Raw genomic sequence first — 144179 nt, forward strand, 5'->3', positions numbered from 1 at the left:
AAAATCTCAAAGTTGGACTCATCAGACCAAAGGACAGTTTCCACTGGTCTAATGTCCATTGCTCGTGTTTCTTGGCCCAAGCAAGTCTCTTCTTCTTATTGGTGTCCTTTAGTGGTTTCTTTGCAGCAATTCGACCATGATGGCCTGATTCACGCAACTCATCTGAACAGTTGATGTTGACATGTGTCTGTTACTTGAACTCTCTGAAGCATTTATTTGGGCTGCAATTTCTGAGGCTGGTAACTCTAATGAACATATCCTTTGCAGCGCAGGTAACTCTGGGTCTTCCTTTCCTGTGGTGGTCCTCATGAGAGCCAGTTTCATCATAGCACTTGATGGTTTTTGTGACTGCACTTGAAAAGACTTTCAAAGTTATTGACATTTTCAGTATTGACTGACCTTCATCTCTTAACCTTTTCACACATACCAACACATGGGTGTGATCATTCTACAGTGGTCCCTGTAGCATACAATCAAACCGGTGTGATTAGAAAGCTTGGTTAGAACGCTTATTTAGAACGGCCATTTTCAATTGACGCAACAATCAGCATTTGAGCCGGCCACACTTTTTTTTCAGAAACATTTTGCACAAACACAGTCCTTACAAAGTTCTATCCAGAATGTGAGCAGTTTTATTTCTGGATGCAGTGTTCAGACATTCACAGAAGTAGCTACAGCATAACACAATCATCCAAACTGGAAAAATGTAGGCTACATTTGTGCTAGCGCTAACCGAGGAAATATTGACAGGACACAAGCGGTCATATTTTTATAACTCAAGACTGACAGAAACTACATTATGAATTAGCTAATAGCAATTACTATTTATAATTAATCACATCACGGGAGTGCTCACCATGGATCGAAATAATTGAGTAAAACACTTTCTAAAAATTGAAAGTAATCCGACGTTGGGTAGTTTCTGCGCTCCACCATGTTTTTTTTCTCCCAGAAACCAAAGATAATAAGAGGAGACCAGATGAGTTTGGTCTGTTTATAGTATGCATGTTGAAGGGGGTGTGTCGTCTACCATCGTTCACACCCCACCATTCACTTCCAGAAGGTCTGAAACCCAGAATGCATTGTATGTCAACAACATGGCTCCACACATAGCTGGAATTAGCTTAGCTTATCATAATCAGTACATACTTCAAAAAAGTATTTTTACACACAATGTGTTCATTACTGTCTATGCAAGAATCGTAATGCATGTTTTGTACTTGAAAACGTTAATAAAACAGTAAATATATAAATAATTACCACACAAAACATTTTCTGAGAGTGATTCAATGATACAAGTGGCGCGTGCCAGCAGTGAATCACGTAAAATCACACTCCCACTCTGAGCCATTCAGTGTTGTTGTTTATGTATGTAGGTAGTGAGCTAAGCTGAAGCATTAGCAATGTCTTTCAAAAGGAGACAACTTACAAATGCGGAAATTCTGGAGATTTCATAAAATTCTGACAATGACTCTGAGTATGAAAGTCAGGAATCTGACCGTGACAGTGAGGAGCTGCCCCCCAACCTTGAAGCCATTGAGAACCCTGAATCTGTGGACCCTTTGTCCACTAACGAAATCCCGGGTCCCTTTGAAGATGCTGGTGGTGATGGAGGTAGACCGACGGTGGATGAAGTACAGGAGTTCTGTGATCGCTGGAAGGCCGCCAGCCATTTCACCCCTCCTGGCCCTGCTGTTTGCGTTGATGTGTCCCAGTTTGGAGTGCCCCTTTCATAGCGAGACCCCCGATTTTTATCAGTGCCATTTGAGAAAGAACGCAGCTATGCTTTTTCTAAGTCCTGCGACCCCAGCGCGTATGACAAAAATCAACAGTACAAAACCAAAGATATTGGTCTGTTTTAAGCAATTGATCTTGTGTCATCGTGTCGACGATCAGCTTTTATACTAACATCACCAATCTGAGGTCAAAAGGATGTGTGATTTTATTTTATTTTTTATTTTTTTCCCCCAATTCGACGTGGTCATGGAAAGTAGTGTAATATACATGAATTAGAAATGGCAAAATAATTCAATGTCTTAATTTAGGATGATAGTAAATACAGCAAACTCAACTAAAAAAAATGTCTCACTTGTTTAACTATTTAGATAAATGCTTTTCCTAAGCACATTTTAACCAGGTGTTCTAGACTTGAGCATCCATATGGTCTGTGCAGCAGGCTGAATGTTTGAGGTCCCAAATTTTAAATTGATGGGCAAATATAACCACCCTAGGAGTTCAGCCGGTACAGCATTCTCCCTCATGGGTACAACAAAACTATAGCCTCTCACAAGGCTCTGCCTCAAAATATGTTAACCAGCCAGAAACCACAATACCATGCACCCACTACAGTCAAAAAGATGTTGGTGCACCTAAGACATGATACGGTACTGTATTCTGTGAGGTGGGTTTACAGTACCATTCGAAAAACAGCAATTCTTTCCCCGCTCACATTTTCCCACAATGCACCATAATTTACAGTATGCTGCAGTAAAATGTTGAAAATACAAACATTGCTGTTGATCCATTGAGGACATAGACTGGCTGTTGGTCCGTTGAGGACATGGACTGGCTGTTGGTCCGTTTGAGGACATGGACTGGCTGTTGGTCCGTTTGAGGACATGGACGGGCTGTTGGTCCGTTTGAGGACATGGATGGGCTGTTGGTCCGTTTGAGGACATGGAAATGACCAGAAGCGAGATACAGTAGGAAAGATTTTATGTATTGAGTGTGTATTCCTGGGTTTCTGACAACACAATCACCCTTTCTCACACATCTGTTTTGACAGTAAAGGCCTGAAGACAGACAAGCTTCCAGCTCGCATGTGTTTGAAAAATCTATGAAGACGCTAAAGATGAGGTGAGTGGGACTTGATCTCTCTCGTGTGTGTGTGTGTGTGTGTGTGTGTGTGTGTGTGTGTGTGTGTGTGTGTGTGTGTGTGTGTGTGTGTGTGTGTGTGTGTGTGTGTGTGTGTGTGTGTGTGTGTGTGTGTGTGAGAGAGAGAGAGAAACATTGATTATCAGATGATGTTGAGTGGTCTAGTATTGACCTAAGGTCTTCTGTGTGGTCAGTTCACTCACGCCTTCTGGCCTTGTTGGCTTGGTGGTGGTCCTGTTTGAAATACCCTTTTGACATAATGGAGTTAAGGATTGGTCGATAAAGAGAAGGACTTTGATAGTCAACTCATCCATTTGATACTGTATTGGCTCTAACCCCCACCCAAAGTATTTAAGAAAACATGCCTACAATGAGAATGCAGTACATCAAATAAGAGCAATTCAATACAGACCCCGTAGCTTACATCCAGACAACCCTACCCCCCCACTGTGCCACTACGAAAAACCCAATCCCCCGGCCCAGCTCTCAACGGCCCAGCCGGATGTGGATAATCTTAGCATTAAAAAGGTTTGTAATTGAAGGAATATAAATGGCTGCCAGCCATGGTCCTCTGATGGAGGGAGCAGAGGGCACGGAGCCGAAGGCTAGCACTGAATCATTCCAGGGCTATGTCTGTGACGACACCCTATTCCCTATATAGTGCGTTACTTTTGACCAGAGCTCTATGGGGTAGTGCAGCATGCAGGGAAATTGGCTGCCATTTGGATACAGCCCCAGTACTCGAGAGAGGGGAAAAAGTGAGAATAGCAGAGGCGATCAGTACAGGCAGCACTAAAAGAGGCTAATGTTACATGACTTCGTGTCCTTCATAGCTGCACCACAGGCTGTTGACTCGTCTCAGAGGGAGGGAGCAGCCATGGTGTATCACTGGTAGATCTACAGTATATGTAGTATATCCCTTTTGTCTCAGCGTGCAGGCTTTTATAACCACTAGAGAGAGAGAGAGAGAGGGTGGTGTAGAGAGACCGACAGATGGAGGGTTTGAAGGAGGTGGACCGAGAGATAGAGGGGGGTAGAGAGAGAAGGGGGAGGAGAGAGGGAGATAAAGAGAGAGGAGAGCAATGACCATAAGAATTAATCAATGATAATGCAATCTGGGAGATTGGTGAGCGATGGAGAGGGTGGGGGGGGGGGGGGGGCGTGGATGGGAGTCTCAGAGGAACACTCAGAGTGAGGGAGGGAGGGTGGGAGTGATGAGGGAGGAGAGAACCCAGCCAATTGGATTACAGGACGGAGCTAGAGCGAGGTATATGTACGATCGGACGAGCGTGGAGGACAGAGTACCACTTCAATGTGATTAGAGCTAGGACACGCACACACACCTGTTAACTGAGCTGTGTGGGTATGTGATAGCTATGGGATTTCTCTGTATGAATTTCTCTATATTTCCCAGCAGTAGTAAGTGAATTAGGTTATTTATTTGCCCAGTCAGAATGCCCTGTCCTGTGGGATGGAATACATCTTTGCTGTGACTATATGTCCACTGAGTTGCCATGTCCTCCTCCTCGTGATGGATATTAGTGTTGTGATGAACGGCCCCATGGGTATTCTCTCTGCGGATGAGATGAGTGGTTGAACTGGTGATGGTGGGGTTAAATGGGTTAAATGATTCCCACCTGTTCATGGGAAGCCATGTCTTTCTGTATGAATTGGGGGAACATTGTGTCTATTTGACTGACTGACACAGGTACATTTGTTTGAATGTGTGGTTATTATTTCTGTGTGCGTTGTGCGTCTGTGTGTTTGCATGTGTGTGTTAGCCTATAGATATATCCACACTCATCATCAATATCAACCCTTCCTGTGTGTGTGCCAGGACTCGTCCTCTCTGTGCTCTCATAGAGGGGGTATCATGAAGCAGGGCTGGCTGCAGAAAGCCAACGTCAACAGCAGCCTGTCCGTCTCCATGAGGGTGAGTCAGAACAGCTCACCCATCAGCCTTGTCTACTGCCTATAGACGGGTTGGCTGACAACATCAGGAAAATGAAGTGGCCGGAAAGCGTGCGTTATGATTCTGAACGATAGATTGCAACAATGACAAGAAGCTGCCATGTGGGGAATCGTAGGTGGCTCGTTTCAGCTTGTTGTATCTTGTTATTGATACCATGTCTTGTTTTGATGGATGTCATGTCTATGCTATATACACAATACTTCCTCATCACAACAGATTTACTAGGATAGATCAGCCCAACTACTAATATACACAATACTTCCTCATCACAACAGATTTACTAGGATAGATCAGCCCAACTACTAATATACACAACACTTCCTCAACACAACAGATTTACTAGGATAGATCAGCCCAACTACTAATATACACAATACTTCCTCATCACAACAGATTTACTAGGATAGATCAGCCCAACTACTAATATACACAACACTTCCTCATCACTGTGGATTGTACACTGGCGACCAACTGCGGTACTGTGCAGGCTCTTGTTCAGCACTAACATAGAGTACCTGATTGAGCTAATACAAAAAGATATCTCAACGCAATGCCACAACAATAGATTTAATTACCAGCCTCCTCTACCTCTGTACACACGCATCGTTCAGCACCAGACACTAGCCTATACAGCAGATGTATCCTACAGTATGAGAGAGGCTAAAGACGGCGTTGCTATTGGATTGAATTAAACCTCTCTACCTCTGGCCCTCAGGTGTTTAAGAGGAGGTATTTCTACCTGTCCCAGCTGCCAGATGGCTCTTACATCCTCAACTCCTACAAGGATGAGAAGAAGTGCAAGGACACCAAAGGGTCCATCTACTTGGACTCCTGTATAGATGTCATTCAGGTCATTATCCCATCTGGACATTACCAATAGCATGAAGTGTATCTGCTGTTCTGTGTTTTTGTGCTCCTAATGTTATCGGAATAGATAGTTTGAACATGTTGTTGTAGGAGTACTCCCTGAGTCAGGGCTTTATACAGCTGTAGGATCTTAATTTGAGCCAGTTTGCTACAGCAGGAAAATAATCCTGCAGCGACAGGAAATGTGATTTATTATGTGGATTATAATTAATGGACATTTTTGTAGGGGTAGATCCATTTTATTCATGAGTGTAAATCAAATCTGAAATGTAAAACTCATACAGTACAAGTTTGCATTTCCTGCTTTGCAGGAACAGTCTCAGCAACAAATGAGTGATCAAATTAAGATCCTACATCTGTAGATTTACCATTTGCTTACAGAGGCACACCATGTGCTCTGGGTCGGTCTAGATATATTGTCTTGCCTATCCTAGACGCTAGACTTCCTTTCTTCCTGCCAGCCATCAAAGGACGTCTGTGATAGTCAAATATATAATTCTATGCTAATACAATGAATAGGTCATCTCTGGTCTCTAAAGAGGCAAGGGAAGCTTTCCATTGGTTAAAAGTATTTTGGATCTATAATGAGTGTTTTTAGATGACTTTGTTTAAGATGCCTACAACCAAACTTCAATATTCTCACCCCAGTGCCCTAAAATACGTCGTAACGGCTTTGAGCTAAAGATGCATGAGCGCTTCAGCCACTTACTGGCTGCGGACAGCGAGGCGGAGATGGAGGAGTGGGTGATCACCCTGAAACAGGCCCTGCAGAGCAGCACCGAGGGAGGAGACCGGAAGAACGGAGGAGACAGACTAGACTGTGCCCTGGGTGAGGAGGGAGGGGACTGGGCTGGACACACACATATACTTATAATACACATACACACTCTAGTATACACGCAGTGTATGCTGTACTCTCCTACTCCTACACACTTGCGTTACAAACAGACATGTTATTTAGCTACTCCACTCCTGTCGTTATTCTCATAGCGCAGTTTCACCTGTCTTTCAACGCGGTAATCTCTAGGAGATTCAAATCCCTGCTACTGACCTGTAAACACACGGAAAAACCTTAACAGCCAATTACAGGATGATACACAGTTGGTACCAGAACGCAGCACTGTTTCACTTGTTTTCTCCAGTCATTTGACCTGACTCAAATTCAGTTCCCCTTTCACAATTCTTTTGAATTGTTTGTGGACATAGAAGGAAGTTATTGTGAACTATTGAACTCGGCGTATTACGGCTGTTACAATAGTGGAGGAATGCCAACATTATGCAGCTGTGTGTGTGTGTGTGTGTGGAAGTGCGTTGGAGGACTTTCACAGTTGGGGGAATTTATTTTCCAATTAGGAAATTGTCCTTTTGAAGATATTCGGAAGGCTTGTACAGCAGAAAGCGGTGGGAGTCAGCCTGGCTATTCTCCAGTTTCCCCTGCAACATAGTGAAGGGAGTTAGAAAGACACCAGAGTTAGTACGAAAAGCTGCATTTTAAAAGGAAATGCCTCCCCTCCCTCAGCTCATTAGGACATTGCTCAACTTGGAAGAGTGGAACATTAAAGTACACTCATCCAAGGTTTTTGTGCAGATAGCCAAGTACATAACTCTCGGAGTATCAGATATCACATCACTTCCACTAATATCAGATGTCATTATCCGAATCGTACAGTAGGCTATATGGTAAGTACTCCTTTCGACTGACACCTCTCTCGCCCAATCAGGTGAGGACAGCAACAGCCAGGGGAAGGGAGAGAGCCTATTGGAGAGTCTGGGGAGGAGCCTACACCCTGAACTCATAAAGGTCAGTGTTATAAGAGTAGAGATGTGCTGCAAGGCTACCGTCAGCTATGCTTATAGCTGCTTATATATTTTAAAAAAGATCAGTATGAATGTATCCTTTTTGTCTTATTTTTGTACTAAGCACCAGGGCCCGTATTCACAAAAAGGGATGATCTAGGATCAGGTTTTACCGTGTAAGAAGGGAGACCTGATCCAAGATCGGCACTCCTACTCTGAGAAGCTTGATGAATGCGGGCCCTGATAAATAATCAATGTTTGGCACTCCACTAAGACATGGCCTCCAGTGCTAATAGATTCAGTCTGGTGTATGTTGGTAGTGTGTTTTGGTCTGACTTGCGCTCTTCACCTCTGGTTTCATTAGTGGCTGTGCTGTATTGTAGTAGTAGTGAATATGTATTACCCCTCATCTACTACACACAAGGTAGTGAACCTAGCCCGGTACATGGTGGAAAAGGTTTTATAGGGTTATTCAAACTCAGAGCACCCAGATGTAGGATCTTTAATTTGAGTTAGTTTGCTACAGCTTGAAAGCAAACGACTATCCTGCAGCAACAGGAAATGTGGATTATAATTGATGGGCATTTTTGTAGGGGTTGATGCGTTTTTTTCATGAGGGAAGATCAAGTCTGAAATGTGAGTGGAAGTGACAAACTTCAGAAGCCTTTTTAAACCTCAAATACACTACACGTTGTAAATGTCCCACAACAGATCGAAATGAAGGTCCTACATCTGTATCCTGTTTCTCTTGGACAAAAAAAGAAAAGCCCTCTTAAATAGTTCTATTCAAATACTGTATGTGTAAGCGGTAATATAAGCAGTAATGATCATTGATAAGGCACGTGCGCTAGATCATTCATTCTCTAGTCGGTTAAACACAATACCTCCACCTGACATACATAGGCTATATTATGTCTAGTCATTTATGTGACGCTCACTGAGCTTTGATACCGTTACACTATCAGGGAACCACAGTTTACAAGCTCCCTTTTACCTGTAGCAGGTCCCTAATGTATAGTACATCCTGTAACCCTGGACATAACAACGGTACACTACCTTTATCCCATAGAGACCTCACTGCTTTAATGCATCTATAAACCCAGAGCAGCACATGGAGAACAAAGAGAGCTGTAATCTCTGTGTGATGAGGCTTTTTTTTTAACAGGCTCCTCTGAGATGTCACAGCTCTCCCCTTCATAGAGGACCTGGTTATCTCTACTGTCTGTCTGGGGCTGGGTGGTGTGAGAGGAGGAGAGTAAATGAGAGGGGGATTTAGGACGAGAGAGGGGGGCGGTGGAGTTCTCTGTCGAGCTCAGCTGTGACCTGAAGCTGTATGTGTCTGTTCTTACTTCTTTTTGTCTTCTTCCGTCTCTCTGCAGTATGCTAGGGAAACAGACCAGCTCAATAAACTCAACAGGAATGAAGGGAGACTAAAGCTGTTCTCTCTGGACCCTGAAACACAGGTTAGCACGGTCTGTTTTACTCTATTTATTTCCAATAGGACTGGCGCCGATAGATAGGGCAGCCGTGCATCTCGTCCCTAGGCAACTTTTTAAAATGTTATTTCTTATATTATTAGCCCTGAACATTTTTTGTGTTATTACATACAGCCAGGAAGAGCTTTTGGATATCAGAGCTGTCATAACTCACCAGCATTACGACCAGGAATACGACTTTCCTGAATCGGTTCCTTTGTTCGTACCCCCCAGAGCAATTGAACTGATTCCAGAGGCTGATCGAAAACACCACCGGCGAAGAAGAGATATTCAGAGTGGACTTCTAGTCTGACTCAGGAGGCGTGCACAACACCCACCGCTTCCGATTATATTCCCTTCCTATAGGCAGAAACTCAAACAGGAAGTACCCATCCTAAGGACTATTCAATGCTGGTCTGATCAATTGGAATCCACACTTCAAGACTGTTTTGATCACCCGTACTGGGAAATGTTACGGGTAGCCTCCGAGAATAACATACACTGATACGGTGACTGAGTTTATTTGTCTATTAAGAAGTGTATAGGAGATCTTGTTCCCACATGTGCCTTTTAAAATCTACCCTAACCAGAAACCAGCATTTTCACAAAACTGAAAGCGCGATCCACCGCATTTAACCATGGCAAGGAGACTGGGAATGTGGCCGAATGCAAACAGTGTAGTTATTCCCTCCGCAAGGCAATCAAACAAGCGAAATGTCAGTATATAACAAGCAAAATTTTGCCCCTTTTGAGGATAACACAGTCCCATGACGCGGCCCACTACCAAGGACTGTGGGCTCTCCTTCTCTGTGGCGTACGTGAGTAAGACATTTAAGCAGGTTAACCCTTGCAAGGCTGCCGGCCCAGACGGCATCCCTAGCTGCATCCTCAGAGCATGCGCAGACGAGCTGGCTGGAGTGTTTATGGACATGCTGTATTCAATCTCTCCCTAACCCAGTCTGCTGTCCCTATATGCTTCATGATGGCCACCATTGTTCCTGTACCCAAGAAAGCAAAGGTAACTGAACTAAATGACTATCACCCCGTAGCACTCACTTCTGTCATTATGAAGTGCTTTGAGAGACTAATCAAGGATCATATCACCTCCACCCTACCTGACACCCTAGACCCACTTCAATTTTCTTACCGTCCCACTAGATCCACAGATTATGCAATCGCCATCACACTGCCCACTGACCTAACCCATCTGGACAAGAGGAATACCTATGTAAGAATGATGTTCATTGACTACAGCTCAGCATTCAACACCATAGTACCCTCCAAGCTCATCATTAAGCTTGAGGCCCTGGGTCTCAACCCCGCCCTGTGCAATTGGGTCCTGGGCTTCCTGATGGGCCGCCCATAGGTGGTGAAGGTAGGAAACAACATCTCCACTTCGCTGATCCTCAACACTGGGCCCCACAAGGGTGCGTGCACAGCCTCCTCCTGTACTCCCTGTTCACCCATGTGTGGCAAAGCACGCCTCCAACTCAATCATCAAGTTTGCAGACGACGCAACAGTAGTGGGACTGATTACCAACAATGACGAGACAACCTACAGGGAGGAGGTGAGGGCCCTGGGAGTGCAGTGCCAGGAAAATAACCTCTCACTCAACGTCAACAAAACAAAGGAGCTGATCGTGGACTTCAGGAAACAGCAGAGGGAGCACCCCCCTATCCACATCAACGGCACTGCAGTGGAGAAGGTGGAAAGCTTCAAGTTCCTCGGCGTACACATCACTGACAAACTGAAATGGTCCACCCACACAGACAGTGTGGTGAAGAAGGCTTCAATTTCAGGAGGCTGAATAAATCTGTCTTGGCACCTAAAACCCTCACAAACTTTTACCAATGCACAATTGAGAGCATCCTGTTGGACTGTATCACCCCCTGGTACGGCAACTGCACCACCCGCATTCGCAGGGCACTCCAGAGGGTGGTGCCGTCTGCCCAACGCATCACTGGGGTCAACTACCTGCCCTCCAGGACACCTACAACACTCAATGTCACAGGAAGGCCAAAAACATCATCAAGGACAACAACCACCCAAGCCACGGCCTGTTCACCCCGCTATCATCTAGAAGGTGAGGTCAGTACAGGTGCATCAAAGCTGGGACCAAGAGACTGAAAAACAGCTTCGATCTCAAGGCCATCAGGCTGTTCAATAGCCATCACTAGCATATTAGAGGCTGCTGCCTTTATACATTTACTTGAAATGACTGGCTTTAATAATGGAACACTAGTCACTTTAATAATGTTTACATATTTTGCATTACTCATCTCATGTATATACTGTATTCTATTCTACTGTATCATCTCAATTAGAGAATGTCTGTGTATGTACATTGGATGTGTTTCCATGACGATAGATGCCAGAAGCTAACCAACATTCCCTCCTTAATCTTTCTTCCTGACCTCTCTCCTCCTTCCCCTCCACATCCTCCTCTCTCTCCTCCCGCCTCTCCACTCCTTTCCACTTCTTCCTCCCCTCTCCCCTCCAGAGGTTGGACTTCTCGGGTATAGAGCCTGGCGTGAAGCCGTTTGAGGAGCGTTCCGGCCGACGCATCGCCGTCAGCTGCCATGACCTCGCCTTCTGCCTGCAGGGCTGTGTCAACGAGAGTGGGGACGGGGTTCTCGCCATTGTAAGGTCACAGACACACATCCTTCTGCTCCAGCGTAGGTCACCACTACACCTCGACAGAATAGATACAAAATGAACATCAGGCTTTTCATTTTTCATGCTGTATATTCATCTTATGTTGATATTGTTATTTGATCTGTTTAAGTATAAAACGTTTTATCCTAAAATAGTACATATTTTAATGTAAATACTTGTAAATACAAATTACACTACAGAGACCTATGTCGTGATCCACATTCACATTTCCTGATGAATGTAGTTAGTTAGCATTCTGCTGTGAGGTGAATGCAGTGCCTCTTTTGACATCAGCCAGCAGTATAGAGAGCACACTAGTGAGTACTCCCTCTCTCCCTCCTTCAGAGTGGATTATCGTAGACATGAAACACAGTGATGAATAACTTCATGCCCATTAGAGCATTTATAGAGGGGGGGGAGTTGGGGATGTTGGCTGACCGACATTTGCGTGGTTAGGAAATAGTTCTGCTCTCCTCCTCCCATCTTAAACTCAAACATAGATAGGCTTAATGGTTCCTGGAAGGAATGGCCATCATTCAATATGCTTATATCTACATAAGTGCACATACACTCAGACACACACACTCTTTGTTTGTACCTCGTAAATGCACACAGACACGCTCTCCCACACACACACACACACACACACACACACACACACACACACACTCACTTTCCCATCTACCTCTGTTACCCAGGTGGAGCCGTTCTTCATCAGCCTGGCTCTGTTTAATGCGTCTAAGAACTGTAAGATCTCCTCTGACTTCCATGTGGACCTCAACCCCCCCCTGTGTACGAGAGATGCTGACCGACACCTCCCAACTCTCCCCTACATCAGAGGGAGGTGGTGGAGGAGGAGGGGTGAAAGGAGGAGTGAACAGTGATGCAGGGAATGGGAATGGTCTGCCCATTCTACAGAGGGTGTCTGAGTCTCTGCTGCGTTCCCCTACTCAGGTAGGACCATAGTGACCTTACCTGCCATATACCCTGTGTGTTGGCTTGTGTTGTGTTGAGGTTTGTAAACACACACACACACATATGAGTAGGCTAAATCATGTTTGTGTTTCTGTAGAAATTATGGTGGGATCACAGAATCCCAAGATTAGAAATGTAGTCTCTCTCCCTTATTTGATATAAATACATTAAGGTGAAATTCTTAATTAGTGAAACTCCTTTTTTTCCCTCTGACATCATTACAGGCTTGATAGAACAACAGAATATGTACTGCAATTAGCTTTCACCACGCTGCCGGAGGCTTCTCTTCTCCGTTTCTCCTCCCTTTCGACAACAAGACAAAAACAATAACTGTTACACAGATGCAGGGTGTCAGGAAGCAGGTGCAGTTAGTGAGTTTAATGATAGCGAACATGGAGCGATACAAACCAAGAGAAGCGTCTGACAGAGAAACATTAACAATACTACCTGATGACTGATAACAGAGTGCTATACAAAGGGTAAATAATCAAGTGAGTAATGAAGTCCAGGTGTGACTGATGATGAGACGCAGGTGTGCGTAATGATGGTTGCCAGGTGTACATAAAGATGGGTTGCCAGGACCCGTGCTTAGACCGGTGATGTCGAGCGCCGGAGCGGGAGTAGACGTGACGATACAAAGGCGCTGGGGGGCGAACAGTGGGCTGTTTCACTTAATACAGATTCCATCTTTTAGATTTTCAGTTGATGAGACAGGGAAGAGTCTCCCCTTTTGAAGACCCTCTGATAAACTCAGTCGGGGTCTCAACTTACAAGGTAGAATACACAAGGTGCAATTTCGAAACTTGGTTGTGCATCAGCAGTTTTTCTCTTATGTCAGTCACTTAATTAGCACATGTCAGCAAAACACATTTTGATAAGTAAGTTAGTCTAGCGGCTAGCTATCTAAACCTGTGGTAATTATGGTCGTATTAGAGCCCGGGGGGCCCCCATTTGATATTTTCTTTGTCAGTCTCACTCAGGTGTAAAACTGCAAACATTTCTCGCCACCTGCAGGAAATAAGCTGTAAAACCACGCCACATTGCAAAATGAGTAGAATTACATGATATGAACACTAAAACTGCTGAGTCAAGACGGGACGGCCAGGCATCCGTGCGTTTGAGTCCCTTTCTGCGTGATGAAACTTTCTTGCTCCTTTCTGAAACAAGGGAGAGGCTAGTCGGGTGGATTTGGTTCAGTCAGTCATCTCAATTAACCCTTCCCAGCTAGCTAGTTTACTGCTTGTAGCTAGAAACTTGAGCGAGGAAAAAGTTGTGACTTGCGAGTGTTCAGAATCATAGTTTTTTTTCATTAATTGTTTCTATTTTTTTGTACTAAAATATAACTTTAGACGTTAATGCCGTAGTGAAGGACACTGTGACACTGTGTTGTCTGCTTGCAGCACAAACTCTACCCATTGAGTAGTGTGGACTGTATCACGGTGACATCCAGATGGTTACTTCCAATATTACAAGTTATTTATCGTGTAGACTGCTATCCTACTCAACAAAATCAAGTGGGATGAAACAAATTGGTGATGGTGACCCGGACCAGGCCCAAATCCCTGACATATGACGAAGGAAGAGGTGGTGTTATGGAGGCCAGCGTGCGGGATACCTGACAAGACTACGTTGGCGAGTGGACAGACCGCCTCTACCCTCTGTTCTATTGGCAAACGTGTAATCACTGGAGAATAAGCTGGACGAGCTCTGTTTGAGACTATCCTATCAAAGGGACATGAAAAACTGTACTTTACTATGCTTCTCGGAGTTATGTCTGAACAAGGACATGGATAAAATACAGTTAGCTGGGTATGCTGTGCATCGGTAGGACAGAAGGGTAGCGGGTCTCTTTGTTAACAACAGCTGGTGCGCAATCTCTAATATTAAGGAATGTCTCTGGGTTCTGCTCATTTAAGGTATGATTCCTCATGATAAGCTGTTGTAAGGGGTGTGTACTGGTGGCAGAGAAGTGAGACGCAGGAGAGCAAAAACTGTGTTTTCAACTGCGCAGTTTAATAATAAATTCCACTATCAATAAATGGGTACAAATCCCTACACACACCAGACATAAGGTGCACAAGCACTTACAAAAAAAGACAATACCGGGCAATGACATGGGGGGGACAGAGGGTTAAATACACAACATGTAATTGATGGAATTGAAACCAGGTGTGTGGGAAGACAAGACAAGACAAAACAAATGGAAAATGAAAGGTGGATTGGCGATGGCTAGAAGACCGGTGACATCGACCGCCGAACGTCGCCCGAGCAAGGAGAGGGACCGACTTCGGATGAAGTCGTGACATCTGTAGACCATGCAATTTACCAAAACAGTTTTCAGGTCATAACACACACAGACTCACACACTCCTGCTGGGCCCATTAACAGGATTACACAGGAGCAATACTGACTGTGCCCAGCAGTAAATCACAGTACACAATCAGACCACTACAGTTCTGAACCTCCCACCCCTAGACTTGAAACATAACAGCAAGAACATAGGCAAGGGTGGATGGAACACGACTGCAGAATACCCTGTGAAATGGAAATAATGGAAAATCACTGTGGATAACATCTAGACCCAGAAACGGAATGAAGAACAGAGCATCAAACAGAATAGAATCAATCAAGACAATGGTCATTCTCACTCTCATTGGTCAAACAATGCATGCTGATGACACAAAAAAATGGAACTTGATTAAGCTCTTGCCCAGTTTGTGCGTGTGGACCTAGCAAAGTCTAACAGGACACTGAGAAATAGACAGTAATCGCAGAAATAGGCTGTCTGTTTATAGACACGGAGGCCAGCAGATCACAGTGAAATTGAGGTGCTGTTTGGGTGTAGTCCAAGGACAGCCTCCTTCAACCCTCAGCCCTCAGCTCTCTCTACTGCATCGGTCAGTAGCAGCAGCACAACGGTAGTTAAGGTGTGGTACTGGTACAGGAACTGATACTGGCAGGCTCCCCTTAGTCAGGTCCCTTATTAATGTCCCATCTCTCTGGTACTGGCATTGGTAGACTTACTTCCGCCAGCTTTAGACATATTTATATTGTGAATAAAGTGTTGTTTTAAGGGTGTCGCCCATGTAACTGTGTTGTGGTAGCAGACATTAGCTAGGCCACGCCGTACTGTCATTAGCCAAGCCACAGCTAGAGCATTTGAATGGAACTCATTATGTCACAGCTGATTTATATTTACTGATCCAAATGTCCCATTCATGTCTCAAGAACTCCACTCTTACTGTGCTGCCACTCCCAGGAATATCATGGTTGTGTGTGTGTGCTCGCACATGACACTGTGAGAGCCACGGTTGGCTTCATATCACTGACCCCATAATAGTTTGAGTTCTGTTTGGGTTTCCTCTGACTTCAACCACAAACGACAGCCAGCCAGCCACTTCAAATCAAATCAAATGTATTTATATAGCCCTTCGTACATCAGCTGATATCTCAAAGTGCTGTACAGAAACCCAGCCTAAAACCCCAAACAGCAAGCAATGCAGGTGTAGAAGCACGGTGGCTAGGAAAAAGTCCCTAGAAAGGCCAAAACCTAGGAAGAAACCTAGAGAGGAACCAGGCTATGTGGGGTGGTCAGTCCTCTTCTGGCTGTGCCGGGTGGAGATTATAACAGAACATGGCCAAGATGTTCAAATGTTCATAAATGACCAGCATGGTCCAATAATAAGGCAGAACAGTTGAAACTGGAGCAGCAGCACGACCAGGTGGACTGGGGACAGCACTTCCCTGCCTGAAGTTTAATTGCAATGTTTTCCACCACTAAGGTCTGCATCATGTTTAACAGGCTCATCCTCCTCCCTCCATCTGTCTTCTCATCTAGGGTATATTAGATACACAGTCTTAAACCCTCCTCCCCCCATCTGTCTTCTCATCTAGGGTATATTAGATACACAGTCTTAAACCCTCCTCCCCCCCATCTGTCTTCTCATCTAGAGTATATTAGATACAGTCTTAAACCATCATCCCTCTGTCCCTCTCCTCTCAGTAACCAACCCCCATGCTGATATTTTCCTGGTGGCCAGAGTGGAGAAGGTCCTACAGAATGGCATTACACACTGTGCTGAGCCCTACATCAATCAAGACCTCAAACATCAACAAGGTTTGTCTGTGCGTGTGGTGCGCGTGTGTCTACTCGTGTGCATGTGGTGCGTGTGTGTGTCTGTGCGTGTGTCTGTTTGCCACTTCAGACATCAACAAGGTCCTTTCCTTCGTGCCTCTCGCAACCATATTACTGCTATTGCTATTATTAGACCATGTGACAGAGACAGGACTTACATAACCCCCCCCCCCCCAAAACCAATGGTTCGAGAGCTACTTTTTAAAGTGTCTTTTTAAATTAAATTGCTTCCTATTTTGGTCTCAGTTCCATCATGATCAATTGAGTTGCTGTCCCACTGTTATAAATCATAAAGCCTGTGTTATCATCTATACATTGGACTCATTATGTGTTCCCCTCCAGACAGCCCAGAAGGTTCTGAAGGCTGCCAAGCAGACGTGTCAGCGCCCGGTCCAGTATTGGAAGCCCTTCGCCTGGGCTGCCAAGTAAGACACAGATTTGACAGATTTGAACTCATACACACTACCAACTCACGTTGTGCTATCATACGGCAGATGAATAGAATGTACACACCACAATCTCAATGTGCTCTCCTACACTAAATGTAATGTATCCAATATAATAAGAAGTGAGTCAAATCAATTCAAATGTTATTAGTCACATGCCCCCGAGAACAACAGGTTGGCCTTAGAGTGGAATGTTTACTTACGAGCCCCTAACCAACAATGCAGTTTAAAAATATATATATTCGTAATAAGAAGAAATAAAAGTAACAAGTAATTAAAGAGCAGCAGTAAAATAACAATAGCAGGACTATATACAGGGGGGTACTGGTACAGAGTCAGTGTGCGGGGGCACCGGTTAGTTGAGGTAATATGTACATGTAGGTAGAGTTATTAAAGTGACTATGCATAGATAATAACAACAGAGAGTAGCAGCGGTGTAAAGGAGGGGGAGATGGCAATGCAAATAGTCTGGGTAGCCATTTGATTAGATGTTCAGGAGTCTTATGGCTTTGGGGTAGAAGCTGTTTAAAAGACTCTTGGACCTAGACTTGGCACTCCGGCACCGTATGCCGTGCGGTAGCAGAGAGAGCAGTCTATGACTAGGGTGGCTGAGTCTTTGACAATTTTTAGGGCCTTCCTCTGACACCGCCTGGTATAGAGGTCCTGGATGGCAGGAAGCTTTGCCCCAGTGATATACTGGGCCATACGCACTACCCTCTGTAGTGCCTTGCGGTCAGAGGTTGAGCAGTTGCCATACCAGGCAGTCATGCAACCAGTCAAGATGCTCTCGAGGATGCAGCTGGATAACCTTTTGAGGATCTGAGGATCCGTGCCAAATCTTTTCAGTCTCCTGAGGGGGGAATAGGTTTTGTCGTGCCCTCTTCACGACTATCTTGGTGTGCTTGGACCATGTTAGTCTGTTGGTGATGTGGTCACCAAGGAACTTGAAGCGCTCAACCTGCTCCACTACAGCCCCGTCGATGAGAATGGGGGTGTGCTCATCTCCTTTGTCTTGAGGGAGAGGTTGTGGTCCTGGCACCACACGGTCAGGTCTCTGACCAACTCCCTATAGGCTGTCTCTTCATTGTCGGTGATCAGGTCTACCACTGTTGTGTCATCGGCAAACTTTATGATGGTGTTGGAGTCGTGCCTGGCCGTGCAGTCATGAGTGAACAGGAAGTACAGGAGGGGACTGAGCACGCACCCCTGAGGGGTCCGTGTGTTGAGGATCAGAGTGGCGGATGTGTTAACTACCCTTACCACCAGGGTGCGGCCCGTCAGGAACTCCAGGAAGCAGTTGCAGAGAGAGGTGATTAGTCCCAGGGTCCTTAGCTTTGTGATGAGCTTTGAGGGCACTATGTTGTTGAATGCTGAGCTGTAGTCAATGAATAGCATTCTCACATAGGTGTTCCTTTTGACCAGGTGGGAAAGGGCAGTGTGGAGTGCAATAGAGATTGCATCATCTGTGGATCTGTTGGGGCGTTATGCAAATTATAGTGGGTCTAGGGTTTCTGGGATAATGGTGTTGATGTGAGCCATGACCAGCCTTTCAAGTCTTCCTCTTCTCCCGCCCTCTTCAAGAACCACCTGTATGTCTATCCCCTGCAGCTTAAATACGACAACCAGAAGAGCTTCGCCAAGGTGGGGGAGAAGAGGGCGGGAGAAGAGGAGAGGGAAAGCGAGAGGGAGATTGTTTTAGTCATCAGTGTGGAAATAGCAACACCAAACTGACTAGCAAGCATTGAGGGCAGTTGGTTATTGTGTTTACAGCTCACTACTTCTTGACTGTCCTCCTTCCTGGGGGAGTTATTGTGTTGACTGAAGTGTCTTTTATCATTCCAGGCAAGAAACGTAGCGGTGTGTGTGCAGTTCAGAGACTCGGACGAAGAAGGCGCGGCCCCTCTAAAGGTGAGCGTTTGTTTTGGATGAGAGGTGTGTGAGGTGGTGAAAATAACTGGGAAGTCCCTAGGAAAGAAGCCAAACTGCTGATAAAGTCCAACTCAGTGGAGTGGCAGAGTGGTTGCCAAAAAATAGAGGAGAGAAAAAAACTCTGACCTAAGCCAGTTATTACAGCTGGCATGGAGAACTAATGAGATCACTTACTCACTCACTCACACATTGAGCAACATCCACACACGTAGAATATTTCTGGGTGGAAACCTCCATCAAACGGCTAAAGAATTGTTTTTTAGATGGAATGATAGCCAATGGTTTAGGAAGCTAGCATTTACAGTACCGTACTGTAGACCTAAGTTCTGCCTGTTTTAGCTGTTTGTTGCTGTGCTGGTCTTTTCTGTACTCTCACCCCACTCTGAAGATAAGACTCCATGCTGGAGATTCCAGTCCTTCTAGCCAGGGAAAGGGTCCTCAGCATCACTGTGTAATCACCGCACTTTCACATGTTGTTGCCGCAGGAACAGGGCTTCTAAATGCACAACTTTTTCCATGCTGGTACACAACCCATAATCATGTGATCTGAAACTGTCTCTTCCCTCGACTGAGCTGTTCATTTGAGCTCTGCTCTCTCTGTTCTTTCAGAGGACCTCCGCCGCTCTCATAGGCTGTGTCGCAAATGGCACCCTATTCCCAGGGTAGTGCCTTACTTCTGACACTACTTTTCACCAGAGCTGCTCAAACGCTGTGCCCTACTTAGGGAATAGGATGCCATTTGGGACCTGGCCCGAGGCTCTGCCACTCGTCTCTGCAGTAATGAGGAATGACCAAAGTAATCAATGTCCTAATTAACGTTCCGAACGGATCCCCCTCTCCTCCTCACTGTGTCTGCCATATCAGGGTCAATTATCGAGACCTCTGCCTGGACTTCCAAACAGGTTGACTTCACGGCATGTATTCACAAAGCCACATCACATGCATGGGCTTAGGCAACTCGGCCTGCCCCTCCTCCTTCCCTCCCCTGGTTCTGCTTGGTCCCTCACGCCAGTTTAGCCTGGCGTGAGAGAGTTCTCCTTTCATTAACTCAAATCTCACCTCTGACACTGGTGAACAGCTAGTTTTCCCCATTCTTCTTACAGATGTTGTTTGCTTGTGTTGCAAGTTCTGCCATGAGAGGCTAGCGTTGTATTTTAGATGTGATTATACAGTGCTTTAAAACCATTTCTGTCTAGTTATTATCAGTGCTCACAGATTGCTGTAGAATTACTCACTGGCATACCCTAACATCGAAGGATGAGCAGTAGATGACTAATAATGTATGTGTGTGTGTTTCAGTGTATTTACGGAAAGCCAGGGGAGACACTCGTCACCACCAGTGCCTGTGCGGCCGTTCTCCACCACAACCAGAACCCTGAGTTCTATGACGAGGTGAGTGAGACCCTTGCTCAATAAACCTGACCTGCCAAGCTCCCCTCCCATGGTTCACGTCTACAAAACAGTTAAACAGTTGAGTTTGAACAATGCATCATGTCTTGTCAAAGCTTCACTATAGGGGAAGGAGTTGAAAAGCTAGTGTTTTTAAAGCCTATTTAAAACATGGTCGGTCTACAGTAGTATTCTATTGAAGTCCAGTCCACCAGTTATTTCCGGGTTAATCCTGTAACTCTGCCTCACACTGGGCTAGTCAGACACCCACCAGAGCCTCCCTGGCCAGTGAAAAGGGAGAGAGAGAGGTGAGGACAGGAGACTATCTCAGACCCACGGGAGCGGGGGCATCTTGTGTTTGGTATATGGATTAGACTCCACACACCGTCACCATCTAAGCCCCCCCTTTTCTTTACTCTCCAGTGACCAATTCCTGGACCAATACCCCATGCCTTGCTGAATGGTTAACTAAATGAGTTCCAGTGAGTTATGAGGAAGACCAGCTTCAACAAGTGAAAGGACAGCACTATTGATGTTGACACATGATCAAGTCATACTGAGAATGATGGTTTAATTGGCGTTAGTTTAATACTATGCCATGGGCTGTCTGTTATTTCCTGTGAAGCAGAGCGCACGTGCAGGCAGACTGAACATTATACTACTCACTGTTACTGCCCCCTTATGGGGAGAGTAGGAAGAATTGAGCTTTTTGACCAAATTGTTAATGTTACATTTTTGTCATTTAGCAGATGCTCTTATCCAGAGAGGCTTACAGTCGTGAGTGCATACATCTTCATACTTTTGATTGGGTTCCTATGAACATTATCACTAATATTAATGACTGATTGTTTCCCTACCTATGCAGGTAAAGATTGAGCTGCCCGTCCATGTTCATGAGAAACACCACATCCTCTTTACCTTCTACCACATCAGCTGTGAGATCAGTAAGGAGACCAGCACCAAGAAGAGAGAGGGAGTCCAGTCCCTGGGTAAGACTAGGAGCGGTCTTTGTGTGAATGTGTTTTTTTTTTTTTTTTTGAGGGTGTGCGTGTGTCTGTTTAGTGCATTTATCTTGAGTGTGTGTATCTACCGTCTACCTCCATTACCTTAGATGTCCATCTCTCTCTGTAACAGTGGGCTACTCCTGGGCCCCTCTGTTGCAAGATGGCAGGATGCAGTCTATAGAGCACAGCTGCCTGTGTCTGCCACCCTGCTCCCTGGATACCTGTATGACAAGACCCAGGACGCCAAGAAGGTACAACCCTCTGGGCACTGGAGAGAACCTTGGGTCAGGGAAGAGGTTTCTCCTGCTTGTATGCTAGTGGCATATGACTGAGATGACATTGATTAAAACATTTGGAGAATGATATTATGAAAAACTATTAGGGGTGTAATGGTACACGTATTTGGTACGGGGACCTCGGTTTTGTCCGCACTGAACCCGAATGAATACATTAAAAAAAAATACAAAATACAAAATCAAATGTTTACACTGCGTTGTAGGCCTGTGCCTCTTGAGTAAGTCTGAGCTGAAAAAAACCCATTTCAGGCTATTCCATTAAATCGACTGCAGCATCTTTGCACGTTGTAATAAAAGTTTGAATCTTAATTGATGCATTTCAAATTATCTTTTTGTGAGGCGCAGCCGGGAACTAAACTCAGCAAAAAAAGAAATGGGATGAGCCTGCAGGAAGGGTACCACATGAGGGAGGAGGATGTCTTCTCTGTAACGCACAGCATTGAGATCGCCTGAAATGACAACAAGCTCAGTCCCATGATGCTGTGACACACCGCCCCAGACTATGACGGACCCTCCACCACCAAATCGATCCCGCTCCAGAGTACAGTCCTCGGTGTAACGCTCATTCCTTCGACGATAAACCCTGAATCCGACCATCACCCCTGGTGAGACAAAACAGTGACTCGTCAGTGAAGAGCACTTTTTGCCAGTCCTGTCTTGTCCAGCGATGGTGGGTTTGTGCCCATAGGTGACGTTGTTGCCGGTGATGTCTGGTGAGGACCTGCCTTACAACAGGCCAACAGGCCCTCAGTCCAGCCTCTCTCAGCCTATTTTGTGTGTTCCTGGTGTAACTCTGGCAGTTGTTGTTGCCATCCTGTACCTGTCCCACAGGTGTGATGTTCGGTTGTACCGATCCTCTGCAGGTGTTTGTACACGTGGTCTGCCACTGCGAGGACGATAAGCTGTCCGTCCTGTCTCCCTGTAGCGCTGTCTTCAGTGTCTCACAGTACGGAACATTGCAATTGATTGCCCTGGCCACATCTGCAGTCCTCATGCCTAAGGCACGTTCACGCAGTTGAGCAGGGACCCTGGGCATCTTTATTTTGGTGTTTTTCAGAGTCTGTAGAAAGGCCACTTTAGTGTTCTAAGTTTTCATAACTGTGACTTTAATTGTCTTAACAACCGTTCCACAGGTGCATGTTCATTAATTGTTTATGGTTCATTCAACAAGCATGGGAAACAGTGTTTAAACCCTTTACAATGAAGATCTGTGAAGTTATTAGGATTTATTTGGATTTATACGAGTTATCTTTGAAAGACAGTGTCCTGAAAAAGGGACGTTTCTTTTAGTTCTGTACAATGTCGAGTGGTGGGGTTGATAAACCAGACTTGGAGGATCCTCCATCATTTAAATCTCCAGATGAGAGACAATTTCTCTTCCCAATAGATTACTACGGCGATGGACAGAGAGTGGTGGATGAAACATTAACAGTATGTTGCCACGCTCAACGAGAATAGCCTCTGCAGCTGCCAACACCTCAAATATGTTGACACTTTTACACTGACATCACCCCAGTATAACAGAGCAAGATGGAAACGCAAAGAAACAATATCGTCTCCCCTCTCCATTCAAGCAGCCCTTGGCAGCTGATTCTGACCTGGCCAAAGAAATTACAGGAGCGATAGGTAGGCTATTTTTTACAGTCTGGTTTATTGCCGCAGATATGCGCCCGTTCTCTGTGGTTGAGAATAGAGGGTTTCAGCACCTCATGAAAGTGCTCGAGCGACGTTAAGAACCTCCTTCTTTCACCCATTTCAGTAAACAGGCCTGAAATGTCAGCCTGTTTTGGTGGGATGGAGGTTTTTCCTCTCCGGTGACATCTGAAGGAGGCAGTGTCATGGTGCATTCGTAACCAAGTGGGAATTAGGAATTTAACTCCTACGACTGGGATCTTTATGACCGGTCATCACACTCGGAATTCCAACCTTTTAGAGAGCCGACCTGAAGATCACAGTCATGATTTGACCTCGTTTTTTTCCAGAGTTCCCAGTTGTCTTGAATGCACCATAACATCCCAAGCACCCGCTTTCCCGCATGGTGACCTCTGACCTCACCTACTAAGGAAATGGCCTCTGTTACAGTATTTTCGGCAGTTAAATGCAACAACAAAACATTATTTATGAAGAGCAATTTATTAATGGTTTTTTATAAACTCTATATTTGTTTACAAGTGTGATAGCTGTACTTTTGGTTCATAGTTGACACAGCTTGTTGGCCATTAGCCTGTCTGCATTTCTCAACTAATTTCAAATTTAGATTAATGCATTCAACTGGTATTTAAGACTTCACAACTGCTAAATTCCCACCTCCCACGTGGTTACAAACACAGCATCAGAATGGAATGCCAGGAACATTATGAATGGCATTTATTTTTCCCGCTGTACCGAAACAAAACCCTCACTCCAAAACCGCAATACGTACCGAACCTTGGCTTTGGTGAACCATTACACCCCTGCACACTATGAGTTATTGAAAAATGCAGGATACTAAAATCACTTTATTGTATTTGTTTTTTTTCTCCTTACAGCCAGCGCCAGATATAAAATGGGTAGAAAACAGCAAGCCACTTTTCAAAGTGAAGACCAATGTAGCTTCAACAATATACCCTGAAGTATGTCTTCTACCTTCCAACATTAAAACAACTTGTTAAAGCTATTGTAACAAACACCATAAGACATCTGTGTTCTGTATTTCTCTGTCTAGGATCTGCACCTCCACACGTTCTTCCAGCACTGCCAGCTGATAAGGTCCTCCTCAGAGGGCAACCCAGCAGAACTCATCGAGTATCTTAAGACACTTCTGTTGTGAAGCCTCATTTATGCTATCACTTGGTATTGCTGTCTCTCTGACTTCAACCCTCATATATATTTTAACTTCATTTCCTGCTGGTCATGCTCTCTCTGTCTCTCACTCTGAACCCTTTCTCTCTTTCTCGCCATCTCTCTCCCTCCTTCCCTCCCTTCCCTAGTTGCTGCATGCCATGGAGGCTCAGGTGATCATTAAATTCCTCCCCACTGTGCTGATGCAGCTGTTTGAGGTGCTCACCGCGGCAACCAAAGAAGCTCAAGAAATCGCTGTCAACTCCACCCGGTGGAGTCTTGACCCCTGTCCCTATGACGTTATCATGATCTGACCCCATGAAATAGTGACCTAGACATAGTCAGAGTTGTGAATGTGAGTTATAAGTCCGTTGATTTGAAAAGGCCTTTTTTTCTGTTGTCAAATATAACACAACAGTCACTGTACAGGAGTTTGCTGAACGGCACAAACAGATTTGGGACGAGGTTATTTGAAATGTGTTTTTGGAAGCGTTAAAGGATGTAGGTTGAGGAAAGTAACCATAATATTCTAACTCTTCAGTGTGATTATACACGTCGTTTCCCGGTGCCATGCGAAAGGACTGGAAAACTACCTGCGCTCTTTTCTGAAGGTAAAAACGTCAGGCATCACACACACACGACAGTCAGTAATCATTTTGGGGCTCCCGAATGGCGCTGCGGTCTAAGGCACTGCATCTCAATGCTAGAGGTGTCACTACAGACACCCAGGTTTGAATCCAGGCTGTATCACAACCGGCTGTGATTTGGAGTCCCATAGAGCGGCGCACAATTGACCCAGTGTTGTCCGGGGTAGGCCGTCATTGTAAGTAAGAATTTGTTCTTAACTGATTTGCTTAGTTAAATAAAGTTTACATTTAATGAGCAGGATCAATGCCTGATCCTTGCCTTACTGATGAATGTAAAGATGCATTTTCAGTTGAAAGTTACTTCAAGTTCATTCATTTCTCATTTGGGATAATGTTCAACATATCATGGAAAGTGATAATGTGAAGGCTGTGTATTAATACCCATTTCTGTGTTGTGTCCCCAGTATGTGTTTGTGTCTGGGAACTCTGGGAACTCTGGGACCGCTCATGAAGTCCTGGCCACCGCAGTTACAGCCATCGTCAAACAGACAGCAGATTTCAACACCAGCAACAAACTGCTCAAGGTGTGTGTGTGTGTGTGTGTATTTACATCCCCATTAGCTTTTGCAGGAACAGCAGCATGCACACACTTTTTTACTTGTTACATTCAAGCAAAACATGTAAATTCGCATACTGACCAGCAGGTATCACTGCAGCACATGCAACTGAACCAGCCACTTGTTCCTTGAAAGGGAAAATGGATTCCTTACATTCCTGTGTCACTAATAAGCATGTTTAGACAGCCCACCATGTTTTCGAAACAATTACTTTTGCGCAGTTTTCTATTGTCAGTACACCCAGGATTCCTGCACACGAAGCCGGTATTATAAAGCCCGTATTATAGAACCCATTGATGTTTTTTGATGTTTTCAGACTGTTGATAGGATCTTTCTTAGGAAGGATGCATCCCTAATGGGATCGCATTCCCTTTATACTACTTTTGACAAGGGCATTATGCAGGCCTCTGGCCCGAGGTAGTGCACTATGAAGTAATAGGGTGGCAATCGGGACGCTATCTAAATGTTTCACAATTGAGCAGTAGGTCCAACTTCTTCTGTCCCTCTTCTTTTCTAGTATTCTTGGTTCCTCTTTGAGACAATGGCCAAATCCATGGCCCAGTACCTCCAGAAGAGCAACAGGATCAAGGTTGGTGCACGTTCTATTCTGAATAGTGGTTTATCTTGTGTCCCACATCTAACACACCCACACAAAACAGCCATCCCTGACAAGCCCTCAGGTGGAGAGGAACAGTTAGCATTCTTTATATGCAAATATTTATCATGTGGCGCTGCAGTGTTACATTTCACACTCTTTCAACACTGCAAAAAATGTGGCAATGAACACTTCCTCATTCTACAGATATGCAAAGTTCATTTGGTGATAAGGATATTCCTGCTTGTACTCCTATCTTGGCAACAGTTTAGTAACAGGCCCAGTAAAATCCAGACTGAAGCCTTTACTGCAGATAAACTAAGGTTGCATAATATTTCCGAGTACATTTGAGGATTTTACAAGTTGTGCACATTTTAGTGAGTCATGTTTAATCTCTTAGGCATCCAGCTGTGGTGAAAGAAATCTATTTCTCAATGACCAGAAGAGCACACTTGTTCCTTCCTCCCATCCTATTGGTTAATATAAGATTAGTTTATCTGTAGTTGGGGCGAATCAGAACCACAAATCCACACACTTTATACCCATAGAACATCCATTGAGCTCAATTGGAAAATTGCCTTCCCCAAGTTAAGATTCAGCCCTTATTGAACTGAATTGTCGCTCGGCCCAGAGGTTCACGTGCCCCGGGTCACCATCTTGTCGACATCTATAAATGAGTGTGTTGTGTTCTACCAGATGCCCTGTGCCCAGAGGTTTCCAGACAGTTTCCACCAGGTGCTCCAGTCCTTGCTATTGTCCATCATGCCTCACATCACCATCTGCCATGTTGAGATCCCAGAGGAGGCCCGCTGTGTCAACCTCAGCCTGGCTGGCTTCATCAAGGTCAGGCCCCCATACAGTGCCTGAAACATACATTACAGGCCCCCATACATTACCTGAACCATACACTACAAGCCCCCATACATTGCCTGAACCATACACTACAGGCCCACATACACTACCTGACCCCATACATTACAGTACCTGAACCATACACTACATGCCCCCATACATTACAGTACCTGAACCATTCACTACATGCCCCCATACATTACAGTACCTGAACCATTCACTACATGCCCCCATACATTACAGTACCTGAACCATACACTACATGCCCCCATACATTACAGTACCTGAACCATTCACTACATGCCCCCATACATTACAGTACCTGAACCATTCACTACATGCCCCCACACATTACAGTACCTGAACCATTCACTACATGCCCCCATACATTACAGTACCTGAACCATTCACTACATGCCCCCATACATTACAGTACCTGAACCATTCACTACATGCCCCCATACATTACAGTACCTGAACCATTCACTACATGCCCCCATACATTACAGTACCTGAACCATTCACTACATGCCCCCATACATTACAGTACCTGAACCATTCACTACATGCCCCCATACATTACAGTACCTGAACCATTCACTACATGCCCCCATACATTACAGTACCTGAACCATTCACTACATGCCCCCATACATTACAGTACCTGAACCATTCACTACATGCCCCCATACATTACAGTACCTGAACCATACACTACAAGCCCCCATACATTGCCTGAACCATACACTACAGGCCCACATACACTGCCTGAACCATACACTACAGGCCCCCATACATTACAGTACCTGAACCATACACTACATGCCCCCATACATTACAGTACCTGAACCATACGCTAATGGACGGACATAATACAAAATACACTATTGCTGTTCTGAAAAAGGAATACTGTTGATATGAGGTCTTTGTTAAAGACCAAACTCCCTTCTGAAACTCGCGATAATGTGTGGTGAATTCAGTGTACGTGTAAGTGAGGTGTTGTATATGAAAGATGTCCTTGGTGTGCTTAGTTGGTTATCCCTGTCTTCTTAATGCCTTGATCTGTGTTTGTCTCCATAGCGCTGTCTGACCTTTATGAACAGAGGCCATATGTCTTCAGCCGGGTCAACGACTGACTACATGTGTGCCTTCACACTCAAAGACCCCAAGGTACTCGACGCCAACAACAGTACCAACCACAGTACCTCTTAAATTGTTGATCATTTTATTATATACACGTGTATTATATAGGTCCTGTACCATAACCCTTCTGCTATTGTCGATCATGTATCATAAATTTAACTTGGGAACTAAAACAGCCTGCTGTACAGGTTTCTATAGACAGTAGATGCACATTGACTGTGGGAAATGTGCCCTGCATAGAAAATAAGAGTGTGCTATAATGGATCATGAATGATAATAGTATAATTATACAGGCTATACACCTGACTACCGTAACACATGGAACTGTAACTAAGTAAAACTTATACTCTGTTATTGTATCTGATTAACCACATGAGTTCATAAGAAGGGATTGTGTGACACGGACAAGGAGTAATTAAAGTTAATGAACACCATTCCAACTAGGAAGAAACGAATGGGTTGGGGACTGTGTAAACACATAAGGTCGTTAACCTAGCGTTGAACCTACAGAAACTCAGGAAGTGTACCCTTTTAATCTGTGCTGTGATTTGTTGAGTCAACTCAACTGGCATTAGAAAAAATCCATTCCATTGCATGAGCCACATCAGTTAGCATCATTTGAATGAACATTCTACATTACCATGGCAATCCAGCATCCGTTGATAGAACATTCCAAAATACCATGGACATGATTGCATCCCAATACCAGACAGCCATTGTGAGTACACAGTACCAGTCAATTGCCAGGGTTAGGGATTCCATGTCTGTTCTGTTCATTCTCATTTCTAGGCGTGCCACACACAACCATCTATTACTGAGGTGCAGAACTCTGGCCTTGTTCTGCAGTTTATGCTGGTTTTCCTTTCTCCCTGGTCACTTAAAGGGAAACTTCACCACTTTTCAACCTCATATTCATCCTCAATACGAGTTTGAAAAGTGGTGAAATTTCCCTTTAATGTATCAATTAATGTAACTGATGGAAAAAAACGACTTGCAGTACAAGGACCCTTGAGGATCAAGTCTAATACAGAGCAGACCATGTGGAGTCTAGCAAAAGGGGGGTTGTTAAATTAATTATATGAATGATATTTACCCATTTATATTCTGGTAATAGTACTGCATGATATGTTCATTTGTTTCTCCTCCCTCTTGTTTTCCTTTTGGTTGTCAGATTTTATTTCGTACGCGACGGAGCTTTTTGGCGCAACAGGTAGGTGATGCCTCCATAACATCAACCGCCACGTTTGCAGTTTGAACGCCAACTGAGTCGGCATGCAACTAACCCACTTCTGCTACCTCCTTCTATCCAGGAAACTCCTAAACTCTTCATGATTGCTAAAATCCGAACCGCCTGCTTGGACCAATGTTTTGTTGTAGCCTGGAGATTGAACGAGGAAATCAAATTACTTTTCTCTGTTTGATGTTTTGACTGACGATTTCAGACGAGGGGAGAGTATGTATTGCTGCCGCTGCATGAGGGACTGCTACCACACACACTCTGTCTATTCCTCTCTTCCATTCTCTCTCTCTCGTTCTCACTCTCTATTCAACTCTTCCATTCTCTCTCTCTCTCTTTCTCTCTCTCTCGTTCTCGCTCTCTATTCAACTCTTCCATTCTCTCTCTCTTTCTCTCTCTCTCTCTCGTTCTCGCTCTCTATTCAACTCTTCCATTTCCTCTCTCCCTTGTTGGCTGCTTTTCCTTCACTCTAGTCCAACTCATCCCAAACCATCTCAATTGGGTTGAGGTTGGGTGATTTGTGAAGGCCAGGTCATCTGATACAGGACTCCATCAGTCTCCTTATTGGTCAAATAGCCCTTACACAGCCTGGAGGTGTGTTGGGTCATTGTCCTGTTGAATAACAAATGATAGTCCCACTAAGCGCAAACCAGTAGGATAATGTATTGATGCAGAATGCTGTGGTAGACATGCTGGTTAAGTGTGCCTTGAATTCTAAATAAATCACAGATAGTGTCACCATAGTGTCACCAGCAAAGCAACCCCTCCATGCTTCACGGTGGGAACCACACATGCGGAGATCATACAGTGCCTTGCGAAAGTATTCGGCCCCCTTGAACTTTGCGACCTTTTGCCACATTTCAGGCTTCAAACATAAAGTTATAAAACTGTATTTTTTTGTGAAGAATCAACAAGTGGGACACAATCATGAAGTGGAACGACATTTATTGGATATTTCAAACTTTTTTAACAAATCTAAAACTGAAAAATTGGGTGTGCAAAATGATTCAGTCCCTTTACTTTCAGTGCAGCAAACTCTCCCCAGAAGTTCAGTGAGGATCTCTGAATGATCCAATGTTGACCTAAATGACTAATGATGATAAATACAATCCACCTGTGTGTAATCAAGTCTCCGTATAAATGCACCTGCACTGTGATAGTCTCAGAGGTCCGTTAAAAGCGCAGAGAGCATCATGAAGAACAAGGAACACACCAGGCAGGTCCGAGATACTGTTGTGAAGAAGTTTAAAGCCGGATTTGGATACAAAAAGATTTCCCAAGCTTTAAACATCCCAAGGAGCACTGTGCAAGCAATAATATTGAAATGGAAGGAGTATCAGACCACTGCAAATCTACCAAGACCTGGCCGTCCCTCTAAACTTTCAGCTCATACATGGAGAAGACTGATCAGAGATGCAGCCAAGAGGCCCATGATCACTCTGGATGAACTGCAGAGATGGGAGACTCTGTCCATAGGACAACAATCAGTCGTATATTGCACAAATCTGGCCTTTATGGAAGAGTGGCAAGAAGAAAGCCATTTCTTAAAGATATCCATAAAAAGTGTCGTTTAAAGTTTGCCACAAGCCACCTGGGAGACACACCAAACATGTGGAAGAAGGTGCTCTGGTCAGATGAAACCAAAATTGAACTTTTTGGCAACAATGCAAAACATTATGTTTGGCATAAAAGCAACACAGCCCATCACCCTGAACACACCATCCCCACTGTCAAACATGGTGGTGGCAGCATCATGGTTTGGGCCTGCTTTTCTTCAGCAGGGACAGTGAAAATGGTTAAAAGTGATGGGAAGATGGATGGAGCCAAATACAGGACCATTCTGGAAGAAAACCTGATGGAGTCTGCAAAAGACCTGAGACTGGGACGGAGATTTGTCTTCCAACAAGACAATGATCTGAAACATAAAGCAAAATCTACAATGGAATGGTTAAAAAATAAACATATCTAGGTGTTAGAATGGCCAAGTCAAAGTCCAGACCTGAATCCAATTGAGAATCTGTGGAAAGAACTGAAAACTGCTGTTCACAAATGCTCTCCATCCAACCTCACTGAGCTCGAGCTGTTTTGCAAGGAGGAATGGGAAACAATGTCAGTCTCTCGATGTGCAAAACTGATAGACATACCCCATGCGACTTACAGCTGTAATCGCAGCAAAAGGTGGCGCTACAAAGTATTAACTTAAGGGGGCTGAATAATTTTGCACGCCCAATTTTTCAGTTTTTGATTTGTTAAAAAAGTTTGAAATATCCAATAAATGTCGTTCCACTTCATGATTGTGTCCCACTTGTTGTTGATTCTTCACAAAAAAATACAGTTTTATTTCTTTATGTTTGAAACCTGAAATGTGGCAAAAGGTCGCAAAGTTCGAGGGGGCCGAATACTTTCGCAATGCACTGTACATGTAGAAAGTGTTCATGGTCTCACAGGTGTTTCTGATTTTCCTGGTTAGAAGGTGGTGGTGTTTCCCTGGTTAGAAGGTGGTGGTGTTTCCCTGGTTAGAAGGTGGTGGTGTTTCCCTGGTTAGAAGGTGGTGGTGGTGGTGGTGGTTCCCTGGTTAGAAGGTGGTGGTGGTGGTGGTGGTTCCCTGGTTAGAAGGTGGTGGTGGTGGTGGTGGTTCCCTGGTTAGAAGGTGGTGGTGGTGGTGGTGGTTCCCTGGTTAGAAGGTGGTGGTGGTGGTGGTTCCCTGGTTAGAAGGTGGTGGTGGTGGTGGTTCCCTGGTTAGAAGGTGGTGGTGGTGGTGGTTCCCTGGTTAGAAGGTGGTGGTGTTTTGCATTGGAGAAAAATGTTGCAGAGTCAATGTGTTCAACATGTGATGTTGTCGCATTTCTCCCTGTAGTTTGTCAGGCATGTCATTCCATGAGTGAAACAGGATATCTACCATGTCACTTGAATGCTACCATTCAGTCCCATGTTAAAGAGATTGGTTGATTGAAATCATAGATGCACCCCTATATATTAAAGCAGGGCAGACTGCACCTGTTGCTATAGTACCCGTGTGTATTTCCTATGCAGTGCATCACGTTGGGTATTGGGACGGTGACATGTTTATTTTGATTTGGCTCTGTACTTCGGATTTGAAATGATACAATTACTATGAGGTTAAAGTGCAGAATGTCAGCTTTAATTTGAGGGCATTTTCATCCATATCAGGTAAACAGTTTAGAAATCGCAGCTCTTTTTATACATGCCCCCCCCTCCCCAATTTTAGCAGACTAAAAGTATGGGGACAAATTCACGTATGTTTATTAAAGTAGTCAAAAGTGTAGTGCTTGGTCACATATTCATAGCACGCAGTGACTACATCAAGCTTGTGAATCTACAAATGAGTTGGATGCATTTCCTGTTTGTTTTGGTTGTGTTTTGGATTATTTTGTGGTCAATAGAAATGAATGGCAAAGAATGCATTGTGTCATTTTGGGGTCATTTGTTTGTGTAAATAAGAATAGAATATGTTTCTGAACACTTCTGCATTCATGTGTATTCTACCATGATTACAGATAGTCCTGAATGAATCGTGAATGATGATGAATGAGAAAGTTACAGACGATTAGATAGCAACCACAATAATGTGGATGTGTTTAGAAACATATTTTAAAAAATTGCTCCAAAATTCTTTATTTTTATTTACAAAAAAATTGCTCCTCTCACATAGATCATAACCCCCAAGACATTCTAACCTCTCATCATTTCAATAACAGGGGAGGTTCTCTTGTTTTTGCACAAGCTTGATGGGGGTTATGATATTTATGCCAATATTTATGGTTCTAACTTACAAAATGTGCTGTAATTTCTAAACTCATCATTATTGACAATTTATTCAGGATTATCCCAATACTTTTGGAGCTCAAATGGCCAGGAAATAGGCTGTGATTAGCATCCACCATGTTGAATGACCCCAGAATGCCTGACTGTTAAGAACCACTGAGGGAGGTGGCCAGAACAGGTCAGGCAGTGAGGAGGAATGGATGACTGAGAACAAGGTGAGGAGGAAGTGCAGACAGACAGACAGACAGACAGACAGACAGACAGACAGACAGACAGACAGACAGACAGACAGACAGACAGACAGACAGACAGACAGACAGACAGACAGACAGACAGACAGACAGACAGACAGACAGACAGACAGACAGACAGACAGACAGACAGACAGACAGACAGAAAAAACTCAAATTACGCAACAGTAGGATTCTATTTGGCACATTGTGGTTTTTGACTCATCCATCTGAAGTTGGAACTGAGCCAATAAAACAACTTGGGCAAAGAGAAATATCTCTAGCTTTCCGCTCCAGAGCTTTCCAGTCCGCTGTAGTCGTACTATTTTCCTCCCTCGAGCTGGATGGTGGCTCTCCACGTCGTCCATTAATACACTGATGTAGAAGGAAAAAGGGCATAGAAAAAAATGGGAATTAACTGTTTCCTCAATTGTATGTGTTAGTCAAGCACATTGCCAATATTATTTTGTAGTTAGCTCCTGGAGTGAGGAGTGTTCACTGTCTCTCCTGAATCAAGATAAGAAAGTAGTCTGTTATGCAAATCCATACTGTATCAGCCATGTAGATGCAAATAGCCAAGCATTGTGTTTGCGATAAAGGCCAGCTTTCGAATAGTGTTCCTCTCATCGTACAGTAGATGCGTTTTGGTTGACATGAGCTGTGATAGTGTCAGATGGTAGTGTTGACCAGTATGTTATGTGTAGTGCTGAGCGATTCGTGCTTATTGAAGTCAGTTCGATTTCGGTTAGATTATTAAAAAACAATCACCGATTTCGGTTTAGATTATTTGGGTTGAAGGCTGTAACAGCACAGAATAAAACAATGAATAAAAATCCCATGATGGTAGTGACTGTCCATTACTGCTTATCACTTACTAACCATCATTTATTCACTTCACTTTACTTTACTTTAATAAAATACTATAGTTGTTGAGTATATTACATTTGTTTTATTGATGACTTTATTTTTTCATTCCAAGTCATTGTCTCATCTCTATAGAGCTGCTTCCTATGTTTTCTGACAAAAACACTATTTTGTAGTTCTTCAAAGTAAATAATGCATACTTTTATCACTGCTGAATACCACCTATCAATCACATTGATCATGTACATTGGCCTGTTGGAATCTACAACGCCCTACTAAGTTGCACAGTTCATGTGTTAGTCAAGCACATTGCCACTTATTTTGTAGTTAGCTCCTTAGCTTAGGCATCATTACGACAAAGGTAGTTAGTTACAGTGTTTATCCGACGTCTGAATTGGCCGTGTGGCGTTTACGGGTATGGGGCCTCTGCAGAACCCATGGGATTTATACAATTAATGACAGCTATAACTTAAGATTGTTGGAAAACCTGTCAAATTATAATAACTTAATTATTAACTTGATGTTACTCTATTCATCCCCCCTATTCAGAACCAGCAGGCCCGGATCTGTCTGCTGTACCTTCCACTGCTTGAGCTGCTCTACCAGAACCTCAAGCAGCTGTCTGCCCAGCGGCACACCACCAGCCCTGGCCTGGGCTTCACCGTGAGTCCCTCCACCCCTGGGGGTCCTGACTTACTCTAGCTAGTCTCATGATATATCAATCATATATTGACGTTTTGGAGTTTTAACTGAAAATGTTAATTGGTATTTCAGTTAGTTTCCTGAATTTACTGAAATGAAATTGATCCCAACCCTATGGTTGTCCCTTGCTTTTGCAGGGTTCCAGAGATGACTTGAGATCAACCAGCTCGATGGACAGCCGCAGGACCAGCACGGCCATCGATAAAGTCCACGGTCAGTGGGACATCTGTCCTCAAAGTGTTAACCCCTCATCGCTGTGTGTTTGCCTGTACGGTAGAGCAGGTGAGCAGACCCATTAGAATGGCATCATGTCCCATCAAAATGTTGCTCTGATGTTTTTGAACCAAAACATCAGAGCAATAATACATTATTGTCCATTTGGTTAGAACATAAATTCTCCTTCTTGCTTTTTCCCCCAAACCCACACACCACAGGAGGCTGGTGAGGGGAGGACGTGTGGAATGGAGTAAGTAAATGGAACAGTATTATATACATGGAAACCAGAGGATCTCTTGAAACCATCTGTTTCATACAATTCCATCCAACCCGTCCTCCCCAATTAAGGTGCCACACACATCAAGAAGCACAGGGTCAACCACAGAGCAGCGCCTATATTTTTTGCTGTTAAATGGCTTGCTCGAGGGCACAATGGTAGTGTTAGTAATGACACAAGAGGCCCATTCAATCTCTACTTTTTCTGTATCACATGGCATAGGGCTTGAACCAGCAACCTTTCTAACCAGTCCACCTCTATAACCTCTGGGCTACCTACCGCCCACAAAATGAATTTGAGAAGCTATGTCAACATGTTTCTTTGTTCTCCCCAGGTCCAGGAAATAAGAATGGCCACCCGGTGAGGAGGGAGGACTCCAGAGGATCTCTGTTCATAGACCCTGGCACTCCAGACAGCTTTTAGGTACGAGACAGAGGGAGGGTGGTGGATTGGCCAATACAAATCAAACAGAAACAGAGGTGGTGTCCTAAATGGCACCCTATTCCCCATATAGTGCACTACTTTTGTCCAGGGCCCATAGGGTAGTGTACTATAACGGGACTAGGATGCCACATGGGACACAACCAGAGAGAATGCCCTGGGCATTGTTCAGTAGGGAACATCGTAGCAATAGTCAAATATTGAATTTGATGTTTCACATCCTGCTCTTTTTTTTAAATAAACATGGTTCTTATACCATGTTTTCTCACTCTGTGGTCAGACAGACAGAGAGAGAGACACAGAGAGACAGCAGCCTCATCTCTGTTGTTTTTTCCAGTCACATATTGACGCTTGGGTCTTTCTCAAACACTTGAGGGCCGTTATATACTATAACTGTTGGTTCACATAGTTAAAAAGATACTATCCAGTGTCTTGACTCTGTGCCAGCTTCCTAGAAACATGTTGGATTGAGATCAGATGAAGAAAACCAGTCATGTAATAAGACAAGAGCAGATGTCAATCTGCTTTCAATCATCCTTTTTCTTACTCATGGAATGACTGAGTGCCACACTCAGCTTCTAATGATTATATTTCTTACTCTGTGGTATGAATTAAAGCCACTTGTTCTCAGTTGTGTTTTTTCTTCCTCTGTGGTGTTTTTCACTCAGCTTCACAGAAGGGCCACTGAGGTGAGACAAACAGACAGAGAGAGCCTGATCTCATGTTTTTTTCCCCGACAGATATTGTCAGATTTTGTATTCGAAATGTAACGTATGATTTTAGTTGAAAGTTTACATTTTAGGATTGTATTTAAGAGAGAGGAGGGTTAATACTGCCATGTTTTCTTCCTCTGTGGTGTCCCTCCCTGCCACTGTTTCTGACACCATGTTTTCTTCCTCTGTGGTGTATTGTCCTCCAGCTTCACCGGCGGGGCTCCACTATGAGCAGCAGTACTACTCTCCCTCCCATAGGCAGACTGGGCCACTATGAAATCAAAGGACTGCTGCTGTGTTTTCTTCACATCGTCAGGACCGTCTCAGAAGGTCAGCCAACACAACATTACATACGCCTAGAGCACTGTATTATACTATAGGATTATCCAGAGATCCTATGAAATTATTTATTGTTAAAGAATTATTATTGAGTTGTATATGTAATTCTATGGTAATGTATGTATATCTATGGACAGCAACACTGTTGCTTTTTTTAGTACGGTGTAGATCTGTACCTAAAATGGTTTTATGATACATACCTAGATACTGTATGAATACTTTATATTATATGGGGTTTTTCCCCAATATTATACAGGCATAATAATAGAATATGTATCTACACATTTTCATTGACTCCCTCATTTGTAGAATTTCTGACTGTTATGTTGTTTTAGCGGACATGGGTAACATTCCAAATGGCACTGGCCTGGTCATTGTGTAATTTTCTGGGTATTGTTTCCTGTTGGCCTGCTTGGTGACTCAGTGTCTATCTCTCTCCTGTTGTGTCTCTGTCTCTAGACACACTGCTGGCCTACTGGAACAAGGTCAACCCTCAGGACATCATCAACTTCCTCAGTCTACTGGAGTGAGTACACACAACCTCTGAGTGGATGCAGGATTACAATAGATTCTATTCTACAGTGCCTTCGGAAAGTATTCAGACCCCTTGACTTTCCACATTTACCTTACACACTTATCTTGCAGCCTAAAATGGATTAAATAAAACATTTTCCTCAATCTACACAAAATAACCCATAGTGTCAAAGCGAAAACAGTTTTGTTTTCACATTTATTAAAAATTAAAAATAAATATACAAGTATTCAGACCCTTTGCTATGAGACTTGAAATTGAGCTCAGGTGCATCCTGTTACCATTGATCATCCTTGAGATGTTTCTATAACTTGGAGTCCACCTGTGGTAAATTCATTTGATTGGACATGATTTGGAAAGGCACACACTGGTCTATATAAGGTCCCACAGTTGACATTGCATGTCAGAGCAAAAACCAAGCCATGAGGTCGAAGGAATTGTCTGTAGAGCTCCGAGACAGGATTGTGTCGAGGCACAGATCTGGGGAAGGGTACCAAAACATTTCTGCAGCATTGAAGATCCCCAGGAACACAGTGGCCTCCATCATTCTTAAATGGAAGACATTTGAAACCACCAAGACCCTACTTAGATCTGGCTTCCTGGCCAAACTGAGCAATTGGGAGAGAAGGGCCTTGGTCAGGGTGGTGACCAAGAATCCGATGGTCACTCTCCTCTGTAGAGATGGGAGAACCTTCCAGAAGGACAACCATCTCTGCAGCACTCCACCAATCAGGCCCTATGGTAGAGTGGCCAGACAGAAGCCACTTCTCAGTAAAAGGCACATGACAGCCTGCTTGGAGTTTGCCAAAAGGCACCTAAAGACTCTCAGACCATGCCAAACTAAATTCTTTAGCCTGAATGCCAAGCGTCATGTCTGGAGGAAACCTAGCTCCATACCTACGGTAAAGCAAGCATGGTAGTGGCAGCATCATGCTGTGTGGATGTTTTTCAGAGGCAGGAACTGGGAGACTAGTCAGGATCGAGGGAAAGCTGAACAGAACAAAGTACAGAGATCCTTGATGAAAACCTGCTCAGGACCTCGGACTGGGGCGAAAGTTCACCTTCCCCAACAGGACAACGACCTTAAGCACACAGCCAAGACAACGCAGGAGTGGCTTTGGGACAAGTCCCTGAATGTTCTTGAGTGTGCGGCAATACTCCCCATCCAACCTGAATGGGGGAAACTCCCCAAATACAGGTGTGCCAAGCTTGTAGCGTCATTCCAAAGAAAGAAAATAACTGTTTTTAAAAACCTATTGCTTTTTTATTATTAACCAGAGTGTCGATTGACGAGGGGGAAAAACTATTTATTTTTAGAGTAAGTCTAACTAAACGAAAAAAGTCAAGGGGTCTGATTACTTTCCAAATGCAATGTATTGAGGGTGTGTTTATAAATTCACTCTGGAGTTCGAGTGCGCTCAAAGCGTGCTCTCGTCGTTCCTAAATTCATTGTTCTCAGATTGTGCATTCGTAAATTCAAAGCGTTTCGATCTTGGAGCGTTCAGAGCGCACACTGGACACTAGCCAAGGAGTAGGGTTGATCCAAGCGTTCTGACCTCACAACAGCAGTCAAGCATTTCGCTACACCCACAATAGCATCTGCTAAACACGTGTATGTGACCAATCTGATTTGATTTGCAGCACCCAAGCTAACTGGCTAAAGTTGGCTAGCTTGCTAGCTACTTCCAGACACAAATGAGAGAATACCTCACTCTGACCATTTTACTCACCCTAGCACCCTGGCTGGTTAGGCTGTTTTCATGTTAGCATTGGTTATGTCAACCATTTCATTCAGTTTTTTGGCCGATGTTTACTTTCACCTGTCATAACAACCGAGTTTAAGGTGTTTTGTAAATTCCTAAAATATCCTGCACTCTGCCACTCTCAAACCAGATTGCAATGAAATTGGAGCAGATAGCCAGAGTGAATTAGTCACCCTTAGTCTACTGGAGTGAGTACAGCACAGGAGGTTGGTGGCACCTTTAATTGGGGAGGATGGGTTTGTGGTAATGGCTGGAGCGGAATAAATGGAATGGTATAAAATACATCAAACATATGGTTTGATGTCATTCCATTCACTCCGTTCCAGACATTATGAGGCCTCCCCTCAGAAGCCTCCACTGGAGTACAGAAAACATCCGTGTGGATGCAAGACTAGAATATAATAGGTTCTCCTCTCCTGTGTGAATGTAGGATTAGATTAGTACATTTTCCTGATTACACACCCTGAGCTGTAGTTACAGTGAAGCCCTAAAACTCATCAATTGTCACATTAAAAAGTCTGTGTTTGTGAACAGGAAGTCATTTGTCAACAAAAACATGTTATTAATGGCAAGTTCGATAGAATTACAGCCTTAGGACAAACAGTCGAAGTCGGATGTTTAGATACACCAGCAAAATATTTAAACTCAGTTTTTCATAATTCCTGACATGCAATCCTAGTTGCCTACTACAAGGTTCTCAAAATAAGTTGGATGAATTTTGACCCATTCCTCCTGTAACTGAGTCAGGTTTGTAGGCCTCCTTGCTTGCACACACTTTTTCAGTTCTGCCCACAGATTTGCTATAGGATTGAAGTCGGGGCTTTGTAATTGCAATTCCAATAGCTAGAGTTTGTTGTGCTTAAGCCAATATACCAACATAATTTTCTTTCCTCATGATGCCGTCTATTTTGTGAAGTAGACCATTCCCTCCTTCAGTAAAGCACCCCCACAACATGATGCTGCCACCCCTGTGCATCGCGGTTGGGATGGTGTTCCCCCATTTTCTTCCTCATTATGGCCAAACAGTTCTATTTTTGTTTCAACAGACCAGAAGACATTTGAAAAAAGTACGATCTTTGTCCCCATGTGCAGTTGCAAATGGTAGTCTGGCTTTTTTATGGTGGTTTTGGAGCAGTAACTTCTTTGCTGAGCAGCCTTCCAGGTTACATTGATATAGGACTCGTTTTACTGTGGATATAGATACTTTCGAACCTGTTTCCTCCAGCATCTTCACAAGGTCTTTTGCTATTACTCTGGGATTGATTTGCACTTTTTGCATCAAAGTATGTTCATCTCTAGGAGACAGAACGTGTCTCCTTCCTGAGCGGTAGGATGACTGCGTGGTCCCATGGTGTTTAAGCTTGCGTACTATTGTTTGTACAGACGAACATGGTACCTACAGGCGTTTGGAAATTTATCCCAATGATGAACCAGACTTGTGGAGGTCTATACATTTTTTTCTGAGGTCTTGGCTGATTTCTTTTGATTTCCCCATGATGTCAAGCAAAGAGACACAGAGTTTGAAGGTAGGCCTTGAAGTACATCCACAGGTACACCTCCAATTGACTCAAATGATGTCAATTAGCCTATCAGAAGCTTCTAAAGCCATGACATTTTCTGGAATTTTCCAAGCTGTTTAAAGTCACAGTCAACTTGGTGTATGTAAACGTCTGACCCACTGGAATTGTGATCCAGCGAATTGAAATAATCTGCCTGTAAACAATTGTTGGAAAATCTACTTGTGTCATGCACAAAGTAGATGTCCTAACCGACTTGTCAATCCTATAGTTTGTTAACAAGAAATTTGTGGAGTGGTTGAAAAACGAGTTTTAATGACCCCAACCTAATTATATGTAAACTTCCGACTTCAACTGTATTTGTCCATCTGCGGAAGCCTCTGAACGTAAAATGTTATGTTGGGTTGATGATTAACACTTTATAGCTGAGGGTTTTTGTTCTCAAGTTTTTTTTCTCTGTCATACAGTAGGCTAACCTATAACTGTCACTTATCAAGTGAGTTATATTGTTATCCTATTTGCACACCACTAAGTCAACAAAAAGTGTTTTATTTAACTAGGCAAGTCAGTTAAGAACAAATTCTTATTTTCAATGACGGCCTGTTCAGGGGCAGAACGACAGATTTGTACCTTGTCACCTTCCGGTTACTAGTCCAACACTCTAACCACTAGGCTACCCTGCCGCCCAATGAACAAGACTAGTAATGAACAAGATTATTATTAATAACATTATTCCACCCCTCTTAAAATCTCTTTCAGGACATGCTTGGTGCAGTTCCACTATGTTGGAAAGAGGAACATTGGGAGGTAGGATGATGTTTGGATTCTGTACTGCACTAATGGGTAGGGCTACTAATTATGTCCTAAACAGGTACAAGGTACATGTGTCTCGAGTGTTTAACATGATTTGTGACTACCGGTCACAAGAATTAGGTTCTCAATGTTTATACCCCAATTCAATTTAATGACTCTGTCTGCAACCAGGATTTGTAAGATACTGGTTGGAATGAAAACAGACAGAGGCCCAGTCCACAATAGTCAAATGTTTATTCACGGGAACGTTCTGGCGTGCACAGTACAAAGACCTTCATTTTATAGTGACACACATACTTCCACACAAAACATTAGTTATAATACGCCCACACTGTCCTGCTACCCAGCCGACATAGGGAGAGACCCTGGGAAGTTCTCAGTGCCGAGACCCTGGGAAGTTCTCAGTGCCCCAGCCAAGGGCGGCCCCGAATCTTGCTCAGACAGTCCGTTATCTTATCAAGACACTAGATATATTGTCAACAAACAAATTAATTCTGACTTACGAACTACACTCTCAGATATAATTCTACTGACTAAATCACACACAGCATTAAAATAGTCTAATGATGCTAATCAATTTCATACTATCATAAGGTTTCAGAGTTATGGTCTCAGAGGGTAATATTCTAATCATTCTAACACTACCTCATCTCTGTACCCCACACAATTATCTGTAAGATCCCTCAGTCAAGCAGTGAATTTCAAACACAGATTCAACCACAAAGACCAGGGAGGTTTTCCAATTCTTCAAAGACGGTCACCTATTGGTAGATTTGTTTTAAAAGCAGACATTGAACATCCCGTTGAGCATGGTGATGTTATTAATTACTCTTTGGATGTTGGGTCAATACACCCCAGTCACTACAAAGGTCCAGCTGTGCTTCCAAACTCAATCTCGTCATTCGCATGCAGACAAAACAGAGATACAGGGGACGCAGATCACTGGAGAATAAACTGGACAACGTCCATTTAAGACAATCTTACCAACGGGACATTAAAAACTGTAAAATCTTACGTTTCAGAGTCGTGGCTGATCGACGACACAGATAATATACAGTTGGCTGGGTTTTCAGTGATTCGGCAGGACAGAACAATTACATCCGGTAAGTTGAGGGTGGTGGTGCGTGTCTATTTGTCAATAACAGCTGTTACGCAATGTCTACATTATCTACCAAGAGAGTTTATCTATATTTTTCATGGCCGTCTATTTACCACCACAAACCGATGCTGGCACTTAGACTGCACTCAATGAGCTGTATAAGGCCATAAGCTAACAAACCTCCAGACGAGCTTCAATGCCATACAACACTCCTTCCGAGGCCTCCAACTGCTTTTAAATGCAAGTAAAACTAAGTGCATGCTCTTCAACCGATTGCTGCCCGCACCCTCCCGCCCGACTAGCATCACTAATCTGGACGGTTCTGACCTAGAATATGTGGACAACTACAAATACCTAGGTGTCTGTTTAGACTGTAAACATTCCTTCCAGACTCACATTAAGCATCTCCAATACAAATTAAATCTATAATCGGCTTTATATTTTGCAACAAAGCATCCTTCACTCATGCTGCCAAAAATATTATCGTAAAACTGACTATCCTACGATCCTTCGGCGATGTCATTTACAAAATAGCCTCAAACTCTACTCAGCAAATTTGGATTTAGTCTATCACAGTGCCATCCATTTTGTCACCAAAGCCCCATATACTACCCACCACTGCGACCTGTATGATCTCGTTGGCTGGCCCTCACTACATATTCGTCGCCAAACCACTGGCACCAGGCCATCTAAGTCTATGCTAGGTATAGCACCGCCTTATCTCAGATCACTGGTGACCATAGCAAAACCCACACATAGCACGCGCTCCAGCAGGTATATTTCACTGGTCACCCCCAAAGCCAACACTTCCTTTGACCGCCTTTCCTTCCAGTTCTCTGGTGCCAATGACTGGAGCGAATTGCAAATATCGCTGGAGTCTTAGATCTCCCTCTCTAACTTTAAGCATTAGCTGTCCGAGCAGTTCACCGATCACCTGTACTGAGCCAATCTGTAAATAGCACACCTAACTACCTCATCCCCATATTGTTACTTGTCCTCTTACTCTTTTGCAGCCTAGTATCTCTACTTGCACCTCATCATCTGCACATCTATCACTCCAGTGTTAATGCTAAACTGGAATTATTTCGCATCCATGGCCTATTTATTGCCTTAGCTCCCTACTCTTCTACATTTGCACACACTGTACATACAGTGCCTTGCGAAAGTATTCGGCCCCCTTGAACTTTGCGACCTTTTGCCACATTTCAGGCTTCAAACATAAAGATATAAAACTGTATTTTTTTGTGAAGAATCAACAAGTGGGACACAATCATGAAGTGGAACGACATTTATTGGATATTTCAAACTTTTTTAACAAATCAAAAACTGAAAAATTGGGTGTGCAAAATGATTCAGCCCCTTTATTTTCAGTGCAGCAAACTCTCTCCAGAAGTTCAGTGAGGATCTCTGAATGATCTAATGTTGACCTAAATGACTAATGATAATGAATACAATAAACCTGTGTGTAATCAAGTCTATGTATAAATGCACCTGCACTGTGATAGTCTCAGAGGTCTGTTAAAAGCGCAGAGAGCATCATGAAGAACAAGGAATACACCAGGCAGGTCCGAGATACTGTTGTGAAGAAGTTTAAAGCCGGATTTGGATACAAAAATATTTCCCAAGCTTTAAACATCCCAAGGAGCACTGTGCAAGCGATAATATTGAAATGGAAATGGAAGGAGTATCAGACCACTGCAAATCTACCAAGACCTGGCCGTCCCTCTAAACTTTCAGCTCATACAAGGAGAAGACTGATCAGAGATGCAGCCAAGAGGCCCATGATCACTCTGGATGAACTGCAGAGATCTACAGCTGATATGGGAGACTCTGTCCATAGGACAACAATCAGTCGTATATTGCACAAATCTGGCCTTTATGGAAGAGTGGCAAGAAAAAAGCAATTTCTTAAAGATATCCATAAAAAGTGTCGTTTAAAGTTTGCCACAAGCCACCTGGGAGACACACCAAACATGTGGAAGAAGGTGCTCTGGTCAGATGAAACCAAAATTGAACTTTTTGGCAACAGTGCAAAACGTTATGTTTGGCGTAAAAGCAACACAGCTCATCACCCTGAACACACCATCCCCACTGTCAAACATGGTGGTGGCAGCATCATGGTTTGGGCCTGCTTTTCTTCAGCAGGGACAGGGAAGATGGTTAAAATTGATGGGAAGATGGATGGAGACCAAATACAGGACCATTCTGGAAAACCTGATGGAGTCTGCAAAAGACCTGAGACTGGGACGGAAATTTGTCTTCCAACAAGACAATGATCCAAAACATAAAGCCAAATCTACAATGGAATGGTTCAAAAATAAACATATCCAGGTGTTAGAATGGCCAAGTCAAAGTCCAGACCTGAATCCAATCGAGAATCTGTGGAAAGAACTGAAAACTGCTGTTCACAAATGCTCTCCATCCAACCTCACTGAGCTCGTGCTGTTTTGCAAGGAGGAATGGAAAAAAATGTCAGTCTCTCGATGTGCAAAACTGATAGAGATATACCCCAAACGACTTACAGCTGTAATCGCAGCAAAAGGTGGCGCTACAAAGTATTAACTTTTGCACGCCCAATTTATCAGTTTTTGATTTGTTAAAAAAGTTTGAAATATCCAATCAATGCCGTTCCACTTCATGATTGTGTCCCACTTGTTGTTGATTCTTCACAAAAAAATACAGTTTTATATCTTTATGTTTGAAGCCTGAAATGTGGCAACGGGTCGCAAAGTTCAAGGGGGCCAAATACTTTCGCAAGTCACTGTATATTCCTGTCTTGTGCTATTGACTGTACATTTGTTTAACTCTGTTGTTTTGTCAAACTGCTTTTCTTTATCTTGGCCAGGTCGCAGTTGTAAATGAGAACTTGTTCTCAACTGGCCTACCTGGTTAAATAAAGGTTAATTAAGCAAACAAGAAAATGATCATCCAGAAGTGGCGTTCCTAGTAACCAGGGACTTTAATACAGCAAACTTAAATTTGTTTTACCAAATTTCTACCAGCAGGTCACGTGCATTCAGAGGGTAAAAAATGATAGACTACCTTTACTCCACACACGGAGATGTGTACAAAGCTCTCCCTCACCCTCCATTTGGCAAATCTGACCATAATTCAATCATCCTGATTCCTGCGTACAAGAGAGAACTAAAGAAATACCAGTGATTCAATCAATACGTAGCCAGATGATGCTGATGCTACGCTACAGGACTGTTTTTCTAGCACAGACTGGAATATGTTCCAGGTATCATCCAATAGCATTGAGGAGTATACCACCTCAGTCACCTGCTTCATCAATAAATGCATCGACGACATCGTCCCCACAGTGACCGTAGGTACATTTACCAAACAGAATCCATGGATTATAGGCAACATCAGAGCTAAAGGCTAGAGCTGCCGCTTTCAAGGAGCGGGACACTAATCCAGATGCTTATAAGAAATACTGCTATGCCCTCAGACGAACCATCAAACAGGCAACACATCAATACAGGACAACGATGGAATGCTACTACACTGGCTGGGAGGCTCGTCGAATGTGTCATGGCTTGCAATCTATGACAGACTACAAAGGGAAACCTACCCGCGAGCTGCACAGTGATGAGAGCCTACCAGACGGGCTAAATACATTTTTTTGCTTGCTTTCGAGGCAAGCAGCACACTGATCCTCAACACGGGGGACCCTCAGGGGGTGCATGCTAAGTCCCATCCTGTACTCCCTGTTTACCCACGACTTCGTGGCCAAGCACGACTCAAACACCATCATTAAGTTTGCCGATGACACACCAGTGGTAGGCCTGATCACCGACAGGGAGGAGGTCAGAGACAACCTCAATGTGAGCAAGACAAAGGAGCTAACCGTGGACTACAAGAAAAGGAGGGCCTAACTTGCCTCCATTCACATCGACAGGACTGTAGTGGAGCGGTCGTGAGTTTAAGTTCCTTGGTGTCCACATCCCCAACAAGCTATCATGGTCCAAACACACCAAGACAGTCTTGAAGAGGGCACTACAACGGCTTTTCCCCCTCAGGAGACTGAAAAGATATGGCATGGGTCTCCAGATCCTCAAGAAGTTCTACAGCTGCACCATTGAGAGCATCCTGACCGGTTGCATCACCGCCTGGTATGGCAACTGGTCGGCATCTGACGGTAAAGCAACACAGATGTTAGTGCATATGGCCCATTACATCACTGGGGCAATGCTTTCTGCCATCCAGGACCTATATACTAGGTGGTGTCGGAGGAAGGCCCAGAAAATTGTCAAAGACTCCAGTCACCCATGTCATAGACTGTGCTGTCTGCTACCACACGGAAAGCGGTACCGGAGCACCAATTCTAGTTCCAAAAGGCTTCTTAATAGCTTCTACCCCAACCTATAAGACTGCTGAACAATTAATCAAATGGCCATCCGGAGTATTTGCATTGGTACACCCCCCCATCCCCCCCTTTGTTTTTACACTGCTGCTGCTCACTGTTTATTATCTATGCATAGTATCTTTACCCTTCCCTATATGTACAAATGACCTTGACCCACCTGTACCCCCGCACTTTGACTCTTTACTGGTACCTCCTGTATATAGCCTCGTTATTGTTATTTGTGTTCCTTGAATTTTTTTTAACTTGTTTTAGTAAATATTTTCTTAACTGCGTTGTTGGTTAAGGGCTTGTAAGTAAGCATCTCACCATAATAATAATTCACCACCTGTTGTATTCGGGGCATGTGACATATAAAATGTGATTTAATTATATGACTGCTTCACCAGTGGAGTCGCAGCGACTTTTAGAAGCTGTGAAAATGTTCAAATTGCTCAATAATTTGATTTGACAGAGAGGAAGGAAACCGCACAGGCATTTCACCATGAGGCCAATGGTGACATTTTAAACAGAGTTTAATGGCTGTGATATGAGAAAGCTGAGGATGGATCAACATTGTAGTTACTCCACAAAACGAACCTAACTGACAGAGTGAAAAGACGGAAGCCTGTACAGACTAAAAAATATCACAAAACATGCTTCCTTTTTGCATGTTATGGGTATGCTTGTAATTGTTAAGGACTGGGGAGTTTCTCAGGATAGAAAAATAAATGGAATGGAGCTAAGCACAGACATAATGCTAGAGCAAAACCTGGTTGAGTCTGTTTTCCACCAGACACTGGAAGATTAATTTACCTTTCAGCAGGACAATAACCTACAGGGCCAAACACAAGGCCAAATCTACATTGGTCGCTTACCCAGAAGACATTGAAAGTTCCAGAAGTGTTCGAGTTACATTTTTTAAAACTTAAATCTGCTTGAAAATCTATGGCACGACTTAAATGGTTGTCTAGCAATGATCAACAACCAATTTGGCAGAGCTTAAAGAATTTTGAAAATAATAATGAGCAAATGTTGCACAATCCAGGGGTGGGAAGCTCTTAGAAACCTACCCATAAAGACTCACAGCTGTAATCACTGCCAAAGGTGATTCTAACATGTATTGACTCATGGGGTTGAATACTTATCTAATCACTATATTGGTGTTTTTAAAATGTATTTGTTTGTACAAATGTTTTATCATTTAAAAGAAGACAAATTCTGTGTAGATCATTGTCAAAAAATGACATTTAAATCCATTTGAATCCCACTTTGTACCACATCACAATTTGGAGAAAGCCAAGGGGAATACTTTCTGATGGCACTGTATATACAGTAGAGGGTCAGTTCCAAAACCACATTTACAATGTGCAGGGATACTGGAGTTAGAGGTAGAAACTGTACCACCTGGTGTCAGTTGCAGAGGGAGGTGTTCAGTCAGTGTCTTAAGCTTGGAAGGGCCAATGGTGTTGAACGCTGAGCTCTAGTGAATGAACAGCATTCTCACATCGAGTTTTGATTTTGATTTCCTGTGACTCTGTGTGCGGCTCTGTGCAATGAGGTTCTGAAGTGCTGTGTGTCTAGGATGGGTCTGCTGCGGGCCGAGGCCTCCGCTATACTCTACCTGCTGATGAGGAACAACTACGATTGCACCAAGAGGAAGACCTTCCTACGCACTCACCTGCAGGTCAGCTATTGTAACATGGGTTGGATGGATGAATACATAAATTAACACACCAAGAGGATAACCTTCCTATGCACTCACCTACAGGTCATATACAACATCCCCGTGAACGGCAAGGAACTGATTTGTTTATTTAACTGCACAATGCAATACTGATTCTGTTATTGCATCAGCAGCAGTCCATCACTGGTGTGCCTATGAACATCTAACTAAGTTTCAAAGCACTTCATGTTATGTCAAAGTAACACTATACCCAACCCATGAGTCCTCTCTGTGCGGTCTCAACCATTTGGCATGCACAATCTCCCCTCACACAAATATATTTAACGTGCGTAAACAATGAACAGTCACTAAGAATGGCTATGAACCAGTTGGAAACTCATTTGAAGTCCAAGCGGATTTAACATCACAGCACTGACATTGCTTTGATCATCTGACCAAAGAATGTGAAAAGTTCAAATACAGACCAGCTGTTTAGTTTCCCAAACTCCTCTAACAATCTGCTATGTGTCAGAAACCATTCTCAATGCTTCCATAAGCCGTCAAGGGACATATTCATTAATTTCATTATCCATGGTGAAAATGGGCTCCAATTTTCATCTCATAACTCATCCAGATGGACAGCCAGAGCGGTGTGTGTGTGTTTGTGGTTATTGTATTTAGGGTTGGAACAGTCCCACTCCTTTTTGTATTTTTCTTGGACATGACAGCCGGAAAGGAAGGAGCAAATAGAGAGTGCAAGTGCAGTCGGTCGGATTTGATCGATTTCATAGTTTCATGTGATTCAGAAGCAGCAGCTTAGACCACTGGACCACCCCAGGCCAGGGGTGTGTTGTGTTAACATCGGTTCCCCCTTCATCTCGCTTTCTGCCTTCTCCCACATTAAAAAAAAAATATTAGTATACTAGGGCTGTGACCATACCAGTATCGCAATATTGTTTCCATGGCAAAATTGAAAACTCAAAGCAGACCAAACTCTTTGGTCCTTTAAAAACCTGATGTATGTAAAATAATGTGTGCTATAGCATGGAAAATAAATCCATGTGACTCTAGATGACGACACAATGATGTTTGTTTCCAATACTAGGGCTGTTTTCCTAAAGAAGTTATATCCACTTTGTGTGTTGTTTCCTTACCATGAGACTAACGAGATACTGTTATCGTTCCGAAACTTTAGTATACTATGGTATAAATACTATAGTATTCACTGTAGTGTTTCTGCAGACTTTACTGTAGTATACTGTAGCGTTTACACTTAACTATAGTATAAATACTGTGGTAAAAAAACTGTATTATATACTAAAGTAATTAACGTTGTGTTTTTGCGGATTGTAGTACACTACAGTATTTACTGTTGTTTTTTTGCAGACATTACTATAGTATTTACTATAGTCTTTTGTTGGATTATCATTGAGATTGAAGTGGAGGCTTTCTCCTTGAGGAAACCAAGTGGAGAAAAGAGAACATTTTCCATAACCTGTAGGTAGGACTGGGTTCTAAACGGATAGTTCAGAGCTTCTGCTCTTTTCTATAACCTGTAGGGAAAAACAATATTTGGCACAATGTGTGGCACAAATTGGGATATGTGAGAGGGGAATGGGCAGGGTATATGCAACTTTACACTTTTATAACTAAAGTAAATACTAAAGTTTTTGTGGACTGGAGTTTTTGCTATTACTGTAATGTTTACTACTGTTTTTTGTGAATAATACTGTAGTATTTACTATAATATCCTACAGTATACTACACATGATCGAGGGATACTACAGTGTGTAGTATAGTATACTTCATTTTACTACAGAATTCAATAGAAAGTACTGTAGTATTCTATAGTAAACTGTAATCTCTTTTCATGTGGCGCTGACCGGTAGCTCCCGCTTCCGGGAGTCCCTCTCCATCATCAACAACTTTGCCAACAGCGACAAAGCCAATGCATATTTGCTGTAGGCGGTTATGAATTAGTTCCCAGGGTTACGTAATTGCTAGGCTTTATCTTGTAAGGCTAACACTTTCTTGAGTCTCCATCGTCAACAACTTTCACAACGGCGAGAAAACCAAGGTAACCCTCCACTCTTAGAAAAAAGGGGGTGTGAACCCCTCCTTGTGCAACTGCGTCCTGGATGTACTGACGGGCCGACCCCAAGTGGTGAAGGTAGGCAACAACACCTCCGCCACAGGGGCGCATGCTCAGCCCCGTTCTGTACTCCCTGTTCACCCATGACTGCGTGGCCATGCACGTCTCCAACTCTATCATCAAATTTGCTGACGACAACAGTGGAAGTCTTGATTACCAACAATGATGAGACAGCCTACAGGGAGGAGGTGAGAGCCCTGGCAGAGTGGTACCAGGAAAATAACCTCTCCCTCATCTTCAACAAAAAGGAGACAGCAGACAGAACACCCCCATTCACATTGACAGAGCCGCAGCGGAGAGGGTCTAAAGCTTCAAATTTCCCGACGTGCACATCACTGACGACCTGAAATGGTCCCGTCACTCAGACAGTGTGGTGAAGAGGGTGCAACAGGACCTTCAACCTCAGGAGGCTGAAGAAATTTGGCTTGGCCCCTAACACCCTCACAAACTTCTACAGATGCACCATACAGCACCTGACAGGCTGTATCACCGCCTGGTACAGCGATTGCACCGTCCACAACCGCAGGGCTCTCCAGAGGTGGTGTTACGGATACAGTTATCCTGTGTGTGTGTATCCTGTGTGTGTGTGTTTCTTTTCTCTCCTCCCCTCACAGGTGAAAATCATCACTCCCCAATCAGTCAACAATCAATCATCAATCAGAAGACACACCTCCTCCTATTTCCTGACCTATCACAGTTCCTTCCCCATGGTTTAAAAACCCCATCATTTGTTTGTTCTAAAGCTCAGCTCAGCTCAATCTCTCTGTAAATGCCATGTCTGTAGGTCTGTGTTTCACTCTCGCTTTGTGTCTTAACCTCTCTTTTGTTTAAGCACCTCATAGCACTTTGTCATCACCTGTGAGTATTGTTTTTGGTTATGGTGTTTGTTTGTTTGCTGGTGGGAAAAGGGGAAACCAAGACAAGTCGCCCATGGGCATACACTACTCGTAGGTAAACTTTGTTAAATACACTAGGTAGAACTGGGCGGACCACCCACTGTATTTTTGGTTAGTTAGTTAGCTGTTGTTAAAGTAGGCTAGTCTAGCTTAGGGGTGTGTTTTTGTATATTTATTGTTTCTTTCCTTGGGTCCAGCTCAGCCCCTTTTCCTGCTCCCCCCCATTACCGTGTGTTTATAAATAAACCTAGAGTTTGACGGTAGATTTCTGTTGTTGTGGTTATTTCGTGCACACTTTTACTTTGTCACAATAATAATTTGCATGAGTTATGTTACGGGTCTCATTACCATCCCCCTAGACTGTCGGGCCAAAAGGGATTCGTAACAGGTGGTCAGCCCAACGCATCACCGGGGGGTACAGTGCTTGCCCTCCAGGACATCTACAACACCCGATGTCACAGGAAGGCCAAAAAGATAATCAAGGTCCTCAGCCACCCGAGCCACAGCCTGTTCACCCCGTTACCATCTAGAAGGAGCAAGACAGTACAGGTGCATTAAAGCTGGAACTGAGAGACTGACAAACAGCTTCTATCAGATTGTTAAACGGTCACTACTAGCCAGCCTCCAACCAGTAGCCTACCCTGAATTTTAGTCACTGTTACTAGCCGACTACCACCTGGTACTCTGTTCTGCACCTTAGAGACTGCTTTGCCCTATGTACCAGTACATAGTCGTTGAACACTGGTCACTTAAATAATGTTTACATACTTTTTTAACCACTTTATATCTATATAACTACTGCTGTACACACCTTTTCTATTCATATACTATCTATGTCTATAGATACCATTATTATATATTTATATTCCGGACTCTGACCGCTCGCTCTATTTCTTCATTTCTTTCTTTTTACTTTTTGGATTATGTGCGTATTGATTTGTTTTGCTAGGTATCATTACTGCACTAGAAACACAATAATTCTGCTGCACCTGCGATAACATTGGAAATCTGTGGACATGACCACAATATACTTTGATTTGAAACAGTCCTGCTGTAATTAGGTCAACAAGAGTGTCAAAGGGACATGCAGTGCATTCGGAAAGTATTCAGAGCCCTTGACTTTTTCCATATTTTGTAACGTTACGTTTGGGGAGTTTCTCCCATTCTTCTATGCAGACCCTCTAAAGCTCTGTCAGGTTGGCTTGTGAGTGTCGCTGCACAGCTATTTTCAGGTCTCTCCAGAGATGTTCAAAAGGGTTCAAGTCCGGGCTCTGGCTGGGCTACTCAAGGACATTCAGAGACTTGTCCCAAAGCCACTTTTGTCTTGGCTGTGTGCTTAGGGTCATTGTCCTTCGACCCAGTCTGATGTCTTGAGCGCTCTGGAGCAGGTTTTCATCAAGGATCTCTCTGTACTTTTCTCCGTTCATCTTTCCCTCGATCCTGACAAGTCTCCCAGTCCCTGGCGCTGAAAACATTCCCACGTGATGCTGCCACCACCATGCTTCACCGTAGGGATGTTGACAGATTTCCTCCATACGTGACCCTTGGCTTTCAGACCAAAGAGTTCAATCTTGGTTTCATCAGACCAGAGAATCTTGTTTTTCATGGTCTGAGAGTCCTTTAGGTGCCTTTTGACAAACTTCAAACGGGCTGTCATGTGCCTTTCACTGAGGAGTGGCTTCGACCTGGCCTCTCTACCATAAAGGCCTGGTTGGTTGAGTGCTGCAGAGATGGTTGTCCTTCTGGAAGGTTCTCCCATCTCTACAGTGGAACTCTGAAGCTCTGTCAGAGTGACCATCGGTTCCTGGTCACCTCCCTGACCAAGGTCTTTCTCCCCTGATTGCTCAGTTTGTCTTGGTGCTCTACAGACAATTCCTTTGACCTCATGGCTTGGATTTTGCACTGACATGCACGTCAACTGTGGGACCTTATATAGACAGGTGTGTGGCTTTCCAAATCATGTCCAACCATTTGAATTTACCACAGGTGGACTCCAATCAAGTTGTAGAAACATCTGATGATCAATGGATACAGGATGAACCTGAGCTCAATTTTGAGTGTCATGGCGAAGGGTCTGAACACTTATGTAAATAAGGTATTTCTGTTTTTATTTTTTATACATTTGTAGAACATTGACAAAAACGTGTTCTCGCTTTGTCATTATGGGGTAATCCATTTTAGTATAAGGCTGTAAATGAACTAAATGTGGAAAAAGTCAAAGGGTCTGAGTACTTTCTGAATGCACTGTATATACTGCCTTGGCTGTGCTCTTTTAATGAGTGATACAGTTGTTTGTTCCCCGGTCAGATATTCACCATACTGTTGTCTTGGAGTAGGATATGAGTCTTGGAAAGGGAGATTTTTTCATAAGACATGTAAAGTATCAAGGTATCAAAAGTATCATGGAGCACCATACTGTAATCGCTTGAAATGTAAATATGTCTGAGGTGGTTAAGACGCGTGTTAGCTCCGAGAGCTAGCCTCATGCCGAGGCTTTAGCTCATTGGGCTAACACAGTCTTGAGTCGAGCAGATGACCAGGATGCGTTCTGACTTTGCCTGTGAATACACTTAATTCTTACTAGAAATGAATACCTGCTATATTACTCAGATGCCAATCCACTGTGGAAGATGGGAAATGTGTTCTGCTAATGTTTTGTAAATTACCAACTGTCGGTGCTGTTCCAGTTATGTTTATCTGAGGATGAATAAATTAGCACACTCCCTAGTACAGAATGGCTACCTTTAACCCTCAGGCTGTGCTGTGCTTCGTGTGTGTGTGTGTGTGTGTGTGTGTGTGTGTGTGTGTGTGTGTGTGTGTGTGTGTGTGTGTGTGTGTGTGTGTGTGTGTAGTCGACAGCGTTCCTCGGGGAGGTGAACGGACTGACCAAGCGTATCCGGACGGTGCTGATGGCCATGGCCCAACTGAGGGAGCATGAAAAGGACCCAGAGATGCTGCTGGACCTGCAGTACAGCCTGGCTTGCTCCTACGCCTCCACCCCCGAGCTGCGACGCACCTGGCTGGATAGCATGGCCCGGGCACACATCAAGAACGGAGACCTCTCTGAGGTACAGTCAATTATGTACAGAAACATGTACAGTACCAGTCAAAAGTTTTGACACACCTACTCATTCAATGTTTTTTCTTGTTTTTTACTATTCTCTACATTGTCGAAAAATAGTGAACACATCAAAACTTTGAAATAACACATGGAATCCTGTAGTAAATAGAAAAGTGTTCAGTAAATAAAAATATATTTGAGATTCTTCAAAGCAACCACCCTTTGCCTTGATGACAGCTTTGCACACTCTTGGCATTCTCTCAACCAGCTTCATGAGGTAGTCAAATGGAATGCATTTCAGTTAAACTGTGTGCCTTGTTAAAAGTTCATTTGTAGAATTTATTTCCTTCTTCAGCCAATCAGTTGTGTTGCGACAAGGTAGGAGTGGTATACAGAAGTTAGCCTTATTTAGTAAAAGACCAAATCCATATTATGGCATGAACAGCTCAAATAAGCAAAGAGAAACGACAGTCCATCATTACTATAAGACATGAAGGTCAGTCAATCTGGAACATTTCAAGTCGCAAAAACCAAGCGCTATGATGTAACTGGCTCTCATGAGGACCGCCACAGGAAAGGAAGACCCAGCGATATAATTCCATTAGAGGATCATTTCTTTAGAGTTAACTGCACCTCAGATTGCAGACCAAGTAAATGCTTCAGAGTTCAATTAGCAGACACATCTCAACATCAACTGTTCAGAGGAGACTGTGTGAATCAGGCCTTCATGGTCGAATTGCTGCAATGAAACCTCTACTAAAGGACATAAATAAGAAGAAGAGGCTTGCTTGGGACAAGAAACATGAGAAGTGGCCATTAGAGCGGTGGAAATCTGTCCTTTGGTCTGATGAATCCAAATTTGAGATGTTTGGTTCCAACCGCTGTATCTTTGTGAGACGCAGAGTAGGTGAACGGATGATCTCTGCATGTGTGGTTCCCACTGTGAAGCATGGAGGAGGAGGTGGGATGGTGTGGGAGTGCTTTGCTGGTGATACTGTCAGGGATTTATTTAGAATTCAAGGCACACTTAACCAGCATGGTGCCAGATGTGATGCTTGGCATTCAGGCCAATAAGTTCAATCTTGGTTTCATGAGACCAGAACATATTGTTTCCTCATGGTATCAGTCCTTTAGGTGCCCTTTGGCAAACTCCACGCAGGCTGTCATGTGCCTTTTACTGAGGAGTGGCTTCCATCTGGCCACTCTACCATAAATGCCTGATTGGAGTGCTGCAGAGATGGTTGTCCTTCTGAAAGATTCTCCCATCTCCAAAGAGGAACTCTGGAGCTCTGTCAGAGTGACCATCAGCTTCTTGCTCACCTCCCTGACCAAGGCCCTTCTCACCTGATTGCTCAGTTTTACCGGACGGCCAGTTCCAGGAAGAGTCTTGGTGGTAAAACATTTCTTCCATTTAAGAATGATGGAGGCCACTGTGTTCTTGAGGACCTTCAACTGCTGCAGAAATGTTTTTCTAACCTTCCCCAGATCTGTGCCTCGACACAATCCTGTCTCGGAGCTCTACGGATAATTCCTTCATCCTCATGGCTTGGTTTATGCTCCGATGTGCACTGTCAACTGTGGGACCATATATAGACAGGTGTGTGCCTTTCAAAATTGTCAGGACCCGGTTACGAACCCGGGTCTCCAGAGTGAAAAACAGTCACTTAACCAACTGAGCCACGAATAGTCGGCAGAACCCAGAAGATGAGGCAGACACAGCAGTACTTGAGACGGTGTATTTAATGAAGTAAAAAGTGAAGTTCTTCAGGAAAACATGTAACTCCACAACCTCAAAAGGAATTCCACAAGAACAAAGGTAATCCTCCAAGACAAAAATGTAAATCCACAAGGTGGAAGGTATAGCATTAAAAAAAAGCCTCAAAACATACTCAAAAATAAACAAGAACAAAAAACAGAATTCCACAAGAGTCTACCGGGATCAACAAGAGTTCAGAGTACTAGGGCTGGGTGCTAACATACAAACACAGAGCAAAGAACTGAGGAAAACAAAGGGTATAAATACAATCAGGGGAAATGAGGCACAGGCGCAAATAATAATGGGGATCAAGGGAAAACAAAAGGTCAAAAGGCACAATGGGGGCATCTAGTGACCAAAAACCGGAACAACCCTGGCCAAATCCTGACAAAAATCATGTCCAATCAATAGAATTTACCACAGGTGGACTCCAATCGAGTTGTAGAAATATCTCAAGGATGACTAATGGTAACAGGATGCACCTGAGCTAATTTTCAAGTCTTCATAGCAAAGGGTCTGAATACGTACATTTATGTACATTTTTTATAAATTGGCAAAAATTCTAAAAACCTGTTTTTGCCTTGTCATTATGGGGTATTGTGTGTAGATTGTTATTTCATCAATTTCATAATAAGGCTGTAAGTACCTAAATGTGGAAAAAGGGAAATGGTCTGAATACTTTCCGAATGCACTGTGGGGATGACGTCGTCGATCCACTTATGAATGAAGCCCGTGACTGATGTGGTTAACTACTCAATGCCATCGGATGAATCCCAGAGCATATTCCAGTCTGCTAGTGAAACAGTCCTGTAGAGTAGCATCTGCTTCATCGGACCACTTCCGTTGTGAGCGCGTCACTGGTACTTTCTGTTTGCGTTTTTCCTTGCAAGCAGGAATCAGGTGTATGGTCAAATCTGTGAAATGGAGGACGAGAGAGAGCTTTGTATGGTTTTTCTGTTTTTGGAGTAAGATGTTTTTCTACCTTTTTAGTTGACATGCTAGTAGAAATGATGTAATACGAATTTCAGTTTTCCTGCATTAAAATCACCGGCCACTAAGAGCGCCGCGTTTGGATGAGCATTTTCTTGTTTGCTTATGATCCTATGCAGCTCGTTGAGTGCGGTCTTACTGCCAGCATCGGTTTGTGATGGCGACTTATCATGAGGTATTCTCACTCACGCGAGAAGAACCTAGAGACTTCCTGAATATTAGAGATTGCGCACCAGCTGTTGTTAACAAAGAGACACACACACCTCCCCCTTGAGCTTATCCGACGCTGCTGTTCTGTCAATGCATAGAAAAACCTTGTACTTGTTCAGCCACGACTCTGAGAAACATCGAATATTACAGTTCTTCAGGGTCCCTTTATAGCAGGGGTGTCAAAGTCAAATGGACGGAGGGCCAAATAAAAAATTTAGCTACAAGCCGAGGGCCGGACTGTTCGAATGTTCATTGAAAAATGTTTAAATGACGCATATAGTCTAGTGAACCTAATTGAACCTACTGAAAACCTAACAAATATATTCCAATATGATCAGATAAATAAAGCAATATTTTCTTATGGCTCTGTCAGTAATCTTTAATTTTCAACAGACACAAAAGACAAATTTCCTTTATATAAAAATCCCCATAACATGAACATTAAATGAAAGAAACCGGTATTCAAGGCACCATCAGTAGCCTATATTTTCTATTTTAGCAAAAGTGGGCTAAATTTACTTCAAAGAAAAAAACAATAATAGCAATTTTCTATCATCCACTCAACTGAAATATTTTTAAAATATAATTGGATTGAAATACAATAAAATAAAGTGCAAAAATCTATTAATCAAAAACAACACTTTGTTTAAGGAGAAGTAACATGCAGTGAAAACAAATATTAAACTTTAACTTTTAAACTTGAACTGAGTAAAAACTCTAAATATGTGATTGCACAGTAATGTTCACTTGTTTGAGGTTGAGGGTGATACTTGGTGGTGTCCCATCTTTTCCACAAGTTCATCAATGTTCGGGGTAAGGCTCTGAGCTGAGGAAATCCTCAGAATTGAGTGGAGGTGTTCAGCAGTAAGTCGACTTCTGTGTGATGTTTTGTTCAAGTTCATCAAAGAAAACAGTTGTTCACACAGGTATGTGCTGCCAAACATAGACAACGTTTGAGCAGCCTGGATGCGCAGCTGGGGCATTGTGTCGGGGAGGAAACGGGCGAACTCCGCAGCACCCACTGCCGCATATTTTGCCCTCAGGCTTCTCTTTCATGGTCTGGCAGCTGGGAAAGTGGCTCAAATTTTCTTTCCGCATCTGCGTCTCCCACAGAGTCAGTTTGGTTTTAAATGCCTTCACTGTACTGTACATATCAGAGATGACACGATCCCGACCCTGCAGCTGCAAGTTCATTGCATTCAGATGACTCGTAATGTCACACAGAAAAGCCATTTCACACAGAAACATTTCGTCTCGGAGTTGTGTTGTGTTTTTCCCTTTGCTGTCCAAGAACAGACAAATCTCCTCACGAAGCTCGAAACATCTTTGAAGCACCTTTCCCTGGCTTAGCCATCGCACCTCTGTGTGATAAGGCAAATCACCATGCTCCGTTTCTAACTCCGTCAGAAATGCCTTGAACTGGCGGTGATTCAAACCTTTGGCTCTGATAAAGTTAACTGTGCGCGTGATGATGCTCATTACATGCTCCATTTTCAAGGCTTTACCGCACAACGCTTCCTGGTGTATGATACAATGATAAGCTGTCAGCTCACCTGTCGCGTTTTCCTCTTGCATCTTTTCCCGTATCTTTGCCACCAGGCCGCTCCTGTGTCCACACATCGCAGGTGCTCCGTCGGTTGTCAAACCCACGAGTTTTTCCCAAGGCAGCTCCATCTCATTTACACATCTTGACACCTCTTCATACAAATCATGCCCCGTAGTTGTGCCATGCATAGGACGTAAAGCCAAAAACTCCTCTGTCACGCTTAGGCTGGAGTCCACTCCGCGGATGAAAATTGACAACTGGGCAATGTCAGAAATGTCGGTGCTCTCATCCACAGCCAAGGAATATGCAATGAAATCTTTTCCCTTTTTCACAAGCTGCTCTTTTAGATTGATGGACAACTGGTCTACTCTCTCGGCAATGGTGTTTCTGCTCAGACTCACATTTAAAAAGAGTTGCCTTTTTTCTGGGCAAACTTCGTCACAAACTTTAATCATGCAGTTTTTGATGAAATCCCCCTCCGTAAATGGCCGGGCTGATTTAGCGATCTCTTCTGCCAAAATAAAACTGGCCTTGACAGCAGCCTGGCCTTGTGATTTGGCTTTTTTGAACAGAGCCTGTCGAGATTTGAGGCCTCGTTTTAATTCCTCTGCCTTTTGTAGCCTTTGTTCCATGTCCATATTCTTGTTGTTGTCCGCGTGTTTCGTTTCATAATGTCGTCTCAGATTATACTCTTTCAGTACCGCCACACTTTCTCCACACAGAAGACACACAGGTTTTCCAGCTACCTCCGTGAACAAATACTCCGACTCCCACCTTGTTTGAAACCCCCGGTTCTCAGTGTCCACCTTCCGTTTTGCCATTTTTGATGGGTATCTGAAAGTTAATTTTACTGTGATGCTGACAACTGCTGTGCCAATAAATATTGAAATGAAGCAGCCTACTGCTCGGTGCGTCACCGTTGCATTGTGGGAAATGTAGTATTGGTGCGTGTAAAAGATCTGCGGGCTGCCGGCTTGCTGCGGTCTGCGGGCCGGTTCTAATAATAAATCAAGATCATCCCAGGGGCCGCAAAAAACCTTCTCGCGGGCCGGATGTGGCCCGCGGGCCTTGACTCTGACATATGTGCTTTATAGGATAGTCTAGAACGGAGCTCGTCCAGTTTGTTCTCCAGTGATTGTACGTTTACCAATAGAACAGATGGTAGAGGCGGTTTACAGTCACCGACGTATTGTGATCAGGGTGCCCGCACATCGCCCCTCTAATGGCACCTTTTTCTGAGTCTCAGGGAGATGGGTCCGGTGTGAGTAGTACAGTATGTGCTACGCCTCTGACTTGTTGAAGTAAAGCTCTTCATCCAAATCGAAGTTAGTTATTTTCGGTCATAGGATACGATGGTGGAAACATTATGTACCAAAAAAGTTAAGATCAGCATGAAAAACAAATAGGTCAGGAGCCTGTAAAACAGCAGCTATCCATTGCTGCAGCATTCTTTCATGTCTGTCTCTGTCTATCTGTCTGGGGTCATGTAATTGGTCTGGGCGTCTTAATACACTGCTTAAACACACAGGCTGTGTATCAAGTGGGTACCTTATTCCCTATAGAGTGTACAACTTTTGACCGGAGCCCATAGGGAGTAGGATGCCATTTCAGAAACAGCCATAGAGTTGTTCTGGGCTTCCTCATACACTGTCAACTAAACAGTAACTATAGACAGACTTATAGTTCTTATTCCTAGAACTTCATTGTGACCTCACGCAAACCTCTTTTTTTTAATGCCTGCGTCCCAGATGTCAGGCCAGGGTGAAAGTTAGTGCACTATATAGGGAATAGGGTGCCATTTTGGACACAAACCAATATGTTTTCCCAGTGACCTAGATGTGAAAGTTGCGCTATAAAGGAATCTTCTATATCTGGAAATGTGTACAGTTCTGAACTTGCGCTGTAGACGAATCTGATATGTTCAGTTCTGAGCATGCACTGAAGAGGAATCTTGATATTTATGGAAATGTGTACAGTTCTGAACACACTCTCTAGTTCAGGGCTCTCCAACCCTGTTCCTGGAGACCTAGTTTTCACTCCACCCTAATCTAACTCACCTGATTCTAATAATTTAGTTGGTTGATAAGCAGAATCATTTAAGTTACCCCTGGGGATGGAGTGAAAACCTACAGGAGGGTAGTTCTTTAAGAAAGCCCTGTGTTGGAGAGCCCTGCAATAGAGGAATCTAATACCATACCGTATGTAAATATGTGTAACCGAGACTTCCAGCTACTGACCTTTTTATAGATATGTATTCAAATGGCCTGGGAAGGTAGCCAGGTGTGTGTGCTCTAGCCAACTCCTCTTACATGTTGTCATGTTCGGACCAGGCAACCCTGGGAAACTGATTAGTCAGGGAGGAATGTCGGGAACACTGGGAGAAAGGGGGTTGGAGTAAACAGGAATTCTCCCAAATAACCGTCAGTCTTGGAGGGAACACACACACACACACTAGTCAAAGACGGTTCTCTCTGCTACCGCACGGCAAGTGGTACCGGAGTGCCAAGTCTAGGTCCAAGAGGCTTCTAAACCGCTTCTACCCCCAAGCCAAAAGACTCCTGAACAGCTAATCAAATGGCCACCCAGACTATGTGCATTGCCCCACCCCCACCCATATATATATGTACATGTAGGTAGTTTTTAAAGTGACTATACATAGATAATAACCGAGTAGCAGCAGCATAGAAGGAGGGGGGCGGAGCAATGCACATAGTCTGAATAGCCATTTGATTAGCTGTTCAGGAGTCTTATGGCTTGGGGGTAGAAGCTGTTTAGAAGCCTCTTGGACCTAGACTTGGCACTCCGGTACCGCTTGCCGTGGGGTAGCAGAGGGAACCGTCTATGACTAGGGTGGCTGGAGTCTGACAATGTTTAGGGCCTTCCTCTGATACCACCTGGTATAGAGGTCCTGGATGGCAGGAAGCTTGGCCCCGGTGATGTACTGGGCCATACGCACTACCCTATGTAGTTCCTTGCGGTCGGAGGCCGAGCAGTTGCCGTACCAGACAGTGATGCAACCCGTCAGGATGCTCTCGATGGTGCAGCTGTAAAAACCTTTTGAGGATTTGAGGACCCATGCCAAATATTTTGTCTCCTGAGAGGGAATAGGTTTTGTCGTGCCTCCTTCACGACTGTCTTGGTGTGCTTGGACCATGTTGGTTTATTAGTGATGTGGATGCCAAGGAACTTGAAGCTCTCAACCTGCTCCACTACAGCCCCATCGATGAGAATGGGGGCGTGCTCAGTCCTCCTTTTGCTGTAGTTCACAATCATCTTTGCCTTGATCACATTGAGGGACAGGTTGTTGTCCTTGCACCACACGGTCAGGTCTCTGACCACCTCCCTATGTCTCATCACATTTCATGGCTACAGACGTGAGTTCTACGGGTCGGTAGTCATTTTGGCAGGTTACCTTAGTGTTCTTGGGCACAGGGACTATGGTGGTCTGCTTGAAACATGTTGGTATTACAGACTCGGACAGGGAGAGTTGAAAATGTCAGTGAAGACACTTGTCAGTTGGTCAGCGCATGCTCAGGGTACATGTCCTGGTAATCCGTCCGGCCCTGCGGCCTTGTGACTGTTGACCTGTTTAAAGATCTTACTCGCATCGGCTGCGGAGAGCGTGATCACACAGTCGTCTGGAACAGCTGATGCTCTCATGCATGTTTCAGTGTTACTTGCCTCGAAGCAAGTGTAGAAGTTATTTAGCTCATCTGGTAGGCTCGTGTCACTGGGCTGCTCTCAGCTGTGCTTCCCTTTGTAGTCTGTAATAGTTTGAAAGCCCTGCCACACCCGACGAGCCTCGGAGCCGGTGTACAATTCGATCTTAGTCCAGAATTGACGCTTTGCCTTTTTGATGGTTTGTCGGAGGACTTTGCAGGATTTCTTATAAGCTTTTGGGTTAGAGTCCCACTCCTTGAAAGCGGCAGCTCTACCCTTTAGGTTAGAGCGAATGTTACCTGGAATCATGGCTTCTGGTTTGGGTATGTACGTACTGTTATGCAGGTGAATGAGGACCCAAAAGCGACTTAGCGAAAACAGAGTCTTTATTCCAGTAACTGGCAAAAGTATACTCCTGGACAATATAAGAAGAAAACAAAACATGAAAAACTAAAATCCACTCGTAGTGACGAGGACAGACTGGAGACTCGACCATTGACTGCAGATTGCCTCGGGAAGGCACCGACCGTAGCAGACTTAGACACCTGCTAACACGCAGCATCTGAAGGAGACAAGACACGACAGGGCGAGACAATGACACAGCACAGCGAACATCATATAAGGATCCGACAAGGACAGAAGCGGAAAACAAGGGGAGAAATAGGGACTCTAATCAGACGACAAAATAGGGGACAGGTGTGAAAAGACTAAATGAGTGAGTTAGGAGAATGAGGAACAGCTGGGAGCAGGAACGGAACGATAGAGAGAGGAGAGAGAGAGGGAGGGGGAGAGAGAGGGATAGAAAAAGGTAACGAACCTAATAAGACCAGCAGGGGGAAACGAACAGAAGGGAAAGCATAATGACAAGACAATATAAGACAAAACATGACACGTACTGTCACTGTGGGGACGACGTCCTCAATGCACTTATTGATAAAGCCAGTGACTGATGTGGTGTACTCCTCAATGCCATCGGAAAAATCCCGGAACATATTCCAGTCTGTTTTGGCAAAACAGTTCAGTAGTTTAGCATCTGCTTCATCTGACCACTTTTTTTATAGACCGAGTCACTGGTGCTTCCTACTTAAATGTTTGCTTGTAAGCAGGAATCAGGAGGATAGAGTTATTGGTCAGATTTGCCAAATGGAGGGCGAGGGAGAGCTTCTATGTGTTTGTAGTAAAGGTGGTCTAGAATGGTTTTTCCTCTGGTTGCATGTTTAACATACTGATAGAAATTAGGCTTATCAGAAGATACTCTACCTCAGAGCAAAACCTTGGGACTTCCTAAGATATTATGCACCGGCTATTGTTTACAAATATGCATAGGACCCCGCCCCGTGTCTTACCAGAGGCTGCTGTTCTGTCCTGCCGATAGTCTAACCCGCCAGTTGTATGTTCATAATGTTGTCTTTTAGCCACGACTCTGAAACATAAGATATTACACGTTTTTAATGTCCTGTTGGTAGGATATACATGTTTTCAGTTTGTCCCATTTCTTTTTCCAGCGATTGAACATTAGCTAGCAGGGTGGAAGGCAATGGCAGATTAGCCACTCGTCGCCTGATCCTCACAAGGCACCCTGATTTATTTTCCAGCTATTCACGAGTCCCCACAAAGATAGAAAAACAAAACGTGTGTGTGTGTGTGTGTGGCATGCACACATGCACAATGCACATACTGTATGGGTTTTGACTGTGGTGGTTGAGTGTTTGCTAACCCTCCCAGCATTGACCAATACTGCATTGTTTTTCCACAGGCTGCTATGTATTAGGTCCACATTGCTGCACTGGTGGCAGAATATCTCCACAGGAAAAGTAAGACCGTCTTTCCCCGTTTCATTCATTCACCGTCACTTACAGTACTTTGAAGTATTGTTACATTATTTTTTTCTTTACATTGTCACTTCGCATTATCGTTTTACATTATTGTCAGAAGTATTACTTTTATTGTAAGAACTTTATCATATATATATTTTTTATAGAACAGCACACTGGCATTCTGTTTACCCCACAATGGACTAAAGCCGTGACACCAGACTGTATTATCTTACTAATAAGGTCTTTATTTTATCCAGCCAGGATGCTTTATACTTATCAACTCTGTCCCCAGGCAAATCCTATTGCCTGTCTGTGTTCTACAAAACAAATAGGTTAAGCCCACGTACCCATTAAGCACACACAAAAACTACAGTTATGCATATTAAGCATTTAGCCATAGTGCCTTTACCAAGATTAGAAACAATTAGGAACAATTGAAACCCCTGTACTCTCCAAAACCTTTGGTGTGGACAGGTCGTTGTTGATGCAGAGAGAGAAGAAGAAGACCAGAGTTTAGGGATAGAAGATCTACAACTGGTGGACAAAAATGCAAAGAAATGAGGGACAAGATGACTACTCGTGCATTTTTGGCTGGGGACATTGTCTTATTGTTGTCCTTTATTCATCCACGTGATTGTATTTATTATGGCCATTGAACTGTTAGCTTTAAAAGTCAAATCCAATGATAACATTAAGGGGCACATACATTTCTCCAGTTTCTTTGGATTACAAGCCAACTATGATAAGTGTACTATATTATGGATCAGGTCTCTAAAAGATCAACTTTAAATTGCCATGTGGTCTACCGATTGAATAGCCAGATGGAGAACATTGGTGTACATATCCTGGAAAACTTTAGTGATCTAGTTTAGTGAACTATTAACTTTGATTGAAACTTTGCAAAAATATATAGGAACTTGAGAACCATGGAGAGGGAAACGCCTATCCTTATATGGGAAGATTACCTTGATTACGTCTGCTCATACATACAATATCTGGAAACCAATGGTCTGGGGTATAAATAAATATACACTATTTTGCAGTTTACATATTTATTCATAGCTCTCAGCTCCGGGATAATCTTTTTTCAAATCATGCGAGAACATGATATTTCACTTTACTTGGAATTGTAAACCAGATAAAGTTAATTGAGCATATTAATATAATGAAAAGGAGTTTGAAGGGTTGAAACTATTAAATATTAAGGCATTAAACCTTTACGCATCCATTTTACCGAAATTGTATCTAAATCCAAACTATTTCTCTAGCAAGGTACTAAGAGATGACCATCCTTTGTTTAAGAGGGAGCTCTGCTTTTTTGCAGATTAAAATCTTACATTTTTGGTGGATTAAAAATGTATCTTTGTTTTTTGTGTGTTTTCTTTACTCTGTTTATTAAGTATTACACACACAGACAGACAAGACAACACAAAGCAATATAAATAATATACTCAACTAGAAAAAATACAACTAATATTTTTTTTAAATAGCTTTAAAGATACCATACTTTAGACAAGTTAAACACACCAGGCAGAAGGCTACAAAGGTTAGAGGGCAATCTATAGTACAGGGACAGAGCAAACACCTCACCATTGTTGCTGTAAACAGTCAAGGGATAGGGGTGGAGAAATGCAACCACTCACAGACTGTCACGGCCACAGACCGACCATCAACTGGACCAAAAATAAAAAGTTTACAATGCTTAAAATAAAAAAATGAATAACAATCATTTTATGTAGGCGTAAACTAAATGTAAAAATAAAAATAACTGGAAGAAACAAGCTCACACTTCAGTCTTTGCCCGGGCAAGATGAACAAGGCATCCGCAGGTCACAATCAATAAGCACATCAACCTTACATTTACATTACATTTAAGTCATTTAGCAGACACTCTTATCCAGAGCGACTTACAAATTGGTGCATTCACCTTATGACATCCAGTGGAACAGTCACTTTACAATAGTGCATCTAAATCTTAAAGGGGGGGGGGTGAGAAGGATTACTTATCCTATCCTAGGTATTCCTTAAAGAGGTGGGGTTTCAGATGTCTCCGGAAGGTGGTGATTGACTCCGCTGTCCTGGCGTCGTGAGGGAGTTTGTTCCACCATTGGGGAGCCAGAGCAGCGAACAGTTTTGACTGGGCTGAGCGGGAACTGTACTTCCTCAGTGGTAGGGAGGCGAGCAGGCCAGAGGTGGATGAACGCAGTGCCCTTGTTTGGGTGTAGGGCCTGATCAGAGCCTGGAGGTACTGAGGTGCCGTTCCCCTCACAGCTCCGTAGGCAAGCACCATGGTCTTGTAGCGGATGCGAGCTTCAACTGGAAGCCAGTGGAGAGAGCGGAGGAGCGGGGTGACGTGAGAGAACTTGGGAAGGTTGAACACCAGACGGGCTGCGGCGTTCTGGATGAGTTGTAGGGGTTTAATGGCACAGGCAGGGAGCCCAGCCAACAGCGAGTTGCAGTAATCCAAACGGGAGATGACAAGTGCCTGGATTAGGACCTGCGCCGCTTCCTGTGTGAGGCAGGGTCGTACTCTGCGGATGTTGTAGAGCATGAACCTACAGGAACGGGCCACCGCCTTGATGTTAGTTGAGAACGACAAGGTGTTGTCCAGGATCACGCCAAGGTTCTTAGCGCTCTGGGAGGAGGACACAATGGAGTTGTCAACCGTGATGGCGAGATCATGGAACGGGCAGTCCTTCCCCGGGAGGGAGAGCAGCTCCGTCTTGCCGAGGTTCAGCTTGAGGTGGTGATCCATCATCCACACTGATATGTCTGCCAGACATGCAGAGATGCAATTCGCCACCTGGTCATCAGAAGGGAGAAAGGAGAAGATTAATTGTGTGTCGTCTGCATAGCAATGATAGGAGAGACCATGTGAGGTTATGACAGAGCCAAGTGACTTGGTGTATAGTGAGAATAGGAGAGGGCCTAGAACAGAGCCCTGGGGGACACCAGTGGTGAGAGCACGTGGTGAGGAGACAGATTCAGACCTTAATGCCCCCCCAGACAAAACACAAAGAAAAGCTAATCCAACCCTTAAGTCACAGGGGGGTCAAATACAGACTTATTTTGGTTTTAATGGGAGTGCCATCAGAGAATGGACTGTTTGAAGTAAGACCGGAATGGAGCCCAAGCCTCCTTAAACAGTTTGGGGTTCCCCCATGAATTGCATTTTCTTCTAGTTTCAGAGAGCACAACACATCTCTCACCCAATATTTATAAAATGGGGGAGCTGCCATCTTCCAGTTCTGTAGTATTAGCCATCTAGCTAAAAGAGTTGTATAAGCAACAGTGTCCGACTGGATTCTTGACAGGGGGGTACCTATGGGCAGTACTCCAAAAAGAGCTGTAAGGGGAGACGGATCTATAAGTGTCATATATATCAGAGAAACATTTCAATATTCATTCCCAGAAACCTGACAGTTTATGACAGCCCCTGTCAGGATTTGGCCAGGGTTGTTCCGGTTTTTGGTCACTAGATGCCCCCATTGTGCCCTTTGACCTTTTGTTTTCCCTTGATCCCCATTATTATTTGCACCTGTGCCTCGTTTCCCCTGATTGTATTTAAACCCTTTGTTTTATTCAGTTCTTTGCTCTGTGTTTGTATGTTAGCACCCAGCCCTAGTACTCTATGAACTCTTGTTGATCCCGGTGGACCCTCTTGTGGAATTCTGTTTTTTTGTTCTTGTTTGTTTGTTTTTGAGTATCTTTTGAGGCTTTTTGTGCTATACCTTCCACCTTGTGGATTTACCTTTTTGTCTTGGAGGATTACCTTTGTTCTTGTGGAATTCCTTTTGAGGTTGTGGAGTTACATGTTTTCCTGAAGAACTTCACTTTTTACTTCATTAAATACACCGTCTCAAGTACTGCTGTGTCTGCCTCATCTTCTGGGTTCTGCTGACTATTCGTGGTTCAGTTGGTTTAGTGACTGTTTCTCACTCCGGAGACCCGGGTTCGTAACCGGGTCCTGACAGAAACACAGAGCCAGAAATGAACCCAGAGGCAGCCAGTTCCCAGGACCTTGTTGCCATGCGGTCCCACCACCAGGAGACTGTCCAACGCCACGAAGCCGCCCTGGTTCAGCAAATGGCCTTAATGGCTAGACATTCTCATCTTCTGTCGGAGATGCTGACTTCCATAAAGCAGATATCTGATCGACTTACCCCGGCAACAGTTCCCGTCCCAGTACCTCAGATTCACGTACCCATGGAAGTTAACCCTCTGGCTGAACCTCGTCTTCCACCTCCCCAACGGTTCTCAGGTGATCCAAGTGCTTGTAAAGGGTTTCTCACCCAATGTTCTCTCTCCTTCGAGCTGCAACCCTCGTCGTTCCCCACCGACCAGTCTAAGATTGCATATATCATCACCCTGCTGTCGGAAAAAGCCCTGGCCTGGGCTACTGCTGTGTGGGATGCCCATAGTTCCTGCTGTGCCAGCTACTCTGCCTTTGCTGAGGAATTCAAACGAGTGTTTCAAGGCCCAAGCAGTGGTCCTGACTCAGCCAAACAGCTCCTGACTCTCCACCAAGGTCGGCGCAGCGTGACGGACTATGCCATCCAGTTCCGCGCGGTGGCAGCAGCGAGTGGCTGGAACAACGAGGCGCTCACGGTGTGCTTTCTGAAAGGCCTTTCCGACACTATCCAAGATGAACTGGCCACTCGGGAACCACCGGACAATCTCGAGTCCCTGATCAAGTTGGCCTCACGCATTGACCAGCGTCTGAGAGAGAGAGAACTCAACCGTAGACCTCTAGCCCCTATCAGTCCCAGCTCCGAGTCCCCACCTTTATCCTCGCTGGCTCCACCGGAACCCATGCAGATTGGACGCATCTCCCAGGCTGAGAGAGACCGCCGGATGAGGGAGTGATGCTGTCTATATTGCGGCAAACCGGGCCATTTCCGTTCCACGTGTCCCGGGCTCCAGGGAAACGCTCTGTCCCATACAGACCGGGGGGAACTGTAACGGGAAACATAACCTCCTCCCATCCGTCCAACTCCCGTCTGCTCATTCCAGTCACCCTTTCCTGGGATAACCACAAGCTTCACCTTCAAGCCTTGGTAGACTCTGGAGCCGCAGGTAACCTCATGGATGGTGTCTGGGCGAAGGAGAATGGCGTTCCCTCTGAACCTCTAAGTGACTACATTGTATGGAAGCCCTTTGGGATCTGGACTTGTCACTCATGTCACTACCTCCTTGCGACTTTCAGTTTCACAACACCAGGAATTGATGAACTTTCATTTGATCTCCTGTTCCGAGTTCCCTCTCGTCCTTGCATACCCCTGGCTTCACAGCCATAACCCTCACATCGACTGGTCTGTGGGCACTATCAAGCAGTGGGGTCCTACGTGCCAAGCTACTTGTATTTTCCCGAATTCCCCGAGTTCTACTCCCGAGTCTTTAGAATCCATCGACCTGACCCGAGTTCCCGAGTGTTACCATGACCTCAAACTGGTATTTAGCAAACAGAGGGCCACCATGCTACCACCCCATAGACCTTATGATTGCCCCATCAACTGTTTCCGGGCACTTGCCGGATATTTTCTCGGATCTTTTCCCTATCTCCACCCGAACGAGCTGCTACGGATACCTACATCAAGGACGCTCTGGAAGCAGGCCTCATGCGTCCATCCACCTCCCCGGCGGGAGCAGGGTTTTTCTTTGTGGCCAAGAAAGACGATGGATTACGTCCTTGCATCGACTACCGGGGACTCAATGCCATAACCGTCCGTAACCGTTACCCGCTACCCCTTATGGCCACAGCCTTCGAGCTGCTCCAGGAAGCAGTTGTTTTCACTAAGCTTGACCTGCGGAACGCATACCATCTTGTGCGGATCAGACCTGGTGACGAGTGGAAGACCGCTTTCAACACTCCTACTGGTCACTATGAATACTTGGTGATGCCCTTCGGCCTGACCAACGCCCCAGCAGTGTTCCAAGCGCTCATTAACGATGTGCTTAGGGATATGCTTAACATATTTGTGTTCATTTACTTGGATGACATACTCATCTTTTCGAGCTCTCTTCAAGAACACACAAAGCATGTCAAACAAGAACTCAAACGCCTCCTAGACAGCCATCTGTACGTTAAGCCGGAAAAATGTGAATTCCATTCATCCCGAGTACAATTCCTGGGATTTGTAGTGGAACTCGGTCGAGTCCAAATGGACCCCAGGAAGGTAGGGGCGGTAGCGGATTGGCCCACCCCCAAATCCGTTAAGGAAGTTCAGCGTTTCCTGGGCTTCACTAACTTTTACCGCAAGTTCATCAAGAACTTCAGCTTGGTGGCAGCTCCTCTCTCAGCTTTAACCAAGGGTGGCAATGCAAGGTTTTTGTGGGAAAGAGAAGCTGAGACTGCCTTCCAAGGACTCAAGCAGCGCGTCCTCTCTGCTCCCATCCTGATACTACCGACTACGGATGAACTGTTTGTGGTGGAGGTAGACGCCTCAGAGGTTGGTGTTGGAGCTGTCCTGTCTCAGAGGGGTGAAGACAAGAAGCTTCATCCGTGCGCTTTCTTCTCACACCGGCTTACCCCGGCTGAGCGGAACTACGATGTGGGGGATCGTGAACTCCTAGCGGTTAAGATGGCATTGAAGGAATGGAGACACTGGCTCGAGGGGGCTTCTCACCCGTTTCAAGTGCTTACGGCCCACAAAAATCTGGAGTATATCCAGCAGGCGAAGCGGTTGAACTCTAGACAGGCTAGATGGTCTCTTTTCTTCAATCGATTCCAGTTTATCCTCACCCATCGGCCCGGGTCGAAGAATCTCAAACCGGATGCCCTGTCCCGAGTCTACGCTCCTGCCATTCGAGATGACACGGACATGCCTGTCCTTCCTGCTGCTAAGATCGTGGCTCCGATCTCGTGGCAAATTGAGGATACCGTGAGACGAGCTCAAGCTATTGAACCGGACCCGAAAGGAGGTCCTGCCAATCGGTTGTTTGTCCCCAAGGCAGTGAGGACTCAGGTTCTTCTGTGGGGGCACTCCTCTCGCCTCACCTGTCACCCGGGCGTAGGTCGCACCTTGGAGTTCATCCAGCGTAAGTTCTGGTGGCCTACCATAAGAGAAGACGTTGCCACTTTCGTCAATGCCTGCCCCGTGTGCTGCCAGGGCAAATCTTCTCACCTCTGCCCGCAAGGACTCCTTCACCCTTTACCTGTTCCCCACAGACACTGGTCCCATATCTCGTTAGACTTTATTACTGGCCTTCCTCCATCCCATGGCAATACTACTATCCTAGTCATAATCGACAGGTTTTCAAAGGCGGCCAGGTTCGTCCCTCTGACTAAGTTACCTTCTGCCAAGGAAACGGCTGAGTTGGTAATTAATCATGTGTTCCGAGTCTTCGGCATTCCTCAAGATATGGTTTCTGACAGAGGTCCCCAGTTCGCCTCTAGGTTTTGGAAGGCCTTCTGCCAACTCATCGGGGCTTCTGCCAGTCTATCTTCAGGGTACTATCCGGAGTTCAACGGCCAAACAGAGAGGATGAATCAAGAGCTGGAAACCACCCGATGTATGACTCGTAACAACCCGTCCACATGGTCGTCCTTCATTGTTTGGGCCGAATACGCGCACAACACCTTGCGCTCCTCCTCCACTGGTATGTCCCCGCACGAGTGTCAGTTTGGCTATGCCCCTCCATTGTTCCCGGACCAGGAGACAGAAGTCAGAGTGCCTTCAGCCTTGAAGTTCGTCAGACGCTGTCGGCTTATGTGGAGGAAGACCCGTCTTAATCTTATGCGTTCCTCACAGAGATACCAACAACAAGCCAACAGACGTCGCCGTCCCGGGCCTACCCTGCGCCCCGGCCAGAGAGTCTGGCTCTCCACAAGAGACTTACCACTACGGGTGGAGTCTCGCAAGCTGTCCCAAAAAAAATAAATAAATAAAAAAATCGGTCCCTTTAAGGTTGCCAGGAGAGTTAACCCTGTTTCTTATCGCCTACACTTACCCAGATCCCTTAAGATTAATCCCACGTTTCACATTTCCTTATTAAAACCTGTTGTTTTTTCTCCCCTTGTCCCGGCAGACAGACCTCCCCCTCCGCCTCGTGTCATTGGAGGCCAGCCGGCTTATACCGTCCATCGGATACTGGATTCCCGCCGGGTGCAGCGGTCCTGGCAGTATGTGGTGGACTGGGAAGGCTACGGTCCCGAGGAGCGCTCCTGGGTTCCTGCCAAACACATACTGGACCCTGACCTCATTCGTCAGTTCAGGGCCCTCCACCCTGAGAGAGCTGGTAGGAACGTCAGGAGCCGTTCCTAGGGGGGGATTCTGTCAGGATTTGGCCAGGGTTGTTCCGGTTTTTGGTCACTAGATGCCCCCATTGTGCCTTTTGACCTTTTGTTTTCCCTTGATCCCCATTATTATTTGCACCTGTGCCTCGTTTCCCCTGATTGTATTTAAACCCTTTGTTTTACTCAGTTCTTTGCTCTGTGTTTGTATGTTAGCACCCAGCCCTAGTACTCTGTGAACTCTTGTTGATCCCGGTGGACTCTCTTGTGGAATTCTGTTTTTTTGTTCTTGTTTGTTTGTTTGTTTTTGAGTATCTTTTGAGGCTTTTTGTGCTTTACCTTCCACCTTGTGGATTTACCTTTTTGTCTTGGAGGATTACCTTTGTTCTTGTGGAATTCCTTTTGAGGTTGTGGAGTTACATGTTTTCCTGAAGAACTTCACTTTTTACTTCATTAAATACACTGTCTCAAGTACTGCTGTGTCTGCCTCATCTTCTGGGTTCTGCTGACTATTCGTGGTTCAGTTGGTTTAGTGACTGTTTCTCACTCCGGAGACCCGGGTTCGTAACCGGGTCCTGACAGCCCCAAAACATATGCAACAGTGTGGCTGGTTCCACTTTACATCTGACACAGGTAGGGTCAAAATCAGAGAATATTCTTCCAAGTTTGGCCCACGACCAGTGGATACGGTGAACCACCTTGAATTGAATGAGGCTGTGTCTAGTGCTAAAAGAGGACGAGTGCATCCTGTGCAGCACAGCTTCCCAGGTGTCTTCCACAAGTTCCTCCCCCCAAATCCCTTTCCCATTGAGTCTTTAAAGGCACCAAAGAAGGGTTCTGTAAGTCATGAATGATTGCATATACATCTGAAATTGTGCCCCTAGGAAGCTTGTTCAGCTCCAAGATGCTCTCTATAGCTGTATTCGCAGGCCTATGGGGAAATCCAGGTGTGTTAGCTCTGACAAAGTTCCTAGTCTGGAGATAGCGGAAAAAAAGGCAGATCTAATATTACAGCAAATAATATGGCTAAACTCCAATGTACTGACAGAGAAAATACCTTTTATTGGAAAAAGATATACAAGAAGGGTAGTATTTATGAAGGACATTGTAAACAAGGATTGTCAAATGATGTCCCACAAGCTACTAACAACAGTGTATGGAGGTCTAACAAATCTAAAACTGAAAAATTGGGCGTGCAAAATTATTCAGCCCCTTTACTTTCAGTGCAGCAAACTCTCTCCAGAAGTTCAGTGAGGATCTCTGAATGATCCAATGTTGACCTAAATGACTAATGATGATAAATACAATCCACCTGTGTGTAATCAAGTCTCCGTATAAATGCACCTGCACTGTGATAGTCTCAGAGGTCCGTTAAAAGCACAGAGAGCATCATGAAGAACAAGGAACACACCAGGTAGGTCCGAGATACTGTTGTGAAGAAGTTTAAAGCTGGATTTGGATACAAAAAGATTTCCCAAGCTTTAAACATCCCAAGGAGCACTGTGCAAGCGATAATATTGAAATGGAAGGAGTATCAGACCACTGCAAATCTACCAAGACCTGGCCGTCCCTCTAAACTTTCAGCTCATACAAGGAGAAGACTGATCAGAGATGCAGCCAAGAGGCCCATGATCACTCTGGATGAACTGCAGAGATCTACAGCTGAGGTGGGACCCTGTCCATAGGACAACAATCAGTCATATTGCACAAATCTGGCCTTTATGGAAGAGTGGCAAAAAGAAAGCCATTTCTTAAAGATATCCATAAAAAGTGTTGTTTAAAGTTTGCCACAAGCCACCTGGGAGACACACCAAACATGTGGAAGAAGGTGCTCTGGTCAGATGAAACCAAAATTGAACTTTTTGGAAACAATGCAAAACGTTATGTTTGGTGTAAAAGCAACACAGCACATCACCCTGAACACACCATCCCCACTGTCAAACATGGTGGTGGCAGCATCATAGTTTGGGCCTGCTTTTCTTCAGCAGGGACAGGGAAGATGGTTAAAATTGATGGGAAGATGGATGGAGCCAAATACAGGACCATTCTGGAAGAAAACCTGATGGAGTCTGCAAAAGACCTGAGACTGGGACGGAGATTTGTCTTCCAACAAGACAATGATCCAAAACATAAAAAATCAAAACATCCAAAATAAACATATCCAGGTGTTAGTATGGCCAAGTCAAAGTCCAGACCTGAATCCAATCGAGAATCTGTGGAAAGAACTGAAAACTGCTGTTCACAAATGCTCTCCATCCAACCTCTCACTGAGCTCGAGCTGTTTTGCAAGGAGGAATGGGAAAAAAATTCAGTCTCTCGATGTGCAAAACTGATAGACATACCCCAAGCGACTTACAGCTGTAATCGCAGCAAAAGGTGGCGCTACAAAGTATTAACTTAAGGGGGCTGAATAATTTTGCACGCCCAATTTTTCCATTTTTGATTTGTTAAAAAAGTTTGAAATATCCAATAAATGTTGTTCCACTTCATGATTGTGTCCCACTTGTTGTTGCTTCCTTTAAAAAAAATACAGTTTTATATCTTTATGTTTGAAGCCTGAAATGTGGCAAAAGGTCGCAAAGTTCAAGGGAGCTGAATACTTTCGCAAGGCACTGTATTTACTGTAAAACAACAATTGACACATCAATACTTGCTATAAAAAAGAATGCTCGATATATGGGGCATTAAACAGTCAGCCTTTTGCAGACTCTGCCACTAGGAATCAGAATCAATAGAGCATATTTTATGGTCGTGTCCATCGGTGCTCCCTTTTGGAGTCCGGTCCAGGAATGGTTGATATGTCATGATATCGGGATTTAGATGGACCTGCAAACTGTACTGTTAAGGGATCTGAAAAACCACGATCAGTCAAAGGGAAATATGTGGACATCCGAAGGTTGGAGTTAAAATCACAATGAATGGCCCAGCACTTGCAGGAAGAGGATATAAGTATTCACACCCCTTGTTCTCATGTTATATTTCTGGTCTCGTCTCCTTCACTCCTCTGTGCTGTGTGCACCTTCCCATTTACACCAGACATCTGTGTATAATATATAAAGACTCCACCCTGACAATGGGATTCATTGTCCCAAAGGCAGGAGGCAAACTTTGGTGCAAAATAAGCCCATTGAAACGCATTGGACATATTTTCATATGAAAGTAATTGGTTAAACATTTTAACATAATTTGGTGAATAAATAAACATAATCCTTAAACTTTACAAAATTATTCCTTATTCCTCTGAAAATTATCTCCCAACTACGGACTTAATTAATTCATTCATTAATTAATGAATTCAGCAGTTTTGGGAATGTTCACTACTTCGCAAGGTGTTATAAGATTGCCTCCCCACGAAGGGAACAAAAAAGTATGCTCCCATTCATGCATTGTTTTCCAGACTTCCCAAGTTCGCTTATAGAACTTCCGGAAAACTTAGTACATACTTGCCATTTCGCATTCTTATGTTTGGAATCAGACTTGAAAATGACAGGTGACTGTACTCTGTACTTGCTATGCGCTCTAGATAGAATACAAGTATGCATATTGGAACATAGCCCGTGACTGACATAACAGAAAAACAACCACATTTTGAAATGTCACCTTCTGTATCCTACTATTCTACGTTAAATTGGTGGTCCTTTGTGGCTCAGTTGGTAGAGCATGGCGCTTGTTTGATTCCCAGGACCACCCTTACATAAAATGTATGCATGCATGACTATAGGTCTCTTTGGATAAAAGCATCTGCTAAATGGCATATATTATAGTCTAACTCTCAACATTAAGTTAATACCTTGACTGAGTTCCCAAAAACATGTCCGCAACCCACAAATTACAACTAACCCAAACAGGTTTATAATATACAAAAATTCCAAATATGTTACAACATCCCCCAGTCTCCCCTTACTAAACTGAGGTTTTTACTCCACTGGTCTCGGGAAGAAATTACGAGTCCTCATTGTCCAAAACAGAGTCAAGACCGAGTAAAAATGTATCCGACACCTAGACAAGACCCTGACATGCAATATGTGGTCTCGAGACCGGACTCGAGTACTACAACACTGACAACATCCACTGACTGGTTTAACAATAACAAAGAGCACCACTTGGAACAGCAACAGCTTTACAAAGACTGAGAATGCATCATCCAAGATGTGCTGGACCTCGTTTTATGTTGTCTGAAGTGCTGGTCTACTCTCCTCCACCCAATAGTGGTGAAAGAATGAAGTAGCATAGAGACTGCCTCTGTCTCTTGCTGTTATTGTTGTGGTTCTTTCAGAGATGTACCCCAGTGGCCTGGCTGCATTCAAGAGGGTCACTCTGAACATTGAAGAGGAGGCCGCCATGAAGGATGACACAGGCATGCAGGATGTCTACTACACTGACGTGTGTGTGTATGCGTGTGTGCATTTATGCAGGCTTGTGTACAGTTGTGATCATATAATGACAATGAATTCATCATGTCATATTTGCTTTTAATAATAGACACCACTATTTTTCTTCTATAAATGACATCGCAGTTAATGAACTGCCAATAGAAGGCACTGGTGGTTAATATTGCACATGGATTCATCTCTCAATATTGATTGAAGTCTTTGATGTGATTGATAACAGCTTGACCTGTTTTTCCTGAACTGGTGCCATCTTGCCAAGTCCTATGGCCAAGGTGTTAGAATAATAGCAGAGAGAGAGAGAGAGTGACTTTGTCCTTTCTTCAAACAATCATCTTTATTCAATATCGGTTAATTATTGCAAGAAGGAGGCTGATCAACCCCACACCCTTGAGTGTTGGACCGAGTAACCTAACCTTTACACAAATGCAGAGTACTATACAGTTGAAGTCGGAAGTTTACATACACTAAGGGTGGAGTCATTAAAACTTGTTTTTCAACCACTCCATAAATTTATTGTTAACAAACTATAGTTCTGGCATGTCGGTTAGGACATCTACTTTGTGCATGACACAAGGAATTTTTCCAACAATTGTTTACAGACACAGTGATTTATAAGTTAAATAATCTATAACAATTCCAGTGGGTCAGAAGTTTACTTACCCTAAGTTGACTGTGCCTTTAAACAGCTTGGAAAATTCCAGAAAATGATGTCATGGCTTTAGAAGCTTATTTTTGATATCATTTGAGTCAATTTCAAGGCCTACCTTCAGACTCGGGGCCTCTTTGCCTGACATCATGGGAAAATCAAAAGAAATCAGCCAAGACTTCAGAAAAAAAATTGTAGACCTCCACAAGTCTGGTTCATCCTTGGGAGCAATTTCCAAAAGCCTGAAGATGCCACGTTCATCTGTACAAACAATAGTACGCAAGTATAAACACCATGGGACCAGGCAGCTGTCATACCACTCAGGAAGGAGACGTGTTCTGTCTCCTAGAGATGAACGTACTTTGGTGTGAAAAGTGCTAATCAAGCCCAGAACAACTGCAAAGGACCTTGTGAAGCTGCTGGAGGAAACGGGTACAAAAGTGTCTATATCCACAGTAAAACGAGTCCTATATCGACATAACCTGAAAGGCCACTCAGCAAAGAAGGAGCCATTGCTCCAAAACCGCCATGAAAAAGCCAGACTACTGTTTGCAACTGCACATGGGGACAAAGACTGTTCTTTTTGGAGAAATGTCCTCTGGTCTGATGAAACAAAAATATAACTGTTTGGCCATAAAGACCATTATGTTTGGAGGAAAAAGGGGGAGGGCTTGCAAGCCGAAGAGCACCATCCCAACCGTGAACCACGGGGGTGGCAGCATCGTGTTGTGGGGGTGCTTTGCTGCAGGAGGGATTGGTGCACTTCACAAAATAGATGGCATCATGAGGATGGAAAATTGTGGATATATTGAAGCAACATCTCAAGACATCAGTCTGGAAGTAAAAGCTTAGTCTCAAATGGGTCTTCCGAAAGAACGATGACCCCAAGCATACTTCCAAAGTTGTGGCAAAATGGCTGAAGGACAACAAAGTCAAGGTATTGGAATGGCCATCACAAAGCCCTGACCTCGATTCTATAGAAAATATGTGGGCAGGTCTGAAGAAGCTTGTATGAGCAAGGAGGCCTACAAACCTGACTCAGTTACACCAGCTCTGTCAGGAGGAATGGGCCAAAATTCACCCCTTATTGTGGGAAGCATGTGGAAGGCTACCCCAAAATGTTTTACCCAAGTTAAACAATTTAAAGGCAATGCTACCAAATACTAATTGAGTGTATGAAACGTCTGACCCACTGGGAATGTGATGAAATAAATAAATACTTCTCTCTACTATAATTCTGACGGTTTACATTCTTATAATAAAGTGGTGATCCTAACTGACCTAAAACAGGGCATTTTTACTAGGATTAAATGTCAGGAATTGTGAAACTGAGTTTGTGTATGTAAACTTCTGACTTCAACTGTATATTTTTGGCTGATACTAACAATGCTCAGTCATGGTTGGTTCAACCCCTCCCATGCAGTCCAGGGAGCATCATAAGTCACTCTGGGTTCATCCTGTTATCTGCACGGGTTGTTGTCTTAATCCCCCCCCTGGCTTAGTTTCCCGTTGCAAGGATGATTGAGACAATGAGGGATTGTTCTAAACTCCTAAGCGATCCCTAGTAAAACACATTTCTTGTTTATGTAATGTAGTCTTTAAATCATTTGGCGACTCAAGACATCTCTGATGACCATACGCTCAGATTAGCAGAGAACTACAGTGGAGACCATAGAAACACAGACACTAGCAGGACAGAAATGTCTTACTATTAGTTAAATATCAATTGTTAATCATTAATATCAAATAAATCAGGTAAATATGTCATTTCTCTCTCACTGCGCTGACTGTTGTTACTGGCCCGCACGTGCGTATCCTGGCTTTTCCAGGAGGTCCTAGTGGAACACCTGGAGCTGTGTGAGGGGTCTGTGGAAAGCAGAGCGATACGAACTGATCACACGCATCGCCAAGCTCGTCATCCCTGTCTACGAGAAACGCCATGACCTTTGAGGTAGGAGCCAAACACATGAATGCACACACACAAACAAGACTGAAATGTAAATTGAATCCTTGTGAGCAATATTTACACAGCATCTTGTTTACAAAGAACCACCCATGTACAGATGTGGCTGTATTCGTTTTTAAAATACCCAAAACCATTCTGGGATTGACTGTAGGAAAATAACTTCTGTGTGAATCCCACAATGAGTATTTGATTGTAAGGTTGAGAAGATGCCCTTCAACATTCCAGACTATATTAACTATGTTCTGCTTGTCTGTGTATTGTGCTATCCATTACGCTGTCCCCTGTGTTTATAAAGCAGAAATAAGCAAGGCTAATTCAGTCCTTCCTCAGCTTATGAAATAAGGTCTCACACGTAAATACTGTCCATGAGTAGTTTACCCTAAGAATGTCCCACTCTCCATCTTCTCATGCTGAGACTCTTTTCTTCTTAGCTTGAATAGAAGCTTTGGCTCTGGCTTTAACAAGCTCTTTGGCCGAGTCTCAAATGGCACCTTATTCCCTAGATAGTGCCCTACTAAGGACCCTGGTCAAAAGTAGTGCATTAAATAGGGAATAGGGTGCCATTTGGAACACAGTCTCTGTGATTTGGCATTGGCATGTTCCTATAGCCTCTCTCAGTTCTCTCTCTGACAATATCTCACAAGATTGGCCACCATTAATTGCATATTTGAGTATGTAAAATCAAAGTTAACTATACATGAGAAGTATGAGTGGTTTAGGTTCATTTCCCATCCTATGTGGGCTCTGCCTGTCAAGCAGCAGAAGGGCACATTTGCCGATGTACTGTTAGCTGATCATGTTTACTTTTTAAAGCTACCGGTTGAAACTTTGTACAGTTGGCTTAACATAGTGGTAAGTAGACCTAATGTAGGCCTACCTAGTGAAGTTGGATAACATTATCCCCTTTTCAACATTGTTTTTAAGTGTCACAATTGCTGCTGACAGACATGATAGCTAGGCTACATTGATTGATGGACCATGTCAAATTGGCTAGCTAGCTAATAACAGATCACGTCAATAATGGCCAATTAACAAGCTAACTTTCAGGGGATAAACTAGATGGCTATATCCAAATATTGTTTGAGTTGCTTGCCATCTATAGTGGTGATGACAGAAGTATGAGTGACAACTTTCCCAGGACGAGGACTTGCCAATGTCAGGATCTTTCCAAAAGCCTAATCTCTGATGAAGCAAGTTAAATGACATGTTTGCTCAGATAGCTAGCTAGTTACATGCCAAATGGATAGGCTACCCTCACTTCTGAAATGACATGATCAATTGATGTTTACTGAACATGAAAGCATGCAGTCACATGCTGTATATCTGATGATAGAGCTAAATGTGGAATAATCAGAAATGTGTCATTCTGAGTATACTCTTCAAGAGGTGATGATATTAAAAACAAATAGTTATGAAATTTATTTAACAATAAATTTCACATATTTGCACATATTTGCACATATTTGTCAGCACGTATGGTTTTAGCGGAGCTGGGGTCTCCTTGCCCCCCCAGAAGCCAAACCGAACTCTCTGTGTCGTATTGTGACATTTTATTGATAACAACCTATATGCAACCTATATGCAGTGCAGTGTAGTTGTTCTCAAAAATATCACACACACACACAGAGTTAGACACACAATAGCGTGCACAATCATAAGAGAATACACACACACACACACACACACCAAATACCCAGTGATGTGGGGGTTTTCTTTCTTCAGAAACTGAGCTGTCTGTATGACACGCTGCACAGAGCTTACAATAAGATCCTGGAGGTGATGCATACAGGCCGGAGACTGCTGGGGACAGACAGACACTGGGGAGGAACTGTAGTCAATGGCTCCTTTCCAATATCCCCACTAGCATACCACTTACAAGGTAACAATGGATGGGGCATGTATTCGAAGCGCTATCCTAGTATGTTTAGCTAATCATTGTTTAGTATGCTGGCTCAACCAATTGTACTTCTCTGTCAAGGATGGAGAGCCCATTACTTACGTCATCCTTATTTTTAGATGTTACCCTGCTAGTTCCGGAGGGCCGGAACTGATTGAATCGGCCCGGAATCAAAATGAATGAATGCCCAGTGTCGGCCCAAGTACATCAGGCCGTTTCCATCTACCGCAATTCAGGTCGACTTTGCCGGCATTTTACGTGAATCCCCCCAGAAGCGGCCCAAATGCAAATTTAAATAAATGTCTACAACATTACCAGATTTAGTCATTTTACTATTTTATACATAAAAATTATACCCATCCACAAAAAAATACATTTGTCAGAGGAAACACCATACACCTGGTGACCGTGTCAGCGTGCATGCGCCTGGCCCGCCACAGGAGTCGCTACATCGCGATGGGACAAGGTCATCCCGATCTGCCAAACCCTCCCCTAACTCGGGCGATGCAGGGCCAATTGTGGGTCCCCTCATTGGTCTCCCGGTTGCGGCCGGGACGGGTCTCGAACAACGTCTGTAGCAACGCAGTTTACACTGCGACGCAGTGTCTTAGACCGCTGCGGTATTGGGGAGGCTCCATCCACAATTTTTTTAATGCTTATCAACTGCCTTGCACAAAGTATGAAAATACTACGCAGAATTCTTAGATTTTCATTTAAATGTTGTTGTTTTTTAATTATCACAGAAACATTGAGAAAATATGGAAAATAAATATTGAAATGTTAACTATTTAAAGCAGCCCATGTAATCACCTGCCAAAGAGTAGCCCCGATCCCCAAGTAATACAGTGCCTTGCAAAAGTATTCGGCCCCCTTGAACTTTGTGAACTTTTGCCACATTTCAGGCTTCAAACAAAGATATAAAACTGTATTTTTTTTGTGAAGCATCAACAACAAGTGGGACACAATCATGAAGTGGAACGACATTTATTGGATATTTCAAACTTTTTTAACAAATCTAAAACTGAAAAATTGGGCGTGTCTGGTTAGAAAGCTGGCCATGGAATGCAGGCCATTTTCTGCTTCCAGGAGTTGTCTACAGATCCTTGTGACATGGGGCTGCTGTGCATTATCATGCTGAAACATGAGGTGCAGGCGGGGGATGAATGGCACAACAATGGGCCTCAGGATCTCATCATGGTATCTCTCTGCATTCAAATTGCCATCGATAAAATGCAATAGTGTTCATTGTCCGTAGTAGTTTATTCTGGTCCATACCATAACCCCACTGCCACCATGGGGCACTCTGTTCACAACGTTGACATCAGCAAACCGCTCGCCCACACGATGCCATACACGCTGTCTGCCATCTGCCCGGTATAGTTGAAACCAGGATTAATCTGTGAAGAGCACACTTCTCCAGCGTGCCAGTGGCCATCGAAGGTGAGCATTTGCACACAAGTTGGTTACAACGCAGAACTGCAGTCAGGTTAAGACCCTGGGGGGAGGACAAGCACGCCGATGAGTCGGTTTCTGACCGTTTGTGCAGAAATTATTTGGTTGTGTAAACTCAGAGTTTCATCAACAATCCTGGTGGCTGGTCTCAGATGATCCCACAGGTGAAGAAGCCGGATGTGGCGGTCCTGGGGTGGCGTGATTATACGTGGTCTGCGGTTTTGAGGCCGGTTAGACGTACTCCCAAAATTTTCCAACGTTGTTTTAGAGAATAACATTCAATTCTCTGGCAACAGCTCTGGTGGACATTCCTGCAGTCAGTGTGCCAATTGCATGCTCCCTCAATACTTGAGACATCTGTGGCATTCTGTTGTGTGACACAACTGCACATTTTAGAGTGCCTTTTTATTGTCCCCCAGCAAAAGGTGCACCTGTGTGATGGTCATGCTGTTTACGCAGCTTCTTGATAAACCATACCTGTCAGGTGGATGGATTATCTTAGCAAAGCAGAAATGCTCACTAACCAGGATTTTTTTTTTTATTGTGCAAAACATTTGAGAGAAATAAGGTTTTTGTGCATATGAAACATTTCTAGGATCTTTTTTTTCAGCTCATGAAACATGGGAGCAACACTTTACACGTTGCATTTATATTTTTGTTCAGTGTGTTTTAGAAATGTTTACATTTGTCTTCCACTTTGACATTAGAGTATTTTGTGACAACCTTGTTTCATATAGATGGATTGTTAGAATATTATTAATTCATGTTTCATTATGTAATGTTTTTTTATGCTTGCATACATTCAAAAATCCTAATAAATATATTGAAATATCTGACAAAGAACTTTATTTCACATTTGAGAGTTAGTCTAATTGATTTATGACTGAATATTTTCCTCCTGAGTCTGCACCTGTTTTGCAGCATGAACATCCGCACCACCATTGGCCAGTTGGAATTTGGAACACTCTCAGTTTTCTAAGATTGCTAATATGTCTTGTTGACAGGGCTACTTTGAGGAGGAGGATGGGAAGGAGTATGTTTACAAGGAGCCCAAACTCACAGGTCTGTCGGAGATCTCTCAGCGCCTTCTATGGCTCTACGGGTACAAATTTGGAGCTGAAAACGACACAATCATCCAGGACTCCAGCAAGGTAATAACTATAGTTGCGTCCCAAATGGCATCATATTCCCTATGCAGTGCACTACTTTTGAGTCTACGAGATCCTAGAATAAGGAAATAGGCTGCTTCCTTTATTGGAGTTGGAAACTCTCTGCAGTAGTTTCAAATGAATTTAATTTTCAGTCAGAAATAAAAACATGTATGTTCTTGTTTCCTGAGAAGAGAGGATGGTCCAAATATGAACCATCTAGAAATTGCTGTAGTACAATACATACTGAAGGACTCCAGGACCAGGTTTGGTCACCCACTGATGTAAAGGATGCTATACCAAAAGCCAGGAGCTCTTCCTGACCATGTGACCTGATCAGGAGAAACTATTGGCCTTAGTTCCGTTCATGTGGATTTTGCCTAGAAGGGATACAGTTTTTGTCAGAATTTACTTTTTGTAACAGGTTTAGGAGAACTTATGCAGCAGGTTAGGAGAATTAGGTTAGGAAAAGGGTTAGGGTTATCTACTATTGAAGTCAAATTTGACTAAATCTGTATCCCATCTAGACGTGGCCTTTTTACAGGAAAGTGTCTTGCATTCAAGAGCACTGATTCAAAGACGACATAAATAATTTACCTTTTCTAGGTAATACATCATCTAGGTTCTACCTAACACCCTTCCTGTCTCCAACAGGTCAACCCCAAAGACCTGGACATCAAGTTCGCTTACATCCAGGTCACCTTCGTCAAGGCTTACTTTGACGAGAAGGACTTTCCGGAGAAGAAGACAGACTTCGAGAAGTGCCACAACATCAACCGCTTCATGTTCGAGACGCCGTACACACTGATGGGGAAGAAACATGGTGGTGTGGAGGAGCAGTGCAAGAGGAGGACAGTGTTCAAAAGTTAGCTTCATGACCTAATTACAACCTCTTTAAAACCACTAGTTAGCTTTACATTTTTGTTACAAACATTCACACACTTTACACCAGTTATTTAGCTTAACAACCTCTTTTTACAACCTATAGGTGCACAATCTTAGTTTGACCCCACTTCTCACAGCAGGAAAATAATATAACCAGAAATGTGTGGGGGGGATGTCTTCTACTAAGCTATATGGAATTGTTTTAAGGTCATACTAAAGATAATTTAGCTGTATTGATTTTACATTTTAAGACCCCTTGAAGTATCCCAGAAATGTGTAAAACATATGAAAATGTATATTTGGCCTTACTACTATTAGCCCATACAAACGCATTGAAAACAGATTCACTACCTGGATGTCACGGATCCCTCCGGAACTATGTCATTACGCACACCTGGTCCCCATTCCCACTGATTTGTAATTGCTTAAATATGCCCTTTGATTTCCATTGGGCTGTCGATTATTGTTCCAATGTCCGTTGGTCGTGTGAGTACCTGTGTTGTTTTGGCTTTCGTGCCACTTGTATTGCGTAGATGATTACGGGTCTCGTCCCGTGTGGAATCATTGTGTGAGTGTATGTTACTGGTCTCGCCCCGGTGTATTTATTCGAGGTACTCCTCGCTCGTTTGGTTGGGTTTCAACCCTGTGTTTTGCATACGTGTTTGTTTTTACATGGCACGCTGTAATTTGGGTAAATAAAAAACCCTATTACGCATTCCTGCGCCTGTCTCCCGATCCCGTTAGACCAATGTGACAATGGAACAACAGATTCAGGTATTTAGCCCCTTATTTTTGGCACTAAACAGTCTCCATATATACAGTACCAGACAAAAGTTTGGACAAACCTACTCATTCCTGGGTTTTTCTTTATTTTTACTTTTTTCTACATTGTAGAATATTCATGAAGACATCAACACTATGAAATTAATCATGTAGGAAACAGAAAAGTGTTAAATAAATAAATTGTAGATTCTCCAAAGCACACTCTGGGAATTCTCTCAACCAGCTTCACCTAGAATGCTTTTCCAACTGTCTTGGAGTTCCCACATATGCTGAGCACTTGTTGGCTGCTTTTCCTTCACTCTGTGGTCCAACTCATCCCAAACCATCTCAATTGATTTGAGGTCAGGTGATTTATGGAGGCCAGGTCACCTGATGCAGCACTCCATCACTCTCCTTTGTCAAATAGCCCTTACACAGCCTGGAGGTGTGTTTTGGGTCATTTCCCTGTTGAAAACCAAATGATAGTCCCACTAAGCACAAACCAGATGGGATGGCGTATCACTGCAGACTGCTGTGGTAGCCATGCTGGTTAAGTGTGCCTTGAATTCAAAGCACCCCTACACCATCACACCTTGTCCTCCATGCTTCACAGTGGGAAACACACATGCAGAGATCAAAGACACAGCGGTTGGAACCAAAAATCTCAACTTTGGACTCATCAGACCAGAGGACAGATTTCCACCGGTCTAAAGTCCATTGCCTGTGTTTCTTGGCCCAAGCAAATCTCTTATTGGTGCCCTTTAGTAGTGGTTTCATTGCATCAATTCGACCACAAAGGCCTGATTCACACAGTCTCCTCTGTTACTTGAACTCTGAAGCATTTATTTGGGCTGCAATCTGAGGTGCAGTTAACTCTAATGAATGTATCCTCTGCAGCAGAGGTAACTCTGGGTCTTCTTTTCCTGTGGTGGTCCTCATGAGAGCCAGTTCCATCATAGCAGCCACAGGTACACCTCCAATTTGACTTAAAATTATATCAATTAGCCTCAGAAGCTTCTAAAGCCATGACATTTTCTGGAATTGCACAAGCTGTTTTAAAGGCACAGTCAACTTAGTTAATGTAAACTTCTGACCCACTGGAATTGTGATAAGGTGACATAATCTGTCTGTAAACAATTGTTGGAAAACTTACAAGTATCATGCACAAAGTAGATGTCCTAACCGACTTGCAAAAACTATAGTCTGTTAGCAAGACATTTTTTGGAGTGGTTGAAAAACTAGTTTTAATGACTCCAACCTCAGTGTATGTAAACTGACTTCAACTGTATTGCCCATCCCTACTATAAACCAATACAAGAGTTTTGTTATGTGTGGTTTGTTTGTTCAGGGATGTTTACTTTTTGTTGCAATAAAATTGTTGCACGACATGACCTGTTCGTATATTTGACCAAGGACTACCAGTTAGATCAGTGTTACATTAGCTTCAGCATTTAAATTGTCTGCTTCTCAGAAAGGCTGTTTCAGAGTGATAATTTAAGAACAATGGAAGGAGACAGAAGGTTCTGTGAGAAATTACTCCAAGACCAATACCAGACAATGCTGTTATAATTTGTTACAATGTTATAAAATGTTAGGGTGTAGTGATTTGGGCTATGGAGTGTATAATTGTCTGAGACCTGACTGTGTGCTGTGTCTCTCCTGTCCAGCAGCCAACACATATCCGTATGTGAAGAAGCGTGTGGAGGTGTTGGGGGTGAAGCAGGTAGAGCTGAAGCCTGTGGACGTGGCCATCGATGAGATGCAGGCGCACACTACCGAGCTGACCAAACTCTGCTCCTCCCAGGAGGTGGACATGATCCAGCTGCAGCTCAAATTGCAGGGATGTGTCTCTGTACAGGTAGCTACAGTAAGGTCTAGTCTACATCACTTTGTGCATGCAGCTAGTGCATGCAGCTAACACCACAGACTAACATTAGTGGTATTCAACATTTGCCAGTGGGGACCTAATTTTTCCCACAAGTTTCAAAAAGACACCTTTTTGTGTGTTTTTCCTATTTTCATTTTTTACTTGCCCCAAACAGCAAATCACTTCCTCATCCTCGTTGTGTAATATGGGGGCCACAAAAAAATGAATAAAGGCTCCAAAAACACCCAAATAGGTCATTTTAGAAACGACAAAGCTCTCAGTATAGTAATGCAGGTTTATAGATGTTGTACACGTGAAATTGGTTCATTCCGAACTTGATCATCCATTTTGTTGCGACTCAAGCGATAACTTTCCATCCATTCTATAGGCAACTTCCAAAATAAACAATTGAGGGATACAAAGTATATTGAAAGCACACAGGAAGTTCCAGACATTTGTAGAATCTACGTCAAGGCGCATCGAAGCTGTTCTGGCAGCTCGTGGTGGCCCAACACCCTCTTAAGAAAGGGAAAGGAGGATACCTAGTCAGTTGTCCAACTGAATATATTCAACTGAAATGTGTCTTCCGCATTTAACCCCATCCCCTCTGAATCAGAGAGATGCGGGGCTGCCTTTATTTTTTTATTTTACCCGGCAAGTCTGTTAAGAACAAATTCTTATTTTCAATGATTGCCTAGGAACAGTGGGTTAACTGCCTGTTCAGGGGCAGAACGACAGATTTGTACCTTGTCAGCCCAGGTCAGATGCATACTCCCCCTGTAACGAAGTTCGTCTGTTGTTTGAAGAGAGTCAGACCGAAATGCAGTGTGTAGGTTACTCATGACTTTTAATGAAGATAATGCGGTACATGAAATAACTGAAGAAGAAAACAACAAACGAGTGAAACTAATTACAGCCTATCTGGTGACTAACACAGAGACAGGTACAATCACCCACGAAATACAACGCGCACTCAGGCTACCTAAATACGGTTCCCAATCCGAGACAACGAGAATCAGCTGACTCCAATTAGGAATCGCCTCAGGCAGCCAAGCCTAACTAGACACACCCCTAATAATACACACCCAATTAATACAAACCCCAATACGAAATACAACATATAAACCCATGTCACACCCTGGCCTACCCAAACATATAACAAAAACACAAGATACATTGACCAAGGCGTGACAGAACCCCCCCCCCTAAGGTGTGGACTCCGGGACCCACCTCAAGAGCATAGGGAGGGTCCGGGTGGGCGTCTGTCCATGGTGGCGGTTCTGGCTCGGGACGTGGACCCCATTCCATAAATGTCCTAGTTCCTCCCCTTCGCGTCCTAGGATAATCCACCTTCGCCGCCGACCATGGCCTAATAGTCCTCACCCTGATCCCCACATAACTGAGGGGCAGCTCGGGACCGAGGGGCAGCTCGGGACCGAGGGGCAGCTCGGGACAGGGGGGCAGCCCGGGACAGAGGGGCAGCCCGGGACAGAGGGGCAGCCCGGGACAGAGGGGCAGCCCGGGACAGAGGGGCAGCCCGGGACAGAGGGGCAGCCCGGGACAGAGGGGCAGCCCGGGACAGAGGGGCAGCCCGGGACTGAGGGGAAGCCCGGTACTGAGAGGGAGCCCAGTACTGAGGGGAAGCCCGGTACTGAGAGGGAGCCCAGTACTGAGAGGGAGCCCAGTACTGAGAGGAAGCCCAGTACTGAGAGGAAGCTCAGTACTGAGAGGAAGCTCAGGCAGGTAGTAGGCTCCGGTAAATCCTGGCTGGCTGGTGGAACTGGATGATTCAGGTTGTCTGGCCGATCTAGAAGATCTTGGCAGACTGGCACTTCTGGCGGATCCTGGCAGACTGGCACTTCTGGTGGATCCTGGCAGACTGGTACTTCTGGTGGATCCTGGCAGACTGGTGACGCTGGGCCGACTGGCGGCACTGGGCAGACAGGAGACTCCGGCAGCGCAGGAGAGGAGAAAGGCTCTGGCTGCGCTAAACAGGCGAGGCGCACTGGACGCGCTGGGCCGACTGGGAGCACTGGTGGCGCTGGACAGACAGGAGACTCCGGCAGCGCAGGAGAGGAGAAAGGCTCTGGCTGCGCTGAACAGGCGGGAGACTCCAACAGTGCAGGAGAGGAGAAAAGCTCTGGCTGCGCTGAACAGGCGAGGCGCACTGGACGCGCTGGGCCGACTGGTGGCGCTGGACAGACAGGAGACTCCGGCAGCGCAGGAGAGGAGAAAGGCTCTGGCTGCGCTAAACAGGCTGGAGACTCCGATAGCACAGGAGGGGAGAAAAGCACTGGCTGTGCTGAACAGGCGAGGCACACTGGAGGCCTGGTGCGTGGTGCTGGAACTGGTGGTACTGGCGCGAGGACACGCACAGGAATCCTGGTGCGGGGAGCTGCTACCGGAGGACTGGTGTGTAGAGGTGGCTCTGGATAGACCGGACCGTGCAGGCGCACTGGAGCTCTTGAGCACCGAGCCTGCCCAAGCTTACCTGGCTCGATGCCCACTCTAGCCCGGCCAATAGGAAGGGCTGGTATGTGTCGCAGCTGGCTCTGCACCCGCACTGGAAACACTGTGCGCTCCATAGCATAACACGGTGCCTGCCCGGTCTTTCTAGCCCAACAGTGAGCACAGGGAGTATGCGCAGGTTTCCTACCTGGCATAACTATTCTCCCTTTTAGCCCCCTCCCCAATACATTTTTTGGGGTGACTTTCCGGTTTCCAACCGCGTCGCCGTGCTGCCTCCTCATACTTGCGCCTTTCCGCTTTAGCTGCTTCTATTTCCTCCTTGGGAAGGCGATATTCCCCCGGCTGCGCCCAGGGTCCTTTTCCATCTAATATCATCTCCCAAGACCAGAAGTCCTCATATTGTTGCTCCTCACAATTAACAGGGAAAGTAGGCTCAGGTCTGACTCCTCACTCTGCCACTCTCTCTCTGCGCTTTCCCCCGTTACCTACGGTTTTCGCTCTGTAAAGCCGTGCTTTCCACGTGTATAGCCCTCTTCGCATTGCTGTAGGGAATCCCAGGCGGGCTCCTGCACTCGCTCTGGTTCGGCCGCCCACCTGTCGATTTCTTCCCAAGTAGTATACTCCTTGCTTCTGTTGTCCATAACGTCCGCCTTCAGATCCTGCCAGTTCCCACGCTGCTCGGTCTGTGAATGGTGGTGGGTGATTCTGTAACGAAGTTCGTCTGTTGTTTGAAGAGAGTCAGACCGAAATGCAGCGTGTAGGTTACTCATGACTTTTAATGAAGATAATGCGGTACATGAAATAACTGAAGAAGAAAACAACAAACGAGTGAAACTAATTACAGCCTATCTGGTGACTAACACAGAGACAGGTACAATCACCCACGAAATACAACGCGCACTCAGGCTACCTAAATACGGTTCCCAATCCGAGACAACGAGAATCAGCTGACTCCAATTAGGAATCGCCTCAGGCAGCCAAGCCTAACTAGACACACCCCTAATAATACACACTCCCAATTAATACAAACCCCAATACGAAATACAACATATAAACCCATGTCACACCCTGGCCTACCCAAACATATAACAAAAACACAAGATACAATGACCAAGGCGTGACACCCCCCCCCATCAGAACATAACAAACATAAATTAATTAAGCAATTACCATCATCAAAGCCTACATTTTCCACTCAGCTAAACATCATGAATTATATACATTTCACCTTTGCAATCCGTTTCTCACGATACGATATAACACATTTACAAAATCTCATCCCTACTGACATGGTGTCTTCCAATATGCCCGTTCACGTCAACGAGCCATTCGGGACAGACACAACAAAGCCAGACACAAGTTAACTTGTGTGTCGACCCACATTGCTAACGTGTAGCTGATAACGGCGTAGGGAGGTGGCGACGAGTGTGTGAGTACCAAACTCTACCCGCGGCCAGTGACGAACTTCTCCGACACACACAAACACACTACCCTGCCCTATTTCAAGCAACAGTATGCATCACCACTCCTTGTGCAAGACCTGTCAAACATTCCTAACATGTGCCACATCTACTGTATTTCCTAATCTGTTTTTACTCTGCAGTCCGTAATGTAAACGACAACTGCCACTTATTTAGCTATACAGCTGAGGGATGGGGGGAAGGGAAGTATCGGCTAATCCCTCTCAAATAGACAAGGACTGAAAGGCCATGGCATTCACATGAAAGTTAGAACCGTATTGTGAAGCTCTACATTGTTAAAACAAGCTTTTATATTTTGGCTTATGATGTGGTACCTGTAGGCATCTGTAGGTTATATTCTTGAAGGATCATTGGCTGCCGTATTTATCTTTAATTCAAAAGTCCAACAATGGATGTACAAATCAGACTAACTTTAAGCGGAGTATATAATGGTGCTCTTTGACCAAGGTCCATTGGTATGTACTGAATGTATTGTTGTCTCACAATAGCTTTCACTTTCTACTGACTGTTGCCAGCACATTGTGTTATTCTGTCTTTTACTTTCCTTTTGTGTCTATAACGACAACTGTACCCTTCTGTCTATGCTGTCTCTTGCTGCGCCTTAGATTTAAGGAGTGCCAGGTAATTTGATCTCCCGTTTATCACGGTCAGTGAGAGAAGCAGTCAGTGGGTTGATATACTGTGTGTGGCAACGAATCAAATGAAATGCTTATTTACAAGCCCTTAACCAACAATGCAGTTTCAAGAAATATTATTCAACAAGTATAAAATAAACTGAGGTGAAATAGAAAAATAACAATTAAAGGGCCACAAAATAACAATAGCGAGGCAATATACAGGGGGTATCGGTGGCAAAATTCCCTTGGATCCATGTTACTTAAGCAACTGTATTGCTCACAATACTTGATTTATTGTAGAGGGAAACAATGGCCTCTATTTTAATAAACTCCATTATATGTGGGTGCGTGCATGGTGTCTGTAGATAGTTGAGGAAATTGTTTTATTTAATTTATTTTAGAATAAGACTAATGTAACAATATGTGGGAAAAGTCTAGGGGTGTGAATGCTTTCCGACGGCACTGTACGTGTCTGTGGCGGTTTGAACAATGATGGTAACGATGTATGTTGTTGTCTACTCTATCACCATAGATCTTCCAGGAGGATATGATGCAGTCACTGCTCCAGAACTCCTTGCATGTATTCCGTGCTATCAGTGGGACGACTACAGACCTGGGCTAAAGTCGACAGACCACACATTTTTAACACCGAGTATAGCTATTTCACTCACACACACACACACACATTCTCCGCCAGCTGAACCCAAACCGGCTCTGTCAGCTTCCTGGTAATGGCTATCTTTTGTTATGATCAATGCAAAGCTGTTGTTGCCTTGCACACTGCATCAAATGGCTTTGTTGCTTGAGAGAAGTGGAAACACAATATTGCACTTATGTGCTGAAGTCTATTCTGCTATGCTCAAAGGTAGCTAATGTTACTTATGTTATAGGAAGAAGAAGAAACAGTAACCAACCCATCTGTTGTCTGTACACTCTTAGGAAAAAAGGGTTCCAATCGAGTTCCATGTGGAAACAGTTCTACCTGGAAAAGGGTTCTACCTGGAACCAAAATGGTTGTACCTGGAACCAAATATAGTATTATTCAAAGGGTTCTCCAATGGGGACTGCCGACGAACCCTTTTATGTTCTAGATATAGATGGGTTGGCTGACAACATCACGCCATCGATGTGACCGGAAGGCATGCGTTGATATGATTCTGAACAGTCAGATAGCTAGCAACAATGACAAGAAGCTGCTGTGGGGGGAATCGTAGGTAGCTCGTTTCAGCTCGTATCTTGTTATTGATACCATGTATTTGAGAGACAAGTGCTCATTGTCCAAGTGTATTTATGTTTTCAAAAAACATTTAGAGACTAAATACAGTTTACATGTTATCAACAGTCTAAGCCCACCCTGTCTGTTTAGTCCCATAGTTGCGCACGAATCGGTTTGGTCGCTAAACAACCAACCCATCTATTAGATGTAAGGAAAATGTACAGTAAGGAAAGGAGATTTAATGAAGTATACTCTGTCAAATTGTCATTCACTCTGTAATAACCCAATGCTCAGACAGTTACTTTAGTTGTTGAGCTGTGTTGTATTTCTGATATGGGGCCCCTGCTCTTTGACCAGAAGACTGATTAGCCTGGTCCCAGATCTCTTAGTGTTGTCTTGAGAACTCATAGGCTGCATTGACACAGACAGCCCAATTTTGAACTTTTAACAAATTATGGGCAAAAGATCTGATCTGATAGGTCAAAAGACTAATCATTGTGGGACCAGGCTAATGGTTGTGATTTTATGCCTCTATCACAGGGGTATTCAAATCCTACCTTACAAGGTCCGGAATACTGCTGTTTTTCTCTTCTACGTGATAATTAGTTGCATCCATCTGGTGTCCCAGATCTAAATCAGTCCCTGATTTTAAAGGGCAAGATTTCCAAAAGTCTTTGAGGTCCAGGTTTGAATTTGAGGGCTCTATCAACTAGCTGGTTCGAGTGACCTAGTAGTGCCTACATCTCTCCTCAGAAAAGTCTCCTGTCCAATTTCAAGTAATAATACAACTCCCAACACATACTGATTGTACAGTATTTCACAAGTGGCACACTGAAATTAGTAGACTGCTGATAATAATAATTTACGGATGTATATAATATATTTTTATGCCGTAAAGAAAAACCTGTATGTATTTATATTTGTACTGTTTTTGGAAAAATGCATGGTTGCATCAGGTCTGGGAGAGAGAAGTTATTTCTCTGATTGTGTCTGACTTATTTGCCATTTTTAATTACACTATATATGTAAGTACAGGTACTTGTTCAACATATTGTATGTTTGTAAAGCCATTTTTCAATAAAAACATTTGGGTTGTATTGTGGGTTGTATTGGCCTCATTGGTTTGTATTTATTTGAATGTTTATGTATTAACGTGGATGGATTTAACTTTTATTATGGTGCTTAAATTATACACGGGGCTCATAGCCTAAGCATGGGTGGTGTATTACAAACCGTTTTTATCCAATGAAGAAAACGAATGACTGACACACTGTCAAATTGAAGACATATCCTACTGTCCTGTACTCTAGTAAGCCTAACATTGAGCTACAGTATTGACTCTTTCCCTCAAGTTCAACTCTGTAACTCGAAGCCAGCTCACACTGCTTATGTTTGTGCATGTTTGTGCACACCAGGTTTGTGCATTTAATTATCAGGTATAATAGAACACCAGCAGGCTCCGGACCTCGTTAGGGTAAGAGTTTAATACTCCATGCATGCAAACTCCGCCCAATTTGTCAGTCCGATGGAAAATAGAAGCACACTGTCACACGACATGGAATAATAACTCGTTCGCTGGAGTAAATCCTGTGTTTGTTTTAGGCTTATCTGAACGTACGGCACATGTATTCTTTTCTCAGTTAGGGAGACAACTGCTCGACAATTCTAGTAAACTTACGTTTTGGGGAGGCGCGCTCCATCAGAATTACGCAAGGGACAACATGATTTTGAAACATATGGAATTGCTCTTCGTTTTACAATACTTTATTCCTCTGATCACTCCAGATGTTGCAGTTGAGAAGGGTATGTATGCGTTTACTTTTCCCGATCTTTAGTCATGTGTGTAACCAGTTTGGTCATTTTCGGTAGGCAAGCCTAACCTTGTTTGGAAAGCTAGAATTCCATGTTCATTTCCTGAAACCGATGACAGCGACTGAAGTTCGTTTTTTAATTATGTTTTAATGACAGCGCATGTTGGATCCCATGTACATTCTGCATCCATTAAAATATATTTTGTTCATTTGACATGGACAAAGCCAGTGGTGTAAAGTACTTAAGTAAAAATACTTGAAAGTACTCCTTAAGCAGTTTTTTGGGGGTATCTGTACTTTATAATTTTATTACAACTTTTACTTCACTACATTCCTAAAGAAAATAATGTACTTTTTACTCTACATTTCCCTGTCACCCAAAGGTACTCATTACATGTTGAATGCTAAGCAGGACAGGAAAATGGTCCACTTCAAGCACTTATCACTGAACAGGAATGCATCATTTCAAATCAAATATTTGATTAGTCACAGGCATAGTGCTATGCTTATGTAACGGATGTGAAACGGCTAGCCTAGTTAGCGGTGTGCGCTAAATAGCATTTAAAGTGGTTACGTCACTTGCTCTGAGACCTTGAAGTAGTGGTTCCCCTTGCTCTGCAAGGGCCGTGGCTTTTGTGGAGCGATGGGTAACGATGCTTCGAGGGTGACTGTTGTCGTTGTGTGCAGAAGGTCCCTGGTTCGCGCCCGGGTATGGGCGAGGGGACGGTTTAAAATTATACTGTTACACTTACTTACGAGCCCCTAACCCACAATGCAGTTAAAATAAAATAAAGATATATATATATATACAGTTGAAGTTTACATACACTTTAGGTTGGAGTCATTAAAACTCGTTCTTCAACCACTCCATTCATTTGTTAGTTGTGTCATGCACAAAGTAGATGACCTAGGTAATTCTTCCAACAATTGTTTACAGACAGATTATTTCACTTATAATTCACTATCACAGTTCCAGTGGTCAGAAGTTTACAAACACTAAGTTGACTGTGCCTTTTAAACGGTTTCCAGAAAATGAAATCATGGCTTTAGAAGCTTCTGATAGGCTAGTTGACATAATTTGAGTCCGTTGGAGGTGTACCTGTGGATGTATTTCAAGGCCTACCTTAAAACTCTGTGCCTCTTTGCTTGACATCATGGGGAAATCAGCCAACATCTCAAAGTCTGGTTCATCATTGGGAGCAATTTCCAAACACCTGAAGGTACCACGTTCATCTGTACAAACAATCGTATGCAAGTATAAACACCATGGGACCACGCAGCTGTCATACCGCTCAGGAAGGAGACATGTTCTCTCTCCTAGAGATGAACGTACTTTGATGCAAAAAGTGAAAACCAATCCCAGAGTAACAGCAAAGGACCTTGTGAAGATGCTGGAGGAAACGTGAAGATGCTGGAGGAAACGGGTACGAAAGTATCTATATCCACAGTAAAACAAGTCTTCTATCGACATAACCTGGAAGGCCGCTAAGCAAGGAAGAAGCCACGGCTCCAAAACCGCCCTAAATAGCCAGACTACGCTTTGCAACTGCACATGAGGAGAAAGATGGCACTTTTTGGAGAAATGTTCTTTGGTCTGATGAAACAAAAATCAAACTGTTTGGCCATAATGACCATTGTTATGTTTGGAGGAAAAAGGGTGAGGCTTGCAAGCCGAGGAACACCATCCCAACTGTGAAGCATGGGGGTTATAGCATCATATTGTGGGGGTGCTTTGCTGCAGGGTGGACTCGTGCACTTCACAAAATAGATGGCATCATGAGGACGGGAAAATTATGTGGATATATAGAAGCAACATCTCAAGATATCAGTCAGGAAGTTAAAGCTTGGTTGCAAATGGGTCTTCCAAATGGACAATGACCCCAAGTATACTTCCAAATTTGTGGCAATTAAGGACAACAAAGTCAATGTATTAGAGTGGCCATCACAAAGCCCTGACCTCCATCCTAAAAAGTGTGTAAGCAAGGAGAACTACGAACCTGACTCAGCTACACCAGCTCTGTCGGTATTAATGGGCCAAAATGTTTTATATTTAATAATATTCACCCAACTTATTGTGGGAAGCTTGTGGAAGGCTACTTCAACTGTATATTTTTAGCTGACACTAACAATGCAACACTAACAATGCTTAGACATGGTTGGTTCAACCCCTCCCATGCAGACCAAGGAGCATCATAAGCCACTCTGGGTTCATCCTGTTATCTGCAGGGGTTGTTGTCTTAACCCCACCCTCGCTGAGTTTCCCAGTTGCAAGGATAATTTTTAGACAATGAGGGATTACATTAGGGGACTGCGCACTCACCCAAGGGGCGCTTGTGTTGAGTATCAGCATGGCGGATATGTTTTTACCTACCTTTACCATCTGGGGGCTGCCCATCAGGAAGTACAAGATCCAGTTGCAGTGGGGTATGTTTGATCCCATGGTCCTTAGCTTATTTATGAGCTTTGAGGGCACTATGGTGTTGAACGCTGAGCTGCAGTCAATGAATTGCATTCTCACGTACGTGTTCCTTTTGTCCAGGTGGGACAGGGCAGTGTGGAGTGCAATAGAGACTGCATCATCTGTTGGGGCGGTATGCAAATTGGAGTGGGTCTAGGTTTTCTGGGGTAATGTTGATGTGAGCCATGACCAGCCTTTCAAAGCACTTCATGGCTACAGACGTGAGTGCTACGGGTTGGTAGTCATTTATGCAGGTTATCTTAGTGTTCTTGGGCGCAGGCAGTATGGCGGTCTGCTTAGAACATGTTGGTATTATCGACTCAGACAGGGGGAGGTTGAAAATGTCAGTGAAGACACTTGCCAGTTGTTCAGTGCATGCTCGCAGTACACGTCCTGGTAATCTGTCTGGCCTTGTGAATGTTGACCTGTTTAAAAGTCTTACTCACATCAACTGTGGAAAAAGTGATCACATCATCTCCCTGAATAGTTGGTGCTCTCATGCATGTTTCATAGTTATTTGCCTCAAAACAAGCATAGAAGTAGTTTAGCTCGTGTCACTGGGCAGCTCTCGGCTGTGCTTCCCTTTTTGTATTGACGCTTTTCCTGTTTGATGGTTCGTCGGAGGGCATAGCGGGATTTCTTATAAGCTTCCAGGTTAGAGTCCCGCCTGTTTGAAAGCAGCAGCTCTAGCCTTTAGCTCACTGCAGATGTTGCCTGTATTTGTAAATTATGTCTGAGTATTGGAGTTTACCCATGGCTATCCATCTTTTTTTTTTTACTTCTTATGGGCAGGTGGGCGCGAAATTCAAACTACAGTATTATAAATATTTAACTTTCATAAAATCACAAGTGTAATACATCAAAATAAAGCTTAACGTCTTGTTAATACAGCCGCTGTGTCAGATTTCAAAAAGGCTTTACGGTGAAAGCACACCATGCGATTATCTGAGGACAGCGCCCTGCATACAAACACATGAAAAACATATTTCAACCAGGCAGGTGCGACATGAAAATCAGAAATGGCGATATAATAAATGTCTTACCTTTGATCTTCTGTTGGAACTCCAAGGTCCCAGTTACATCACAAATTGTCCTTTTGTTCGATAATGTCCTTCTATATATCCATGAAAACTCCGTTTTAGTTGGCTCGCTTCAGTCAGTAATCCACCCAGTTTCCCTCCATCAAAATGCATATAAAATGGATCCCAAACGTTACTAATAAACTTTTCCAAACAAGTCAAACAACATTTATAATAAAACCTTAAGTACCCTAATACGTAAATAAATTATACAATTTAAGACGGAGAATCGTTGTCTTTACCAGAGAAAAATACCGAAGAACGCGCGCTCTTCTACACGCTTGGAAACACTACAGCCCAACTGGGAGCCACCTAGAAAAACTACAATTTCTGGCTCATTTGTCCTCTGGGTTTCGCCTGCCATATCAGATCTGTTATACTCACAGACATAATTGTAACAATTTTAGGAACTTTTTAGAGTTTTCTATACAAATCTACAAATTAAATGCATATTCTGAATAACTTCTGGCCTGAGTAACAGGTAGTTTATTTTGGGGACGCTTTTCATCCGGACGTCAAAATACTGCCCCCTACCCAGGTTAAACAAGAAAATCATGCCATCTGCTTTGCTTAATATAAGGAATTTGAAATTATTTATACTTTTGTTACTTAAATTACATTTACTTTTGATACTGAAATATATTTAGAACCAAATACTTTTAGTATTTTACTGGTGACTTTTACTTGAGTAAATATCAATTGGTGCGTGCGTGCGTGCGTGCATACTGTTGCTCAAGTATCACAGTTCGATACTTTTTCCCACCACTGGACATAGCCTAATATGATTTAGGTATGTTAATTTTAGGGCTGTCGGAGAGAATCAGTTCTTTACAGTTAACTTTTTGCCCAAAACATTTTTATCGTAACTATTGCAAAGTCTGAAAGCGTTCAAAATACACAGAAAACCTCCCAAATACATAATCTATAGCTACAGCTAAAAACTATTTAAACTAAAAACAAGTTGACATTGAGGTTAGTGTACTTTTTCAATTTACCAAATTTTGCTTACTTTAGACAAGACTTAAATGTTTTTTGTATATATATTTTTTTAATTACATCGTAATTTAACCTTTTTTTTAACTAGGCAATTCAGTTAAGTACAAATTCTTATTTACAATGACGGCCTACCCCAGCCAAACCTGGACGACGCTGGGCCAATTGTGTGCTGCCCTTTGGGCCTCCCAATCACTACCGGATGTGATACAGCCTGAATTTAGGTATATTCAGAAGCAAATCCTGCGATTAACGATATTAATCATTTGACAGACCTAATTATTTTTTGATGTAGCCTATTTTATAAAGCATAATAATTGTGCATAGCCATGTGAAGTGGGGGTGCTGAGGGTGCTGCAGCACCCCCTGATAAATCACAATTAAAGGTGCGCTATGCAGAAATCGCTCCACTTTTTCCTGGATGCTAAATTTCTAATATAAACTTAAATTAGATGAATTTAGGTGAACTATGTCAAAACAAGCAAAGTAGTCTAGAAAATCATTGTACCATCATACTGTGAAATATATTTTCCATATCAAAAAATATTATTGTGGTGCAAACAAACCCCATAAACTGCAGAGAGAACCATAAGCAAACCTGTCCACATCTATCGCTAAACCCACAGGTAGGTAACAATCACTGTGGGGTGAATTCTAACTTAGTTTTCACTTCTCCCGTGGAAATGAGGATTTGCCCCTTGATGAAATGGGATTAGTGAACTCCTCTGAACTTCATCCAGCAGTCGATAAGGACACAGTCTACAATACAAACAAACAATGTGCTGCTATTAATCTTGTTTTACGAGTTTCAAATGGACATTTGAGTATAGAAATGATTAATGTTTGAAAGAATAATCAGGCCAACATTCAGATCCTCGTCAGTCTTTGTCAGATTCTATATTTGTAGTCTTGACTCATGGCAATGTTTTGTTTCGCTCTCTCAGAGTTGAAGAACTTCCAGTGTTCCCTCTACTCCTCTAAGGCCATGAACTGCAGCTGGCTTCCAGCCAATCAGACTGCAGATGACCTCCAGCTCTACTACTGGTGAGAACTATTTTACTTCAAATTCGTAATCACTCCCTACCCAAAGCAACGGACTGACAGTAAAGGTGTGTGGGTTAAATTACTGGGGTAGCCAGAAAAAAATATTTTCAACTTGTGTTGTGATAATTGTGTTCTCTATAACCTTTTAGTTCATATGCCTTGCGACCATTTACAGTGGGGCAAAAAAAAGTATTTAGTCAGCCACCAATTGTGCAAGTTCTCCCACTTAAAATGATGAGAGGCCTGTAGTTTTCTTCATAGGTATACTTCAACTATGACAGACAAAATGAGAAAGAAAATCACATTGTAGGATTTTTAATGTATTGATTTGCAAATTATGGTGGAAAATAAGTATTGACTCATGGTCGTTCCAGTGAAGGGAAATCTTAAATCTACAGCATTCAATGACATTCTAGATTATTCTGTGCTTCCAACTTTGTGGGAACAGTTTGGAGAAGGCCCTTTCCTGTTTCAGCATGACAATGCCCCTGTGCACATGGAAAATGGTTTGTTGAGATAGGTGAAGATCTTGACTGGCCTGCACAAAGCCCTGACCTTAACCCCATCAAACAACTTTTGGATTTTTGGACCAAGCAAGGTCTAATTGCCAAACATCAGTGCCCTACCTCACTAATGTTCTTGTGGCTGAATAGGAGCAAGTCCCCGCGGAAATGTTCCAACATCTAGTGGAAAGCCTTTCCAGAACTCCATATTAATGCACATGATTTTGAAATTAGATGTTTGACGAGAAGGCGTACACATACTTTTGGTCATGTAGTGTACATTCAACCTCTTGTGAATTGAAGGACAATTATGAAACCCAAAGAGATGGGGAAAAAAATGTATTGGTACATTTGGCATCCATTAGTACATGCCACTGCAGACTGAACTGGTAAAATAACTCCTGGCACACTGAATATTTGCAAGTGAAACATGAATTGCCAATGGTAACATAGGCCTAGAGACCTTTGCCAATGCTTCTTCTACCAATTCACTCCATATTTTGTTTCTCCTACATATCCTACCCATCTTAGATGTCATTAAGCTTCAGGAGTGCAACGGTTCACCTATCAATTCAACTGACAAGCAATGGCACTGATCCCAACCGAGATGTGTCAGCTGAGCAGTGCCACATTCTCATCCCTAAATGTTTCAGGTACCCTGGTGAATCCCACAAAACAGCATGCAGTGACTACAAGCCCAGAGCTGGTGAGAAGATAGGATGTCGCCTGAGAGGGGACTTCCTTGAACATGACGTCTACTTCCACTTCAATGGGACTCTCAATGGTTTGTCTGTACAGAAAACCTTCCGGGTGCGTCCTGTACATTATGGTAAGAATAACTTCTTTTTTTAACAGTTAGAAATGCATGTTTACCAACTAATCAGTAATTACATGATACTACCCAACTCTCAAGTAATATTCAATATTGTTGATATTGCCAATACTCTCATTTATCTAATAGTCTACTGTATGTCCGATTCTCTTCAGTCAAGCCCCCGGCCCCTAGGGTTAAGATCACAGAGGAAGGGAAGGATCTCCTTCTGAGCTGGGACCCTCCGGACTTAGCCGCTCACCACTGCTGGGTTTACGTCTTGAACTACAGCATGTGTCGAGAGTCTCTGGTAAGCCATGGATGTGTGGATATATTTTTATTCATATAACCTTTTTTATTTATACAAGCTAGTTCTGAACAAATTTTAATTTACAATGACAACCTGGTAAGTGCCAACGTTTTTGTCTGTCGCACTTCCCAGAAGAGTTTTCAATAGTTTCATATTGAATTTAACCTTTGGTTTATTATGGTTCGCTTGGCCATTGTTGGACAGATTAGTCTCACTGAGATAAAATCTATTTTGCAACAGAAACCTGATGTTCAAAACCTGTGGATGTAATAATGCTGAATGACTCATTAACCGATAACGAGACCTAAGTTCATTTGTTTATCTGTCTACAGACAGTATATAGGTCAGATGAAGGGTTGGGCGTTCTGGTGTCACCATAAAATGGTCTACTAATCTGAATGATACAAATACAGCTTTAGTCACTGAAACGTGTTTACACTGCTTTTACTTGGTGTGTGTGTGTGTGTGTGTGTGTGTGTGTGTGTGTGTGTGTGTGTGTGTGTGTGTGTGTGTGTGTGTGTGTGTGTGTGTGTGTGTGTGTGTGTGTGTGTGTGTGTGTGTGTGTGTGTGTGTGTGTGTGTGTGTGTGTGTGTGTGTGTGTGTTTTAATGAAATGGTACCATTATCGGAGTTCCAGTCAATGTTTGTGTGTGTGTTTCCTCCAGAGTAAGGAAATACAATACAAATATGATAATGTAGCCGTGAAAGTGCCGTACGACCTGAGATGCCAATACAGAGTCCAGGTTAAAGCAGTCTATAAGAAGTCATGTGGGGCAGGAGGGAGCGACTGGAGCGATGTTGAACTTTATGGTACTTACTCCACTTTCTTTCTCCACACTCTCTCTGTCAGGACACAGTCAGTGATATAATTATATTAACATTGAAATAGTTTAAACTTTCCCTGTATCAAATGAAATGGAGGATGAATAAAAAGTGTATGTTATACCATTAGTCTATGAAAATATTATAAACTGGGTGGTTTGAGACCGTATACCACAGGTATGACACAACATGTATTTTTATTCCTCTAATTACGTTGGTAGCCAGTTTATAATAACAATAATGCACCTTGGGGGGGTTGTGGTATATGGCCAATATGCTGAAGGCTGTATCCAGGCAAATCAAAGTTTATTTGTCATGTGCGCCGAAAACAACACGTGTAGACCTTACATTGAAATACTTACTTACAGGCGCTAACCAACAAGGCAAAAAAGTTATTAGGTGAACAATGGGTAAGTAAAGAAATAAAAACAACAGTAAAAATGAAGTGGCGAGGCTATAACAGCAGTGAGGCTACATACATGCACCAGTTAGTCGAGCTGATTGAGGTAGTATGTACATATGGTTAAAGTGACTATGCATATATGATAAACAGAGTAGCAGTCGTGTAAAAGAGAGGTTGGCACATTGTTGTGCGTAAGAGCCCTTAGCTGTGGTATATTGGCCATATACCACACCCCCTCATGCCTTATTGCTTATGTATGACATTATAATAGAATTGTGTACTGTTGGCTAAATGTAATAGACTTCTAATCATATAGACATGATTAGAAATAGACCCAGTCACTGACGTTTTGCTTGTGTTCCTTTCAGGTGTGGAGGATCTTCATTTTGATTGGTTGATGACTGTATTTGCAATCCTCATTCCAGCTGCAGTTGGCCTATTCATCATCCTGTGTCTTTGTTGCTTCATGAAGTAAGTCAACCTACATCATGGGTCTACCTTCTGTCTTTGGGGGTTGTCTAAAGAGAATGCTATCTTGTGTTTTCACTTAAGCTGTTTACATTTTGGTGATTAGGGTTGTAATTGTGGCCTCCTTGGTTCTTTTCCAGGCACAGAGAGAAGCTTTTCCCCAAAATTCCACAGCCCTCCTTGATTTTGAAGGACATGCTGAACAGCAATAAGGAACAGAAGGTGAGAACAGCAACAGCCTATTGTGTTATTAGCAGTAGTCTAACAGTAAGGGGCTAGCTGATGTTATAGGACTTCACTTATTAGAAATGCTAACATTACAATTCATTCATGACCCTCACACACATTAACACCCCCCCCTCCCATTCCCTGCCTTCCAGAGCTTCATAGGGAATCTCTATGTCCCTGTAGTGGAGGAGATGGAATGTAAGATCAGCCTAGAGAAAGACCCTACTCTTCTCTTGATGCAGCCTGACCCCTGAGAGGCTACACACTGACCCAGTTATGATTACCACAGTACAGACAGATACATCTGGTATGACTTCAGTGTTATTGACCAACACTCAGAGCAAGCCATGTTAAGGTGGACCCCAGCTGCATTGCTGAAGAATTCCCGGACTTGGAGCTCCGCAGTCGATGGACCACTTTAGCAAGTTGGACACCGACGGAGAGCGTGTGGAGTATGGACTGTTGAGGATAGACTCCTTTTCCTGTGTTTTTTCTAGGACTGTTTTGGGCGTTGACGCGATGACTCCTGTATTGTTCTGAGTAATGTTTGTGTGTGTGTGTCTGTCCGTTTGTTTGTTTAGGAAGATACTAACAACTGTTCTCATGAACCTCTTGCATCCCACGGCTTGGGGTCATAGGTCAGACGTTATCAGCAAGCCAGTGCAGGAAACGAGGAGCTGGGCTCATAACCCTCCCTCCTCGACCAAATGGAACATTAGTAGGCAGTGCCCAAAGATATGCCCAGGCAGCATTGCAGGCTTTATCTGACTAATCAACCCTGTTCATAATGTAGTGATTTAGGGGACACCTACAAAGTACTGGAACCAGGGATCCTCTGTGGAACAAATTTACTATATGTGCCATAAGTCCAGACATCTTGGCAGGCGCTTTAAAGGAATACTACACTAAAAAACGATTTTGTATTGTTTTTTCCATTAGTTCACCATAATAAAATCTACCCCCAAAATGTGCATATATCAGCATTTTTAAAGAAAGCACATTCAGTAGAGCAAAAACTTTCCTTGACGCAAAACGCAACAACACTAAGATATTGTTTTTGAGTATTTGTAACAGCGTTCGTCTGTTGAATGAAGAAAGTCGGACCGAAATGCAGAGTGTAGGTTACTCATGACCTTAATGAACAGAATAGCGGTACATGAAATAACTGAAATACAAAAACAACAGAACGGAACGTGAAACTAATTACAGCCTATCTGGTGACTACACAGAGACAGGAACAAACACCCACAAAATACAAAGCGAAAGTCAGGCTACCTAAATACGGTTCCCAATCAGAGACAACTCGAAGCACCTGACTCCAATTGAGAATCGCCTCAGGCAGCCAAGCCTATACAACACCCCTAATTAGCCGCGATCCCAAATACTACAAACCCCAATACGAAAAACAACATATAAACCCATGTCACACCCTGGCCTACCCAAACATATAACAAAAACACAAAATACAATGACCAAGGCGTGACAGTATTCCTTTAATGAATTTGATTACAGGGAGACTACAATAACATGATCTCGTAGTGAGAGGTGCTAGACAATACATATCGAAGGCAAGCGGCTATATGCCAAAGTGAGCTAGCTTGTCAACCTACTGCAGTTGATCTACCACATCTCTTGCTATTAAAGAGATAGCTTCTGTGTACATAATAGCTATGTGTAGAATAGGTGGTACAGGTTGTGCGTGTGTGTGTGTATTGTAAAATGTACAGTATAATGTAGTGGGAGCTGCTGTGGGGAGGACGGCTCATAATAATGGCATGAAACACATGGAAACCATTTTTGATGTATTTTATACTATTCCGCTCCAGCCATTACCACGAGCCCGTCCTCCCCAATTAAGGTGCAAACGACGTCCTGTATTACAATGTATATTCTGTGTTTGGCATGTCAAGGAAATATTTTGGTCAAAGATTTTTTTTATTTTTAAATAAATTGTTCTATATGTTTCCAGGTGGAACCTTGTTGGTCCTCTACATGCCTGATTGAAGTTATTCTCCACACACTCTGTATCATTCACATCAAATCTAAATACATGTAGAGACTCTTCCTTGGCAGAAATGTTACGCTATGTCATTAAAACAATTACTTTTAGGAGGCCCTGAACAGGTTCAGACTTCTGTTCTGAAGTCCACTTGGCAATTATAAAACATTCTGACAGAGCAAGCAATGGGCAAGTCGGTAAAGGCCTAGTGCACTCTAGCTGTTTTATGAAAATCAATCCAGTGTGTTCAAATAATATCCCAATTAACAAACTGAATAAAGTAAGTTCTACCCCCCCCCCTCCCTTTTAAATTTGACAGAGGGATTGCTCCCTGGAACATGTAGTTCCATCCATATGATTAAGCACTAAGGCCTGAGGAGGTGTGGTATATGGTCAATATACAATGGCTAAGAGCTGTTCTTAGACGCAACCCAGAGTGCCTGGATACAGTCATTAACCAGGGTATATTGGCCATATACCTCAAACCCCCAATGTGCCTTGTTGCTATTGTAAACTGGTTAATAATATAATTATACCAGTAAAAAAGTAATTTTACAGGGGGGGCGGAGCTAGCAGGGGGCAGACACCTGGTTACGAGCAGCATTCCAAGTCGAGCAGCATTCCAAGTCGAGCAGCATTCCAAGTCATGCTGCATTGGCCATCACAGACAAATCTATGCCTACTATCAGTTCCATCTGAAAATGGTCACTGGGCCTCAATAAGTCTATCATGTTCATGTTGTTTTGCAAATCAGCTCTTTTATCTCAACTCACACATTTATTTCTCCTTGCTTCCAGCCTAGCCTTTAGTTTGGTGCAGCGGGGGTTACTATCAGTCTAGCTTTCTGCCTGGACAAATCTATGCCTACTATCAGTTCCATCTGAAAATGGTCACTGGGCCTCAATAAGAAACAATGTTTCACATTTTAATTTCAATCTCTGGAGTACCATAGAGTGAACGGTGCTGAGACGAGACAACTTTTTCTGAGCAAAGTCATTATCATGGACATATCCAAGTAGCTTAGTGGTTAGAGCGTTGGGCCAGTAACCGAAAGGCTGGCAGATCGAATCCCCGAGCTGACAAGGTAAAAAAAATATGTTCTGCACCTGAACAATGCAGTTAACCCACTCTTCCAAGGCTGTCATTGTAAATAAGAATTTGTTCTGAACTAGTTCAATAAAGTTTTTTTTATCCAAGAAGGTGCAAAAAAAAAACATCTACTTAACATCTACTAGTGTAATGTCATTCCAGGTTACCTGTGACTGTATTCATGATACAGCACTGTCTCAAATCAAATGTATTTATAAAGCCCATCATCAGCTGATATCTCAAAGTGCTGTACAGAAACCCACCCTAAAACCCCAAATGGCAAGCTGTGCAGGTGTAGAAGCACGGTGGCTAGGAAAACCTCCCTAGAAAGGCCAGAACCTAGTAAGAAACCTAGAAGAACTAGGCTCTGAGGGGTGGCCAGTCCTCTTCTGGCTGTGCCGGGTGGAGATTATAACAGAACATGGCCAAGATGTTAAAATATTCATAGATGACCAGCAGGGTCAAATAATAATAATCACAGTGGTTGTCGAGGGTGCAACAGGTCAGCACCTCAGGAGTAAAGGTCAGTTGGCTTTTCATAGCCGATCATTCAGAGCATCTCTACCGCTCCTGCTGTCTCTAGAGAGTTAAAAACAGCAGGTCTGGGACAGGTAGCACATCTGGTGAACAGGTCAGGGTTCCATAGCCGCAGGCATAAAAGTTGAAACTGGAGCAACAGCACAGCCAGGTGGACTGGGGCCAGCAAGGAGTCATCAGGCCAGGTAGTCCTGAGGCAAGGTCCTACGAGAGAGAGAGAAAGAAAGAAAGACAGAGAGCATACTTACATTCAAAGAGGACACCGAATAAGACAGGAGAAATACTCCAGATATAACAGACTGACCCTAGCCCCCGACACAAACTACTGCAGCATAAATACTGGAGGCTGAGACAGGAGGGGTCAGGAGACGCTGTGGCCCCATCCGAGGATATCCCCGAACAGGGCCAAACAGGCAGGATATAACCCAACCCTCCACACCACCAGAGGGATATCTTCAACCACCAACTTACCATCCTGAGACAAGGCCGAGTATAGTCCACAAAGATCTCTGCCACGGCACAACCCAAGGGGGAGCGCCAACCCCGACATGAAGATCACGTCAGTGACTCAACCCACTCAAGTGACGCACCCCTCCTAGGGACGGCATGGAAGAGCACCAGTAAGCCAGTGACTCAGACGCTGTAATAGGGGTTAGAGGCAGAGAATCCCAGTTGAGAGAGGGGAACCGGCCAGGCAGAGACGGCAAGGGCGGTTCGTTGCTCCAGTGCCTTTCCGTTGACCTTCACACTCCTGGGCCAGGCTACACTCAATCATATGACCCACTGAAGAGATGAGTCTTCAATAAAGACTTAAAGGTCGAGACCGAGTCTGCGTCTCTAACATGGGTAGGCAGACCATTCCATAAAAATGGAGCTCTATGAGAAAGCCCTGCCTCCAACTGTTTGCTTAGAAATTCTAGGGACAGTTAGGAGGCCTGCATCTTGTGACCGTAGTGTACGTGTAGGTATGTATGGCAGGACTAAATCGTGAAGATAGGTAGGAGCAAGCCCATGTAATGCTTTGTAGGTTAGCAGTAAAACCTTGAAATCAGTCCTCGCTTTGACAGGAAGCCAGTGTAGAGAGGCTAGCACTGGAGTAATGTGGTCAAATTGTTTGGTTCTAGTCAAGAGTCTAGCAGCCGTGTTTAGCACTCATTGAAGTTTATTTAGTGCTTTATTCGAGTAGCAGGAAAGTACAGCATTGCAGTAGTCTAACCTAGAAGTGACAAAAGCATGGATAATTTTTTCTGCATCATTTTTGGACAGAACATTTCTGATTTTTGCAATGTTACGTAGATGGAAAAAAAGCTGTCCTTGAAACAGTCTTGATATGTTCGTGAAAAGAGAGATCAGGGTCCAGAGTAACGCCGAGGTCTTTCACAGTTTTATTTCAGACGACTGTACAACCATCAAGATTAACTGTCAGATTCAACAGAAGAAATCTTTGTTTCTTGGGACCTAAAACAAGCATCTCTGTTTTGTCCGAGTTTAAAAGTAGAACATTTGCAGCCATCCACTTACAGTGGGGAGAACAAGTATTTGATACTACTTACAAAGCATGTAGAGGTCTGTAATTATTATCATAGGTACAATTCAACTGGGAGAGACGGAATTTAAAACAAAAATCCAGAAATTCTCTTTGTATGAATTTTTTATTTTTTTACCCCAGTTTCTCCCAAATTTCATGGTATCCAATTGTTTTAGTCGCTACCATCTTGTCTCATCGCTACAACTCCCGTTGTAGCAAGAGACAAAGGTTGAAAGGTTGAAATTGTTGGCACATCCTCCGATACACAACCCAACCAAGCCACACTGCTTCTTAACACAGCACGCATCCATCCGGAACCCAGCCGCACCAATGTGTTGGAGGAAAAACCATGCACCTGGCTACCATGGTTAGTGCACACTGCACCCAGCCTGCCACAGGGGTTGCTGGTGCGCAATGAGACAAGGATATCCCCTACTGGCCAACCCCTCCATAACCCAGACAACACTAGGCCAATTGTATATCGTCCCACAGACCTCCCGGTCACAACAGAGCCTGGGCGCGAACCCAGAGTCTCTGGTGGCACAGCTGTCGCTGCAGTACAGCGCCCTTAACCACTGCGCCACCCGGGAGGCCCTCATTGTATGATTTTTAAGTAATTAATTTGCATTTTATTGCATGACATAAGTATTTGATCACCTACCAACCAGTAAGAATTCCGGCTCTCACAGACCTGTTAGTTTTTCTTTAAGAAGCCCTCCTGTTCTCCACTCATTACCTGTATTAACTGCACCTGTTTGAACTCGTTACCTGTATAAAAGACACCTGTCCACACACTCAATCAAACAGACTCCAACCTCTCCACAATGGCCAAGACCAGAGAGCTGTGTAAGGACATCAGGGTTAAAATTGTAGACTGCACAAGGCTGGGATGGGCTACAGGACAATAGGCAAGCAGCTTGGTGAGAAGGAAACAATTGTTGTCGCAATTATTAGAAAATGGAAGAAGTTCAAGATGACGGTCAATCACCCTCGGTCTGGGGCTCCATGCAAGATCTCACCTCGTGGTCAATGATCATGAGGAAGGTGAGGGATCAGCCCAGAACTACATGGCAGGACCTGGTCAATGACCTGAAGAGAGCTGGGACCATAGTCTCAAAGACAACCATTAGTAACACACTACGCCGTCATGGATTAAAATCCTGCAGCGCACGCAAGGTCCCCCTGCTCAAGCTAGCGCATGTCCAGGCCCGTCTGAAGTTTGCCAATGACCATCTGGATGATCCACAGGAGCAATGGGAGAAGGTCATGTGGTCGGATGAGACAAATAAAATTGGTCTAAACTCCACTCGCTGTGTTTGGAGGAAGAAGAAGGATCAGTACAACCCCAAGAACACCATCCCAACCGTGAAGCATGGAGGTGGAAACATCATTCTTTGGAGATGCTTTTCTGCAAGGGGGACAGGATGACTGCACCGTATTGAGGGGAAGAAGGATGAGGCCATGTATCACGAGATCTTGGCCAACAACCTCCTTCCCTCAGTAAGAGCATTGAAGATGGGTTGTGGCTGGGTCTTCCAGCATGACAATGACCCGAAACACACAGCCAGGACTTCCAGTTTGGTGTGGCGCCATTTCCGTTCCAATTTTCTGGAAGCTTGCTCCAGAACTCGGGTATTTTCTGTATACCAGGGAGCTACTTTCTTATGACAAATATTTTTGTTTTTGGGGGTGCGCTGCATCTAGGGTAATGCGCATGGTTAAATTGAGTTCCTCAGTTAGGTGGTTAACTGATTTTTGTACTCTGACATTCTTGGATAGGAGGAGGGAGTCTGGAAGGGCATCTAGGAATCTTTGGGTTGTCAGAGAATTTATAGCATGACTTTTGATGATCCCTGGTTGGGGTCTGAGCAGATTATTTGTTGCGATTGCAAACGTAATAAAATGGTGGTCCGATAGTCCAGGATTATGAGGAAAAACATTAAGATTCACAACATTTATTCCGCGGGACAAAACTAGGTCCAGAGTATGACTGTGGCAGTGAGTAGATCCGAAGACATGTTGGACAAAACCCACTGAGTCGATGATGGCTCCGAAAGCCTTTTGGAGTGGGTCTGTGGACATTTCCATGTGAATATTAAAGTCACCAAAAATGTGAATATTATCTGCCATGACTACAAGGTCCGATAGGAATTCAGGGAACTTAGTGAGGAACGCTGTATATGGCCCAGGAGGCCTGTAAACAATAGCTATAAAAAGTGATTAAGTAGGCTGCATAGATTTCATGACTAGAAGCTCAAAAGACGAAAATGTTGGGCGTTTTTTGTAAATTTAAATTTGCTATCATAAATGTTTACAACACCTCCGCCTTTGCGGGATGCATGGGGGTTATGGTCACTGGTGTAACCAGGAGGTGAGGCCTCATGTAACACAGTAAATTCATCCGGCTTAAGCCATGTTTCAGTCAGGCCAATCACATCAAGATTGTGATCAGTGATTAGTTAATTGACTATAACTGCCTTGGAAGTGAGGGATCTAACATTAGGTAACCCTATTTTGAGATGTGAGGTATCACAATCTCTTTCAATTATAAAAGGGATGGAGGAGGTCTTTATCCTAGTGAGATTGCTAAGGCGAACACCGCCATGTTTAGTTTTGACCAACCTTGGTCGAGGCACAGACACGGTCTCAATGGGGATAGCTGAGCTGACTATACTGACCATGCTAGTGGCAGACTCCACAAAGCTGGCAGGCTGGCTAACAGCCTGCTGGCTGGCCTGCACCCCATCTCATTGTAGAGCTAGGGGAGTTAGAGCCCTGTCTATGTTCATAGATAAGATGAGAGCACCCCTCCAGCTAGGATGGAGTCAGTCACTCCTCAACAGGCCAGGCGTGGTCCTGTTTGTGGGTGAGTCCCAGAAAGAGGGCCAATTATCCACAAATTCTATCTTTTGGGGGAAGGGCAGAGAACAGTTTTCAACCAGAGATGAGTTGTGAGACTCTGCTGTAGAGCTCATCACTCCCCCTAACTGGGAGGGGGCCAGAGACAATTACTCGATGCCGACACATCTTTCTAGCTGATTTAGACGCTGAAGCTATGTTGCGCTTGGTGACCTCTGACTGTTTCATCCTAACATTGTGGATAACAATATCCCTATACTCTCTACACTCGCCAGTTTTAGCTTTAGCCAGCACCATCTTCAGATTAGCCTTAACATCGGTAGCCCTGCCCCCTGGTAAACAGTGTATGATCACTGGATGATTAGTTTTAAGTCTAATACTGCGGGTAATGGAGTCGCCAATGACTAGGGTTTTCAATTTGTCAGAGCTAATGGTGGGAGGCTTTGGCATCTCAGACCCCGTAATGGGAGGAGTAGAGAACAGAGAGGGCTTGGCCTCTGACTCCGTCTCGCTGCTTAATGGGGAGAACTGGTTGAACATTTCTGACGCTGAATAAGCGACACCGGTTGAGCATTCCTACAGCATTTCTCTCCAGAAGCTATGAGAAAGTTGTCCAGCTGCGGGGACCGTGCGAGGGGATTTATACTACTATCTGTACTTACTGGTGGCACAGACGCTGTTTCATCCTTTCCTACACTGAAATTACCCTTGCCTAACGATTGCATCTGAAGCAGGGCTTGCAGCACAGCTATCCTCGCCATAAGGCGATCGTTCTCCTGTATATTATGAGTACAGCGACTGCAATCAGAAGGCATCATGTTAATGTTACTACTTAGCTTCGGCTAGTGGACGTCCAGATAAAGTGTCCAGAGTGAAAATGTTGAATGAAAAAAAGTAGAGCGAGGGAAAAACTAAAAATATAAACGTAATTAAAAAGTAAAAAACGTAAAGTTGTCAGGTAGTAAGGTTAGCAACAAAACGCACAGCAAGACACACGTAAACAAGTCTCTTGTGCCTCACTGCTTAATTATACAGTATAATATGTGATGTACAGTGCTGTGAAAATATATTTTGCCCCGTTTCTGATTTTCTCTATTTTTGCATATTATTTGATACAGAATGTTATCAGATCTTCAACCAAAACCTAATATTAGATAAAGGGAACCTGAGTTAAAAAATAACCCCAAAAAAGGATTATATTTATTTAGTTAAGAAAGTTATGCAACACCCAATTACACTACCACCACCATGCTTGACCGTTGGTATAAGGTAGTTGTGGAATGCAGTGTTTTATTTTAATTTTTCCCCGTTTTCTCCCCAATTTCATGGTATCCAATTGTTTTAGTAGCTACTATCTTGTCTCATCGCTACAACCCCTGTACGGGCTCGGGAGAGATGAAGGTTGAAAGTCATGCATCCTCCAATACACAACCCAACCAAGCCTCACTGCTTCTTAACACAGCGCGCATCCAACCCGGAAGCCAGCCGCACCAATGTGTCGGAGGAGTCGCTGGTGCGTGATGAGACAAGGCCATCCCTACCGGCCAAGCCCTCCCTAACCCGGACGACGCTAGGCCAATTGTGCGACGCCCTACGGACCTCCTGGCGGCCGGTTATGACAGAGCCTTGGCGCGAACCCAGAGTCTCTGATGGCACAGCTGGCACTGCAGTACAGCGCCCTTAACCACTGCGTCACCCCGTCACCCGGGAGGCCCAAAAAGTTTTACTTTTGACTCATCTGTCCATAGAACAGGTGCTTTTTGGCAAACTTGAGTCAACTTTTTGGATGAGATGGGACACATTATGTCTGTTGAAAACCAAACACTGCATTTCACAGTAAGAACCTCATGCCAACAGTCAAGCATGTTGGTGATAGTGTGATGGTTTGGGGATACTTTGCTGCCTCAGGACCTGGATGACTTGCCTTAATAGAAGGAACCATGAATTCTGCTCTGTATCAGAGAATTCTACGGGAGAATGGCAGGCCATCCGCCTGTGAGCTGAAGCTGAAGCACAGCTGGGTCATGCAGCAAGACAATGACCCAAAAAACACAATCAAGTCATCATGAAAATGGTTAAAAAACAACACATTTTAAGTGTTGTAATGGCCTATTCAAATTCCAGACATAATCCCAATTGAGATGTTGTGGCAGGACCTGAAACGAGCAGTTCATGCTTGAAAACCCACAAATGTCACCTAGTTAAACCAGTTACGCATGAAAAAAGTGGGCCATATTTCCTCCACAGCAACATGAGACTGATCAACAACTACAGGAAGGATATGGTTCCAGTCATTGCAGCTAAAGGTGGCACAACCAGTTATTGCGTGTAAGGTCGCAATTACTTTTTCACACAAGGGTATTGGGCGTTACATAACTTTGTTTATGAAATAAACACAATAAGTATGTAATTGGTGTGGTTTTTTTGTTCACTCATGTTCCCTTTATCGAATTTTAGGTTTTGGTTGAAGATCTGACAACATTCAGTATAAAATAATATGCATAAATAGAGAAAATTTGAAAGGGGGCAAAGACTTTTTACAGCACTGTATACCATTTAGACATCGAGTTTGATCAATCTATTCCATCAATCAATCAAACGTATTTTATAAAGCCCTTTTTACATAAGCAGTTATCACAACTACTTATAAATATCCAGCCTAAAACCCCAAAGAGCAAGCAATGCAGAGCCAGAAGCACCGTGGTTGATATGGTGGCAGATGGGGGGTAAGGAGAAAGGGAATGTGTTATGAAGTCCTTATGTGGGTACTCTTCAAATACTGTTACCGATCGAATAAATTGGCCTATTGAATATCCACATCTTCACTCGGGCAGAATGAGTCATGCATTATTAATTTATCCATCTATCCTTTATTTATACAGATGATGCCATTGGAAGGTCAAATCTATCTTCTTAAAGGGCAATTCTGCCACTTTTAACCTCACATTCATGATTTCCAGCACCATACCAGTGTCTACATATGTGGAAACGGTGGGTTTCTATGATCTGTGGTTAAAACAATAAGAAGAAAGAAATGTTCTCTGTGACATCACATGGTAGGATTTAAAGTTAGAAAAAAACAGTGATTTTCAAAACATGGGTATTTTCATGATTCCCATGTCACAGCGAATCTCATAGTGTTTGAAGATCATTGTTTATCAAATGTTTTAACTTGATGTCATCAAGTAGAACTTTATATTTATTTGTAGAAATGCAACATTTTCCCATATCCCATTCACGTTCTTGTACTATATTAAGTACAATAACAAAATACGACCACTGAACAAATTCTGTTTTCTGTAAATGCATGACATTTGTTGTCAACATAGTACAAGTGTTAAGACAGGCCACATTGACGTTTTCAAATTGTCATTATCATACTTCCTGTGTGAACGAAAGTTGGGATTTTGAGAAATTTGGAAAAAAAAAAAATTCAAATATAATATAATATATGCCATTTAGCAGACGCTTTTATCCAAAGCGACTTACAGTCATGTGTGCATACATTCTACGTATGGGTGGTCCCGGGGATCGAACCCACTACCCTGGCGTTACAAGCGCCATGCTCTACCAACTGAGCTACAGAAGGACCAAATGACTTCAGCATTTGTTTTTTGAAATACATTTAAGAATTCAATTGTTTAAAAGCATAACATATTGTTATTTGACCTGTTCTAAGACCAAATATGCCAAATGTATGATTCAATTTATGGACATTTGTGAACTACAGCTGTTTCTGTATCGTAATCTATTTACTCTTTGGATACATGGGGTTACTGTTTTTTTATACACATTTCACAAATCAAGTCATGTGAATACTGTACATGTTCAAAGGATCAGATCTTAATAATTGTTGGTAATATACAATACCAGTCAAAGTTTTGGACACACCTACTCATTCAAGTGTTTTCTTTATTTGTTTTACTATTGTCTACATTGTCGAAAAGTAGTGAAGACATCAAACATATGAACTGTGCAACTGGGTCCTGGTCCTGGACTTCCACATATGGAATCATGTAGTAACCAAACAAATATATTTAGGATTTTAGATTCTTCAAAGTAACAATCCTTTACATGATGACAGCTTTGCTTTGTGTTGGGTCATTATCCTGTTGAAAAACAAATGATAGACCCACTAAGCGCAAACCAGATGGCATGGCGTATCACTCCAGAAAGCTGTGGTAGCCATGCTGGTTTAGTGTGCCATGGATTCTAAATAAATGACAGACCGTGTCACCAGCAAAGCACCCACCCACACCATCACACATCCTCCTCCATGCTTCACTGTGGTAACCACACATGCAGAGATCATCCGTGCATCTACTCTGCGTCTTACAAAGACACGGCGGTTGGAACCAAAAATCTCATTAGACCAAAGGACAGATTTCCACCAGTCTGATGTCCATTGCTCGTGTTTCTTGGACCAAAGCAACTCACTTATTTTTATTGGTGTCCTTTAGTAGTGGATTCTTTGCAGAGATTCAACAATGAAGGCCTAATTCACACAGTCTCTTCTGAACAGTTGATTTTGAAATGTGTCTGTTACTTGAACACTGTGAACCATTTATTTGGGCTGCAATTTCTGAGGCTGGTAACTCTAATGAACTTATCCTCTGCATCAGAGGTAACTTGTTTTTCAACACTCACTCATGCCCCATAGAACTCACCTCTGTCATCATGAAGTGCTTTGAGAGACTAGTCAAGGATCATATCACCTCTACCTTACCTGTCACCCTAGACTCACTTGAATTTACATACCACCCCAATAGATCCATGTGTGATGCAATCGCCTTCACACTGCACACTGCCCTATCCCATGTGGATAAGAGGGATACCTATGTAAGAATGCTGTTCAGTGACTATAGCTCAGCATTCAACACAATAGTACCCTCCAAGCTCATCATTAAGCTCAAGGCACTAGGTCTGAACCCCACCCTGTGCAACTGGGTCCTGGACTTCATGAAGTGCCGCCCCCAGGTGGTGAAGGTAGGAAACAACACCTCCACTTCACTGATCCTCAAAACCTGAACACTGGGGCCCCACAAGCGTGCGTGCTCAGCCCCCTCCTGTACTCCCTCTTCACCCATGACTGCCTGGCCAAGCACGCCTCCAACTCAATCATCAAGTTCGCAGATGACACAACAGCAGTAGGCTTGATTACCAACAAAGATGAGACAGCCTACAGGGAGGAGGTGAAGGCTCTGGAAGTGTGGTGCCAGGAAAATAACCTCTCACTCAATGTCAACTAAACAAAGGAGATGACTTCAGGAAACAACAGAGGGAGCACCACCCTATCCACATTGATGGGACTACAGTGGGAAGCTTCCACTGGCGAGTTCCTAGGCGAACACATCACTGACAAACTGAAATGGGCCACCCACACAGAGTGTGGTGAAGAACGCGCAACAGCGTCTCTTCGACCTCAGGAGGCTAAAGAAATTTGCCTTGGCACCCCTTACAAACTTTTACAGATAAACAAATGAGAGCACCCTATCGGGCTCTATAACCGCTTGGTACAGCAACTGCACTGCCTGCAATCTCCGGTCTCTACAGTAAGTGGTGTGATCTGCCCAACGCATCACCGGGGGCAAACTACTGCGATCATCAAGGACAACAACCACCCAAGCCACTGCCTGTTCACCCGGCTATCATCCAGAAGGTGAGCTCAGTACAGGTGCTTCAAAGCTGGGACAAAGAGACTGGAAAAAAAGCTTCTATTCCAAGGCCATCAGACTGTTAAATAACCATCACTAGAACATAGAGGCTGCTGCCTAAAAGCATTTACTTGAAATCACTGGCCACTTTAATAAACAGAACACTAGTCACTTTTATAATGTTAACATATCTTGCATTACTCATCTCATATGTATATACTGTATTCTATACTATTCTACTGTATCTTCGTCTATGCCGCTCTGCCATTGCACGTCTATACAGTGGCTTGCAAAAGTATTCACCCCCTTGGTATTTTTCCTATTTTGTTGCCTTACAACCTGGAATGAAAATGGATTGTTTGGGGTGTTGTATCATTTGATTCACACAACATGCCTAACACTTTGAAAATGCTAAATATTTTTTATTGTGGAACAAACAAGCAATAAGACCAAAAAACAGAAAACTTGAGCGTGCATAACTACTCAGCCCCCCCCCTACTTTGTAGATCCACCTTTCGCAGCAATTACAGCTGCAAGTCTCTTGGGTATGTCTCTATTAGAGGTCGACCGATTAATCAGAACGGCCGATTAATTAGGGCCGTTTTCATAACAATCGGAAATCTGTATTTTTTGACACCAAACTTCTTCTTTTTTTACACCCTTATTGAATCTTTAGTTAACTAGGCAAATCAGTTAAGAACACATTCTTATTTTCAATGACGGCCTAGGAACGGTGGGTTAACTGCCTCGCTCGGGCAGAACGGCAGATTATTACCTTGTCAGCTCAGGGGATTCAATCTTGCAACCTTACAGTTAACTAGTCCAACGCTCTAACCACCTGATTACATTGCACTCCATGAGGAGGCTGCCTGTTACGCGAATGCAGTAAGCCAAGGTAAGTTGCTAGCTAACATTAAACTTATCTTATAAAAAACTATCAATCAATCAATCATACATGGTTGATGATATTACTAGTTTATCTAGCGTGTCCTGCATTGCATTTAATCGATGCGGTGCGTATCGTTGCTCCAATAGGTACCTAACCATAAACATCAATGCCTTTCTTAAAATCAATACACAGAAGTATATATTTTTAAACCTGCATATTTAGCTAAAATAAATCCAGGTTAGCAGGCAATATTAATATCACACATAACTATTTCATGTTTCTAAATGATTTCAATATTCAGACGAAAGGTACTGCTATGGGATCCCCCATGGCTCCAAACTATGCTAATTTGTACGTGGGTTACATGGAGAAACAGTCTATTTTCAATCCTCTCAAAAATGTTTTCTTGCCTAACATCATTATTTGGAAACGGTATATTGATGATATTTTTGTTCTATGGAGGGGTGAATCAAAACAGCTCCAAGAATTTCATGCTTTTCTTAACTCCTGTTAAGAAAGATTTACTGAGATTTACTATGCAATCTGATACACGTCAAATCAGTGTTCTTGATCTTCTGATCTTGTGTGAAGATAATGTTCTATACACTAATCTTTACAGGAAACCTACTGATCGTAACAGTTTGTTGAGGGCTGATAGTTGTCACCCACTTCCCTTAAAAAATAGTTTGCCCTACAGCCAATTCTGTCAAATCAAAAGAATTTGCAAAAAACAATCAGATTTCGACAGAATTATGGCTGAGACGCAAAAAAGTTCAAGGAGAAGGGCTACAAAAATGATCAGATTAATATTGCCACTGAGAAAATTTAAAACAACACGAGACATGACCTTTTTCAAGGTCAGTCTCGCAAAAATACCAGTCTTGTGTTCTAACTACTCACTATTCAAAGCGTTCTGAACAAATTAAGGGAATTGTTCACAAACATTGGCACATTCTAAAATCCGATGATAGTCTCGGTAATGTGTTTTCAGACCTTCCCTTGGTCATATTCTCGCAGGGCAGAAATCTCAGAGACCAATTGGTACACTCTGATTTACCACCCCAAGATATTCCTGAACAACATCTATTTGCGCCCCTACTGGATAGAAATTACAAATGTAATGCCTGTGCTCAATGCAATGGCACTTATAAATGTAGATCCTTCAAAGACCCACAAACAGGGAAATCGATCCCAATCAAAGGTGTTATTACATGCTCCACTAAGGCAGTTAATTATCTTATAACTTGTCCTTGTGGTAAAACATTATGTGGGTAAAACAAAGAGCGAAGTAAAAGTACGTATCTCAGAGCATCGTAGCACCATTAGGTGTAAAAACTTTACTTACCCAGTTGCGGCCCACTCCTAGGAGGCAGGCCACTCGATCTCGTCTCTGCGTTATACTGGCATCGAACATGTCACCCTCCCTAGGAGAGAGGGTGACCTTGATAATTTATTGTTAAAATGAGAGGCTGCCTGGATCTTTAACTTAAAGACCCTTGTTCCCTTCGGTCTCAAGTAGACTTTGATCTGAAGCCATTCTTGTGATTATTGTGACATTGCCATTGCAATTGTTTGTAAGCTTGTGTAGTCTAAAGGAATTTATGATCGTATGCTATCCATTTGTTGTTTGTTCTTTGTATGCCATTTAACATTTGATAATTAACCAATGATATTAGGCCACTCTTGGCCATGATTACAGACACCTGTGTCTTTTGACACTACATAAATGAGTCATCCCCCAGTGTTTGTGATTATACCCTGATGAAGACAGCGTGGCTGTCAGAACGTTGGTAATTTCATTTTTTGCATCTGCGCTCCTAGAGTGTGCTGGTCTCTTTTATTTTCAAGTTTTTTACTCCGCTAGCCAGCACCTCGCCTAAATAGGCGTGCGTTTCTTTTTCTTCTAGATAGCAGGCAATATTCACCAGGTGAAATTGTGTCACTTCTCTTGCGTTCATTGCACGCAGAGTCAGTGTATATGCAACAGTTGGGGCCACCTAATTTACGTAATTATGACATAACATTGAAGGTTGTGCAATGTAACAGGAATATTTTGACTTATGGATGCCACCCGTTTCTGTGTGTTATTATGTTATAACTAAGCCTATGATTTGATAGAGCAGTCTGACTGAGCGGTGGTAGGCAGCAGCAAGCTAGTTAGCAGGGTGCTCGCTAATAGCGTTTCAAACGTCACTCGCTCTGAGACTTGGAGTAGTTGTTCCCCTTGCTCTGCATGGGTAACGCTGCTTCGAGGGTGGCTGTTGTCTATGTGTTCCTGGTTCGAGCCCCAAGTAGGAGCGAGGAGAGGGATGGAAGCTATACTGTTACACTGGCAATACTAAAGTGCCTATAAGAACATCCAATAGTCAAAGGTTAATGAAATACAAATGGTATAGAGAGAAATACTCCTATAATTCCTATAATAACTACAACCTAAAATTTCTAACCTGGGAATTTTGAAAACTCATGTTAAAAGGAACCACCAGCTTTCATATGTTCTCATATTCTGAGCTAGGAACTTAAATGTTAGCTTTCTTACCTGGCACATATTGCACTTTTACTTCCTTCTCCAAACCTTGGGTTTTGCATTATTTCAACCAAATTGAACATGTTTCAATATTTATTTGAGGCTCAAATTAATTGTATTGATCTATTATATTAAGTTAAAATATTTGTTCATTCAGTATTGTTGTAATTGTCGTTATTACAAATAAAGAAATAAAATCGGCCAATTAATCGGTATCGGCTTTTTTTTTGGGTCCCCCAATTATCGGTATCGGCATTGCAAAATCATAATCGGTCGACCTCTAGTCTCTATAAGCTTGGCACATCTAGCCACTAGAATTTTTGCCCATTCTTCAAGACAAAACTTCTCCAGCTCCTTCAATTTGTATAGGTTCCGCTGGTGTACAGCAATCTTTAAGTCATACCACAGATTCTCAATTGGATTGAAGTCTGGGCTTTGACTAGGCCATTCCAAGACATTTAAATGTTTCCCCTTAAACCACTTGAGTGTTGCATTAGCAGTATACTTAGGGTCATTGTCCTGCTGGAAGGTGAACCTCCGTCCCAGTCTCAAATCTCTGGAAGACAGAAACAGGTTTCCCTCAAGAATTTCTCTGTATTTAGCGCCATCCATCATTCCTTCAATTCTGACCAGTTTCCCAGTCCCTGTCTATGAAGAACATCCCCACAGCATGATGCTGCCACCACCATGCTTCACTGTGTGGATGGTGTTCTCGGGTGATGAGAGGTGCTGGGTTTGCGCCAGACATAGCATTTTTTTTATGGCCAAAAAGCTCAATTTTAGTCTCATCTGACCAGAGTACCTTCTTCCATATGTTTGGGGAATCTTCCACATGCCTTATGGCAAACACCAAACATGTTTGCTTATTTTTTTCTTTGAGCAATGTTTTTTTTCTGTCCACTCTTCCGCAAAGCCCAGCTCTGTGGAGTGTACGGCTTAAAGTGGTCCTATGGACAGATACACCAATCTCCGCTGTGGAGCTTTACAGCTCCTTCAGGATTATCTTTGGTCTCTTGGTTGCCTCTCTGATTAATGCCCTCCTTGCCTGGTCCGTGAGTTTTGGTGGGTGGCCCTCTCTTGGGGTGGCTCTCTCAGGTTTGTTGTGGTGCCATATTCTTTACATTTTTTAATAATTGATTTAATGGTGCTCTGTGGGATGTTCAAAGTTTCTGATATTTTTTTATAACCCAACCCTGATCTGTACTTCTCCACAGCTTTGCCCATGACCTGTTCATGGTGCCGCTTGCCTTCATGGTGCCGCTTACTTGTTGCTGCCCCTTGCTTAGGGGTGTTGCAGACTCTGAGGCCTTTCAGAACAGGTGTATATATACTGAGATGTATAATGTGACAGATCATGTGACACTTAGATAGCAGACAGGTGGACTTTATTTAACTAATAATGTGACTTCTGAAGGTAATTGGTTGCACCAGATCTTATTTAGGGGCTTCATGGGAAAGTGGGTGAATACATATGCACGCACCACTTTTCAGTTTTTTTTCTCTCACCAATTTGGACTATTTTGTGTATGTCCATTACATGAAATACAAACAAAAATCCATTTAAATTACAGGTTGTAATGCAACAAAATAGGAAAAACGCCAAGGGGGATGTAAGGGTTTTCTTCTGGTGAAAGAGAGGCGGACCAAAATGCAGCGTGGTGGTTATTCATGTTCTTTAATAAAGGAACTAGACATGAAATAACTAACAAAACAATAAATGTGCGAAAACCTAAACAGTCCTATCTGGTGCAAACACAGAGACAGGAACAATCACCCACAAACACACAACACAAAACAGGCTACCTAAATATGGTTCCCAATCAGAGACAATGACTAACACCTGCCTCTGACTGAGGACCATATCAGGCCAAACATAGAAATAGACAAACCAGACACACAACATAGAATGCCCACCCAGCTCACGTCCTGACCAACACTAAAACAAGGAAAACACATACGAACAATGGTCAGAACGTGACAGAACCCCTCCCCCCCAGAGGTGCGGACTCCGAACGCACAACCTAAACCTATAGGGGAGGGTCTGGGTGGGCATCTGTCCGCGGTGGCGGCTCTGGCGCTGGACGTGGACCCCACTCCATAATTGTCTTCGTCCACCTCCTTAGCGTCCCTTGAGAGGCGACCCTCGCCGCTAACCTTGGCCTAGGAAACCTAACAACGGGCCCCACTGGACTGAGGGGCAGCTCCGGACTGAAGGGAAGCTCGGGACTGAAGGGAAGCTCGGGACTGAGGGGAAGCTCGGGACTGAGAGGAAGCTCAGGCAGGTTGATGGATCTACCAGATCCTGGCTGGCTGGTGGTTCCGGCAGATCCTGGCTGACTGGCAGATCCTGGCTGACTGGTGGATCCTGGCTGACTGACGGCTCTGTCAGATCCTGGCTGACTGGCGGATCCTGGCTGACTGGAAGATCCTGGCGGATCCTGGCTGACTGGCGGATCCTGGCTGACTGGCGGATCCTGGCTGACTGGCGGATCCTGGCTGACTGGAAGATCCTGGCGGATCCTGGCTGACTGGCGGATCCTGGCTGACTGGCAGTTCTGGCGGATCCTGGCTGACTGGCGGATCCTGGCTGACTGGCGGATCCTGGCTGACTGGCAGTTCTGGCGGATCCTGGCTGACTGGCGGATCCTGGCAGACTGGCGGATCCTGGCTGACTGGCAGCTCTGGACAGCGCCGGACAGGCGGGAGACTCCGGCTGCGCTGGAGAGGAGGAAGGCTCTGGCCGCGCTGGACAGAGAATCTCTGGCGCCTCTGGACTGAGGAGCGCTGGTGCCTCTGGACTGAGGAGCGGGAGCTCTGGCAGCACCGGACAGGCGGGAGCACCTGTGTTGATGGGACAGAGAAACGGCCTGGTGCGGGGAGCCGGCACTAGTGGTACCGGGCCACACACCTCCGGGTAAGTGCAAGGAACAGGACACACCGGGTTGTGAAGGTGTACTGGAGACCTGGTGTGTATAGCCGGCATCAAATCCCCCGGAACTCCAACACACGTTTCAGGCTGAGTACGAGGAACTGACACGGGTGACATCGGACAGCTAACAAGCTCCTCAGGGCGAATGCCGTGCATACTATGCCAAACCAACAGCTTTCTCTCTACTCTGTCCAATACATCCTCAACACTCTCAGACTCAGCACTCAGCTTCGCCGACAGCTCCAATTCCATCCATGGCTCCTTACGGTAAACAGGGGGAGTTGGCTCAGGTCTGACTCCTGACTCTGCTACACTTTCCCTGTGCCGTCCCCCCCCCCAATACATTTTTGGGGGTGCCTCTCGGGCTTCCAGCTGCTCTGCCGTGCTAGCTCCTCATAATGCCTCCTCTCTGCTTTCGCTGCCTCCAGCTCGGCTTTGGGGCGGCAATATTCCCCTGGCTCTGCCCAGGTTCCTTTTCCGTCAAGGATCTCCACCCAAGTCCATTTACCCAAATAGTGCAGCCTCTCCCACTGCTGCTGCTGCTGCTGCTACCTCTGTTGCTTCTCCTGCTGCTGCATTTGCTGCTGCTGCTGTTGCTCCTGCTGCACCTGTCGCTTCTCCTGCTGCTGCTGTTGCCTCTGTTTACCACGCTGCTTGGTCCTTGGTTGGTGGGTGATTCTGTAAGGGTTTCCTTCTGGTGAAAGAGAGGCGGACCAAAATGCAGCGTGGTGGTTATTCATGTTCTTTAATAAAGGAACTAGACATTAAATTCAAAACAGGCTACCTAAATATGGTTTCCAATCAGAGACAATGACTAACACCTGCCTCTGATTGAGAACCATATCAGGCCAAACATAGAAATAGACAAACCAGACACACAACATAGAATGCCCACCCAGCTCACGTCCTGACCAACACTAAAACAAGGAAAACACATACGAACGATGGTCAGAACGTGACAGGGGATGAATAATTTTGCAAGACACTGTATATTTATATATTCTTAATATATGTATATGTTGTGAAATTGTTAGATATTACTTGTTAGGTATTACTGCACTGACGGAGCTAGAAACACAAGCATTCCCACTACACCCGTAATAACATTGTCACGTTCTGACCTTAGTTCTTTTGTTATTTATTTGTTTTAGTATGGTCAGGGCGTGAGTTGGGTGGGTTGTCTATGTTCCTTTTTCTATGTTGTGTTTTGCATTTGGCCTGGTATGGTTCTCAATCAGAGGCAGGTGTCGTTAGTTGTCTCTGATTGAGAATCATACTTAGGTAGCTTTTTCCCACTTGTGTTTCGTGGGTGATTATTTTCTGTTATGTGTATGTCACCTTTCAGAACTGTTTAGTTTAGTTTCTCCTTTGATATTTTGTTTAGTGTTCTCGGTTTAATAAATATATGATGAAGACTCACCACGCTGCGCTTTGGTCCTCACCTCATTCCAACGATGTTCGTGACAAACATCTGCTAAACACGTGTATGTGACCAATAAAAATGTATCTATTTAATTTTATTTGGGTCTTCCTTTCCTGTGGCGGTCCTCATAAGAGTCAGTTTTCATCATAACGCTTGGATGGTTTTTGCGTCTGCACTTGAAGAAACTTTCAAAGCTCTTCAAATTTTCCGGATTGACTGACCTTCATGTCTTAAAGTAATGATGGACTGTTGTTTCTCTTTGTTTATCTTTCCACAAATTAACGTTTAGCAAGGCACACCTGTCAAATGAAATGCATTCCAGGTGACTACCTCATGAAGCTGGTTGAGAGAATGCCAAGAGTGTGCAAAGCTGTCATCAAGGCAAAGGGTGGCTATTTTAAAATTCTCAAATATATTTGGATTTGTTTAATACTTTTTTGGTTACTACATGATTCCATATATGTTCCAAACATTCTTTTCTCTCTCACTGTAAACAAACGCTTTGGCCAATTTAAAACATGTTTTCATATTTGTCCATCAGTAAGCTCAGAGAACAAATGCACTAAAGTCAATTATACATTTCCGTTATGGACAAGAACGGGATATGTAGATTGGTATTGGGCCAGATATAACAAAAATGAGGTTGAAAAGTGGTGGAATTGCCCTTTAACTGCTGTCTGTGTGTCATCATCGGTTTTAATTTCCCGAAGAACTTCATCACATCCTCCAGTCATAAAACAAAAACCTTGTATTGTCTTCACACCCCATTTTTTGCCATTGGCAAGAATTCAGGCCTGTTAACGCAAGAACAGAACGATGGCGTTTCCCGAGTGGCGCAGTGATCTAAGGCACTGCATTACAGTGGTCTAAGGCACTGCATTGCAGTGGTCCAGGTCCAGGTTCTGTCGCAGCCGGCCGTGACCCGGGAGACCTGTGGTGCGGCGCACAATTGGCCCAGCATCGTCCAGTTTAGGAGAGGGTTTGGCCGGCAGGGGTATCCTTGTCCCATCGCGCACTGGCGACTCCACTACTGGCTGGCTTCTGGGGTAAGTGGGCATTGTCTCAAGAAGAAGTGCGGCTTGGTTGGGTTGTGTTTCAGAGGACACACGGCTCTCAACCTTCGCCTCTCCCGAGTCCGTACGGGAGTTGCAGCGATGAGACAAGACTGTAACTACCAAATGGATACCATGAAATTGGGGAGAAAAAGGGGACAAATAAAATAAAAATGTAAAAGAAAAAAAAAAGAAAGATGGGGCAGCAGGTGGCCTAGCAGTCAAGTGCATTGGGCCAGTAACCGAAAGGTGAAAAATCTGCTGATGTGCACTTAATAACCTGAACAGGCTCTGGATAAGAGTTTCTGGTAAATGATTTAAATGTAGATACAGAAGATCTCACATCACTCACCTATTGAAAGCAAACTCCTAAGATCAGCCACAACAACAGTTTCTATGTTGCATGTATGCATGTTTGTTTGTTTTCTATTCCTATCTGTTTTATTTATTTATCATGCAATTCAGAGTTCAATTGAAGGAATTAAAGTTGAACTTGAAACATCTGGAAGTGGAAGAAAATAGGGATCCATTCTTGAATTAAAGAGATCATTAGTTAAAGTTGTATCTCCTATTTTTCATCCGACTTTAACGTTGAATCTTAGAAATAGAGTAGGCCTATATACAGAAATTATGAAAAAGTGTTTAATATTTCTAATGGTAAAATAATGTACTTCCAGTCCATGTGAAAATATTGAACAATGGATGTCAATGCATCCATAACAACTGACTTATTTAGAGGTGAAAACTCAATTAGGCTTTGTTTCGGCTACAGCTACACAGTAACTATAAACTGAGTTGATACAGCCACTGCTCAAACTCCGCCCACTTTCATTTCAGAGCAGGATCGGGAGAATTGTAAGATCCTTCTTTCTTAGCACAACAAACAGCTGTTTTCCACGTTTCGTTTCGGTTTTGTTGGATCCCTGGTTTTCTCCATCCGTTTTAACTGAACAGCGCAACATCTGTTGAGAACATTATTTTGGATAGAATTCGGTCGAAACGGGACTGACAGGTCTTGACAGAGATCACTCGCATAGGTTGATACAATGTACAAATGCTGGGGAGTTTTTGTCTTGTACTATTTCGTTTCATTCGTAGCTACACAGCCTGAAACAGGTAATATCATATTTTTTATACTGTTTTTTTAATACCATGGTCGTAGGCTATCTGGTCCTATCGTTTGATATGTTCAGTTTATGTCTTCATTAAACTTGGTTTGGCACTCAGGACGTTTCCCGTTAATAACGTCAGAGTGACAAGTTGCGCAAATATTTTCACCACACAATTTGTCCATACTTGGAAGTGCATACCGAGGTGATCTAGAGTGAACAGATTACTGTGTAATACATTAGGCTGATACACGTATTGTGTCTTTAATTAAAATGGGAACGCTATACCGTTGACCACATTTAAAATGCCCAAATGCAGGACAAATTGATGATTTCGCGGAACATTGGCTGGACAGTGTAGCCTACATTATATGTTTGTTTTGGAGGCATTTAGATCTTCTGGCAATTCAATTACTGATGCGTGAGAAAATTAGAGCAGATGGTGTTAACTATATAGCCTTACTGTATTTTGTTTCAATCAAAGCACATTCTGCCTTGTAGTCTACATTCGCGCGCTGTTGAGTTTTGGCAACATGAGAGTTACTGTTGTTGGACTATTCAGCCAACCTTCCTAAAATCCCATAAGAACTAGTGTGGTGTTTTTGTTATAATAGTAACGTTATACTATGCTATTATAGGCATATTTGTTTATGTTATGTATGATGCTAATTAATCATTATGTGATCTTCCAAGACATTGATTCAGCTTTAATCTAATTTTATCAAATAAGAAGAGAAGTGAGAAGTGACGCTCTGGCGCTCCACTGAACGAGCTAATTTATGCGCACCAGCCACACCCAGCCTATTCATTTTTCTTGCGAATTTCTTTTTAGGACAGCCTGGGAATATTTGGCCAAATAAACATTTCTGGTTGGTCTCAGGGAATGTAAATCAGTTAGGAAGGGAGACTTTTAAAACGGGACTGTGAAGTTGTCATGCAGGTGAAAGAGGACCCAAAAGCGACTTGGCGAAAACAGAGTCTTTAATCCAGTAAAGTAAATACAAACAAAAAACACAACTTTCACTCGAAATGACGAGGACAAACTGTAGACTCGATCTTGAACAGCAGGTGAACAGCAGGTTGCCTCGGGAAGGCACTTGAACCAGACAGACTCAGACACCTGCTCACCACGCAGCATCTGAGGAAAACACGACACGACAGGGCGATACACAAACACAGCACGGTGAATTCTAGACAAGGAACCGACAGGACAGGAACGGAACACAAAGGAAGAAATAGGGACTCTAATCAGGGGAAAGGATCGGGAACAGGTGTGGGAAGACTAAATGATTGATTAGGGGAATAGGAACAGCTGGGAGCAGGAACGGAACGATAGAGAGAAGAGAGAGCGAGAGAGTGAGAGGGGAGGGAGAGAGAGGGATAGAAAGAGGGAAAGAACCTAATAAGACCAGCAGAGGGAAACGAATAGAATGGGAAGCACAGGGACAAGACAAGATAATAAATGACAAAACATGACAGTACCCCCCACTCACCGAGCGCCTCCTGGCGCACTCGAGGAGGAATCCTGGCGGCAACGGAGGAAATCATCAATGAGTGAACGGTCCAGCACGTCCCGAGACGGAACCCAACTCCTCTCCTCAGGACCGTAACCCTCCCAATCCACTAAGTATTGGTGACCCCGTCCCGAGAACGCATGTCCATGATCTTATGTACCTTGTAAATAGGTGCGCTCTCGACAAGGACGGGAGGGGGAGGGAAGACGAACGGGGTGCGAAGAAAGGGCTTAACACAGGAGACATGGAAGACAGGATGGACGCGACGAAGATGTCGCGGAAGAAGCAGTCGCACAGCGACAGGATTGACGACCTGGGAGACACGGAACGGACCAATGAACCGCGGAGTCAACTTACGAGAAGCTGTCGTAAGAGGAAGGTTGCGAGTGGAAAGCCACACTCTCTGGCCGCAACAATACCTTGGACTCTTAATCCTGCGTTTATTGGCGGCTCTCACAGTCTGTGCCCTGTAACGGCAAAGTGCAGACCTCACCCTCCTCCAGGTGCGCTCACAACGTTGGACAAACGCTTGAGCGGAGGGAACGCTGGACTCGGCAAGCTGGGATGAGAACAGAGGAGGCTGGTAACCCAGACTACTCTGAAACGGAGATAACCCGGTAGCAGACGAAGGAAGCGAATTGTGAGCGTATTCTGCCCAGGGGAGCTGTTCTGCCCAAGACGCAGGGTTTCTGAAAGAAAGGCTGCGTAGTATGCGACCAATCGTCTGATTGGCCCTCTCTGCTTGACCGTTAGACTGGGGATGAAACCCGGAAGAGAGACTGACGGACGCACCAATCAAACGACAGAACTCCCTCCAAAACTGTGACGTGAATTGCGGGCCTCTGTCTGAAACGGCGTCTAACGGGAGGCCATGAATTCTGAATACATTCTCGATAATGATTTGTGCCGTCTCCTTAGCGGAAGGAAGTTTAGCGAGGGGAATGAAATGTGCCGCCTTAGAGAACCTATCGACAACCGTAAGAATCACAGTCTTCCCCGCAGACAAAGGCAGACCGGTAATGAAGTCTAGGGCGATGTGAGACCATGGTCGAGAAGGAATGGGGAGCGGTCTGAGACGACCGGCAGGAGGAGAGTTACCCGACTTAGTCTGCGCGCAGTCCGAACAAGCAGCCACGAACGGCGCGTGTCACGCTCCTGAGTCGGCCACCAAAAGCGCTGGCGAATAGACGCAAGAGTGCCTCGAACACCGGGATGACCAGCTAACTTGGCAGAGTGAGCCCACTGAAGAACAGCCAGACGAGTGGAAACAGGAACGAAAAGGAGGTTACTAGGACAAGCGCGCGGCGACGCAGTGTGCGTGAGTGCTTGCTTAACCTGTCTTTCAATTCCCCAGACTGTTAACCCGACAACACGCCCATAAGGAAGAATCCCCTCGGGATCAGTAGAAGCCACAGAAGAACTAAACAGACGGGATAAGGCATCAGGCTTGGTGTTCTTGCTACCCGGACGGTAAGAAATCACAAACTCGAAACGAGCGAAAAACAACGCCCAACGAGCTTGACGGGCATTAAGTCGTTTGGCAGAACGGATGTACTCAAGGTTCTTATGGTCTGTCCAAACGACAAAAGGAACGGTCGCCCCCTCCAACCACTGTCGCCATTCGCCTAGGGCTAAGCGGATGGCGAGCAGTTCACGGTTACCCACATCATAGTTGCGCTCAGATGGCGACAGGCGATGAGAAAAATAAGCGCAAGGATGAACCTTATCGTCAGACTGGAAGCGCTGGGATAGAATGGCTCCCACGCCTACCTCTGAAGCGTCAACCTCGACAATGAATTGTCTAGTGACGTCAGGAGTAACGAGGATAGGAGCGGACGTAAAACGTTCTTTTAGAAGATCAAAAGCTCCTGGGCGGAACCGGACCACTTAAAACACGTCTTGACAGAAGTAAGAGCTGTGAGAGGGGCAGCAACTTGACCGAAATTACGAATGAAACGCCGATAGAAATTAGCGAAACCTAAAAAGCGCTGCAACTCGACACGTGACCTTGGAACGGGCCAATCACTGACAGCTTGGACCTTAGCGGAATCCATCTGAATACCTTCAGCGGAAATAACGGAACCGAGAAAAGTAACGGAGGAGACATGAAAAGAGCACTTCTCAGACTTTACGTAGAGACAATTCTCTAAAAGGCGCTGTAGAACACGTCGAACGTGCTGAACATGAATCTCGAGTGACGGAGAAAAAATCAGGATATCGTCAAGATAGACAAAAACAAAGATGTTCAGCATGTCTCTCAGAACATCATTAACTAATGCCTGAAAAACAGCTGGCGCATTGGCGAGACCAAACGGCAGAACCCGGTACTTAAAATGCCCTAACGGAGTGTTAAACGCCGTTTTCCACTCGTCCCCCTCTCTGATGCGCACGAGATGGTAAGCGTTACGAAGGTCCAACTTAGTAAAGCACCTGGCTCCCTGCAGAATCTCGAAGGCTGATGACATAAGGGGAAGCGGATAACGATTCTTAACCGTTATGTCATTCAGCCCTCGATAATCCACGCAGGGGCGCAGAGTACCGTCCTTCTTCTTAACAAAAAGAACCCCGCCCCGGCCGGAGAGGAAGAAGGCACTATGGTACCGGCGTCAAGAGACACAGACAAATAATCCTCGAGAGCCTTACGTTCGGGAGCCGACAGAGAGTATAGTCTACCCCGAGGAGGAGTGGTCCCCGGAAGGAGATCAATACTACAATCATACGACCGGTGAGGAGGAAGGGAGTTGGCTCGGGACCGACTGAAGACCGTGCGCAGATCATGATATTCCTCCGGCACTCCTGTCAAATCGCCAGGTTCCTCCTGAGAAGTAGGGACAGAAGAAACGGGAGGGATGGCAGACATTAAACACTTCACATGACAAGAAACGTTCCAGGATAGGATAGAATTACTAGACCAATTAATAGAAGGATTATGACATACTAGCCAGGGATGACCCAAAACAACAGGTGTAAACGGTGAACGAAAAATCAAAAAAGAAATAGTCTCACTGTGGTTACCAGATACTGTGAGGGTTAAAGGTAGTGTCTCAAATCTGATACTGGGAAGATGACTACCATCTAAGGCGAACATGGGCGTAGGCTTCTCTAACTCTCTGAAAGGAATGTCATGTTTCCGAACCCATGCTTCGTCCATGAAACAACCCTCAGCCCCAGAGTCTATCAAGGCACTACATGTAGCACCCGAACCGGTCCAGCGTAGATGGACCGACAAAGTAGTACAGGATCTTGATGGAGAGACTTGAGTAGTTGCGCTCACCTGTAGCCCTCCGCTTACAGATGAGCTCTGGCTTTTACTGGACATGAATTAACAAAATGTCCAGCAACTCCGCAATAGAGGCACAGGCGGTTGGTGATCCTCCGTTCCCTCTCCTTAGTCGAGATGCGAATCCCTCCCAGCTGCATGGGCTCAGACTCTGAGCCAGAGGAGGAGATGGTTGCGATGCGGAGCAGGGAAACACCGTTGATGCGAGCTCTCTTCCACGAGCCCGGTGACGAAGATCTACCCGTCGTTCTATGCGGATGGCGAGAGCAATCAAAGAGTCCACATCTGAAGGAACCTCCCGGGAGAGAATCTCATCCTTAACCACTGCGTGGAGTCCCTCCAGAAAACGAGCGAGCAGCGCCGGCTCGTTCCACTCACTAGAGGCAGCAAGAGTGCGAAACTCAATAGAATAATCCGTTATGGACCGTTCACCTTGGCATAAGGAAGCCAGGGCCCTAGAAGCCTCCCTACCAAAAACTGAACGGTCAAAAACCCGAATCATCTCCTCTTTAAAGTTCTGGAACTTGTTAGAGCAATCAGCCCTTGCCTCCCAGATAGCTGTGCCCCATTCTCGAGCCCGGCCAGTAAGGAGTGAAATGACGTAAGCAACCCGAGCTCTCTCTCTAGAGTATGTGTTGGGTTGGAGAGAGAACACAATCTCACACTGCGTGAGAAAGGAGCGGCACTCAGTGGGCTGCCCGGAGTAGCAAGGTGGGTTATTAACCCTAGGTTCTGGAGGCTCGGCAGGCCAGGAAGTAACAGGTGGCACGAGACGTAGACTCTGGAACTGTCCAGAGAGGTCGGAAACCTGAGCGGCCAGGTTCTCCACGGCATGGCGAGCAGCAGACAATTCCTGCTCGTGTCTGCCGAGCATGGCTCCTTGGATCTCGACGGCAGTGTAACGAGCGTCTGAAGTCGCTGGGTCCATTCCTTGGTCGGTTCCTTCTGTCATGCAGGTGAAAGAGGACCCAAAAGCGACTTGGCGAAAACAGAGTCTTTAATCCAGTAAAGTAAATACAAACAAAAAACACAACTTTCACTCGAAATGACGAGGACAAACTGGAGACTCGATCTTGAACAGCAGGTGAACAGCAGGTTGCCTCGGGAAGGCACTTGAACCAGACAGACTCAGACACCTGCTCACCACGCAGCATCTGAGGAAAACACGACACGACAGGGCGATACACAAACACAGCACGGTGAATTCTAGACAAGGAACCGACAGGACAGGAACGGAACACAAAGGAAGAAATAGGGACTCTAATCAGGGGAAAGGATCGGGAACAGGTGTGGGAAGACTAAATGATTGATTAGGGGAATAGGAACAGCTGGGAGCAGGAACGGAACGATAGAGAGAAGAGAGAGCGAGAGAGTGAGAGAGGGAGGGGGAGAGAGAGGGATAGAAAGAGGGAAAGAACCTAATAAGACCAGCAGAGGGAAACGAATAGAATGGGAAGCACAGGGACAAGACAAGATAATAAATGACAAAACATGACAGAAGTAGCCTCGAATATGTTGAATGAGCAACTAATGAGCATGGAGACTGGAGAGCCTCACACATTTGACGAAATGACCATATATCTTTCAGTCTAATAGGGCTATTTACTTACTTTTGTAGCTCTTCGTCAGAAGCACGCGTTTTGTAAGTAGTGAGGCCTAACTGTCATCTCCGAGTTTAGCTGGAATTTTGCGCGAAACGATTTCAGAAACGTGATTGGTTGAAGATAGTCTTATGACATTGGCCTGCGCTGCACAGAATATCAGATCTCAACAATGAACCTCTTAAGGATCGGCCCCAGGCCCTGAAGCAAGGATATGCATATTATTGGTACCATTTGAAAGAAAACACTTTGAAGTTTGTGGACATGTGAAATGAATATAGGAGAATATAACACAATAGTTCTGGTACAAGATAATTCAAAGAAAAAAACAACCATTCTTTTGTATTTTTTTATACCATCATCTTTGAAATGCAAGAGAAAGGCCATAATGTATTATTCCAGCCCAGGTGCAATTTAGATGTTGGCCACTAGATGGCAGCCGTGGATGTGCCAAGTTTTAGACTGATCCAATGAACCATTGTATTTATGTTAAAAATGTATCAAAACTGCCCAAATGTGCAAAAACTACATTGTTGGTTTAGGGCTTGTAAGTAAGCATTTCACGGTAAGGTCTACACATGTTGTAATCAGCGCATGTGACAATTAACATTTTATTTGATTTACAACCACTTTATACCCCTGTATGTATCCCACTTAACCCTTGAGCATGACCATAATAAGAGTTGTTATTGTTTTTCCTTTAGAGCTCCCATCACCAAGAAATGTGACTTTCTCTTGGACGAACGAGTTCTGCTGGGAGCTTTCATGGAGTCTACTGGAGAATGTTGATAGTCAGAGATGTAAATACCATATCAATATGTCATGGATAGGCCAGGTGAGGAAAACGTTACAGGCCGTCCTCGCTATCATCGGTCAACCGAATAGAGTTGTCTGTTGAACATGATTGACTGTCTGCACACTGTTTTCCAATGGGTTGTAGGCCTACATATGTGCAGTAATATAAACCCTTCCTCGTACTGCTGGCAGTACTTGTATTCTGGCACTAGATCAAGTTAAAAAGCTAATGTTAGACTTTACTTTGGATGATTTTTTTTTAGATTAGATTACATTTATCCTCTGAAGCCAAAATATTTTTCACAGACTCATACTGAACATTTCCATAAAACACTAAACCAACAACCCATCATCACCCAGACAAAGGCTTCATCCCAAATGGCACTCTGTGCTCTATATACTGCACTACTTTTGACCAGAGCTCTATGGGCACATTAAACATTGGTAGATAGCCCCTTATTCCTGTTAAGTTCCTAAATTCATTCCCTCTGTAATATCTTTAATTCTTCTCCTCACAGAAGAACATAAGCAGGATGAAGAAGGAAACACGGTTAGAGGAGTGTTTTCCTCTGATGGGAGGTGTGCGTTTCTTCATACAAACTCAGTGTAACAGGACCCAGATGAGTCAAACTGTAGTTCACACCATCCCTGCCCCCACAGGTTGGTTATCAACAACAGAATGTTCTCCTAAACAACTGTCACTCTCTATTGGCTGTTTTTCCAAATCAGATTAAACCTAGTCTTGGAAACAACGCAATTTTTAAGGAGGATCTCCATAAACATTCTTTTTAGGCCAGTACTAGACAATCTCTGTCCAGGGAACTGGCCATATACAGTGCCTTGCGAAAGTATTCGGCCCCCTTGAACTTTGCGACTTTTTGCTACATTTCACGCTTCAAACATAAATATATAAAACTGTATTTTTTTGTGAAGAATCAACAACAAGTGGGCCACAATCATGAAGTGGAACGACATTTATTGGATATGTCAAACTTTTTTAACAAATCAAAAACTGAAAAATTGGGCGTGCAGAATTATTCAGCCCCCTTAAGTTAATACTTTGTAGCGCCACCTATTGCTGCGATTACAGCTATAAGTCGCTTGGGGTATGTCTCTATCAGTTTTTCACATCGAGAGACTGACATTTTTTCCCATTCCTTCTTGCAAAACAGTTCGAGCTCAGTGAGGTTGGATGGAGAGCATTTGTGAACAGCAGTTTTCAGTTCTTTCCACAGATTCTCGATTGGATTCAGGTCTGGACTTTGACTTGGCCATTCTAGCACCTGGATATGTTTATTTTTGAACCATTCCATTGTAGATTTTGCTTTATGTTTTGGATCATTGTCTTGTTGGAAGACAAATCTCTGTCCCAGTCTCAGGTCTTTTGCAGACTCCATCAGGTTTTCTTCCAGAATGGTCCTGTATTTGGCTCCATCCATCTTCCCATCAATTTTAACCATCTTCCCTGTCCCTGCTGAAGAAAAGCAGGCCCAAACCATAATGCTGCCACCACCATGTTTGACAGTGGGGATGGTGTGTTCAGGGTGATGAGCTGTGTTGCTTTTACGCCAAACATAACGTTTTGCATTGTTGCCAAAAAGTTCCATTTTGGTTTCATCTGACCAGAGCACCTTCTTCCACATGTTTGGTGTGTCTCCCAGGTGGCTTGTGGCAAACTTTAAACAACACTTTTTATGGATATCTTTAAGAAATGGCTTTCTTCTTGCCACTCTTCCATAAAGGCCAGATTTGTGCAATATACGACTGATTGTTGTCCTATGGACAGAGTCTCCCACCTCAGCTATAGATCTCTGCAGTTCATCCAGAGTGATCATGGGCCTCTTGGCTGCATCTCTGATCAGTCTTCTCCTTGTATGAGCTGAAAGTTTAGAGGGACGGCCAGGTCTTGGTAGATTTGCAGTGGTCTGATACTCCTTCCATTTCAATATTATCGCTTGCACAGTGCTCCTTGGGATGTTTAAAGCTTGGGAAATCTTTTTGTATCCAAATCCGGCTTTAAACTTCTTCATAACAGTATCTCGGACCTGCCTGGTGTGTTCCTTGTTCTTCATGATGCTCTCTGCGCTTTTAACGGACCTCTGAGACTATCACAGTGCAGGTGCATTTATACAGAGAATTGATTACACACAGGTGGATTGTATTTATCATCATTAGTAATTTAGGTCAACATTGGATCATTCAGAGATCCTCACTGAACTTCTGGAGAGAGTTTGCTGCACTGAAAGTAAAGGGGCTGAATAATTTTGCACGCCCAATTTTTCAGTTTTTGATTTGTTAAAAAAGTTTGAAATATCCAATAAATGTTGTTCCACTTCATGATTGTGTCCCACTTGTTGTTGATTCTTCACAAAAAATACAGTTTTATATCTTTATGTTTGAAGCCTGAAATGTGGCAAAAGGTTGCAAAGTTCAAGGGGGCTGAATACTTTCGCAAGGCACTGTACAGTATACTATAGAGTTAAAGTCATTGACTTGGGTGTAAATCTCTCTCTCTCGATCTCTACCCTCTCGCTCTTTCTCTCTCTCCTATAACAGAGTTGGTGACGAACTTCAAATGTTTTCTCTACACTTCTAATGCCATGAACTGCAGCTGGCTCCTAGCCAATCAGGTCCCAGAAGACCTCCAGCTTTACTACGGGTGAGAACACTTCTACTGGGGGCCTCCTGGGTGGCGCAGTGCTTAAGGGTGCTGTACTGCAGCACCAGCTGTGCCATCAGAGACTCTGGGTTCTCGCCCAGGCTCTGTTGTAACCGGCCGCGACCGGGAGGTCCATGGGACGACACACAATTGGCCTAGCATTGTCCGGTTTAGGGAGGGCTTGGTCGGTAGCGATGTCCTTGTCTCATCGTGCACCAGCGACTCCTGTGGCGGGCCGGGCGCAGTGCATGCTAGCCAAGGTTGCCAGGTGCGGCTAGTTTCCGGGTTGGATGCGCGCTGTGTTAAGAAGCAGTGTGGCTTGGTTGGGTTGTGTATCGGAGGACGTACGGGAGTTGTAGCGATGAGACAAGCTACTACAACAATTGGACACCAGAAAAAGGGGTAAAAATTCAACAACAAAAAACAAACAAAAAAATGAGAACAATTCTACTTCCTGCTTCTCCACCACTCACAGTCCAATCAATACAAGGCTAACTGTGGAAGAGTGTTTATATTCAACAAAATATAGATGAAGAGTTACAAAGATAGTCTTTGTTTGGCTGGTTTTTCAGTTGTTATATCTATGATCCAATGTTTTTCCTGATTGGGTCATGTGGTTAGGAAATATTTAGGACCGTAACTATGACAACACCTATACAATCTCAGTCCCGTCATTTCAGATTTTTCAGGTTAAAAAATATGAGTAAGGTATCGGAATGCAATGAGTACCTGTACAACGGCAATCAGAGGACAGGATGTCATCTGAGAGGAGACTTCCACATGCGGATCTTCTTCCAGGTCAATGGGACTCTCAACGGTTCATCGGTACGGAATACCTTCATGGTGAATCCTAAGGACCATGGTAAGACTAAAACTACTCTATTTTCACTCTTCAGGCTAAATCTGAGGCTGAAATCTAAATAATAAATAGTCTGAGTCATCATAGTTTCATTATTATTTAATTAACATCATCGTAATCACGTTGCATCAACATCCCGTGGCGATTTGGTTTAATTTGCATCTAATTTTCATCAATATATACAGTTTTTCTCTCAAAGGTTGCTTTATTATCTCTTTCCCTGTCCATGCTTCCTGCAGTGCAGCCTATACCTCTTGAATTGAAGATCACAGAGGAAGGGAGCAACCTCAATATTAGCTGGATTTCACCAGACATAAGACATCCACGCTGTTGGAAGTACATCATCAACTATACCAGATGTAAAATGCCTGAGGTAAGGAAAGCGAAGTGTGGGTAGTGATTCTGTATGGGCAGTGAATCTGCCATTGTTTCGTTTTAGTACTTGTCTGCAAAAATGTTATTGTCTTTTACAACCAGCCACTGTATAAAGTACACTTTTATTTATCAACTTTGTTGTCTTGAATTACAGTATGTAGGTTTAGTAAACTAAAAGCACTCAAATGTCTGTTGCTGTAATGTCGTTCCAGAGTAAGTCCTTAGAAGACAAGACTTGGATCATGGTGAACTATGACCCTTACTGTCAGTATCGTGTTCGCATTAAACCCATCTTTTCACAATTGTGTGGTATGGGAGAGGGTGACTGGACTGAGGAGAAAATATATGGTATGGTTTTCCCCGTTCTTTCTTTCTTCTTGGGCCATCCTCTCATAATTATAAGCTAAATAAAATGGAGCTGGTATAAACAAATTGTATTTGTCACATGCGCCGAATACAACAGGTGTAGGGAGACCTTACAATGAAATGCTTACTTACAAACCCTTAACCAATAATGCAGTTTTAAGAAAAAATGTGTTAAGTAAAAAATGTAAGAGTAAAAATTATTATTATTATTAAGTTAATTAAAGAGCAGCAGTAAAATAACAATAGCGAGGCTATAAACAGGGGGTACCGGTGCAGAATTAATGTGCGGGGGCACCGGTTAGTCGAGGTAATTGAGGTAATATGTACATGTAGGTAGAGTTAAAGTGACTATGCATAGATAATAAACAGAGAGTAGCAGCAGCGTAAAAGAGAGGGGGGGGCAATGCAAATAGTCTGGGTAGCCATTTTATTAGCTGTTAAGAAGTCTTTTGGACCTAGATTTAGCACCCCAGTAGCTCTTGCCATGCGGTAGCAGTGAGAACAGTCAATGACTAAGGTGGCTGGAGTCTTTGACCATCCTCTGATACCACCTGGTACAGTGCCTTGCGAAAGTATTCGACCCCCTTGAACTTTGCGACCTTTTGCCACATTTCAGGCTTCAAACATAAAGATATAAAACTGTATATTTTTGTGAAGAATCAACAAGTGGGACACAATCATGAATTGGAACGACATTTATTGGATATTTCAAACTTTTTTAACAAATCAAAAACTGAAAAATTGGGCGTGCAAAATTATTCAGCCCCCTTGAGTTAATACTTTGTAGCGCCACCTTTTGCTGCGATTACAGCAGTAAGTTGCTTGGGGTATGTCTCTATCGGTTTTGCACATCGAGAGACTGACATTTTTTCCCATTCCTCCTTGCAAAACAGCTCGAGCTCAGTGAGGTTGGATGGAGAGAGAGCATTTGTGAACAGCAGTTTTCAGTTCTTTCCACAGATCCTGGATTGGATTCAGGTCTGGACTTTGACTTGGCCATTCTAACACCTGGATATGTTTATTTTTGAACCATTCCATTGTAGATTTTGCTTTATGTTTTGGATCATTGTCTTGTTGGAAGACAAATCTCCGTCCCAGTCTCAGGTCTTTTGCAGACTCCATCAGGTTTTCTTCCAGAATGGTCCTGTATTTGGCTCCATCCATCTTCCCATCAATTTTAACCATCTTCCCTGTCCCTGCTGAAGAAAAGCAGGCCCAAACCATGATGCTGCCACCACCATGTTTGACAGTGGGGATGGTGTGTTCAGGGTGATGAGCTGTGTTGCTTTTATGCCAAACATAACGTTTTGCATTGTTGCCAAAAAGTTCAATTTTGGTTTCATCTGACCAGAGCACCTTCTTCCACATGTTTGGTGTGTCTCCCAGGTGGCTTGTGGCAAACTTTAAATGACACTTTTTATGGATATCTTTAAGAAATGGCTTTCTTCTTGCCACTCTTCCATAAAGGCCAGATTTGTGCAATATACGACTGATTGTTGTCCTATGGACAGAGTCTCCCACCTCAGCTGTAGATCTCTGCAGTTCATCCAGAGTGATCATGGGCCTCTTGGCTGCATCTCTGATCAGTCTTCTCCTTGTATGAGCTGAAAGTTTAGAGGGACGGCCAGGTCTTGGTAGATTTGCAGTGGTCTGATACTCCTTCCATTTCAATATTATCGCTTGCACAGTGCTCCTTGGGATGTTTAAAGCTTGGGAAATCTTTTTGTATCCAAATCCGGCTTTAAACTTCTTCACAACAGTATCTCGGACCTGCCTGGTGTGTTCCTTGTTCTTCATGATGCTCTCTGCGCTTTTAACGGACCTCTGAGACTATCACAGTGCAGGTGTATTTATACGGAGACTTGATTACACACAGGTGGATTGTATTTATCATCATTAGTCATTTAGGTCAACATTGGATCATTCAGAGATCCTCACTGAACTTCTGGAGAGAGTTTGCTGCTGTCACGCCTTGGTCATTGTATTTTGTGTTTTCGTTATATTATTTGGTCAGGCCAGGGTGTGACATGGGTTTATGTTGTTGTATGTCGTATTGGGGTTTTGTATTATTGGGATTGCGGTTGAGTAGGGGTGTTGTATAGGCTTGGCTGCCTGAGGCGGTTCTCAATCAGAGTCAGGTGATTCTCGTTGTCTCTGATTGGGAACCGTATTTAGGTAGCCGGGGTTTCGCTGTGTATTTCGTGGGTGATTGTTCCTGTCTCTGTGTAGTTTCACCAGATAGGCTGTAATTAGGTTTCACGTTCCGTTTGTTGTTTTGTATTTTGTATAGTTATTTCATGTGTCACTTTTTCTTTAAAGTCATGAGTAACCACTACGCTGCATTTCGGTCCGACTCTCTTTTGACAAACGAAGAACGTCGTTACAGCTGCACTGAAAGTAAAGGGTATGAATAATTTTGCACGCCCAATGTTTCAGTTTTTGATTTGTTAAAAAAGTTTGAAATATCCAATAAATGTCGTTCCACTTCATGATTGTGTCCCACTTGTTGTTGATTCTTCAGAAAAAATACAGTTTTATCTTTATGTTTGAAGCCTGAAATGTGGCAAAAGGTTGCAAAGTTCAAGGGGGCTGAATACTTTCGCAAGGCACTGTATAGAGGTCCTGGATAGCAGGAAGCTTGGCCCCTGTTATGTACTGGGCCATATGCACTACCCTCTGTAGTGCCTTGCGATCAGAGGCCAAGCAGTTGCCATACCAGGCAGTGATGCAACCAGTTATGCTTTCAATGGTGCAGCTGTAGAACTTTTTTGAGGATCTGAGGACCCATGCAAAATATTTTCAGTCTCCTGAGGGGGAATAGGCTTTGTCATGCCCGCTTCACGACTGTCTTGGTGTGTTTAGACCATGATAGTTTGTTGTTGATGTGGACACCAATGAACTTGAATCTCTCAACCTGCTCCACTACAGCCCTGTCGATGAGAATCGGGGAGTGCTCGATCCTCCTTTTCCTGTAGTCCACAATCCTCGCCTTTGTCTTGATCACGTTGGTTGTTGTCTAGGCACCACATGGCCAGGTCTCTGACCTCCTTCCTATAGGTTGTCTCATCGTTATCGGTGATCAGACCTACCACTGTTGTGGCATCGGCAAACTTAATGATGGTGTTATAGTCATGCCTGGCCATGCAGTATTAAGTGAACAGGGAGTACAGGAGGGGACTGAGCACACACCCCTGAGGTGCCCCCATAGTCACTTTAACCATACCTACATGTACATACTACCTCAATAAGCCTGACTAAACAGTGTCTGTATATAGCCTTGCTAGTCTTATTTTCAAATGTCTTTTTACTGTTGTTTTATTTCTTTACTTACCTACACACACATACCTTTTTTTCGTACTCTTGGTTAGAGCCTGTAAGTAAGCATTTCACTGTAAGGTCTACACGTGTTGTATTCGGCACACGTGACAAATAAACTTTGATTTGATTTGACATACACAATCCATGTCTCAATTGTCTCAAAGCTTAAACATCTTTATTTAAGCTGTCTCCTCCCATTCATGTACACTGATTGAAGTGGATTTAACATCTTATTAGCTGGTTATGTGTAAACCTCTATCCTGACGTTGTTGTTTGTTTGTTTAGGTAAAGATGGGAATCGGGATTGGCACCTGCATGTTGCAGCCGTCTTCATTTCAGTCATGGCGGTTATAGTTTCCATCCTGGTTTGTTTTTGTATAAGGAAGTGAGTACACATCAATCTATACACATCTGAATTCACTCCACAAAATATGGGATACTGTGATCTCTGAATGGTGATGAATATATTGTAGGTCCTTTTTTAGATATTATACCAAATGACTGTGTCTTCTGCCTATAGACACAAGGACAAGATCCTCCCCAAAGTTCCCAAGCCAACCAACCTCATCAGTGATATGTTCAACAACAACAATGAGATGAGCATTAATGAGAACCTCTACATCCCAGCACAAGAGGAAGTAGACTGTAAGATCACCCTAGTACGATACCCTCTTCCTCAGCAGCCAGAGTCGTGAGAAACAACATGAATATACAGTGAACCTGTGGACAAGCTGGTAGTGGCCCAGCAGACTGGGAGGACCTCAGTGTTTTAACCTTGTGTGGTGGTGGCTTTTTGAC

At 43.8% G+C, this 144179-nt stretch overlaps 2 protein-coding genes and 1 pseudogene across 2 annotated transcripts in view; all 3 read left to right on the top strand.

Annotated features, from left to right (window-relative positions):
• The first annotated feature begins 1001 nt into the window (after positions 1-1001).
• On the top strand, positions 1002-95169 carry LOC124007993 (annotated as a pseudogene).
• A 410-nt stretch (positions 95170-95579) lies between these two features.
• LOC124008241 (interleukin-13 receptor subunit alpha-2-like) lies at positions 95580-106213 on the top strand. Its single transcript, XM_046319376.1, has 8 exons — positions 95580-95893; positions 101376-101475; positions 102632-102807; positions 102966-103099; positions 103764-103908; positions 104692-104794; positions 104932-105013; positions 105172-106213. Exons 1-8 carry the CDS (start codon positions 95587-95589, stop codon positions 105271-105273), a joined length of 1149 nt encoding a protein of 382 aa, XP_046175332.1. The 5' UTR covers positions 95580-95586; the 3' UTR covers positions 105274-106213.
• Positions 106214-128336: 22123 nt separating this feature from the next.
• Positions 128337-144179, top strand: part of LOC124008165 (cytokine receptor common subunit gamma-like) — a 17251-nt gene continuing 1408 nt past the window's right edge. The window contains exons 1-9 of the mRNA XM_046319232.1: positions 128337-128621; positions 135714-135844; positions 136323-136464; positions 138361-138463; positions 139144-139325; positions 139562-139695; positions 139910-140045; positions 143667-143766; positions 143902-144179. The exon at positions 143902-144179 is cut by the window's right edge and continues 1408 nt beyond it. Coding sequence (XP_046175188.1) covers positions 128552-128621; positions 135714-135844; positions 136323-136464; positions 138361-138463; positions 139144-139325; positions 139562-139695; positions 139910-140045; positions 143667-143766; positions 143902-144076 — 1173 coding nt within the window. The 5' untranslated portion in view covers positions 128337-128551 and the 3' untranslated portion in view covers positions 144077-144179. The remainder of the gene's footprint in view (positions 128622-135713; positions 135845-136322; positions 136465-138360; positions 138464-139143; positions 139326-139561; positions 139696-139909; positions 140046-143666; positions 143767-143901) is intronic.

This window comes from Oncorhynchus gorbuscha, linkage group LG21 (assembly GCF_021184085.1).
Source record: "Oncorhynchus gorbuscha isolate QuinsamMale2020 ecotype Even-year linkage group LG21, OgorEven_v1.0, whole genome shotgun sequence".
NCBI lineage: Eukaryota > Metazoa > Chordata > Actinopteri > Salmoniformes > Salmonidae > Oncorhynchus > Oncorhynchus gorbuscha.

What these genes read in the sequence shown, in the direction of transcription:
- LOC124008241 (XM_046319376.1), top strand. Translation starts at nt 95,587, where the DNA reads ATGCAAACTCCGCCCAATTTGTCAGTCCGATGGAAAATAGAAGCACAC. An exon ending in TGTCTTTGTTGCTTCATGAA is followed by an intron (nt 104,795 to 104,931) that starts GTAAGTCAACCT and finishes GTTCTTTTCCAG; the next exon opens with GCACAGAGAGAAGCTTTTCC. An exon ending in ACAGCAATAAGGAACAGAAG is followed by an intron (nt 105,014 to 105,171) that starts GTGAGAACAGCA and finishes CCTGCCTTCCAG; the next exon opens with AGCTTCATAGGGAATCTCTA.